Source organism: Panthera onca, chromosome B1 (genome assembly GCF_046562875.1).
Source record: "Panthera onca isolate mPanOnc1 chromosome B1, mPanOnc1 haplotype 2, whole genome shotgun sequence".
Lineage (NCBI taxonomy): Eukaryota > Metazoa > Chordata > Mammalia > Carnivora > Felidae > Panthera > Panthera onca.
In genome coordinates, this window is record NC_138342.1 from 32,975,233 (window position 1) to 33,100,312 (window position 125,080).

A 125,080-nucleotide genomic window follows, 5' to 3' on the forward strand; every position below is an offset into this window, starting at 1 on the left:
TAAAGAAATGTAATTGTAATCTAATTTCCTAAAGATTTCTCAGAATCCCTACTTCTGAATACTGGCCCTACTGCTATTATAGAAATGTTTTCCTTGAAAATTCCATTTCTCTATGGAATGTCTTTAGTTAGGAGTAAATAGTCTTACAAAGAAATTGTTTAATAAAGAATGTTAACATTTTACTAAGCAAAAGATGTTTGCTTCAATTCCCACAAAAGCCAAACAGAAAACAATGCGTTACTAACGTTTTCTATTTATTCATTAATAAAAAGTGCATAGTACAAGCCCTTTATCCCAGTCCAAGTACTCAGTAAAAGATTACAATAAACCCTGGATGGCACAGACATGATTTGTTTGGCATGATTTAAACATTTAAAAACAGCAATTAATATTTAGTACATCACATGACCACTTTTGCTTTTAACAAAGCAATCATCAGACATGGTAACAAATACATATGATTTTTCATTTAGAAATATTATGTTAAGACTAAACCTACTATTGCAACAACAAAAATTTAATCCATTATGTGTAAACGCTTCATTTCTCCTTCAAGTTGCTATTTTGTGTCGTAAGCTGATGCGCTGGTCCAATTTTAGCACATGTTTATTTAGAGTGACAGACTTTAATTCAGAGTGATAAATTTCCAAGGTTTCTTTGAAAATATAAAAATTCAGTAATTCTATAAATACTACCACATCACATACCACACAATGACACTAAAAGTAACCATGGAATAGCTGAACCTAACAGTTACTTTGGAAAATCTCTGCAAGTTTAAAATATGACTTGCTGGCTATGGGATAGTGCTTGGATAGATACATGATAAAATCTTTTACTATACACAGTTCCAATGTTAACTTTTTCCATATGGAAAGAAAACATTACTTTGCATAAGGTACATCAAATCACTCTTAAATAAAATTAACTTAATGTTAGTTGTGGAATATTTAAGAGCCAAAAATTAAAATGTGAAGCTTTAGCTTTCTTTTTTCCAGATTATTTAAAAATGATTGTAGCCACAGTTCAGGTGAATGTTTACAAGCCAAGTAATGACTAAGAGTGTGCTCAATAAGAAGGCCACATGTAGAAGTTTAAGAATTAAATAGAATAATATAAATTACTAGTTAGGTTAACAGGAATACTTTATATGCAGTAGTACATGGTCTTTCTCAGGAATATGGAGAAATTTTATAAGCAAAAAAACCAAAACTACTTCTCTAGGAGCTTTGTTGCTAATTAAATAGATGGTCCATATAGAAAAGGTTAATATTCTAGATGTACTATCAATTAAGTGTACATAACAGAAATGAAGAACCAGGAATAAGAATCTAGATTTGCAGGTCTCTAGCTAACACTAGACATTCTGTTCCCAGGTCTAGGCCAGTTGGCTTCAACCAAAGCCAATTCTCAATTATTTGTGAGCCACAGATTCAGTAAATACATCAGTATCTCTGCCAAAGATTGGCTTTCTAGCAGCTTAGAGAAAAGACTGTTAGGATATATGTGTAAGCCTTCAAAGTCTAGGGGGCAAGGGCAGAAAAAGGAATGCTTACAGAGATTTAGCTCCATCCTATGCCATTCCTGCCCTTTCTGCATTAAATACTCTAACAGCTATAAAGCTGGGAACCAGGTTTCCAGGCCCAGCAAGAGGAAGAACTTTAAACCTCTGGTGCTCAATTATCCAAGATTTGACTTACCTGTGTTATGATACCCTTCAATTAGCATAAAGTAATTGAGTAGGTTATATTATGTCAAGAAATTAAGCACAAAGCCAAGATGCACAAAAGGAATGCAAGCAGTCAACATTGGATTATATAATGAATGAAGCCCTTAAAATGTTTATGGCCTAAAATGTAATCATAATAAAGGGGGGAAAATACCCTATGAGCATCACACAATTGTATCAGAGACCCTATTAAACAGTACAATGATATAGAGAAGTTTATTAATTCATACAAGTAATTTCTCAGATCAATACAGTGAAAAGCTAGACTCATCTGGGGGAAAAATCCTTACATTGATAGCAAAATATCTTCTAGCCCCCATAAACCATCTGTAATCACTTGCTAAGAAAAAATTCCATAACCACACAGGTCATGCAGACTTCGTTTTTATGCCATTTGTATTTTCTTTCAAACTGAGCAAAACAATGCAACCTTTTACTTTTCATACATTTCAAAATTTTACTTATATTAATGCTCCTCCTCACCCAATCCATCTTATTACTAAACAAGAATGAGATAAGGGGTGAGAAAAAGATCCTTGATTGCTTTTTCATTTTCCTCCTTCTCCCTTGGAGTAAACTAAGAATTCATCAAATATATTTTAAAGTAAGAAGGATAATAAAAGATTCAATTTTTTCCTCACAGAAAAAATAGACTAAATAAGTAAAGAGCATTCAAATATCAGTAACCAAATAGGTCCCCAATACAGCTTTAAGATAGTTCCATTTAACAGGGAAGTGTTAGAACAGAAAACAAGGTTCCTGAGAGGCACCCATTTAACAAATAAATTATAGCTTAAATTATTACTGTATAGAATATACTTGGCAAAGGCAGAAAGAATTAACTTTTTTCCTCCTTTCACAAACCTTGTAAGGCTATAATGGACTGTAAATCATCCACCATATTTAAATCATGTTTAAAGTTCTCCTAATATTAGACATTTTTACGGGAATAAAAAACTTAGTAAACAACTATTTCATTTCTTCTCCCTACCTTTTCTAGCCATATAAGCCAGTTGTAGTGGATGACACAGAATTGTAAAATATTCCAAAGGCTGCTACAGTCCCAAGAACTAGAGATAACTGCCACCCGCAAATCAAGGTAAATGTAAATACAGTGTGGTTCTAATTTTTTTTCATACAATCTCAGACAACCCCAAGTAACTTTATAAATACCTAATGAAAAAAAAAAAGCAATTTTAAAACCTATCAAAACTGTTTAAAATATTTAAATGCAGAGATCTCAAATTTCCTTCAATCAGGCCAGAAATCATCACAAAAATTATGATCACAGTTACAAACAGAATGAGTGGAATGTTTAAGTGTAGGATAACCAAAAAAGCCCATGTAACTTTTTTTAATATAATCATTTACTCAAATATGCTGTAAAAAGGAATGGTGATAACACAGGAAGCAAAAATAAGCTTGCAAGTGAAATTTCTAGAGGCTCATGAAAACAATACCATCCCATATTGCAGATGCAAAAGGAAAAACAGTTCTAACGGGGTTAAGAGTACTCTGGTCATCTTCGTTCATTTGGTCGTGCAAGGTGTTAACTATTTTCACTTCCCATATCACAAAGTTAGTCCACAGGAGGGGCTGGTGGATCTTGTCCCTGGCATTAGAAAGACAGAAATTATGGAACTTACTTCTTAAATCCTGGTGCAACTAATCTAACACATATAGTAAGTGTTGAGCAGCATGCCCACCACCCTCCAATCCCTAATCATATACTTATTTAACTTTTTATATGTTTCTGCACAAGGGAACACTAGATTAACACTGTAATTCACCAATGTTTGTTTCATTCCTCTCTGTAGCACAGAAGAAAGGAAAATTGTGTAACAGTAGTATGATATGGAGGAAACTGCTCTCCCTGACAGCTCCAGAAGTGATATTTAAACCAATAAAGGTAGCATCATCCCTCTTGCTAAGATGACTGAGCTCAGTACAACCAAAGAGAAGCTAGAGATTTTTCTCACTACAGAATGTCAGTGAGGAAGCATGTGACTCCAGATGCTGTTGGCAGGCATCCTATGACCACAAAGGGAGCTCACTTCGGAATGAAGCTGATGGTCTGAGGAAAGAAAGTAGGGCTTCAATGATACTGTTAAACAATCTAAAACACTGATCCTACAACCTTTCTGGATTTTCTAATGTGTAAACCAATAAAGCCACTTGTTTAAACCAGGCCAAGCTGATTTTTGTTACTTGCAGGAGAAAGTATTTGAACTGTAAAGGAAAGATCAAAGCTTTAGAAACCTTCAAGAAGATTCCATTTATTTACTGTGACCTGCTATAGGAGGCTCCAGTTGAGGGTGGTCAATTTTTCAAATAGGTCAAAACATGAACTATAGCCTAAAATTAGTCAATATGTTTTCTTGCTTATTCTTAGGGCAGTGGGCCTACTCTTCTAGAACTGCTGGCCTACAATGAAATAAGATTTAGGGACTATTATCTTAAATTTCTGTCAGTTTTGATGGCTTCTAAACCAGCTTATTAAGTTGAACTTCTTTAGCTCCAAAAGTTGAGGAAGTTGGTCTTTGCTATGAAAGTAGTAAAACTATGCATAGAAAGTAAGAAAAAAGGCTGAAGAGAAAGCACCTTATCAAGACAACATACAAGCTGTTTTATGGATATCTTCCTCTCCATGAAAAACAAAAAATAAATTTAAGGCCCTTTATATCGTGCTAATGATGCTTTCTTTCTTAAAATCAGCATGGCTACATAACTAAATGTTCTATTAAAAAAAAAAAAAAAGCACTGATCAATTATCATTTGCTTTCTCCTATGTAAGAAATTAGTTTAACTAAACTTCTAATAATAACAACACAGATTGTGGAAAAGAAGAAATAATTTTAGCAATTCCATATGGTGAAGGTTGGAGAAGGGAATTAGTGGGATAATTTGGTGTTCAACAATGAATTCATCATGGAAATATTTTTCAAGAGATAACATACAAGTCAAATAGAAAAGAAAAAATATAAATGCTGGTTCTCAAAACAATTAAAAGGAATCCTTCAATGGAGTTTCTTATATTCAAGATAGCACAAAACACTCCCTGTTGGGTCACTTTATTTATCCTATTTTTTACCTAGGTTCTATAAATGGTAGTAATCATGACTATCAAGATTTATCAACATGAATGATCCTATCTCTCCTTTGCCAGCGTTTGATCTATTATGATGCAGAACTGGATGAGTTTTTAAGAGAAACTGGATGGGAAAACAGGATTTAGCCAGATAGGCTCAGGGTCTCTACTAAATTTAATAGCTAGGACAGAAGGGGAAAAAGTGAAGTAGAGGGAAAAATATGAACTATAGCTAGTAAGAGAATTTAAAGAGCGGGAACCATGAGAAGCAAGGGATCAACTGTGAGGAACTGGGGAGTGAAAGATTTGAGAAGTACTGCTGTGGATTATTATGAACTGGATCATTTTCTATGTTGAGAAAGACTGGGATGTGAGTAAAGATTGGAATTCATTCTACAATTCTTTTTGGGCTACTGGTCTGTGTTTCTCTCTATATGTAACTCCATGAAGATTAAGCCTTTTGGGGTTGCAAGATTTACAAGAACTACATAGGAAGAACTTATTCCATGAGTTAAATCTTCCTTTTGCTAATTCAGATATTTCAGTCAAAACTCCTCCCATTCCCAGGCCACACCCACCCCTACCCAAATGAATTTTTAATCCACAACACTTACATTATGAGGACTGGTTGGCTTTCCAGTAAGATTGGATCCTCTTAGATTAGGAGGTCTCAGTAGAAACAAAATCACTGCAATAACCATCCAGGCCATCAAGATCATGGTAATACTGATGCCATTATCACCAGAAGGTCCTGGCACTAAAGACAAACAAAAAATATATTTGCAACAAAAAATGTAGCATGGTTATAATATTGTTAGATAATTTAAGAATAAATTCTAATGTTCAAGTGGCATTTTCAAAAATTGTATTACACATTTGAAAATATACAATGAAAAATTGTATACACATTTTAAGAAATACAATTATGAAATATTACATCTTGAATTTTCCTTTCTTCTTGTGAGAAAATCTAAATGGTAAATGGTACAAAATAGTCATAAGACGAAACCTATTAAATGAGGATTTTAATATATAGTGGTTCTTAATATTTTGGTGTGACAGAATCCTTTGAGAATTTTAGAAAAATTAAGGACTCTTTCCACTGTAAGAATCCATGTATACACACTCAATTTTGCATATCATTTGGGAAGGTTCATGAACCCACAAAGCCACCCATCCCCAGATATACTGAGATCTACAAAACCCAGGTTAAAACCACCTGATGTACAGTAAAGACACTCTACCTCAGGACAGGAAAATTCTGAATTTTAATTACAAAAGCAGCATGAAAAAATAACAGAGCTTAAGGAAAAGGAACCATGTGAATTGTATAATATATAAATTAAAGATCCCTTGAATGATATTCGCAAAGAGACAGTAATTTGGCCTTCTTTTTTAACAAAAAGAAGTTGGATTCAGATACAGATATTCTAAAATCTATCCATTTATCAGGAAAAAGAAGTCAGGGCTGTGTGTGTCAGTAATAGTTTCTCCCAGCTCCTCAGGCAGCCATATCTTATTTAATTCATTATTACAAGTACCTAACACAGTGCTGGCCCATGGTATGAGCCTAACAAATTTCTGCTAAATAAAACAGACTTATAATTGGCGTATATTAGAGAACTCAGTTGTCATAAATGAAAATTACAGAAGATAGATTTCTTTTTTTTAAGTTATTTATTTATTTATTTATTTGAGAGAGAGAGAGAAAGAGAGAGAGAGAGAGAGCGAAGAAGGGGCAGAGAGAGGGGGAGAGGATCCACACTGTCAGCACAGAGCCTGATGTAGGGCTTGAATTCACGAACCATGAGATCATGGCCTGACCTGAAATTGAATTAGACACTTAATCAACTGAGCCACCCAGGAGCCCCTATTTTAAGAGATAGAGAATGAGAGTGTAAGCAAGGAAAGGACAGAGAGAGAGGGAGAAAGAATACCAAGCAGGCTCCGCACTGTCAGCACAGAGCCCTACATGGGGCTCTATCTCATGAACCATGATATCATAACAAGCCGAAATCAAAACTCAGAGTGTGTTAAGGGACTGAAGCCACCCAGGCACCACATGAGAGGGTTTTGTTGTTGTTGTTGTTGTTGTTGTTGTTGTTTTTAAAGCAAATACTATTGGGACGCTTGGGTACTCAGTCAGTTAAGTGTCTGATTCTTGGTTTCAGTTCAGGTCATGATCTCACAGTTCATGAGTTCAAGCCCTGCATCAGGATCTGTGCTGACAGTATGGAGTCTGCTTGGGATTCTCCCTTTCTCTCTGCCTCTCTCTCTTAAAATAAACGTTAAAAAAAAGCAAACACTATTATTTTTATTGCTAAATAATAGCTAAAATTTGAATCGTTACTTTGAACCAGGCATCTCTGTTAATCCTTTTAACAATCTTATTTTATGGTAAGTACTACCATATTTTCATTTTATTGATGAAGAAACTGGGGAAAAGGGGGGTTAAATCCTAATGTCATACAGTTCGTATGTGGCAAAGCTGGGATTTTAATACAGCTGGTGTCATTCCAGAGGCTGTACTCTTAACCAACCTCTTTGCCATGTCAGAATCTCTGACAATACCACAGAGTGAGACAGAACCTGAAAATTATTAGTCCTGTGAGTAGTAAAATTAGAAAACAGATTTAAAAAGGATTTTTGATGAATAAGCTTGTAAGTAGAGGTTAGGTAAAATTGGGTTATTTAAAGTTAAAGAAAGGTACTGTGACTTCTACACATTATCACTTCTTATGGTGCCCCTGTCTCAGAAATAAAATGCCAGATTAATGGTATAGACCAGGAGTGAAACCCCAATGTCAATTCTTATGTATTACTCAATTTGAAAGTGGGTCTCTCCCTTTCATTTTATTTTATTTAAAAAAAATTTTTTTAACGTTTATTTTTGAGACAGAGAGAGACAGAGCATAAACAGGGGAGGGTCAGAGAGAGGGAGACATAGAGTCTGAAACAGGCTCCAGGCTCTGAGCTGTCAGCACAGAGCCCGACGCGGGGCTCGAACTCACGGACCGTGAGATCATGACCCTAGCCGAAGTCGGCCGCTAAACCAACTGAGCCACCCAGGCGCCCCTCTTCCTTTCATTTTATAAGTAATCTCTACATCCAGCGTGAGGCTCGAACTCACAACCCTGAGATCAAGAATTGAATGCTCCAACAACTAAGCCAGCCAGGCACCCCAGGTCTCTTATTTTTTGATACTCTTTGCACATAAAATATTCTTCACGGGGTTGAACCTTGGATCACTAATTTACTAATTCATGTCTTTGTAGACATGAAAATGCCTACTCTCACAGTCATGTTATGGTTCTCAGTTTCCTGTAACTGTCTCCTAGCTTGGTTCTTATTCCTGTCTTTCTTTTCTGCATATTGCTGCCAGAAAAGTCTGCTTAGAACACTGCTCGTAACAGATCTGCTGACCAACCCAGTGACTTACTGACTACTGCTTCAACTCTGAACTCTTCAGCCTGGCCTTTCCTCATAGGATTTGGCCCTACTCATCATATTAACTCTAAATATTTCTCACATAAAGCATCCTCTTGCTCTAGTCAACCATAGTATCTTCTTCCTTCTTTAGCCAGTGGTAGTCTGGTCTGTCTATGCTTAAGAATAGCCTGTGATGACAGCAATACCACAGATTCTACGGCTCTACCTCACACCATCTAATTCAGGAGCAGCTCAGGGATGGGGTCAGGAACCAACAATATTTTAAAAACTTCCCAAATGAATATGATGCAACAGTTCAATGCTAGTTTGGCTGAAAGAATTTGCCAATTTTACAAACTCAGTCCTGGGGTACTCATGATTTTTTCCCTGTCTAGTATGTGCTTACAAATAACCACCATTGGGGCGCCTGGGTGGCTCAGTCGGTTGGACGGCCGACTTCGGCTCAGGTCATGATCTCGCTGTCCGTGAGTTCGAGCCCCGCGTCGGGCTCTGTGCTGACCCGCTCGGAGCCTGGAGCCTGTTTCGGATTCTGTGTCTCCCTCTCTCTCTGACCCCCCCCCCCCATTCATGCTCTATCTCTCTCTGTCTCAAAAATACATAAACGTTAAAAAAACAAAACAAAAAAAACCCCAAATAACCACCATTTATTCACCTACATCACTCTCTTCTATAAAAATCTCCATTTTTGGGGCACCTGGGTGGCTCACTCAGCTGAGCGTCCAACTTCAGCTCAGGTCATGATCTCACGGTTTATGGGTTCAAGACCCACATCTGGCTCGCTACTGTCAGTGCAAAGCCTGCTTTGGATCCTCTGTCCCCCTCTCTCTTTGCCCCACCTCTGCTTGCACTCTCTCAAAAGTGAATAAACATTTTGTTCTCACTTTTGAGAGAGAGAGAGCACGAGCAGGGGAGCGGTAGAGAGAGAGGGAGACACAGAATCCAAGCAGGCTCCAAGCTCTGAGCTGTCAGCACAGAGCCTGATGTGGTGCTTGACCCCATGAACTGTGAGATCATGACCTGAGCCGAAGTCGAACATTTAACCAACTAAGCCACCAAGGCGTCCCAAAAATGAATAAACATTTTTTTAAAAATCTCCATTTTCTCAGTCCTCTCCTTCCTTTCTTCTCTGGACTAGTGTAGCATTCCTAGTTTGAAGGAATGGCTTCCTATTTGTTCTAATTAGGACATTAACTTTTCAAGAACTGAGACCATTTTATAGCTGTTTGACTCCATTACTTCTTAGCTATATAATCTCTGTGCCTCAATTTCTTCACCTGTGAAATGGAAATATTACTATCATCCCAGAGAGTAGTTGTGAGGATTGAAATGATCAGTACATAAGGAGCAGTTAGTACAGTGACTGGTACACAGAAGGTATTTAATACCAGTATTGAATATCCCAGGAGGTATTCATAACCAGTATTATGCACACAGAAAAGTCTGAGTGCAGATATATCCTGGTGTGAATAACTAGGCTGGATAAGATGCTGAAGTGGGAATGGAAAAGGGTCAAATACAAATAGTAGTAGGATGGGAGAAGCAAAACACGTGGTGACTGACTGGACTGACAGTAGAAGGGGGAAGAAAAGAAGTTAAAGATGCCTCTAAAGTCTCTGAAGGGTAGTAATGTGCAGTAAAATTTCTCTACTTAAAAGGCTAAAAAAAAAAAAAAAAAAAGGTTAAACGGATATCATTTTCCTAACCTTCAAAGTTTGATAAGTTCATTTCTCTTATTCTCCAATAACTCAAGGCCCCTCTCAGAATAAAGAATAATAGCTAAATCAATTAAAGTTGAACCTCTTGGGGTGCCTGGGTAGCTCAGTTGGTTAAGCATCCAACTCCTGATTTCGGCTCATGTTATGATTTCATGGTTCTTGAGATTGAGCCAGAGCCTGCTTGGGATTCATTCCCTCTCTCTCTCTCTCTCTCTCTCTCTCTCTCTCTCTCTGCCTCTCTCTCTCAAAATAAATAAATAGACTTAAAAAAAAAAAGTTGAACCTCTTGACCATAGTCAGTGTTTTTCTATTTATATTAGCCCCATAAAATTAAGATGGTTCTAGAATGTATTTTCACATAGGTATACTGTGCAAGATTATTTTTTTTAAAAAACGTAGAAAAAAATAGAAACAAACCTAAATGCCTGCCAAGAGTGTCTGATTAGTAAATTAGGGGAACATCTGCACAATGTAATACCATGAAGCTGTAAAAAAATGTTTAGGGAAGTTTCCATGAGATATGCTATTTTTTTTTTTGACTGAAAAAAAAAGGTGAAAAACTGTGTACCAAGAAAGGAAGTAAATAATATACAGTTTGCTTGTACATGAATAAATTCTGGAAAGGTACATAAAAAGCTAATAATACCTGAGACAGCACCTGAGTAGATGAGAAAATGTAAGGAGGAAGATAACTTTTCAGTGTTCATTAATTAAGTCCTTGATTTGTGAACTATATATAAAAAAATACATTGAATTAAACAAAAAAAGTTCAGGATTGGAGAGCCTGGGTAGTATCTGAACTGAGTTGGACTTCTTGAAATATTCAGAAACAGACATGAATAGAATCACCGATGGCATTCTGTGATTATTTGTAGTCCCTTATGACAAGATTCGCTTTTTCATAAAGTCTCCAAACAGGTATGCTACTCAAACTCCCTCATACTACATGTATCTGATACAAACAAATATAACGGGCAGCTATTTTTTTAAATTTATTTTTATTTTATTTTTTTAAGTTCGCTCCATGCCCAATGTGAGGCTTGAACTCACAGCCTTGAGATTAACAGTTGCAAGCTCTACTGACTGAGCCAGCCAGGTGCGCCTAATTTTAAGTTTTATTTTTATTTAAGTAACCTCTATACCCAACATGGGGCTTGAACTCACTACCTCAGGATCAAGAGTTGTATGCTCTTCCAACTGAGCCAGCCAGGCACCCCAAGGAACAGAGATTTTAAAGTCAGTATAGAGAGGTGAACAGGCACTGGTCCCCGGGGTTTTTACTGTGATAACTTTTTGACACATACACATATTAAGGGGTACAATCACATGGGAGATATAAAATCTGTTCCCTCACTGCCTGGAAATGATTTGCCTTAAGAGAGTAAATACTTTTTGCTGTATCGTCTGGCAAGATGTCAAATCAAAAAATGTAAAAGGACTCTGTGCATCAAAATACAGCATTCTGCTTTGCTTAACGTTTAAGTCTTTAGTTATAAGCAAATGTATTACAAATAGCTTGTCAAATGGAATATTCACAGTGAAGCTATTAACTTACCTGGACACCAGGAAGATGAAGGAGTAGAGAGGGATGCTCTAAGAGCTGGTAGATCCCAAGGGATTATTTCTACAAACTTACATAGGCTTCCAGTGGAAAAGCAGAAATAGAACAGTGAAAGTGGTGCATTAGCACCAGGAGGCTTTAACTCTGCAATTTTGGGGCTGTATGGAGTAATTACATTATCCTCACAGTATAGCTACCTGTTTTCAAGTTGATTTACTCCAGAATTAAGTTAGTGATAGAGCTGGTTTCCACACAACATTTTATCTGAAAGGCAGTCTTTCAGAAGAGTGAGCAGACTTGCTCCCTACTGCTCTAGAGAGCAAAACTATGGGTGGACACCACAATGAAGTGGGAGTTTAGCTCAATATAAAGAATCATGCACTATTCGGTGATCCATACTTACTGTTGTAATTGTCCTCTTAATAAATTGATCCTTTTGTCATTTTGAAAAAAAAAAAAAAAGAATCATGTACCAACTGAATCTGCTAATACACTGCAGCTAAATTCTGCTCCCACACAAAGTAATGAGCTCAGATTCAATTAAATCACCTCAAATTCATGCAACAAACCATGGCAAGCACAATGAGTATTGTGATATAATAAGAAATATAGAGGCATCTGGGTGGCATCGTCGGCTAAGCGTCCTGACTCTTGATTTCTGCTCAGGCTGTGATCTAACGGTTGTGATACTGAGCCCTGCGTCGGGCTCCATGCTGGGTGTGGAGCCTGCTTAAATCCTCTCTCCCCCTCTCCCTCTGCCATTCCCCCTCACCTGCATGTGTGCACACATACATGTGTGCACGCTCTCTCTCTCTCTCAAAAAAGAAAAAAGCAAAACAAAACAAAAAAGGAAAAAAAAGGAAAAGAAAAAAAGAAATATATATTTGGTCTTCATTCCAGTTCCTAGCACAGAAATCCTAAAACTCTTGGATTTCCTGAGAGATAGGAAAGAAATGTCATTTTATAATTAATAATAAACGTTTCAACCAAACCTGAGTTTATGCTAATGAAGTGACTTTGGGGGCCTCTATAGGCTTCAGGATGGGGTCTGGTTGCCAGAGTTTGACCATATAATTAGAGAGCTGGAACTTTCAGCTCCACTACCTAACCTCCAGGCAGGAAAGTGGCTGGAGATCAACTTACTCACCAATGGCCAATGATTTAATCATTCCTGCCTACAGAATAGAATCTCCATAAAAACTCTAAACAATGGGGTTCAGAGAGCTTCCTGATTGGTGAATACATCGAGGTGCTGGGAAAGTGGCACACTCAGAGAAAACAGGGAAACTCTGCACCCTTCCACCACATATCTTGCCCTGTGCACCCTTTCTATTTGGCTGTTCTTGAGTTGTACCCTTTATAATACACTGGTAATGTAAATAAACTGTTTTCCTGAGTTCTGTGAGCCATTCTAGCAAATTACTGAACCTGAGTAGGGGACAGTAGGAACTCTAGATTAAAATATATTTTATGAAAACAGCATTAATTCACTGCAGAAAATTTAGAATACAAAGAAAAGTAATTCTAACACCTACAGGAAACAACTGCACAAACCATTTAAAAACATGACTTTCAGAAAGGATTTCCACCAAACACTAAAAGAACCAGGGAAGAAAAACTGGCCAATATAACTAAATTAATATTTAAGCTCTAGAGTTTTGTCTTTATGTTTAGATTAAAGAAATGAAATTTCATTCAAAGAAGTAAGAGTATATTTGGTTTACAGGTGGGGTTGGGCTCTAGGATCACAGATACCACAAATGTAATAAATATTTGTTTTTCCATAAGAAGTTCAATAAGATTATTTTCAACTAGAAGAACAGGTTTTAGCTTTACCTGCTGGAGGAAAATTTTGAGCTGCTTATCAGAAAGCACACTGCAGATTAATGAATGCACTGAAAAAGCAACATAAAGAAATCTGGAGTGGGGGAAACACCACACATCACCCCAACAACCTAACACAACGTCTACACATTACCGTTACCTTCTTGTCCAGAAGCATATAATTACTACCCTGATGCACCAATGGAAAATGTTCTGACAAAATTTCTACTTTGGGCTAAGCACTGTAATAGCTCCTATTTCTCTAAGCTGTTATATTTACAGAATTTAATGGGACACCCAGTTCACATAATAGTAACAATAATTAATAATGTAATAACAAGTGCCTTTAAAATAGTACCTTACTATATTTTAGCTTCATTACAAAATAAAGTGGAGCTCAGCTTTGGGATGGTATGTATAAGCACAGAGCCTATTAATAAATGCAATTTGGTAACATGTCAAAAATCTTAAAATGCACATAAAATGTAGCAAGGGAAGTTAGAATGTTGAGATTTAGAATGGGATCAAACTTGGGGCACCTGGGTGGCTCAGTTAAGTATCCGACTCTTGATTTTGGCTCAGGACATGATCTCACAGTTTGTGGGATTGAGTCCGGCTCCTTGCAGACTTGGGATTCTCTCTCCCTCTCTCTCTGCCCTTCTTCTGCTTGCACACTCCCTCTCTCTCCCAAAATAACTAAATAAACTTAAAAAAAAGAAGTTAAAAAAAAGAGAATGGAATCAAACTTAAGTTATTGACTTAAAACAGATGGCTATTAGTTGTTATATGTAAACCCCCAAACAAAAACTTACAGTAAACACACAAAAGATAAAGAAATATAAGCATAACACTAAAGAAAGTCATGAAACCAGAAAGGAAGATAGCAAGAAAAGAACAGAAAGGAACTACAAAAACAACCAGAAAACAATGAACGCTATGGCAACAAGTATATGCCTATCATTAATTACTTAAACTGTATTTTTTTTTTCTTTTTTAAGAGGGAGGGCACACGTGAGAGGGCAGAGAGAGATGGAGAGAGAGAAGAGGGGCGTACCGAAAGCGGGGCTTGAGCTCACCCGAAGAGGCACTCAAACTCACGAACTGTGAGATCATGACCTGAGCTAAAGTCAGATGATTAATGACTGAACCAGCCAGGAGTCCAGTACTTTAACTGTAAATGAACTAAATTCTAATCAAAAGACAGAGTGGTGGGGCACCTGGCTGGCTCAGTCGGTAGAGCATATGACTCTTGATCTCAGGGTTGTGAGTTCAAACACCACGTTGGGCATAGAGCTTATATATAAAAAAAAAAAAGACATAGAGTGGCTGAATGGATTAAAAAAACAAGACCCAGGGTGCCTGGATGGCTCAGTTAAGTGTCCTACTTTGGCTCAGGTCATGATCCCGTGGCTGGTGAGTCTGAGCCCTGTGTCTGGCTCTGTGCTGACAGCTCAGAGCTGGAGACTGCTTCAGATTCTGTCTCCCTCTGTCTCTACCCCTCTCCCCGCCCCCTCTCAAAATAAAAATAAAACACCAAGAACAAAACAAAACCAAAAAACAAACCCATGTATATGCTGCCTATAAGAGACTCACTTTAGATGTAATGACATACAGAGACCGAAAGTAAAGGCATGGCAAAAGATATTCCATGCAATAGAAACCAAAAGAGGTTGCCTAGGTGGTTCAGTCAGTTAAGTGTCTGACTTAGGCTCAGGTCATGATCTTGTGGTGCATGGGTTCAAGCCCCGCATTAGAGGGGTCTGGAGCCTGCTTCAGGTTCTGTGTCCCCCTGCCACCCTGCCCCCGCTCTCTCTGCCCCTCCCCTACTTGTGCTCACTCTCTCTCTCAAAAATAAAGAAATAAATGTTAAAAAAAAAAAAAAAAAAAAAAGAGGGGTGCCTGGCTGGCTCAGTCAGTTAAGCATCCAACTTTGGCTCAGGTCATGATCTCACGGTTCGTGGGTTTAAGCCCCATGTCAGGCTCTGTGCTGACACCTCACAGCCTGGAGCCTGCTTCAAGTTCTGTGTCTCCCTCTCTCTCTCTCTCTCTCTCTCTCTGCCCCTTACCTGCTCATGCTCTCTGTCTCTCTCTGAAAAATGAATAAACATTAAAAAAAAAAAAAGAAACCAAAAGAAAGCTGGGGTAGCTAATACATATATCCAACAAAATAAATTTTATTTATTTATTTTTGAATGTTTTTTATTTATCTTGAGAGAGAGAGAGAGTGAGTGAGCAGGGAAGGGACAGAGAGATAGATGAGAGAGAGAATCCCAAGCAGGTTCCACACTGTCAGCACAGAGACTGATGAGGGGCTTGATCCCATGAACTATGAGATCATGACCTGAGCCGAAATCAAGAGTTGGACACTGAACTGACTGAGCCACCCAGGTGCCCCAGACAAAATCAATTTTAAAACAAAGACTACATAATAAGAGACAAATAAGGGCATTACATAATGATGAAGGGGTCAATCCAGTAAAAGGATACAATAGTTGTAAATATTTATAGGAGCACCAAAATATATAAGGCAAATATTAACAGACCTCAATGGAGAAATAGACAGCAATACAATAATAGCAGGGAACTTTAATACCTCACTTACGCCAATGGATAGATCATCCAGACAGAAAATCAATAGGGAAACATCAGCCTTAAATGACATGTCAGATCAGATGGACTTAACTGTATATATAGAACATTCCCTCCAAAAGCAACAGAATATACATTCTTCTCAAGTGCACAGAAAACATTTTCTCTAGAATAGATCATATGTTGACTGAAATCATATCAAACATCTTTTCCAACCACAGCAATATAAAACTAGGCTCCACACTGAGCATGGGGCTTGAACTCAGAACCCTGTGATTAAGAGTTGCATGCTCTACCAACTGAACCAGCCAGGCACCCCAGAAAAATTTTATAAAGTCAAAAATATCCTGAAACAAACAAAAATGCAATTATAACACTAAAATTTGGGGGATGCAGCAAAAGCAGTTCTTTTTATTTATTATTATTATTTTTATGTTTTATTTATTTTTTAGAGTGAGACAGTGTGAGTGGGGGAGGGGCAGAGAAAGAGAGGGACATAGAATCCAAAACAGGCTCCAGACTCTGAGCTGTTAGTACAGAGCCTAACATGGGGCTCAAACTCACAGACCATGAGATCATGACCTGAGCCAAAGTTGGATGCTTAACTGACTGAGCAACCCAGGCACGCCACGAGCAAAAGCAGTTCTAAGAGAGAAGTTCACAGTGATAAATGCCTACTTCAAGCAATAAGAAAAGTCTCAAACGATCTAACTTTATACCTCAAAAAGTAGAAAAAAAACAGAATAGAGCCCAGAGTTAGTAGATGTAAGGGAATAACAAAGATTAGAGTAGAAATCAATGATAAAGAAATTAAAAAGATACTAGAAAAGACTGATAAAACTAAGAGCTAATTCTCTGAAAAGATAAACAAAATTGATAAACCTTTAGTCAGACTAACCAAAAAAAGAGAGAAAGGACTCAACTAAAATCAGATATGAAAGAGATGTTACAACTGATACTATAAAAATATAAAGGGTCATAACATTAGTATGAATAATCATACAGAAAAAAACTGGACAACCTAGAAGAAATGAATAACCTCCTAGAAACATACAGCCTACCAAGACTGCATCATGATAAAACAGAAAATCTGAGCAGACTGATTACTAGTAAGGAGACTGAATCAGTAATCAAAACCCTCCCAACAAACAAAAGTCCAGGACCAAACAGCTTCACTGGTGAATTCTACCAAACATTTAAAAAAGAATTAACACTAATCCTTTTCAAACTCATCCAAAAACAGAAGAGGAGGTAATTCTACTAAACTCATTTTATGAAGCCAACATTACCCTAGTACCAAAACCAACAAGGATACCACAAGAAAAAAAGGTAGAGGCTAATGTCCCTTATTCACACAGATGTAAAAATCCTCAAAACATTAGCAAATAGAATTCAACAATACTTTAAAAAGATAATACATCATGATCAAGTGGGATTTACTCTAAGGATCACAAATCAGTCAATGTGATATATATTACATTAACAAAATTAAGGATAAAAGTCATATGATCATCTCAGTAGATGCAGGAAATGCATTAGACAAAATTAAACATCCATTTATTACAAAAACTCTCAACAAGGTGAAAATGTACCTCAACATAATAAAGCCCAAAGCTAACACCATATTTAACTGTGAAACCTAAAAACTTTTCCTCTAAAACCAGGAACACAACAAGGATGTTCACTCTGGCCACTTTTATCCAACACAGTATTAGAAATCCTAGCCAGAGCAATTAGGCAAGAAAAAGAAATAAAAGGCAACCAAATTTAAAATGAAGTAAAAGTGTCACTATTAGCTGATGGCATTATGTATAGAAAACCCTAAAGACTCCATCAAAAAGATGTTAGAATAAACAAATTCACTAATATTGCAACATATAAAATCAACACAAAAACCTGTTGTGTTTCTATACACTAATAACAAGCTAGCAAAAAGAAATTAAGAACACAGTCCCATTTATAATTGCATCAAAAAACACCTAGGAATAAATTTAACCAAGGAGGTGAAAGAGCTGTGTGTTGAAATGAAAGAAATTGAAGACACAAATAAAAAGATACTCCATGCCCACACACTGGAATAATTAATATTGTTAAAATGTCCATACTACTCAAAGCAATTACAGATTCAATTCAATTCCTATCAAAATTCCAAAGGCATATTTCACAGAAATATAACAAACAATCCTAAACTTTGTATAGAACCACAAAAGACCCTAAAGCAATCTTGAGAAAAGAAAAAAGTTGAAGGCATCACAATCCCTGATTTCAAATTCTATTACAAAGCTAAAGTATTTGGGGTGACTTCAGCTCAGGTCATAATCTCATGGTTTGTGATTTGAGCCCCACGTCGGGGCTCTGACAGCTCAGAGCCTGGAGCCTGCTTCAGATTCTGTGTCTCCCTCCCTCTCTCTGCTTGCACTCTGTTTCCCTCTCTCTCAAAAATAAACATTAAAAAAATTTTTTTTTAAGTTATCAGAAGATCTGAATAGACATTTTCCCAAAGAAGACACAGATGGCAAACAGGTTAAAGTCACCTAACATCAGGACACTGCAAACAAAACCACAATGAGATATCATCTCATACCTGTTAGAAAGCCTATTACCAAAAAGGTAAGAAATAACTAGTGTTGGTGAGGATGTAGAGAAAAAAGAACCCTGTGTACTGTTGATCGGAATGCAAACTGGTATAGCCACTATGGAAGACAGTATGTAGGTTCTTCAAAAAATTTAAACAAGAACTACCATTATATGACCCAGCAACTCCCCCTCTGGGTTTTCTCCAAAGAAAACAAAAACATTAATTCAAAAAGATATATGCACTCCCATGTTCAATGCAGCACTATTTACAATAGCCAAGGTATGGAAACAATCTAATTGTCCATCCACAATGAATGGATAAAGAATGGAGATAGATATATATATATATATATATATATATATATATATATATATATATATATATACATACACACAATAGGATATTATTTAGCCATAAGAAACAATGAAATCTTGCCATTTGTGACAACATGGATGGAAGTGAAATAAGGGAAATAGAGAAAGATGAATACTGTATTATCTCATATGTAAAATCTAACAAAACAAAATAAGCTCATAGACACAAAGATCCAATTGGTGGTTGTCAGAGGTGGGGGCTGAGGAGTGGGAGAAATGGGTGAAGTAGAAGGAAAAGGTAAAAAACAGAGGCACATGGGTGACTGATCCAGTCGAGGGTCTGACTCTTGATTTCAGCTCAGGTCAGGATCCCAGGGTCATGGGATCAAGCCTCTGTTGGGCTCTGTGCTGACAGTGTGGAGCCTGCTTGAGATTCATTCTCTCCCTCCCTCCCTCCCTCCCTCCGTGTCTCTCTGTCTCTGTCTCTGTCTCTCTCTCTCCCCCCTTCAACCCCCTCCCAAACTTGCAAGCTCTCTCTGTAAAATGAAAAATAAAATTTTAAGGTAAAAAATAATTTAATTAAAAATATGCATATAAAGGATATCTGTTCAACTATTATTTATAATAGCAAAAAATACATCAGCAGGCTAAGATTCCAATAAAAGGAAATCACTTAAACACTGATGTATTCCCAAAATGTATTATTATTTAGTCAGTAACTATTTTTAAGATAAATATACACTAATATGTTTATAATACAGTGGTGAAAAACAATACACACAAAGTGATCCCATTTTCACAAATGTATCTGAAATTAATTGTGTCAGGCTTCACCTTCCTATTAATGTCATACTTCCATTCTTACAGTCAAATCATTATGGCTAAGACAGAATTGGCTTGAATGTTAGGTATTAGAACCCCTCAAGTTATTTGTGTCTTGTAAAAATGGTGCTTCACCTAATAGCCACCAAGTCTATCAGCTATATTCACAATGCAGGATCCATCTTTCTCTTCTGATTCTCACTTTACCATCACCACTGCCCATAAAGCCATATGGAGAAACTTCCCAACTGCCTTTGCTCCCTAGAGAATGCTAATGTCAGAGCCAAAGCCCCAAAGCCTCCACACCCTGGGAAAGAATGGGCTCCTCTCCCCATTCAAAAGTTCCCAAAGCTGCCAATGGATGCAAAAAAGACATGGTAGAGAAAGGGTGAGGGGTTTGCACTAGCAGCCTTGCTGTTCCAGTGTGACCAGCCAGAAGTGCACGTTACACATATATTTGCCAAGAAAAAGCTCTGAAAGGTTTTACAGCAAGTTGTCAATAATGGTTATCTTTTAGTATTCTGCAAGTTTTTCCTTATCTATGATTTTAAAATTTTCTTCAATGAAAATTTGTTTTTGAGGAAGAAAAAAATATTTAAGTTAAAAAATGAAATATTTAAGTAGGAAATACATTACTGAGAACCATTTCCTTGAACAAACCATAAATAAAATTTCCAACATTCACAGTCATCTGTCCTCTAATTCTGCCCCAATGCAAGGCTCCTCCTGTGCCATCATTACTTACATTCTTGAAGACATTCTGTGTCTGTGCAGTAGGACTGGGACTGCCTCAACTACAATGAATAAGAAGAAAGGAAAGTTAGCCATTGGATTTAACCAAAAGTGGATAATCTTTATTAGAAAGATTTTTTTTTTTTTTTTTTTTTTAAACAAATGCTACCGCAGTAGATATATTGTACCTTCAGAATCAGATACAAACACAGACTACACTGAGGAGCAGTCCAGCTTTGGGGGATTTTTTCTAGTCAAAATCATTTTCTTTTTTTTTAATTTTTTTTTTTCAACGTTTTTTTTTTTTTTTATTTTTGGGACAGAGAGAGACAGAGCATGAACGGGGGAGGGGCAGAGAGAGAGGGAGACACAGAATCGGAAACAGGCTCCAGGCTCCGAGCCATCAGCCCAGAGCCTGACGCGGGGCTCGAACTCACGGACCGCGAGATCGTGACCTGGCTGAAGTCGGACGCTTAACCGACTGCGCCACCCAGGCGCCCCAGTCAAAATCATTTTCAAATACACTGTGATCTAGCACAATTCACCCATTTATATTAAGGAGTTTTAAAAAAATCACCTGTGACCTACCTAAACTGCTTCACATTATTAAATTTCCCAAAGAAGAACGCTAAACTGTAGAGGAAGACTACTAGAAAGAGAGTAAACTTTGTTAATGAGATTTTTTTCTCATGGAAAATTCGAAGCAGAGAAAAAAAAAAGATTCTATTTGTAGAAAATGCATCTTTGAAAGGGAAGAACAAATACTTTCCCTTTTTTGCTTAGATCTGCATAAACCATGGCTATAAGGAACTAATAAAAATGGATACCACAGGGGTTGGGGGTGGAATGGAGGAGTAGACTCTGACAGAGATGAAAACTAAAGTTTTCAATATTTATCTTTTTACACAATTTTGGAACCATGTGATTATTATTTTTAAAAAGAAAATTTAAAAGAAAAAAACTATCAATAAATATACATCATCCTTTTATGAATGTCCACCCTATGCTGAGAAATTTTATGATGTTTAGAAATGACATGATAAATCTTAAAATAGAGATGGCCATATAGTAAAAGAGAATGAGGAGCATGCAACTTTTTAATTCAGCCTTGTTACTTTATAATGACACCCTCTCTCCATTAAAGCAGTAACTCATGACTTGCAATTGCTTGGGAAAACAACAGAGCAGGTGTGCTTAGCTGGTTAAGTATGAGAGCTCTGCAGAAAAGACCTGGATTTAAAGTCTGGATCTGCAGGGCAACTGGGTGGCTCAGTCGGTTAAGCGGCCGACTTCGGCTCAGGTCATGATCTCGCGGTCTGTGAGTTCGAGCCCCGCGTCGGGCTCTGTGCTAACAGCTCAGAGCCTGGAGCCTGTTTCAATTCTGTGTCTCCCTCTCTCTGACCCTCCCCGGTTCATGCTCTGTCTCTCTCTGTGTCAAAAATAAATAAACGTTAAAAAAAAAAAAAAAAGTCTGGATCTGCAAACTTCTAAGAGTTTCAAAGACCTTGGTCAAGGTCTTTAACACTTCTAAACTTTAGTTTCCTCACCTGGTAAAATGGGGATAATATTACCTATATTTGAGTACTAGTGAGGATTAAAATAGATAATGCAAGTGAAATGTAGTAAGAAACCAAGGAACGTTAGCTATTATTACTACTGTGCCATACCAATTAGGACCTCATCTAAACAATTATTGGAATTAACAACTAAACAAATCGTTTTATAAACTGTTCTCTAAGACGATCAGGCGTGCTTTGGTATATACCTCTAAAAGTAGTCCTACTTGAATTAAAATGGGAAGACAGATCTTTACCCTAAATAAGAAAGGAATCTATCAAAAACCTCTTTAAAAATTATACATTCTATAGCTATTATCAAAAAGACAAAAACAACAAGTGTTGGTGAGGATGTTGAGAAAAGGGAACTCTTGGGCATTACTGGAAGGAATGTAAATTGGTGCAGCCACTATGGAAAACAGTATGAAAGTTCCTCAAAAAATTAAAAATAGAATCACCATATGATTCAGCAATTACACTTCTGGGTATTTATCCATAGAAAATGAAAACACTTATTTGAAAATATATGCACCGCCCCCCATTTCACTGCAGCCTTATTTACAATAGCCAAGACATGGAAGCAATCTAGATGCCCAGGAATGGGTGAATGGATAAGGACAATGTTGCAAATATATATACAATGAAATATTATTCAGCCACTAAAAAAATGAAATCTTGCCATTTGCAACAACAGGGATGGACCCAGAGGGAATTATGCTAAGTGAAAGAAGTCACAAAGAAAAAGATAAAGGGGCACCTGGGTGGCTCAGTTAAACAGTTAAGTGTCTGACTCTTGATTTCGGCTCAGATAGTGATCTTATGGTTCACGAGATCGAGCCCTGGCTGACAGGGCTCTGTGCTGACAGTGTGGAGCCTGCTTGGGATTCTCTCTCTCCCTCTTTCTCTCTGCCCTCCTCACCCCCCACCACCTGCATGCATGCATGCACGCTCTCTCTCTCTCTCTCAAAATAAATAAACTTAAAAAAAAAAAAAAGAAAAAGAAAAATAGCGTATGATCTCACTTATATGTGGAATCTAAAAACAAAAAACAAGCAGAGCCCATAGATATAGAGAACACATTCAATTCACTTTGCCCAGATCCACCAGAAGAATCACTACCTGAGGCAGCTCTAGCCTGATGGAATGTATTTTTTAAGTAATAAGACTAGAACGTTAAAATGATTCCTTGATCCATGGGGCTGCAGAATAGATGTTGTAGCAGGCATGAAAACAACATTCATCACCATCACAGCTCTTGAGTGACCAGGCGCACCGTCAATGAGCAGTAATATTTTGAAAGGAATCTTCTTTCCTGAGCAATAGGTCTTAGTGGTGGGTTTAAAATATTCAGTAAACCATGTTGCAAACAGACGTGATGTCACGGAAGCTTTGCTGTTCCAACAGAGCACCAGCAGAATAGATTTAGCATAATTCTTAAGAGTCCTAGGATTTGGGGAACAGTAAATGAGCATGAGCACTGGCTGCAACTTAAAGTCAGTCCCTGCATTGGCCTCGAATAAGACAGTCAATGTGTCCCTTGAAGCCAGGCATTGACTTCTCTGGCTAAGAAAGTCCTAAATGGTATCTTCTTCCAATAGAAGGCTGTTTCATCTACACTGAAAATCTACTGTTCAGTGTAGTTACCTTAATGAACTATCTCAGCTAGATCTTCTGGGTAACTTGCTGCAGCATCCAAATCAGCACTTGCCACTTCACCTTGCACTTTGTTATAGAAATAACCTCTTTCCTTAAAACTCATGAATCAACCTCTTGTTAGCTTCAAACCTTTCTTCTGTAGCTTCCTCACCTCTCTCAGCATTCATGGAATTGAAGAGACTTAGGATCTTCTTGCTCTGGATTAGGCTTTTGCTTAAAGGAAGGTGGTAGCTGGTTTGGTCTTCTATCCAGACCACTCAGACTTTTTCCATTATCAGCAGTAAGGCTGTTTTGCTTTCTTATCATTCATGTGTTCACTGGAGTAGAACTTTTAATTTTCTTTCAAGAATTTTTCCTTTGCATTCACAGCTTGCCTAACTGGCCCAAGAGACCTAGCTTTCAGTCTATCTTGGTTTCTGACATGCCTTTCTCACTGAGCTTAATCATTAATAGTTTTTGATTTAAAGTAAGAGATGTGGGACTCTTCCTTTCACTTGAACACTTAAGAGACCATCACAGGGCTATTAACTGACCCAATTTTAATGCTTTTATGTCTCAGGGAATAAGGAGTACTGAGGACAGGGAGAGAGATGGGGGCGGGGCGGGATAGATAGCCAGTTAGTGGAACAGTCAGAACACATACAACATTTATGGATTAAGTTTGCCATACTATATGGATGAAGTTCATGGTACCTCCAAACCAATTACAACAGTAATATCAAAGACCATTCATCACAGATCACCATAATAAATAATAATGATAAAGCTTGAAATATTGCAAGAATTACCAAAATGTGACACAGAGACATGAAGCAAGCAAATGCTGATAGAAAAATGGTACTGGTAAGACTTTGATCAATGCAGGGTTGCTACAAACCCTCAATTTGTAGAAAATGCAGTATGTATGAAGTGCAAGAAAGTGCAATAAAATGAGGTATGCTTGCAGTTTAACTGAAACACAGCCACACGCATTCATTTATATATTGTCTACGGCTGCTTTCACTACAACAGCTGAGGTTATAATTATAGAGTCATCGAGCCTAAAATATTTACTATTGTGCTCTTAAATCATTGAACTTACTAGGAAACACACATGGAATAAGAGAAAAAACAAATATTTCTCTGTAGCCATATAAGAATGTTCATTTAGGGGCGCCTGGGTGGCTCAGTCGGTTAAGCGGCTGACTTTGGCTCAGGTCATGATCTTGCGGTCCGTGAGTTCGAGCCCCGCGTCGGGCTCTGTGCTGACTGCTCAGAGCCTGGAGCCTGTTTCAGATTCTGTGTCTCCCTCTCTCTCTGACCCTCCCCCATTCATGCTCTGTCTCTCTCTGTCTCAAAAATAAATAAAAATAAATGTTAAAAAAAGGTTTTTAACAAAAAAAAAAAAAAAAAAAAAAAAAAAGAATGTTCATTTAGAGGGCACCTGGGTGGCTCAGTAGGTTAAGCATCCAACTTTTGATTTCAGTTCAGGTCAAGATCTCATGGTTTGTGAGACTGAGTCCCATGTCAGGCTGTGTGCTGACAGGACAGAGCCTGCTTAGGATTCTCTCTCTTCCTCTCCCCCACACTCTTCCTCAAAAATAAACAAACATGTTTTTAAAATGTTCATGTAGAAATGTGAGATGCTCATGAATTACATCTATATAATAATAATAATGCAACAATCATTTGTTCACTTATTCATTCAATATACTTATTAAATGCCTACTATGTGCCAAGTACAGATCTAGGTACTGAGGGTATAGTATGAAAAAGACAAAGTTTCTACTTTTATGGATCATACAGTCTTGTGGGGGGGAAATCAGACCATTAACAAATATATTATGGGGCGCCTGGGTGGCTCAGTCGGTTAAGCATCCGACTTCATCTCAGGTCATGATCTCACAGTTGGTGGCTTTGAGCCCCCTGTCAGGCTCTGCACTGACAGCTCAGAGCCTGGAGCCTGCTTCAAATTCTGTGTCTCCCTCTCTCTCTGCCCCTCCCCCACTTGCACTCTGTCTCTCTCTCAAAAATAAATAAACGTTAAAAAAATTAAAAATATATTTATTATAAAAAATTTCAGAGAGCCATGCAGAGAACAAAAACAGGATGGCATTACATCTAAATCAGGCAGAGAGAGGCAATAACACTTAAGGGGCTATCTACGGGACAGTAAAGATCAAGGGATTGAGCATACCAGGCATTCCAGGCAGAATAAACAACTAGGAAAGGGCCTTAGGTGAACAGGCTCCTGTGAGATAGTGATGAAGAACCACAAAGTCACTTGTGGCTGGGGCATAAGAGCCATGTTACTTAGCTGTTGTATTTAACCCCAGAACCAAATGCTCTCTCTGTATGCTCAAATCATCACAGTATGCTACTGATGTCATTTGTCTGACTGCCTCCAATTCTGAGACATAGCAATATATAACAGATACCCATATGGTTTATCATTGTGGAATTGGGAGTACTTTCTCATTTTATAATATTTGGGACATAAATAAAAATTATATTACTTTTAAAATTGTATTATTTTAAAAAGTGACTTATTATAATTTAAATAATTTATTATAATCACAAACACTGGAAACTTGTATGTGGTAGGTACTGTAGTAAGAACTTTAACTTGTTATTTAATTCTCAACCAAGAGCTGGAGACAGGTTCTATTATTGCTACTTTTTATTTATTTATTTTTTAAATATATATTGCTTATATTTATTTTATTTCAACGTTTTTTATTTATTTTTGGGACAGAGAGAGACAGAGCATGAACGGGGGAGGGGCAGAGAGAGAGGGAGACACAGAATCAGAAACAGGCTCCAGGCTCCGAGGAGTCAGCCCAGAGCCTGACGCGGGGCTCGAACTCACGGACCACGAGATCGTGACCTGGCTGAAGTCGGACGCTTAACCGACTGCGCCACCCAGGCGCCCCCTATTATTGCTACTTTACTGATGGATGAAACTTGAGTTTGGGGGAGGTTAGCTAACTTGATTATCCAGTACTAACTCCAAAATCTAAATCCTTAACACAATTCCATTCTACTTTACAAGGTACAAAATTTTGTATCATAATTTTATAGTTAACAACATATCATTACATTCTCTCAAGCACAATTCTGAATTGTTACAAAATACTCCCATGAGTTGATGTACTGTATAACTGAACTGAAGCAAAATCTGACTGAAGTGAAAATAACCATATTTGTAGTTATTAAGTAGCTCTAAGACCAACATAGCCAATGTTTTCCTTCTACACTGAAAGAGATCTCTCTTGGGATACCTGGCTGGCTTAATTGATGAGCATGTGTCTCTTGATCCTGAGTTAGAACCCCACCTTGGGCACAGAGATCACTTTAAAGAGCGAGAGAGAGAGAGAGAGAGAGAGAGAGAGAGAGAGAGGGGCAGGCACCAGGGTGGGTCAGTCAGTTAAGCATCCGACTTCAGCTCAGGTCATGATCTTATGGTTCATGGGTTCGAGCCCCACGTAGGGCTTTGTGCTGACATCTGGAGCCTGCTTCAGATTCTGTGCCTCCCTCTCTTCCTGCTCCTTTCCCACTCATGCTCTCTTTCTCTTTCTCTCTCTCAAAAGTAAATAAACATAGAGAGAGAGAGCTCTTCCTTTAAGTGCCAGGGGAAGAAAGAGTAGGCTTCCCTTTGGGACTATGATAAAAAATGGTAATGTACAATTTGTCCTGCTAGATAAGTTTCTAGAAAATTAACTAATTCACATATAATTGGTAAAAAGAGAAATTACATCAGTTTAATGTGGAAGCTGTGTTGGTTCATAATAAGTGGTTTTTTCTAGGTAAGGGCAGCCAGAAGAGTGGGAGTCAAATGATTTTCAAAAGGAAACGATAAATCCTTTGGCTCATGCTAAGCAGACAGGAGCTCTTTCAGCTTTAAGAAAATTAAAACTGAGTGCCTACGGGCATGTGCATGCACTGCCCCCCGCCCCTCCCCTCCCCCCAACCAAGAATGAGAAGAATTTATTCATTGGAAGCCTGGCTGAGTGCAGCACTTCAACTCTAGTCCAAGCTGCAGTGAATATTTGGGACATTCCACCCAAGAGCTGTGGCTGGACTCTGCTCTTCTGGCAGGTCTTCTTTGAGTTCCTGGCTACATTCTTCACGTTCACAAACAGGCAATGCTGCAGGCTCTGAATAATGAGGTGCCAAAGTATCATGATCAGGACTACGTGTTTTTTCCAAACCAGTGTTTTGGAATATATTTTCAGTATTCAGATTCAAACACCTATGATGAGTAAATTACAGTCTTTAAAGAATTAAAAAACCACTATTTAAGGGCACCTGGGTGGCCCCAGTTGGTTAAGCATCTGGCTCTTGGTTTCGGATCAAGTCATGATCTCACAGTGGTGAGATCAAGACCCAAGTCTGGCTCCATGCTGACAGCATGCAGCCTATTTGGGATTCTCTCTCTCCTCTCTTCTCTGCGCCTTCCGTGCTCATGTACAGGCACACACTTTCTTTCTCTTTCTTCCTCAGAATAAGTAAATACACACTTTAAAAAAGCCATGCATTTAAATACAAGAGAATCTCACTGTTTTGATGGAATTGTTTAAACAAAGGCCTAATTTACATCTTAGTTTTCTCTTGACTTATTTGGAGAATACAGTGGTACTATTGATGCTAATTTTGGCTACTCCGATAGGAAACTATTTGCGAAAACAAATATAATTAGAAGAAAACCAAGGATAATATGTGAAGGAAACAAATGACAGGATCTACAGGATGGAGTCATAAACTTCAAATATTTTCTGTATTACGGTGGAGGCAAGGGGAAGAACCACATGTGGACTATCTATAGCCAACAATTGTTGTCCAGGTAAATTTCATGTTAACACTGATCCTGGATACCAGAAAAGAACTAAAAGTAAATTTAAATCTCTCCATCTAACCAGGATGGTCATGGAAAGTTTATGAAGTTAGCCTGCTTCAAAATCACAGAGACAGCATAACATGAGTATAATAAATGTGTTTACTCACTAGGGAAAAAGGCAGAAAACACAGATTTAAAAAGACTGAAAGAGTAAAAGAGACCTGGCCAAGAGATTTCACATTAGGGAAATTGATGAATATAAAATAGTCTGTTATGATACCCAGGAAGCCTAACAGAAACCCTTGGCTGTCAGAGGCCTCTGGGAAAAATGTAGATCAAAGAGACAATTCTTTTTTTTTTTTTTTTAATACCCCTTTTTCAAAAATTTAAAAAAAATTTACATCCAAATTAGCAGACAGTGCAACAATGATTTCAGGAGTAGATTCCTTAGTGCCCCTTACCCATTTAGCCCGTCTGCCCTCCAGTAACCCTCAGTTTCTTCTCCATATTTATGAGTCTCTTCTGTTTTGTCCCCCTCCCTGTTTTTATATTATTTTTGTTTCCCTTCCCTTATGTTCATCTATTTTGTCTCTTAAAGTCCTCATATGAGTGAAGTCCTATGATTTTTGTCTTTCTGACTAATTTCGCTTAGCATAATACCCTCCAGTTCCATCCACATAGTTGCAAATGGCAAGAGTTCATTCTTTTTGATTGCCAAGTAATACTATACCACATCTTCTCAAAGAGACAATTCTAATGACAAAAGCAGATAAATGGATCTTTTTGAGAAACCTTACTTTGGAGAAATTCATTGAAAAGAATTACAAAGAAAAGAAAGTCTCTCTCTGGAGTTATCAAAATGTACCTACTATAGACTGAATGTGTCCCAACTTCATTTGTTGAAGCCCTAAATCCCCAATGTGATGGTTTTTGGAAGCGGGGCCTTTGGGAGGTAAATAGATTTTTTTTAAACATTTTTTTTAACGTTTATTTATTTTTGAGACAGACAGAGCATGAACGGGGGAGGGGCAGAGAGAGAGGGAGACAGAATCGGAAGCAGGCTCCAGGCTCTGAGCCATCAGCCCAGAGCCCGACACAGGGCTCGAACTCACGGACCGCGAGATCGTGACCTGAGCTGAAGTCGGACGCTTAACCGACTGAGCCACCCAGGTGCCCCGGGAGGTAAATAGATTTAAATGAGGTCATAAGGGGAAAGCCCCCACGATGGGATTAGTGCCTTTACATTAAGAAGAGACTAGAGTCCTTATTCCCTCTGTACCATGTTGAAGATACAGCAAGAAGGCAGCTGTCCACAAACCAAGTAGAAAACCATCACCAGACACCAAGTCTACCTGTACTTGATCTTGGACTTTCCAGACTCCAGAATTGGGAGAAATAAATGTTTGATGTTTAAGCCACCTATCTGTGGTATTTTGCTTTAGCCACCCGAGTTAAGACAATACCTGAACAAGAACTTATTGCTATTTTTTTTTATGTCTGCTCAAGAACCTCACATATATTGGAAGTCATGTTCTTTCCCACGGACAGTAGCTGCCTGTGTACTGGTAAACAGAACAGTGGTTAAAAAGAGAAGCTTTAAAATCAGAGGTATATGGGTTCAAATGCTTTATCTGTTACTTTCCATAAAGTTTCAAACTATAAAAGACATATATATGACCTATTAATGTTACTGGGTCACTCGGTTGACCAGATACCAAGGTGCATCTTGTCCCAGATGCACCCAGAGTTGGAGACCCAAGACCAGAATGGGGAGATAGAGTTTACTGAGTAGATAAGTATACTATATTTTCAAGAGAGAAAGTGGGCCACTGCCAGAGCAAGAGTGGCAATGGCCCCAAGAGTTTCTAACTGCATCCTTTTAAGTTTGCTTTTTATATATGTAATTTTGGCTTTGATTGGCAGCTGATGGTTACATAACATTTTGGCTTCTGTGCATGCACGCAGCCATGATGCATTCTGTTGTTTATTTATGTATTGTCTATTTATGAGTTTCTAACGAGTTTTTGCTGTGATCTTAAGGCAGCTTGCACCTTTTGTGTTCATCCTCAGCTCTTGGAAGTTCCCTTGTGGCTTTTGAGCCAGCTCTGTGGCTAGGCCTTTCTTGTTCTGTTAGCCCTAGAGTGGCTCTGAAGGTGTGGCTGTTAACCCTGGGTGGGGTGGCTCAGAGTGTATGGCCAGCATCTGCTTTATCCCACCTTGTTCATGCCTAACTAACTGCTTAACATTATGAACTTTAAGGCATTATGAGGATTAAATGATATAATTAAACATATAAAAAATTAAACATGTATATAAAAATCCCAGTTCATGGTCTACAGGATAACGTTTTTAGATCACAGCAATTTGCAGGAAAGTGGGAAAAAGTCATTTTAATATTAAACAGGGCTGACTGTGTAAATAAGCATGCTCAAATTTATCACTATTATTTTTTTTAAAATGAAATTCTAAAACCAATAACAAAAAGTACTTTCAAAGTAATGACTAAACGTTGGGTCAATGTCCTCTAACACAGCTCATGGTCGTAAGGTTCGCTTGAAAGTCTCTGAGCAGTGAGATTCCTGTGGCTTTCTTCAAAACAAAAATAGAGAAAAATATTCATTTCTTTGACAAATATTTAAGGAGTGATTTTTTTTTAAAGTTTATTTATTTTGAGAGAGATAGAGCATAAGGAAGGGGCAGAAAGAGAGGGAGAGAGAGAATCTCAAGCAGGCTCCCCACTGTCAGCAAAGAGCTGGATGTGGGGCTCGAACTCAAGAATCATGAGATCATGACCTGAGCCAAAACCAAGAGTCAGACACTTAACCGACTGAGCGACCAGGCATCCCAGGAGTAATTTTCATGTGCATTTTGTCAAACTAAGGTTTTCGGATTTTAAGAGACTATTTTTTTCCCTAAACTGCTCAGAGGAATTATATGTATATTTGCAACAACTAAACTCCTTGCCAGTTTGAGAGCAAGATATTGAAAAAAGATGATGAAAAAAAAACAGGTGTTCCCATTTTAAAGTATTCTCACAAATCATCAGTGTTAGGTCAGGTGTTCCAATATGCGGCTTGGGAAATAAAGTCATAAAACAGCAAGTATATATTATGGATCCAAAGATGTAGTAGGGAGCCTAACACATAAAATAACAATATAAGGGTGCCTGGGTGGCTCAGCTGGTTGAGCATCAACTTCAGCTAAGGCCAGGATCTCATGGTTGGTATGTTTGAGCCCTCTGCCTTGGGCTCACTGATGTCAACACAGAGCCTGCGTCAGATCCTCTGTCCCCCTCTCTCTGCCCCTCCCCTGCTCACATTCTCTCTCTCAAAAATGAATAAACATTTATTAAGAAAGAAAAGAGAGGCACCTAGGTGGCTCAGTCAGTTAAATGTCTGATTTCAGCTCAGGTCATGATCTCATGGGTTCGTGGGTTTGAGCCCTACATCTGACTTGGTGCTGACAGCTCAGAGCCTGGAGACTGCTTCTGATTCTAGGTCTCCCTTTCTCTAACCCTGTCCCACTTGTGCACTATCTCTCAAAAATAAATAAACATTAAAAAAAATTTTAATTAAAAAATAAAATAAGAAAGAAACATAAACATAAAGCCCCATTAAAAGAACAAACAAAAAACCCAAAACACAACATTTCCTACGTTCTAATGGAGCTCAGTAGCTCAGGAATGTTCTAGTAGTTCTTAGAGCAGTGACCAAAATCGACAACATCCCACCATATGATGATAACTATTTGTTAGCATTCTGGTTACTATATTCCAGACATTGATATTTGTAAAATAGTTGATCCCTGAACAACACAGTGGTAGGGACATTGACCCCCCTGCATAGTCAAAAATCCATATATAAGTTTTGACTACAGGAGACTACTGTAGACCGAAAGCCTTACTGATAACATAGAGTTGATTAACACACTTTGTATATCTTTTCATGTTAGCAAATGTCTCAGTTTACTTTTCTAAAACAATACTACAGACAGGGTGGCTTATAAACAGCAGCACAAGACAAGAAATAACAAGCATTAGTGAAGATGTGGAGAAAAGGAAACCCTTGTGCACTATTGGTGGGAATGTAAATTGGTGCAGCCACTATGGAAAAAAGTATAAGGTTTCTCAAAAAAAAAAAAAAAAAAATTAAGACCAGAATTACCAGTACATGATCCAGCAATTCCACTTTTGGGTATTTATCTGAAGAAAATGAAAACACTAATTTGAAAAGATATATGCACATCCATGTGCACTGCAGCATTATTTTCAGTAGCCAAGATATGAAAACAACCTAAGTGTCCACTGATGGATGAATGGATAAAGATGATGGTGTGTGTGTGTGTGTGTGTGTGTGTGTACACAGAGACATAAAAAGAATGAAATCTTGCCATTTGTGGCAATCCAGATGGACCTTGAGGACATAAGCTAAGTGAAATAAGTCACAGAAAGACAATAATCTACCTTATACGTTTAATTTAAAACAACAAACCAAGCTAATAAATACAGAGAATAGATAGGTGGTTACCAAAGATGGGTGGTAGAGGGTGGGCAAAATGGGTGAAGGAGGTCAAAAGGTACAAAATTCTAGTTATAAAATAAGCCATGGGGATGTAATGTAAAACATGGTGACTATAGTTAACAACACTATATTGCAGATTTGAAAGTTGCTAAGAGGGTAGATCCTAAAATTCCTCATCACAAGATGAAAAATTTCTTTGTAACTATGTATGATGTTGGATGTTAACTAGACTTACTGTGGTGATCATTTAGTAATATGTAAGTATCAAATCATTTTGTTGTATACCTGAAATTAATATAATGTCAAATATACCTCAATTGAAAAAAAAAAAAGGATGGAATATATTTCCTCTCCTCTTGAACCTAAGCAGGCTTGTGATTGCTATAATCAAAGGGCTGTATGCAATTTCTTAGGCCAGGTCACAAAAAGTATCCAGCTGCTGGGGTGCCTGGCTGGCTCAGGCAGTAGAGCATGTGCCTCTTGATCTTGGGGTTGTTGAGTTAGAGACCCATGTTGGGTGTAGAGATTACTTAAGGAAATTAAAAAAAAAAAAAAAGTATCCAGCTGCTGGCTGGTTCTCCCCCTTCCCTATCCTCCCTTGAGATGGATACTTAACCTTGGAAGCAAGCCACCACACTGTGAGGAAGCCAAGCATCCATATGAAAAGGTCGTATGTAGGCTGGGAGTACTAGGTAGGGTTTCAGTCTACCAGTATCAGCTGCCAGACAGTGAGTGAGTGAGCCTCCAGATGCTTCCTGCTCCCAGCCTCTGAGTCTTACAGCTAAGAACCCAGACATTGTGCAACACACATGTCATCTCCACTATGCTCTGTATGAACTCCAGACAGAGTTTGTCATCTTAATAAAAGGTTTTATACCACTAAATTTTTGAGTCATTTGTTATGCGGTCATACAACTGGAATAATATAAAACAAATGTTAACAGCTTATATTCAATAAAGAAGCAATGAAGCACTGGAAAATATAGGGAGATTTTTATTTTCTCTTTTGACAGTATACTGCTTGAATTGTGTGCCATAAGGACATGCAACCATTATTTTATCTTTTTTTTGTTATTATTTTCAACATTTATTCATTTTTGAGAGACAGAATGCAAGCAGGGGAGGGGGGCAGAGAGAAAGGGAGAGGCAGGATCCAAAGCAGGCTCCAGGCTCCAAGCTGTCAGCACAGAACCTGACGTGGGACTCGAACCCACAGACCATGAGATCATGACCTGAGCTGAAGTCGGATGCTTAGCCAACTGAGTCACCCAGGCACTCCCATATAACCTCATTTCCTAATTGGTAAACTGAATTATACCTCTAACCACAGAAGGACTAACTAGTCTTCCAGTGCCTGGATGATATTGATAAAAAATATTAAGATTTGAAAGTAAGAAATTGACTAAAATTTCCTTTATTAACTAAAATAAAACCGAGAAGTTAATCAGATGATTAAAAAAGGCTTTGTACCACATGGAAGATGCTAAATACTATTATTAAATTGGGGATATATACTTCCCTACTTTTACTTTTTTTTTAATGTCTGATTATTTTTTGAAAGAATATATTCATGTATTATTTCAGTAAGTGTTTTACAAAAATAAAAATTAAAATTAAAATAAATAGAGGTGCCTGGGTGGCTCAGTTGGTTAAGCGTCATACTCTTGATTTTGGCTTGGGTCATTATCTCATGACTCATGAGATCAAGTCCCATGTTGAGCTGACAGTGCGGAGCCTACTTGGATTCTCTCTCCCACTCTCTCTCTGCCCCTCTTTCACACTTATGCATGCTCTCTCAAAAATAAATAAATAAACATTAAAAATTTTAAATAAATAGAAAAAGATATTAGCAGTAGATATATTTCCTAGGTAGACAGGTTTCTCAAGAAATTTCTCAGGCACACACATTTTTCTTCCAGGAAAAAAGCCAATCAATCTTAATGTAACTTATTTAAGTACAGTGAACATTAGCCACAATTTACAGGGTCTTCAGGCCTATAATGAGGACTCTGACCAAAGATGTCCCAGATCACATGCTTACAATACTCTAATACAAATACAACTTTAAGTAAATTAAAATTTTAGAGGTTTCAGTTACACTGTTTAGATGTGAAATACAGAGCTCAACAAACCAAAAAAGGGATTATCTTATTTCAAATCTTAGGTTACAACAGAGAGCAGGAAAAACACAGAACATGATCCAAGTTCACATTACTAAATCTATCTGTTCTCTCTTTCTGGAACTCCTATCATTAATAGAAGAAATTTTACGCCAAGAGACAGCCAGTCAAGGAGAACAGAGAAAGAAGGAGGTATCAAGGGAGCAGAATAGGGTGAAACCAGAATAATTCTACAAATGGCTTCAATGGGAATGGAAAAAGCCCCCTGCAGGATGTTTTTATTGTTGTAAGGAAATATTAGTCATTTAAAAAAAAAAAAAAAAACAAAAACACAACTAAATACAGTTGTTGTAAGGAAGTGCCTTTTTTTTCTTTAAAGAATACTAACTCCACAAGGGCACACACAAAAAAATACCACACAACTTTAAAAAATGACTGATTTATAATGAGATTACAATTTTGTGCTGGCATCTTTCTACACAGGTAGTAGTATTCTACCATATCAAGAAAAATCCATACTTATCACTAAGCATGTTTCCATATTAAATCAAGTAATGCAGCATAGCATAACTTGATGAAAAGAACTGATTTTAAATGAAAGAAACTCACTGTATATATATTTTTATCCACTTAAAATAAGTCTTACCAACCAGTATTTAATGAGTAAAGCATTAATTATGAAAGAAATAGATTGTAATGTCAGAAAATGCCTCCTTTTATTAATGTTTCTGAACAATGTGGAGACAAATAGAGACATAAACACACTTAGCAAAGTACAACTGTGCTATGAACCTGTGTGTAACTCAATGATGTAATTAAGTCACCAGAAGGACACCTGCCAAGTGAATAAGCAAAGCTTTGTCATGAGCACCCCAAAACGGGCACTCTTTGTACTGCAGTCTTATCAACCTTAAATGTAAATGCAGCTTATAATGTATTATTTAAAACACTCCTATAATACAACCGGAGATATAATCATTTGCTTTTAAAGTCCACACTATAGATAAACAATAAAATGAATGAAAATCAGATTTATATTCTTTATACTGGTACAGCCTAAGAGTTAAACAATCAAAATTTACATAAGCACTGATGAGGTAATAGTAAAAAAAGCACTGAATTGTTGTTGTAGCCATTTTGCCTTAGGAGACATACAAGTTTTTTCTATTTTTATATATTTTTTATATGCTGATGAGAAAAAAAATCTACCAATTTAGAAATCAAAGAATTAAGAACAAAAGAAAGTCTTATTAGGATTACTGAAGCTAGGGGCACCTGGGTGGCTCATTTGGTTCAGCGTCCCACTCTTGATTTTGGCTCAGGTCATGATCTCACAATTCATGAGATCAAGCCCCATGTGGGGCTCTGTGCTGACAGTATGAGCCTGCTTGGGATTCTCTCCCTCTCCGCCCCTTCCCCACATGCTCGCGCGTGCTCTCTCTCTCTCTCATTTTTTAAAAAGAATTATGGGAAAGCTAAACATAATATCTTTTCTTTTCAAATCATATAATAGTATACTCAAAAATTTTATTCAGTGAAAAAAGTCTGTACTACATATTGTGTATAATTTTACTGCTTCTAACGCCTTTGAAGTAGCTTACAAAGTTTTATCTTTTTAAAGTTTTACTTAAGTAATCTCTGTACCCAAAGAGGGGCTTGAACTCACAACCCCAAGATCAAGAGTTGTATGCAGAGGTTTTTTTCTTTAAATTTTTTTTAATGTTTATTTAATTTTGAGACAGAGAGAGGCAGAGCATGAACGGGGGAGGGGCAGAGAGAGAGGGAGACACAGAATCCAAAGCAGGCTTCAGGCTCTGAGCTGTCAGCACAAAGCCCAATGAGGGGCTCGAACTCATGAACTGCAATATCATGAACTGAGCCGAAGTCAGATGCTTAACTAACTGAGCCAGCCAGGTGCCTTCCGAGTTTTATTTTTAAGGTTATTTGATTAGGTAGTACATTCACAGTTTTAAACTGTACAAATATAGTGAAGAGTCTCTCCTTCATTGCTTTCTTCTATCCTCCTAATGTTCCCTTGATCACAAATATAGTGTTTTTAAAGGTGCTTGAAGGAGACCAACTGGCAGCAGCAGAACAGAACAGGGCACTAAAGAAATAGTACAAGGCAAGGGCACCTGGGTGGCTCAGTTGGTCAAGTGACTGACTCTTGGTTTCCGCTCAGGTCATAATCTCACAGTTAGTGGGTTCAAGCCCCACATTGGGCTCCGCACTGGCAGTGCAAGACCTGCTTGGGAGTCAGTCTCTCTCTCTCTCTCCCTCTCTGCTCCTCCCCTGCTTGCGCCCTCTCTTTCTCAAAATAAATAAACTTAAAAATTTTATTAAAAAAAGAAAACAAAAGAAACAGCACAGGGCCTAGAGCTAAACTGCCAGAGTTGAATGTGCCTCTGCCACTCTCTGTTCAGCTCTGACACCTGGAAAGAGTGACTTAACTTCTCTGTACCTCAGTTTCCTCATTTGTAAAAGGAAAACTTACATCATGGGCTTAAACTAGTACCTAGACTAACTTGAAACTCCTCAATATAACCATTATTATGAGCTCCAGTATACCCCTTGGAAACCATTCCTATGTATTTACAAACATATACTGACCTACACACACACACATCCCCCACATGTTCTCACACTCCAACCCCACAAAGGCATCTCTATGGCTTTCACTATCTTTTCTCAGATACTTCTAAAGAATGTTTCTTCTTGTATTTATAATAGTTTTTGTGTTCTCCATTGTTCAAGACATAAAGGTCCATATTTTTTTGATGAATTCTATCTTTTGTCAATATTATTTCCATGTCCCACTTAATTGTTTTGGCTTTGAATTATATTGTGTCTAAGATTAAGAGTACTGCATTCTTTTGAGATAGCTTTTTCCTCACTCCTTTATCACATACCTACTATATATATATATTTTTTTTTTTTTTTTTTTTTTTTTTGAGAGAGAGAGACAGGGTGGGGGGAGAGAGGGGCAAATGGAGGGAGGGAGGGAGGGAAAGAGAGAGAGCGAGAAAGAATCTCAAGGAGCCTCCATGCTGAGTGTGGAGCCCAACTTGGGGCTCAATCCAATGATCCTAGGATCATGACCTGAGCCAAAATCAAGAGTCAGACACTCAACTGACTGAGTCACACAGACACCCTAGTAACTGTCTTCCTTGTAAATAGCATTTCAAGACTCCAATCTATCTCTTTTAACAGGGGATGAGAACCCACTCACACATAACATTTTACTTGTGCTTTCTATGAACTACGCTTCTCTTTCTTCTTGCCTACCTTCATAAGCTTATTTGGGTTTCCTCTTTTTTTTAATGTTTATTTATTTTGAGAGAGTGCATGCACACGAGTGGGGGAAGGGCAGAGAGACAGGGAATGAGAAGGAATATCAAGGAGGCTCCACGCTGTCAGCGTAGAGCCCGACACAGAACTCGAACCCACGAACCTGTGAGATCATGACCTGAGCTGAAGTCCAGAGTAGGCCTCTTAACCATCTGAGCCACCCAGGCTCCCCTCCTTTTTTTTTTTTTTTAAACTCTACTTGTCCCCCCATCATATGTTCTCCAATGTGTCAGTACCAGGGCATCGTGGATATCTGAGAGGCAGATCTTCGATTGTTGTGACTGGCTTACATCCCACATGACTTTCAAATGTCCTGCCACCTATTCACATAAGTGAAAAATCTGAGCCTTTAATCTAAGTCCATTAAAAAAATAACAGCAAGATATTTTTTGGTTAGCTGACACTAAATTACCAAGGAATTTAACTGGAATTGAGCATTTAAATCAAAGGAATATTATACTTAGTTTTGTTTACAACTTTACAAAGAATTGTTCACCATTTCAGAAAATCATGTTGCTGGTGATATTTAAGACCAGGACAACATACTTATATGAAGCTGCACTTATAGCCATAACTTGCACAATGATTTTTCATATTAGACACATCTAATTATTTCATCTTGTCTTTGAATGTAGCTAGCTATGCCCAACCACACTGTGGTCCTCTTATTTTCTTCAACTGCTTTCTTGTTTTCCTCTTTATAGTTATTAAAGGATCAGGATGGTGACAGCGTATACAAACAGCTTTCCTTATCAAGGAAGCATGCAGGCAGGCTAGAGAACCTCTTAATGCTCAAAGAGGGAAAGCTTCATTCTAAGGCTTTATATATAGCACATTTCATTTCTGAACCAGGTATTCTTTCTTTTCCTTCCTCTTTTATATCCACTAAAGGTCTGGGGTTACTCTGGCTTCTCTCTTGATCCTTAACATCCAACTAGAAGCCCTCCCCATGAATATTTTCTACTTTTCTTAGAAAGCAGTAACCTGGTTTTAGCCGGTAGCAAAGGCCTCAACCAGTCACCTTACATTCCATGGAGGAAAAAGATACACAACATATCCAGCTACCCAATAGACTCACACCTTGTCTTTTTACTCCTAACTGGAAAGTTTTTGCTTTTTGTTGTTTTAATTTTTATTAGTTATTCATGTATACAATTCAGAGTTAAATAAACACTTTTTCAAGTCTGTTCCAAAAAAAAGCAGTTCCTCATTTCTGCATACCTATTTCTCCTCCCATAGAGGAATGACTTTCACCTTTTAGCTGATTATTTTAGTATTTACCTCCATGTCTTTATAAATATGCATTATTGCTACTTCTTGATTTTTCAGTTTTAAGCAATACCCATTGATTCACCAGTATAGAATAAGAAGACCTAGTTCTCTCTTTTCTGAACCCAACACACATGTACACTCTTTCCATCTGCTAGTAATTAAATCATAAATTGGTTTAGCTCAATAGTTTTAACATTATGACTATGTAAATGCTCTTCACATTTGAACCATGTAGTAAATTATACTTACTTTTTCTTTTCTGTACTATTTTCTGTATTTCCTTAAAGTTAAATGTTCTTTTTTCCCCCCATTTACTTGGTTTTCGAGGACTTTTGACAACTTGTTTTCAGCTTTTTAGATCACAAAATGTCTCGACTCACTAGGTGTTCTATCAATTCATCCTCCTGAAAAAGTCTCTGCTAGAGCTGTGTGACACCCTCTCAATGAAACCAGCTGTCTTGTATCCACAAACCTGACGCACAGCTATCACCTTGGGATTTCCATTCACCATTATCCTGGAAGTTACTTTTGCTTCTTGCATGTGCTAGACCTCTCACTTTCTACACTCAAATCTTAGTCTCCCTCCTTGGTTTATGTCTTCATTTTGGTGAAAAATAGTTCATCCTTTAGCACCTAAGTAATGGTACATGAGAGGATTTTTGAAGATTCTCTCCTATTTGATTGACACTTTGGTTGAATACAGAATGCTGGATTTGTAATAATTTCCTTTCAGAACTTAAAGTCTTTGTGCCAATGCCTTCCAGTTTCGCTATTGAAAAGTCTAAAGTCTTTACAGTATTGATCATTTGTGTGTGACCTGTAAGAGGCCAGAACTGTTAGACAAAATGAGCAAAAGGGAAGAGTGGGGTGGAGAAGGGACAGATCATGTAGGGCTATGTAAATTTTTTTTCACTTTAAGTGTCATGCAGGAGTTTGAGGGAAGGAGAACATTATCTGTTTTATCGAAAATAGATCACTTCAGCTGCTGTAGTGAAACTAAACTTGCAGAAAGTGGGGCATGGCAAGGGGGTGGAAGCAAGGAGACTCATAAAGAGGCTAATTTAATAATCCAGGCAAAAGCTGATGTAGACTAGAACAGGATGCTGCACGGAAAGTGTGAGAAATGTCTGGATTCTAGATATATTTTTAAGGTTGAGTCAAAAGGATTTGTTTCTGCATTAGCTATGAGGCTGAAAGAGTAAAAATTGACACAAAAGGTATTGCCTGAGCAACCAGAATAATGGAGTGAATAGAAGAGACAAGGAAGTTGAAGCCTGGGGGCAAGAAAAGAAGTCTGGTAATGCACATATCACGTGTAAGATGTCTACTAGTTATCTAAATGGAGATGCTGCATCAACACTTGGACATACGAAAGTCTAGAATTCAGGAGCAAGCAGCTCCTTGGCTGCCCTAGCTCTGCAGCACGACTTTGGCTCCCTCTTGTTTTGGCACTTACCCTCCCTTTGATCGTATTCATTTTCCATGCTAGGTTCTCCAGTGTGAGCCACGTACTATCCTTTTAATAGGTCTTTTTCTGCTTAACTCAGTCAGAACTTCTATAACCTATAATAAAGAACCTTAACTGATATCATTACTAAATTAGGAAAAGAATTTAGTTTTAAATTGTGAATGAACAGCACTTTATTAAAATGGAAAGGAAACAATGGTAAATCTTAACTGCTCCTAAGCTGAAAATATCCCTTGGCAAAGCCCACCTATTTCCACAGAATAGGCAAAACTAAACTGCAGTCCAGTACACAATTAATAATCTAACCATAAATAATCATTAAAATCTCTAAGTGTTCCCAGGTTTTTACTTGCTATTAGCACCTTAAATTCTCAGAATTTGATAATACTCTAACCTACCAGAAAATCCAATTTGGTTATACGAAGTAAAAAGTAACAAAAATTCCAAATTAGAACCTAAAATTAATGAGATGCTACTCTATTGCAAAGATGAGTTCAATCTCTACTTTTAGAAAGATGAGGGTAACCTCTGCTCTGTCATCACCAATATATACCCATGAGTTTTCTGAACAGGCAGACATCTAAATTCTGGTAGTTACAACTAATACAGAAAAATTATACCATCAGATAAACTGCTTTTAAATATAGACTGGGGGGTTAGACTTCCACAGAGTAGTTAAGATAAAGGTACTAAAAACAGGTCCTCTGAAGTGTAAGAGTAGAAGATAACGAAAGCATGAGAGGTATAAAAGCCTAGTACAGTATGAAAGAGTGCTGACAATGTTTAAATGAAAAAAAAAAGATTCTTTTTGTTAAATAACCCTTTTCCTGAGTATATCATAGAAGATACAGAAAACTATAAAAAAAAAACCCTCTCACCTTATATTCTACAATCCAGAGATAAACACTGTTAACACTGACAAATTTTCTTCAAGGCTTTTTTTCCTATGCACATGTATATATACAGTGTGTGTGGGTACAGAAAAGCAAGATGATGCTAAATGCCATTTCTAGATGTTGCCTTTATTCATATCACATGTGAATTTCCCTTCTGTTATGATGTAATCTTCAAAGACATTCTTTTAAACCTCTGTATAAGATTCCAGCATATGATCAAACCATGATATAACCACTACTGGCAGACATTTAGGTGGTTTATAACTTTCACTACTAGAAATAATGCTATAGTAAACAGTATTACACATTTCTGAATTTAGAGAAGTTAGAGACTTCATTGCTGAACTTCTGAAGTTAGAGACATTATTTCTGAATTTCTGACGTTAGAGACGTTGTTTCAAAAGATACTCTTTCAGTTTAGAAAGTACTTAATATCGATAAGGTAGGTATGGCCCCAAAATGCTGCTTGGAGTTTAAATAAAAGAAGAAATAAAAACTATAAAGCACAATTCAAATTGAACAAATGTCTATCAAGCCTAATTAGCAAGTTTCCTCATTGAAATCAAGTGAGTTTCTCCTCCCTTCTGGAATCTTCAATACTGCTATCAGGAATTTATACACTAGCAGATCACCCATCCAGCATCACCCATCAGTAATTTACATCATGTGAAAATATCCAGCATAGACTAAAAAATGTACACTGTACACTTTTAAAGGTTTGTAAAATCTAAAACCTATTTTCACATGAAGTACTTCACACTAGGATTGCTATCAATAATGTCCCATCAGGTATGAATGTGCCCATTAAAAACAAAACAAAACAAAGCTAAACATGAGTTTTCCTGACAACCTACTGAAGAGAAAAAAAATGTACAGGGGATCATAAAGAGTAGGGCTTAGTTTTAGTCATCTCTAAAAAAAAAGCAGCAGACCTAAGAGAAAAAAGCATAATAGATACGATGTTAAAAATAAAAAGATGACACTAAGAAAAAAAAGAGGTAGTAACTCTTATTAAAAACTGATCTCCTGGGGCGCCTGGGTGGCTCAGTTGGTTAAGCGGCCGACTTCGGCTCAGGTCATGATCTCGCGGTCCGCGAGTTCGAGCCCTGCGACAGGCTCTGTGCTGACAGCTCAGAGCCTGGAGCCTGTTTCAGATTCTGTGTCTCCCTCTCTCTGACCCTCCCCTGTTCATGCTCTGTCTCTCTCCGTCTCAAAAATAAATGTTAAAAAAAAAAAAAAAAAGAAAAGAAAAACTGATCTCCTGGGAAAATTTACCAGTTAAATTACAAGTCTATTTTTTGTGCCTAGCATCACATTTGAAAAGAAAATTTTTGCCTTACCCTGAAATTTAGACATAAAAGCTATCAGCTATTTAACATCATAAATCAGAGAAAATATTTTAAATATTCTCTCCTTAGACTCATCTATTTTTACATCAAGTTGTCAGAGATATAACATTCTTATTTTATTTCTATAACCACAAGTCTTATTAATTTTATAAGTTCTTATTTTATTGATTTCCCTGTAAGAAATTTTTTAGGATCATAAGTCCTAGCATATGTTGACTCTAAAAGGAGTATCATTCACAAGAAACACACTTCTGATCACTACATACAGACACTGAGTCCGCGGAAAACCTGCTTATTAACCACCAACAACTCAAATATTTGAGCAAATGTTTGTTCCTGCCTTTATTACCTGGTCTATGATAATATACCTCTTTACAAGAGCTTTCTAGAACAACAAAATGTTATGTCTAACATAATAATAATACAATATACTTTATTGTTAATAGTCAAATTTCTTCTTTCGTACATAAAAAAAGTATAAAGTCCTGTATTTAATACATAAAGACTCCTGTATTTAAGATTATAGAGACTAGGAGAGTCTTAAAAACTTTACAAATTCAAATCTCACAACAATCAATTCAATGAGACTATCTAAAGCATGTTGTTCAGAAACCCGCCTCTGTCAAATAATTGATTTGGACTTGGAAATGCTTTACATAGAAATTTTTATTCTCATGCCATTTATTGGAGTAGGATTTGAACCATGTCACAATAGGAACTATGACTTCATAGCAGTTTATCAGGTAAACAAGCTCCATATAGCTGAAGACTATATATTTGTTAATATAGAACAGAAAAGGCTACACACAAATGTGTCACCTTCCCGTGATGGTGATTTCACCAAAAGAAATCTACCATAAATAAAAGGTAGCAATCTGTTTTTTGTTTTTTTGTTTTGTTTTGTTTTGATCTCTAATAGAAGAATTGCTGGCAAGCACTTTAACCACTATGACTTAAACCATTGTGGAATTTCAATTATGAAATAATTTTAGTGACCATCAGATGAAAATTCTCCAATAACCAACATTCCCCCCCGACCCTCCACCCCCCAAAAAACAGGACAGAAGGGATATAGTTCAATTCTGAATAGGACCATCCCATTCATCTCACCAGATTGATCAGCCTTCTCATCGCATGTTCATGAGAGCAAACACATTCACAGGGATCGAATCCACCTTCTGCCATGATTTCCCAGTTTAACTTGACTGTTTAAATCTAGGAGGAAGGAAAAAATGTTGTAAGACTACTGTTCAGTTATTCTTTCCCTTAAGCTATGAAAAATTCTTAATATAACAGGTCTCTTAACTAATAGTTCTCTTAAACTAAGGATAGTTCATATTTATTATAAACTATGTAATTTATGAATCCACACAAATGGTTGCCTACCTGTTCTGCCATCAGACTAATTTCCTACAAATGTGAATGTCTTCTGATGTTCTATACTGGGCCCTCCTGTGAAACAGATGATGCCAGAGTCCTACTCTGCTTAATAATTTAATTCTTTGTTAGCTATAGTACTGCTATAGAATAAATGTTTGTGCCCCTGCTAAAATTCATATTGTTAAAAAGGAGACAGCAGAAGTGAAATAAATCAGTCAGAGAAGATATCATATGTTTTCACTCATAATTGGGATTTGAGAAACTTAACAGAAGACCATGGCGGGGAAGGGAAGGAAAAAAAAGTTACAAACAGAGAGGAAGGCAAACCACAAGAGACTCTTAAATACAGAGAACAAACTGAGTGAGGGTTGATGGGGTAAATGAGCGATAGGCATTGAGGGCACTTGCTGGGATGAGCACTTGGTGTTGTATGTGAGTGATGAATCATAGGAATCTACTCCTGAAGCCAAGAGCACACTGGCTAACCTGACATTATATTATATTGTCATTGTCAGGCTAACCTGACATTATATTAGCTAACCTGACAATAAATTATATAAAAATAAATAAAAATTAAAAAAAATAAAAAGGAGATACCAGGCAACAAAATGGAGTCACTTGTGCTAAACTCCATGTCAGCAAGCCAAGTCCTAATAACCTATCTAATCACAGTTTCAACCTCCCCCTACCCCGTCAAGAATGGTAACCTTTAGCCAGTCAACATGGAATTATCTCACTAGTCAGCACTAGTGAGATAATCCATCCACAAACCCCTTCCATTCCCTGTAGGAAGGTGACCTTGCCTAAAACAATGCATTCTTTGCTAATAATTTCCCTTCTCCACCCCCTTTCTGCCTTTAAAAACCTTTCCTTTTATACAGCTTGGTGGAGCTCCTTGCTATTTGTTACATGGGACACTGCTCAACTCATGAATTGTTGAGTAAAGCCAAATCTTTACATTTACTCAGTTTAATTTTTGTTACTTAAAGAATTTGGTGAAGGCAGCAGGACTAAAGGAGACTTCTGACATCTTTGGGGACAACAAGAAACATAGGTGTGGTACCCCATGAAATATTCAAGTTTACTTTCTTTCTAGCCATTTCTGAGGGCCATCACGGAGTTCTTGTCAGTTCTGAGCTCCGTACTCTTTGCTGAGCTCTTAAGCTAACTGGCTTTCCAGTCCAGGGCTCAATGGGTCAGCTTGAGCTGGCACACAGTTCCATCTGAAACCTGAGTCCCTACCTCTTGGCTCAGTCCACAATGTTTGGAATACCCTTCCAGTTCTAGTCTATAGTCTCCACTTACTGCGATTTGGTGGTTTAGTCTTTTCCCCAGTTCCAATCCACAGTCCCCATTTTACTGGAGTCTGCTGGTTTAACCCATGCTAGGAATCAGTGATGGTAGGTAAAGCCTTCTCTTGGCCAGTCTATGGTAACATGTTATGGTTGCCGCTGCTATGTTAGGGTGCACATGTTTGTCTTATTTTGTATAGATAAGGGCTATAACTAACAGGAATCACATAAAAAAAAAAAAAAGCCACAAAAATTGGTGGTGGGCACTGGCACAATACTTCAGAGCTGTTAGTATATTCATTACCTAACTCAAAGACTCTGACATCAAGCTGGTCACAGAACAGGTTAGGCTGACTCTAGGTCACCTGCCAAACTCAAGAAAACTTCTGTGCAACGATGTATACCGTACAATTACCAACCCAGAGGCACATCCCTTTTAGGTATTAGCTCAGCTCTGAGAAACCTAAACTTGGCTTATGGGATCCTTAAACTCTAAACAGTCAAGCATATTTCCTTCCGGCACCTGTGCTTATTTTATGCCTAAGAACTATGGTCCAGAAGACACAAATATTAATAGAAGTGGCAAAATTTTGCGAAGATTTTTTGTGTCCTGAGAACTTGGCTTGGTAACCATCAGATTGGCAGCCCCAAAATATGGCCAGACATAAATGTGGGTTACACCCCATTTGTGACTAGATATGGCTGCACAGAAAAGGCGAGTTAAATTCTAATTGTGGCTAGGGTCCTACCAAACTGCTACCAGTCGTCAGAGGAATTACAACCTAGAATTACAATGGCCATTATGAGAAATGTTCCAATTAGATAAGAGCATTTAACAAGTGCCCTTAAAAGCAAGGGCTTCCAAATCAAACAGAATGGGATACTACTTTAATTGGTATGCAGGAGACTCCAAAAGGCTTCAAAATTCCAAAATAGCTTCATTAAAAGATTTGTTATAAAAGCCTAGTGAAAAATTAAAGATGTAAAAAGTACTTAAAAGCAAAAAAACTGATATAACTCTTACTGTTTTCCTCTATCCTCCTTTATTTGAATATTCATTCTAGTACTCCTCTGAGTTGCCTTTATGGACCATAAACAAAAGTCTGCCAAGTTAATGACCTTTCAGTCATTCCCATACCTGACCTCAAAGGAGGGCTCCTCTCAAATGGGACTCTAAGAGATTTTCTGGCAAAATGCTACATTATTCTCTTAAATAGCCAAAGAAAAACTAACATTAAAAATAAAAAATCTTGCCAAATTCTGGTAAAAAACGGAGCTACAGATGGGATCCTGGAAAAACTGGAAGAAGCTGGCTAAGGATGAACATTCTCATTAGAGTTAGCACTCTGAGATCTGTCTGTAGTACCCAGTAAAAAAAGGAAAATAAGTTACCTTTTGCACTTTCGTTGGGAATCCCTCCCATATATCCAAGGGGGAGTTACTCAATATGGCAAGAAATGTTTGCTGTTTGTCCCAGATGAAAACTGACAAGACACCTAAAAGAATTTTTAAGTAGCTCTGTGACTGGAAATAGGCTAGATTGAAAGCTGACATACAGAGCCTGTTAAGAATGTTTTTTTAGGCCTCCTCCCCTAAGCTAAAATGAAATTAGGTACCCAGAAGGAAAGGAAAAATCTTTTAAAGTCTTTGTAAAAGTCTTTACAAAAGTCTTTACTAAAAAAAAAAAAAAAAAAAAAAAAAAAAAAAAAAAAAAAAGTGTAATTAGATGGGTGGATCAACATATGATGTCACTCGAATTGCAACCTCATTCTTTGAGGAATTGAAAGCAATTGTCTACATCTTACAAATCTTAGCAAAATTAGAAATGCAGCTCTAGAGGCAATTCAATGTTCACCTATTCCTTTTACTAATTCTAAAACCTCCTTGTTTAGCTCCTATATATTTATTTATCTCTTATTTACCAAAGTCCTCAGGGGAACCTGAATTCTTCCCCCATGCCTTTAAGGTGTAAATATAGGGGCGCCTGGGTGGCTCAGTAGGTTAAGCATCCGACTTCCGGTCAGGTCATAATCTCAAGGTTTGTGGGTTCAAGTCCCGTGTCAGGCTCTGTGCTGATAGCTTGGAACCTGGAGCCTGTCTTGGATTTTATGTCTCCCTCTCTCTCTGCCCTTCCCCCACTCATGCTCTCTCTCAAAAACAAACATTAAAAATTCTTTTTCAAAGATGTAAATGTACATACATTTTTAAATAAGAACTGTCTGTTTAAAGACAGTTTTTATTTTTATTTTACTTTGAGAGAGAGACCATGTGGGCAAGTAGGGAAGGGGGAGAGGGAGAGGGAAAGAGAGACTCCCAAGCAGGTTCTGCACTGTTAGCACAAAGCCCCCAATGTAGAGCTTACTTTAAAAAACAAAAACAAAAACAAAACACAGGGGTGCCTGGGTGACTCAGTTGGTTAAGCGTTGGACTCAATTTCAGCTCAGGGCATGATCCCATGGTTGGTGGGTTTGAGCCCAGCATCAGGCTCTGTGCTGGCAATGCAGAACATGCTTGGGATTCTCTCCCTCTCTGCCCCTCGCCTGTTAGCGCTCTCTCTCTCAAAAATAAATAAAAACATTAAAAAATTAAAAAAAACAAAAACAAAAAACAGCTCTGTTTAACTGGCTTAAAAATAAGTGCTTATGGGGGCGCCTGGGTGGCTCAGTCAGTTAAGTGTCTGACTCGGTTTCAGCTCAGGTCACGATCTCACAGCTTTGTGGGTTCAAGCCCCACATTGGGCTCAGTGCTGGCAGTACAGAGCCTGCTTGGGATTCTCTCTCTCCCTCTCTAGCTGCCCTTCCCCCACTCGTGCTGTCTCTGTCTCTCTCAAAATAAATAAATAAAATAAACAAAAAAAATTTTAAAAAGTGCTTATGAAGTACTTGTAAATCTCAGAAATATAATAGAAGTGAACCCAAGTGTTTTTCAAGTTCACATGATCTAGTTCAATTTTCAGTATAAAAGCCAGTTAAAGTGTGTTGGTTTAATTTAAAGCAGGCATGTCCTTAGAGTTATCAGACTAAATACAAACTTTTACTCTGCCTGAGTTTACTAGTCAAATAAGTTCATTTTATCTCTCACAAAATTTGTCAGCTAAAAAAACATCTTGGGGAAATGGCTGGTCTTGTCTAAGGTCTAATGGCTTTTGTGGGTAATCTAAACATAATTGTTAAAAACAATCAAATAGATGTTAAATAGAATAAAAAGTTTTAGGTAAATTTTAGTTTCTCCCAAATCTTTTGGTAACCCGAAACCTTAAAGTTTTATTAAGTTAGATGATAATTTAAGTTAAATTCATTAAATATCCAGATCATTTCCAAATAAGATAAAATACTGAAACACTAATTACTGAACATAGGTTTATTGATTTTTTGGTTTCATTTTACAGAGGAACTAAAGATATTTGGGGAAAGCATGTTTCTAGAAATTATAAAAGTACTTATTTAAAAAAAATTTTTTTATAGAGAGGGAACGTGCACACACACACACGTGTGTGTGCCCAAGTGAGGGAAGGGCAAGGGGCGAAGGAGCAACAGAATTTCAAGCAGGCTCTGCACCCAGTGCAGAGCCCAGTGCTGGGTTTGATCTCACAACCATGAGATCATCACCTGAGCCAAAATGAACAGTCAGACACTTAACCGACTAAGCCACTCAGACACCCCTAAAAAGTATTTAAACTCTGCCAAGCCACAGGATGTTAATGCAAATGACAGTTCACAACTGTTTACTTTTTTATTTTCACTAGAAACTAAGATTTCTAAAGGTTAAAAACTTTAATATGTGTAATTAAGCTGTAAGAAATAATAAGGGAAACCTCTCCATATTCAAGGAAAGTCGGATGTGTGTTTTCGGATAAAAGTGGACTGGATCCTGAATTCCAGGTTCCCTCAAATATTTGGCTATGACACATCAAGCTAATGTTCCCAGTTTTCTCCCACTCTTCTGATTTGGAATCATTAAAGAATAAAGACTGTCCTTAAATCTCCTTGAAAGGTCCTCCTCACTACACAGATGATAGGGGCTTGAACCTTAGATACACATTTCAAAGCTGACAAACTGCACCTGACATCTGGTCCTGCACAAACACTGGGGACCTCTACATCAAATTGACTAGGAAGATTAGCTAACAGCAAGATGCTTCCTCCCAAGACACTGGATCAAGACTAAATGAATGAATGATGAATACTAAATACTTTAAACATGAAACCCTTTCTTCTTCACTTTCTTTTCTTTACTCTGGCACTGGCCTGGAAAGATAATACTACCACCTCCCAGGCCACTGCTAAGGCCAGTGGAATTTAGAACTTTTTATTTCAGGCTAGGAGAAAACCTAACTGACCCCTGACTAGGACGAGCAAACACAATTCTTGTGAATGAATCTATTAATAATACTGCCTGAACAGGAATGGTTTGTGCCCTCACAGGGTTTGTCTTTGTCTGCAGTGGTTATCATTCTCCTTGGGCCTATAAATGCTTAGACAGTTGGTGCAGATTCAGGCAAGGCCTCTTTGGTTACCAAAGTGTGCTCCTTTTGGTCAACTCTTCTGAGCTTACATTGTCAAGTTAGAAAAGACCTACCAGGAGGCTTTCAGGATTCAAGATTCACTATCTTTGGCAGGGCCCTACTTCCATGGTTAGGAGTAAATGTAAATGAGGCTATGATTAGAAACTTTTCCTTAACTCTTGAAAGTATTGTAAAATCTACAATAGCTATCCAACAAAAACCCTTAGACTGCCTGGCCACAGTTGTTTTTGATAACAGAATAGCCCTTGTTCATCTTTTAGCTGAGCAAGGAGGTATCCGTGCTATGGCCACTACTACCTGCTATACCTGGATTAACATTTCTGAGAAAGTGGAAACTCAGTTACATAAGATCACTGAGCAAACCACTTGGCTTAAAAAGATAAGCTCCTTGGAGTGCCTGGGTAGCTCAATTGGTTGAGTGTCCAACTCTTGATTTCAGCTCAGGTCATAGTGAGTTCGAGCCCCACATTGGCTCTCTGCTGTCAGTGCAGAGCCTGCTTCAGATCCTCTGTCCCCCGCTCTCTGCCCCTCCCCTGCTTGTTCTCTCTCTCTCTCTCTCTCAAAAATAAATAAAACATTTAAAAAATTATTTTAAAAAAATTTTAAAAAGGTAACCAGGGTCTTTCTTTGACTTGACTTACTTGATTTTCATTGGTTTTGGTCTTGGGGATCATAGCTCTGAAGTGCACTCCAAACTTTGGGAAATTATCTTCTAATAATCATAATAATCTCCTGCCACATTGTATTCTCTCAAAATACATGCATGTTCCTAGCTACTAGCTACCATGCAAATAATCTCACTAAGATGAGAATATCAGAAAAGGAACAAAGAGAATGACTGACTTAAAAACTGTTAACCTGGGGGGTGCCTATCTGGCTCAGTTGATAGGATGACTCTTGCTCTCGAGATTATGAGTTCAAGTGTCACATTGGGTGTAGAGATTAAAAATAACTGTGAACCTGAAGTTGCGGCCTATTACGGAGACTAAGCAGAAAAGAAAAAAGGTAACAACCTATGAATACCCCAAATAAAAAACGTACAAAATCGGTGAGAACTTCAGAGCTGAGAGTGGAACTAATGTCTTAAATTGTGATCACATCTCTCAGTTAAGCTGAGAGTCTCATCAAAAGGGGTGAATTGTTAAAAAGGAGACAGCAAGTCAAAATGGAGTCCCTTGTGCTAAATTCCGTATCAGGAAACCAAGACTTAATATACAACCTGACTGAAGTTTTGACCCCCCCAGGAATGCAACTTTTAACCAGTCAACAAGGAATTTCCTAGTCAGCACTAGTAAGATAATCTTCCTGATAGACCCTTCCATTCCCCTTAGGAGGTTGACCTTGCCTAAAACAATGCATTCTTTGCTAATAATTTCCTTTTCTACCCCCTTTCTATCTTTAAGAACCTTTCTTTTTCTAAAGCTCAGCAGAGCTCCTTTCTATTTGCTAAACAGGATGCTGCCCAATTCATGAATTGTTGGATAAAGCTAATTTTATCTTTAAATTTACTCAATTGAGTTTTTTGTTATTTAACAATATGTTGAGGCCTTAATAGCCAATTTGATGGTATTTGGAGACAGGACCTTTGGGAGTAATTAGGTCATGAGAGTGGATCTTTATCAATGGATTTGGTGTCTCTAAAGAAGAGACATGAGAATGATCTCTCTCCGTATATCATGTGAAGAACACATAAACCAGGAAGAGGGGGTGCCTGGGTGGTTAAGCAGGTTGAGCATCAGACTCTTGATTTTGGCTCAGGTCATGATCCCAGGGTCATGGAATCAAGCCCCACATCAGGCTCCTCGCTGAGTATGGAGCCTGCTTGGGACTCTCTCTCTCTCCCCCCCTCTACCCATCTCCCCCTGCTCACTCTCTAGCTCTCTCTCTCTCACAAATAAAAAAAAATAAAGTAAAAAAAATAAAATAAAAATAAATTTTTTAAGATGAGTCCAAAAAAAAAAAAAAAAAAGGAAGAGGGCCCTCACCAAACTCTGAATCTGCCTGCACCTTAATCATGCACCTACCAGACTCCAGAACTATGACAAATAAATGTTTGTTGTCTAAGACACTCATTCTCTGGTATTTTGCTGTAACAGCCCAAACTAACAAAGAGAATTTTGCAGCCTCTATCCTACCAAGAAAGCTTTCTGAAGGAAAAAAAAATGTTATCTAAAATGATACCAATGTGGCGGGGGGGGGGGGGGGCGGGGGGGAGAAGGGTGCATGAAGTAACTGGACAAAAGCAAGGAAATAACTAGGAAGATTTGAAAAATAACAGTAACAAGTGAGAGGCCAAGATGGCTAACTAATATTTAAAAGAATTTTTTTTAATGTATATTTTTGAGAGAGAGAGAGGGAGGGAGAGAGAGAGAGGGAGACAGAGGATCTGAAGCAGGCTCCAGGCTCTGAGCTGTCAACATAGAGCCTGACATGGGGCTCAAACTCACGAACCATGAGATCATGACCTGAGCCGAAGTCAGACACTTAACTGAATGAGCCACCCAGGTGCTCCATGGCCAACTAATATTTAAGATTTAAGATCAATGGAACAATTCATAAATTAACTAAAGGGAACTTCATTCAATCAAAAAACATTTAGTACCTGTATTAGGCATTAGAAATATAAAAATGAGGGGGGTGGCTGGGTGGTTCACTTGGTTGAGCATCAGACTCTTGATTTTGGCTCAGGTCATAATTTCATGGTTCATGAGTTCAAGCCCCGTGTCAAGCTCTGTGCGTTGACAGTGTGGAGCCTGCTTGGGATTCTCACTCTGCCACTCCCCCTCTCTCTCAAAATAAATAAACTTAAAAAAAAAAAAAAAAAAGAAATATAAAAATGAGCAAAATCTGATACAGTTCTTCCCTAACAGTGTTCACATTCTAATATCAAGACAGATAATTACCTAAATATTTTTAAAATTATAAATACAAACTTGTAAATGCTATAAAAGATAAATGGACCAAGGGGTACTGAGATGGCTCAATTGGTTAAGTGTCTAACTCTTGATTTCAGTTCAGGTCATGATCTCATGGTTTCATGAGTTCAAGCCCCACGTTGGACTCTGTACTGATGGTGCAGAGCCTGCTTGGGATCTTCCCTCTCTCTCTGCCCCTCTCCCACTCGCACTCATGCTCTGTCTCTCTCAAAATAAATAAACTTTAAAAAAAAAAAAGATAAATGGACCAAAAGACTGAAAACACAAACCACAAAATGAGAGAAACTATTTGCCTATCACATATCTGATAAGAGTTTAATATCCAGAATATACAAAGAATCCCTCTAACACAAGAAAAAAACCCACAATTTTTACATGGGCAAAAGACTTGAATAGACATTTCTCTAAAGATATATAAATGACCCATAAGCATATGAAAAAATGTTCAATGCCATTAATCATTAGGGAAATATAAATCAAAATCATGAGATACCGCTTTACACCTATTAGGATGACTATCTTAAAAAAAAAAAAAAAAAGATAAGGGGCGCCTCAGTGGCTCAGTCAGTTGTGTCAGACTCTTGATTTTGGCTCACAGTTCCTGAGTTTGAGCCCCACGTGGGGCCCCGGGCTCACAACACGGAGCCTGCTTGAAATCCTCTCTTTCCCTCTATCTCTGCCCCTCCCCTACTAATGCCCACGTGCTCTTTCTCAAAAAATAATAAACAAAAAAAAAAGTCATGTGAAGAAATTAGAAAGAACCCTTTTGTATTGCCCATGGGAACATAAAATGGTATAGCCTCTCTAGAAAACAGTTTGGTGGTTCCTCAAAAAGTTAAACATAGAATTATCAATGGCCCACCAATTCCACTTCTAGGTATATACCCTAAAGATTTGAAAATGGACTCAAACAGATAGTTGTATGCTAAGTATGCATCACAGCATTATTTATGATAGCCAAAAAGTGGAAACAACCCACAAGTCCATCAACTGATAAATGGACAAAATGTGGTATATGCACACAATGAAATAATATTCAGCCATAAAAAAGAATGGAGTTCTGATATACCATGAAACATTATGCTAAGTGAAATAAGTCAGACACAAAAGGACAAATATTGTAGGATTCTACTTACATGAAATATCTAGAATAAGAAAATTCATACAGAAAGTAAAATGGTAATTTCAAAGGGCTGGGGAAGAAGGGATTGGAGAGTCATTGCTTAACAAGTACAGAGTTTCTGTTTGGGATGATAGAAAAGTTTTGGAAATACATAGTGGTGATAACTGTACAACACTGTGAGGGTAATTAATGCAACTGAACTATAAACTTGAAAGAATGGTTAAAATGGCAAAAGTTGTTATATTTGTTTTACTAAAATTTAAAAAAGAAAAAAACATTCTAGTTGTCCAGGACTAGAGTGAGGGCTTGAGGAGAAATGAGGACTGACTGCTAAATGGTACTGGCCTTCTTCCGGGGTAAAGATAATGTTCTAAAATTGATTATGGTGATGGTCACACAACTTCATGAATATACTAAAAGCCACTGCATTTTACTTACACTTTAACTGTTGCATTGTATGGTGTGTGAATTACGTCTCAATAAAGTTGTTATTCAAAAAAAAAAAAAAAAAAAAAGGCACCTAAATGGTGCCTAGACAGCACATACAGGTTCTAAACTTATCTAATCAGGGAAGAATTTATCAAGAAGTTAACTTTAGGGGGCGCTTGGGTGGCTCAGTTGGTTAAGCGTCCGACCCCTGGTTTAGGCTCAGATCATGATCTCAGGGTTTATGAGTTCAAGCCCCACATACAGAGCCTGTTTGGGATTCTCCCTCCCTCGCTCCTCTCTCTGCCCCTCCTGTGCACGCTCTCTCTCTCAAAATAAATTTTAAAAAAAAAGTTAACTTTGAGTTTAAAACGGAAGGATGCACTGGAATACGATAGGGCAAGAAAGAAGGTGTGAGGACAGAGGTCCAGACACAAAGGGAAAAGCTGGGTAAAGACCCTGGAGTAAGAGTATGACATAGTGGAAGAACTCAAAGAAAGCCACAATGTGCTGGCATCCAGAGAGCAAGAGTAGCCTGAAATGAGACCAGAGAGGTCAAGAGATGGGCCACACACAGTGCTTTAGGCCATGGTCAAGATTAAGTCTTCATCCAAATAGCAATGTGAAGCCCATAAAAGGTTTTATGCTGGTATGTTTCGAAAAGATCATCTCAGCTGCATTACGGAAAACAGGAGGGAAGCTAATCAATATAGGAAGCCTAGTCAAAATGCTCTTTGAATAGGTCAGAGATAATGGTGTCCTTTCTAGAATTATCTAGGTTTGATGACAGCATATTAAGTTACTGGAGGGAAGACAAATTATTCCGTAAGTGATGTAAGGCACAGCTGGCTCCCTACCCTCATTCCTTAGACTAAAACAAATTCTAGACGCGTTAGTGATTTGACTTTTTAAAATAAGGCCACACATAGAAACAATCAACTAGAGCAATGGATTAGAATAGAATGCCCACATTGGGGCACCTGGGTGGCTCAGTTGGTTAAGCATCCAACTTCGGCTCAGGTCATGATCTCACGGTTCTTGGGTTCAAGCCCTGCATCAGGCTCTGTGCTGCCGGCTCAGAGCCTAGAGCTTGCTTCGAATTCTGTCTCCCTCTCTCTTTGCCCCTCTCCTGCTTGCACGCACGTGCACACTCTCTCTCAAAAATAAACAAACATTAAAAAAAAAAAAAAGAATGCCCACAAACTGACACATGATTTTTGAGGGGGAATTTATAAAGGTACCACTTTCAACAATCAACTATTAATAAGTGCTAAGATAACTTTTTTTTTAATTTTAGTATGATGCATACATAAAAGAGTGGAAAAATATACATCCAACTGAAAAAGTGATTAGCTGTAGGGAAAAGAATGTAATTTTAAGGACAGACTTTCATTTTGTCAATTTTTAAACATTTCTTACAATGAATGTGTACCCATATATTAAGACTTTAAAAATATAGAAAAAGTTTAACTTTTAAAAGTCACAAATTTTTAACTACAAGAAGACAAGTGGGATATATGCAGAACATAAATCCGAGAAACTATAAAGGAATAATACTTTTGTGACAGCCAAAAATTACAAAAATTTCTATCAACCAAAAATATACTGTAAAATAAAAAGACAAAGAACTTGGAGAAACACTTGCAACACATATTAGGTTAATTTCCTTAATTTACAGGAAACTCTGAAAAGTCAATGCAGAAATGGCAACCTAACAAAAAAATGAGCAAAGGTCACATTCACAGGAAAATACAGAGGCAATGAACAAAAAACAAAAGAGGTGCAAATCAAAGTATCACTTTCATCTATCAGAAGATTGGTAAAAATTAATTTATCTAGTTAACTTGGATATCCATATCCAAATAAACACACAATGTTGTTGTATAAGGATGTTCATTGTTTATAAGAGCAAAAAATGATAAAGCAAAGTGTATATCCTTTATCCCTGTGGTTCTGATTAAATAAATGATAGTATGAGTACAAAAAACCCTACACAGCTGTTGAAAAGAATGAGGCGGATTTCTTTGTAATGATTTGGGGAAATATCCAAGATAGACTGAGGTGAAATCAAGTTGCACAACAGTCAGGGCAAACCTACTTCCCATCTAGTATCTTCTTAGATCTGTTTGCCTGGGCTAAGCAGGAGTTGAGGGTTGGAAGGGGAAGAAGAGTTGCCAACCACCTAAGCTGGAGAGCCTAACTCTCCAGAAAGTAGGAAATGCCAAATACAAACTCTGACTACCTCACAGGTTTGTCTGACCCCAACTTTAAAAAAAAGGGGGCACCTGGGTGGCTCAGCTGGTTAAGTGGCCAACTTTGGCTCAGGTCATGATCTCACGGTTCGTGGATTCAAGCCCCGAGTTGGGCTCTGGGCTGACAGCTCAGAACCTGGAGCCTGCTTTGGATTCTGTGTCTCCCTCTCTCTCTCTGCCCCTCCCCTACTCATACTGTCTCTCAAAAATAAATAAACATTAAAAAATATTAAAAAAAAAAAAAAAAGATTAGCCTTCATGTCAGAGAACGGACTATACATATCTAACACAGAAAACCTGAAAGTAAATATATCCTACGCTTACAGATAAAATTCACCCTTGAAAGCCTGTTTCTCACCTCTTTGCAAATTGTATAGGGATAAAAGAGCTCAGACTGTACTGGTGTAGACATAAGCAAATACTGGTCCACTTATAATACTGGTCCTTCCTTCCTATCTGTGCCTCCCCAGGCCAATAAAATGCCATTTGAAATTAAAAGATACTATAAGTTTTTAAATATGAAATTCAAATACTAAAATGCCTAATACCTACCGAGTTCTGCAGCCTCTGAACACCAAAATGCTAACAAATTGTCTTTTATAAAGGGAGACCTGTACCTATCATCATCCATAAAAATTGTAAAACACAGCTAGTTTCAAGTCTCCTTTTAATTCATTTGATTGGCAAAATTAGATTCCACCAATATCACCATCACCTCCACCTGCAAAAAGTCCACAGCTTCTTGAGGGCAGGAACCTATTTTAGTCATCACTCTGTCTCCAAACAACTCCTTTGCTGCTTAAGCCACAGCCATTAATAAATATTTGTTGAATTTCTGAAGTTTCTTTTCTCTGTATCTATATGCCAGGAGCATGTAAATCACCTAGAATTTTAAAGTATATGTCAGTATTAACTAGTTCCAGTAAAATGAGAAAACGCACTTATAAACAGGACATTCTTCAACAGCGCTATGCTTCTGTGGAACTTTCCTCACATAAACTTGAGCTGTTTTAAGTACTATTCAGTTTTCAGTTAGTAGTTTCCACTTAAAATTATTTGTTTTTTGAAAACAGAATGGAAACAGTTCTCTTTTGGCTAGGACCTCAGAACAAGCATCAGTGCACACAAGCAGCTAAGCACTAGAGCAAAAAAACTTAACCAATCCTACCTCACATTTAAATCTCGTGTGTCCAGGGACCCTGGGTGGCTCAGTCAGTCAAGCATCTGACCTCAACTCAGGTCCGTGGGTTTAAGCCCTGCATTAGGCTCTGTGCTAACAGCTCGGAGCCTGGAGCCGGCTTCAGGTTCTGTGTCTCCCTCTCTCTCTGCCCCTCCTCCACTCACACTCTCTTTCTCTCTCTCTCTCTCAGAAAAATAAACATTAAAATATAATAGTAATAAAATAAATCTCATGTGTCCAGAGACATTAAGAAGTCGCTCTATCAGAGGCACCTGCGTGGCCCAGTCGGTTAAGCGGCTCTCAAAATAAACATACATTAAAAAAAAAAAAAAAAAAAGCAACCTATAAACTGTTGGTTAATTTATGCCCACAGTCAGATTGCTATCGCAAGTATTAACTGTAAAAGGAAGATTCTAATGTATAAATTAATTATTAAAAATTTCAAAATATGAAAAAGTAGAATTGTGTAGGAACTCTCCAGAAGCTGTCACCCAACTTCAGTAGTTATCAACCAATGGCCTGTTTCATTTCATCTATTTTATCTATGCCCATGTGTAATTCCTCCCCTCCTCCCCTGGATTATTTTGATTTTTTTCAGTGTATTGTTCATATTTTCACGACTTTGACATTTTATGACCAATTGCAATAAAGCTGGTTGTTTGTAAGAGTCAAGCTCATGATTTTGGTATTCTTTAGCACTGTTCTCACATTAGGATATATATTGAGGAGGTGAACAACTCTGAAACAAGGACATCAAAAGAATTGTTTTAATACCCTTAGGTATTTGTAAAATACCTTTCTGTACCTTGACATAAATTCTAGGTATTTGTAAAACACCCTGAAATAAATTCTATCATACCAAGATTCTGATTCAGTAACTCAGTTCTGTCTTGCCCACAATAGAGCAACTTTTTTAAAGTTTATTTTTATTTATTTTGAGAGTGAGACAGAGAGCAAGTAGGGGAGGAGCAGAGAGATAGGGAGAGAGAATCCCAAGCAGGCTCTGCAATGTCAGTGCAGGGCCCACACGAGGCTTAATACTACAAACCGTGAGTTCATAACCTGAGCTGTAATCAAGAGTCAGATGCCTAACCGACTGAGTCACCAGGAGCCCCTAAAGGTTGCTTTTTAGGCCTTAAAAGGGCAAAACAAATGCACACATCTAAAGCTCTCAAACTATCCTCTCTTAAACAACTCCTACCATAGAAAAGAAGTGAAATAATACACTCTGAATGTTGGGAGGGCAAATGCTCTGATCCGGGTCATTTCCTCCTTCCACTGCAAATAACAAACCTTTCCCAGTAGAGTTCAGCTGCAATATGTCAGTTGAGTCATCCTGTTTCTATATGCTGAGGGAATTTTCCAGTGCTGTTAACCGGTTTATAATCTGCTATTAGAACCTTAAACACTCCAGCTCATCCTGGGTGGGTTTAATTTACCTTATTTCACCTCTGGGGAGTCAAATTTAATTGATAATTTTATTTAAATTACTTAAATTTTCTTTTATTTTGGAGCTATTTTTTGTTGCCATAGAGGTCAAGGATTCACGTGAAAAAAAAATTGTCTTCCAAGCCATTAAAGATTTAGGGAAGAAAGCATTTCTATGTTAGTATGCATATGTGAGTTTTCATTTTCTGTACGTGGTTCCTCTTACAGAAGAAAATATTTGGTTTGGTGAGATCCTTTTAAGACACTATTATATTCTAAATTATTTTTTTTTTTTTTCAACGTTTTTTATTTTTGGGACAGAGAGAGACAGAGCATGAACGGGGGAGGGGCAGAGAGAGAGGGAGACACAGAATCGGAAACAGGCTCCAGGCTCCGAGCCATCAGCCCAGAGCCTGACGCGGGGCTCGAACTCACGGACCGCGAGATCGTGACCTGGCTGAAGTCGGACGCTTAATCGACTGCGCCACCCAGGCGCCCCCTAAATTATTTTAAGAGAGAGTATTTTACAAATACCTGGGAGTAACAAAAATTCCCAAATGTAGCAAAATGTTAACATAGGTTTCAAGGTGATAAAAGTCGCTTTCAAATGGGTTAGCAATTTTTATAACACATTGCAAAATAGTAAATATTTTAAAAGTACTTTTAACACAAAATGCTTGGAAGATTCACTCATGAATTTTTAAAGGATATAATCCAATCATATCCTAGATTAACCTATAATAGTTCTCACATTAATTTGGAATGGAATTACCATTACATGAACTTTATAAATGGCCTTAAATTGTTTACTTCTTAACCAATGGATAGCAAATTTCCTACCAATAGGTAAAATGTAAGAGAAACAAGGAAAAAAATTTTTAAATACAACAAGACTAAGAAAGAGGATATGGTCATGAAAACTGAATAAAAGACAAAACCCTGAAGATAATTAAAATTAAGGGCTAGGGGCACCTGGGTGGCTCAGTGGATTAAGTGTCTGACTTCAGCTCAGGTCATGATCTCATGGCTCATGAGTTTGAGCCCCACATAGGGCTCTGAGCTCACAGCTCAGAGCCCGAAGCCTGCTTCAGATTCTGTCTCCCTCTCTGCCCCTCCTCTGCTCGCACTCTGTCTCTCTCTCTCTCTCTCTCTCTCTCTCAAAAATAAACATAAATATAAATATATAAATATTAACGGCTAGTAAGCAAAATGGTAAATAAATCTCTTACATCTCTAAAAGACAAAGAGTTAAAATAGCCAAGAGAGGCTCTAAAAAATTTTGAAATAGGTAAAGCCAAAGGGAAAAGATAATTCCCATAAGAGTCATAGTTAATTAACAAACATAAAAAAAAAAGTCACCCTGGGGCACCTGGCTGGCTCGGTGGTAGAGCCTGGGACTCTTGATCTTGAATTTGAACCCCAAATTGGGAGGTAGTTTACTTAAAAAAAAAAAACCTCGGGGCGCCTGGGTGGCTCAGTTAAGCGGCTGACTTCGGCTCAGGTCATGATCTCGCGGTCCATGAGTTCGAGCCCTGCGTCGGGCTCTGTGCTGACAGCTCAGAGCCTGGAGCCTGTTTCAGATTCTGTGTCTCCCTCTCTCTGACCCTCCCCCGTTCATGCTCTGTCTCTCTCTGTCTCAAAAATAAATAAACGTTAAAAAAAAAAAAAAATTTAAAAGAAAAAACCCTCACCTTAACTATGTCATCAAATACCTGCAAATCAATGTGAACTTTTACCTGAAAACAAAACACAAAGAACAATGAAAGTTTACTCATACACTGCTAAGTCCTACAGCTAATAGCTACAACACTTTGGAAAAGTAATTTGGCAATATGTATCAAAACTGCAGGGGTACCTGGCTGGCTCAGTCCATAGAGCATGCTTCTTGATCTTGGGGCCGTGAATTCAGGCCCCATGTTGGGTGTAGAGTTACTCAAAAAAAAAAAAAAAAAAAAAAGAAAGAAAGAAAAAAAAAAAAACTCTAAAAATGTTCTTGTCACTGACGTGTGTTTTATCTGTGATTTATTTTTAAATACTCCAACAGAGCGGGGAAAGCAGAACGATGGAAAGGAATAAATCTTCCGTACAGAATTCCAAATACTGTAAGTAGATTTAACCCCTCGAAGAGGTAAAGCTTAACTCTCCTCTGACCTTGAGTGTGGACTTGACTTAGTGACTTACTTATAAAGAGTAGAATATAGAAAGCAAAGGTGACTTTATAGTGGAGAAACCTAGCAAATACTACCTTAACCAAAAGATCAAGGTATATATCATGAGTGATAAATCATGCTGATATTATGTACTCTTTATCAATATGTGATGAGAAGGGCAGTTCATGTCTGTGGTATTCTTCCCCCCAAACACTAAGTCTAATCATGAGAAAAAATCATCAAACCCAAACTGAGAAATTCTACAAACACCTAATCAATACTCCTTCAAAACTGTCAAGGACATCAAAAACAAAGAAAGAACACAAAACTTATCACGGATCAGAGAAGACAAAGCAGACTAATACTACTTCCAGGTGATCCTAGGTAAGTCCTTACAAATGATAAAAAGAAATAGATTACTGACATTTTACTTATCTTAAATTAGTAATATTGGGTAATATACTATTAATTCCACAATTATCCATTGCTCTCCAGAAACTTTTTGGGATCACCCTCCCTATAATTCTATCAAGAGGCTAATAAATTAATTTTTACTTGAAGTAGAGTACTGTATACTAGGCCTTTCGATGTGTCAATCCCTTTACATTTTATGACTTAGAGTCTCTGGCCTCTGCTGTACCTGCTTCACTGAGGTCTCAACATAAACTTAGCATGACTTAGCATACCACAAACTTTCCTTTTAAAATAAATTCCCTCTGGTATCCACATAAAAACATAACAAAATGTCAGCTTATCCTTTATACATCTTGGATCCATTCCTTAAAATAGGGCTCCAGGCTGGCTCAGTCAGTGGAGCATGTAACCCTTAATCTTAGGGTCATGAGTTCAAGCCCCACATTGGGTTTATCACTTAACTTACAAAAAAGGCGGAATAGGAGGAAGAGTAGGAGGAGGAGGGGAAAACAATCAGTTCTAACAATCCAGAATTACTACAACTTGATTTTTACTTTATTTTTCTCAAGGCTGAATTATAAAAATATGTACCCTTATTTAAACTCCCTACTTTTTTGCCAATCTCTAGTTGTTTCTCTTCTTCAATAAAGGTTAGTTCCCTACCCTGCTTCCAAGAGCAATATTACTAAAAATTCATTTCCTTCATAAGAAATGAGTCAGAAATTCAGTATGCGCAATGTGAAATTCTTGTGGTTAAAGAAAAAAAAAAAAAGTATGTAGAATTACTATATGTCCAGAATTTAAACCCAGGGAAGAATTATGCTACGTTAAAATGACTGTACTGGTTCTGTTAAGGAGATCAGATGATGTTTTCTTCTTCTTCTTTTCCTAAGTTTCCATACTACATTTTACTGCTTGAATCAAATTATATATTTACGTAAGGGTATGTCAATTTGTATATACATATAAACATTCATGTACACATTAAACAAATGATTCTACCCGAAATACTAAAGGTTGTTGCCAAAACTCCCACACATTAATAACTTAAACATGAATTTTTATCTATAGAGAGAGGTTTGCAAATGGTCTAAAACCTTAAGAATTTAGTATTTAAAAGTAATTATATAATTGGTTGCCTCTGGAAAGGGTGGCTAGGGGACAGAAGTAGTAACAACACTTCTGAACTATTCAAAAAAATATTAACTTTTTAAAAGAATAACCTTACTGGAAGTTTCTTGTTCTTCCCACTGCCAGAACCATTAGCTCTAGGAACAAATAAATGCATCTCAATTTTCTCTTGTAACCCTCTGACCCTCTGTCATCGCTGAATTTGTTGGCTAGACTTAATATATAATAAAAGGGCTTCTAAACTTTATAAGTAAATGTATTACAAAATGAAACAAATCATATCAACAAGAAATTACTAAGTATATACATGGATACTTCTAAAATCAGTCTTTGCCCTAAATCTGAGATAATCATTCTTTGCAAACTCAGTTTTCCAAAGTTTATCTTTCCCTAAAGAATATGTACACTTATCATGATGAGTGAGCACTGAGTAATGTACACAATTACTGAATCACTGTATTGTACACCTGCAACTAATATAACACCGTATGTTTACTATACTGGAATTAAAATTAAAAACTTAATAAAAAAAAGTTGACCTTTCCCTGCTCCTACTCACTCTCTGGTAGAAACTTTAAAAAGAGAAATCAAAATGCTGAAATAACAGTATAAATACCACAAACTATCAATGTTTATATAATGCTTTGTCAAACTGAGTTTAAAATGAAGGCAGGGGCACCTGGGTGGCTCAGTCAGTTAAGCATCCAACTCTTGATTTCAGCTCAGGTCATGATGTCACAGTTCCTGAGTTTGAGCCCCAACTCGGGTTCTGCACTGACAGTATGGAGCCTGCTTGGGATTCTCTCTCTCCCTCCCTCTCTGCCCCTACCCTGCTCGTGTTCTCTCCCTCTCTCAAAATAAATAAACTTTAACAAAAAATGTTTTAAAAAAATACACAGGGGCACCTGGATGGCTCAGTAGGTTGAGCATCCAACTTCAGCTCAGATCATGATCTCACCGTTCCTGAGTTCGAGCCCTGCATTGGGCTCTGTGCTGACAGCTCATGACTCAAGGTCATGATCTCACAGCTCTGTGAGTTCGAGCCCTGCATCGGGCTCTGTGCTGACAGCTCAGAGCCTGGAGTCTGTTTCAGATTCTGTGTCTCCCTCTCTCTCTGCCCCTAACCCACTCACATTCTGTCTCTGTCTCTCTCAAAAATAAATAAACACTCAAAAAAAATTTTTTTTATATACAGACAAAAAAGAAAAAGACAAGGACTGGACTAGTTTTGTTTTCCCAGGGCAAATCCAGAATCAAAGACATCTTGGATGCACATCATAGGTGGGATGACAAGCAGAAAAACAAAGGTGGAGGAAGGAGAGGGATAAAGATAATACAACAACCTAGTAAATAAGTAAACCTAGGAAATAAGAAATAAATTCTTTTTATAGAATTTTCTGAACATACCAACCACAAAATGTATTTATCTATACATCAAAGCTTAAATCACAAATGAATGAAGGAATCAGTATTTTAATAAATGGTCTTAGGAAAACCTACTAACAGTTAAGAAGGAAAAAACCCATCAGTAATTCTAGAAGGCAATTTAGGTGAATATTTATTTGACCATTGTGGAAGAACTACCCACACACAACGGAAAATACCAACAAATTTACAACATAATACCGTGTAAGTTAAAAAAAAAAACCCAAATAAAATAAAAAGAGCAAAAGAATTGGGGAAAAACCACATTCAACTAATATGGCTCACAAAGGCATCTTAATAACAGAGCATATGCAAACAGATTCTTAAATAAATTGTAGAATGCATTTGAGATTACAAATTATAATAATTTTTATGGCAATATGAATCCAGAAGTTAAAAAAGGTTCGTGGCCTCTGAATAACTCAGTTTCTATTTTTAAAAATCTGAAACACAAAGAATTATGTACAAAGATGGTTCTCATAACAGTGAAAAACTAGAACAATCTAAATGGGTAAAAGGGAATGGTTAAATTATGATACATTCTATGAAGTTTTAGGCAGCCAAATGTTTCATTTTCTTTCATAATGACATGGGGAAATGATCACAACACAATATTAAAGTATATCAAATAGTATATAAAAATAAGCATAGCACATGCACATGGTTAAAAAAGCACAAGAAAACACAAACTCAAAAAAGTTGAAAGCATGCATACCAAAAACTTCAACCTTGGGTATCTCTAGGTGACAGGATTTTACCTTTCCCTTTATACATTTTATTTTTTTTAACTTTTTAAAAAAGTTTATTCACTTATTTTTGAGAGAGAGAACGAGTGAGCACAAGTGGGGGAGGGGCATAAAGAGAGGGAGACACAGAATCCAAAGCAGGCTCCAGGCTCTGAGCTGTCTGAGCCACCCAGGTATCCCTACACATTTTATTTTTGAAGTATCATATAATGATCACACATGAACTCTTATAATAAGGAAAAAATTTCTGGATACTGCAGCTAAACCCAGGAAAACTAACTCAGATTTACCAGTAAATAAATGGCAAAAAGTAAATAAATAAAACATTAAGATATGGCAGGGATATGGTTAAGAGATTTAGGAGGCATCAATTAAATGCAATGTACAGACCTTGTTTGAATCCTGATTCAAACATTATAAAAGGACATTTATGCAAGAACAAGGAACTTTGAATACTGACTGGGTCAAATAACATTTAGGAATTACTAATTTTTTTTTTTTTTTTAACATAACTACAATGTCAATTACACATCTAAAAAGAGTCCTTATCTCTGAGAGATCCTACTAGGTATTTTCAGTTACCGAGATATAATGCCTGGAAACTAGTTGAAAATAATCCTGCAAGGGAGAAGAATACACAAAATAAAACAGCCATGAGTTAAATAATTGTTGAAGCCAGTTGATGGGTACACAGGAACTCATTATACTATTTTACCTTTTAGTACCAAAAATTTCAAACATACTTAAGGTTTTGTTTTTTTTTTACTACAGTTTTAAAGAAAAACAAAACACACTTCAGTTTCCCTCCATGCAAACATAGGGCTCTTCTTGAGAAAGCAGGGATAACCAAGGCTGTTTCAAGAAGGATGAAAATAATCTTTCTACTGTGATTTTAAGAAAGTGATTTATGATGAAATCAACTTTTCAAACAGCCAATCGAATCTTTACAGTGATCAAGAACGGTATCAAAATTCTTTCCCTTCAAAAAAATAAAAATAAACACCCACAGCAAGAGCACAATGCAAAGTAACAATTTAGAATGCATGCAGTTTGTTTAAGACAGAAAATAGAAATGATGGTCAATGAAATGGGGAACTCAGAATAAGTATTCTATGCATTTTTTTCTAAAAAGCATCAATTCTACTGATGAAAACTTGAAAGTTATAAAACCAAGAAAGTGAACCAAATGCCAGAAACTGCTAGAACTGCTTCCAGGACATTCAGGGAGACTACACTTGAGTTTGCTTTCCACTCTTATTCTTAACCTTGTTCCCAATTATATCATATAGGGAATTACTCATCTCTAAAAATAATTTCCTTCTAGAAACAGCTTTCTGACCCCAAGTTTTTATGCAGAGGTTTTTATTCCATAGTAAATTAGACAACTGACCAAACAAAAGAGAAGAGATATCCCAAAACTTTGGCCATCTTTCATATTAAACATGGAGAACAAAATATTTGTCTATCAATTCGAGTAAAATATCATTATCATGCTATATACTAATATACTACAATTAAACGGTTGGGATTAATTTTATCAGATGATCCAACATCTCAATGTAATAAGGTGTTCAAATTCACTCATACACAACACATATTCACTTGCTCTATTCTTTTATCAGAAATGGATCTCAAGCAAACATAGCCATACCTGTAGTTTATAGTTGCCTGTAGCTTAACTACTTTCACATGCTATCAACACCCCTTCTGACAAAGTCAAAGCAGGAAAATTATCCCTGTTTTTAAATGAGGAAAATAGGGGGCACCCAGGTGGCTTAATTGGTTAAGCATCTGACTCTTGATTCGGCTCAGGTCGTGATCTCACAGTTGTCAGATCAAGCCCCACATTCAGCTCTGTGCTGAGCATGGAGCCTGCTTAAGATTCTCTCCCCCTCTGCCTCTGTCCCTTTCCCACTCGTGCATGCACGCACTCACTCTCTCTAAAACATAACATAACAAACATAACATAAGACATAAATGAGAAAAATAGGTTCAGGGAAGCTAGCAATTTGACCATGATCACACATCTAGTATGAGATGAACTCTGGACAGGAAGAGACAATGTAAATTCCTGACCAGGGCTCATTCCACATCTTTCTGATATGACCAATCATGCTAGTGACATTTCTTTCAATCTTACAAAGACAACTTCAGAGCAGTACAGAAATTAGATGACTATCAACTGACTTCCTATTACTTCTTATCAATGACTTACTTTTCACTTAAACTACATTTGCATCTCTGATGGGAAGTAGACAAGAAAAGGATGCAGACACAAGTTCAAATTAGTTAATCATTTGCTAAAAACTGTGCTAAAGCTATGTCTGGGAGAAGTTAAAGACATTTTATGTTTTTAATTTAAATGTTGAGGAGCACCTGGGTGGCTCAGCTGATTAAGCGTCTGACTCTTGATTTTGGCTCAGGTCATGATCTCACAGTTCCTGAGATCAAGCCCCACATCAGGCTTTGTGCTGGCAGTGCAGAGCCTACTTAGAATTCTCTCTCTGCCCCTCCCCTGGTCATGTGAGCTCTCTCTAAAGAAACTTCAAAAAAATAAAATAAAATAAAATAATTTAAATGTTGAAATTAAATTCCATTATATACCCTAAATATTACAATCTCTGTGCTTTGGAGTTGAGACTCCCTGAATTCTATCACAACAAATTTTAAAACTCAAATTACTAACCAAGCAATTATAATTACAAATTCCCTATAATATTCCCTATACTGATCCAATAGGATGACCCTATATTGTTCCACCTAGAATGAGCTATTTATAAGAGAAAGTACAATAAGAACCATCTCTGAAATTCTTACAAAATATTTTTACAGGATTACAAAAAGCTTCAAGGCACTCTTTCAGAAAGAGCATACTATTCAAAAGGAAGAGACCAAAGCAGGCTAGAAAGAATAACAACAAAATACTTATTTTCCACAGAGTGTAATGGGAATGTATACAAGAAACAAGATGAGTGTTACCAATAGGTCTGTGCAAGATATCACTGTATAGGTAGGGTATACATTACCTACATGTATGAGGATGACAAGCCTTCATTTACTCATAATTCAACAAATCACAACTTCACAAGTGTTACTATTAAAACTTTGGGGATGCAGCAGTTCTCACCTATTCATTTAAACAGAGAAGAACTGAGGTCCGGAGAGCCTCAGTGACTTACCCAGTGTCACAAAGCAGAGGTGTGATTCAAACCCATGTCTTCTCTCACTTCTCCTTTCCTCTGAAGTATATATCTAACAAGGCTTCGGGGGACTAAGTAACTGGCAGAAGAGTTCAGAGGAGGATATAAAAGAAATAAAAGGCATCCCTTACCTCTAAGAGCTGCAATCAATTATTAATTATAATTAACTCATATAATAATAATTACATACCAGTGTATAATTAACAGCCAAAATAAATGTCACAGACAAGTGACCTCTCAGGAGAAAGCTCAAAATCAAAGAATTATTTCTCTCCTCAACTAACCTTCCACCCATCGCTTCTAAAAGCTTAACTCTTCAAGGACATCAAGAATTTCTTCAGCTCCTTAATTCCTCCAATATCTCTGCAGGATTCTATAAAAGGTCCACCCCAGGGCTGCCACCACTATTCTAGAAACTCGCAGTTAATGTACTCGATTTCCCTATGTCTTAGACACTACCTTCTCTTTCCTCAGTGACCTTTTTCTTCCTTTACCTATATTTGATTGTATTCTAGGAATCACCTTAGGCTAAAACATCATGGGATAGCAGAATACATCTTAGATAAACAATTCAAGTTACAGCAGTGCTGAGAAAAGGATAAATTAGCTTCTCTTTGACTTCACTTTCCCTATCTATAAAACAAGAGCAATAACTGAAACTATTCTTTTTAAAGGGTTGTTTCGAAGACCAAGCAAGAATGTGTAAGAGTGCTTTATAAGCTGTAAAATGCTCTGGGCCAATTCAAGTCTTAAGCCCTTATGTTTTAAATTTATCTTGAACTCTCAGCCTGAGATCTCTGTATACTGCTTTGGCAGGTTTGTATTCCCCTGGGGCTCAGCTATCGCTCTTCTGCATAAAAGATACAAAGCAGAAAGAAGTCTTCTGTTCTGAATCTTGGTCCCTCACCTAGGAATTTCCTGACCTTCCCTGGATGTTCCTTACTTTTGTACAGTCCCAAAGATTCTCTCTCAGTCTTTTATTTATTTATTTATTGTGAATGGTCTGTAAAATTTATTGTGAATGGTCAAATAAAGGAAAACTTTTCAAATGAACCATCTTTGTATCCAACATCATAACCAAATTTTTCATATTCTAAAATGTTTTCTAAAATTTACACAAGAATACTTATTAGACATGTTCTGAATTTAAAAAATGTTTTAAGTTTTTCATTTACTTTTTAAAGTAATCTCTATACCCAACATGAGGCTTGAAATCAAGACCCCAAGATCTAGAGTCGCATGCTCTTCCAACTGAGCCAGCCAGGCGTCCCCTGAATAAAAAACTTTTAAACTAAGGAAAAAAGTCTGTTTTTCCTAAGTTACAAACAGAAAAATTCAACAGAAGATGATATAAAAACTCCATACTATGTAATACCAAATTATAGTGGATACAGGTTACTTATGTTAAGAAAGCAATTTTCAACAGCTCTTATTACAAAATACAGTACTAGTGTGTTCTGAAATTGTGAAGTACATCACAAGTAATATTACAAGTTTGTGAATAATTTACATCATTCAAAGAGTGGAATCAAGACTTTTTCTCTCATTCATTTGCTTGCTTATATAATTTCTTGAACAGAAAGAAATATGGTTACTGCTCTCCCAATTCATGTAATCCCTCTCATCCATGCTACAACCTAGATAACACATTTATAGACAGATGCACATAAATGCCACTCATGATGACAGGAAAAATGCTTAGACCCAATGTGATAAAGAAACCAATATTGTTAAAAAATGAAATTTGAATAAACACCACAGATTTTTTTGTCTTCAAAATTTTAAGCAAGTCGGTTTCTTTTATATTACCTTTGCTAAGAGTAACAAAGCAACAAAATACATACTATGTAAAAAAATTAACTTGTGTTTTAAAAAGTATATAGTAATATAAAACAAGCTAGCAGCCAGAACACCTCTAAGTCTGTTGCATATACCAGGAAGATGCTTACTGCTTTCCTATCTTGATTTGAAACATCTTTATTTTAAGCTGTTAAATTCTGAAAACACTGCACATGTAGTACTTATCAATGAGTGCAGTCAAGCAAAAACCAGCTTCATTTTGTATTTTTAAAAAGCTGAGACTCACATCTGTGCCACGACCTAAATTTAAAATAGGAAATGAAAATTCAGTAGGAAAATAAGCTATGAGAAGGGAACTTTCTCCAAAACAAGAGCACTGAGGTTTAAAATGTTATTAACACAATAGAAACCCTATTACACATCTAAAAATTAGGTTTTAGTTTAGAAGCAAGATTTTAATTTTTCAAAGGAGTTGATTTTTTTACATTTATTTTTTAATTTTTTAAAATGAGAGCGTGAGCAGGAGCGGGGAAAGAGACAGAAGAGAGGAGAACAGAATATCTGAAACAGGCTCTGTGCTAACAGCAGCAAGCCTGATGCAGGGCTCAAACTCACAAACTGTTGAGATCACGACCTGAGCGGATGTTGGATGCTCAACCAACTGAGCCAGCCAGGTGCCCCAGGACTTGATTTTTTTTTTAAACAATACACATTTATAGTTTCAAAATTCAAATACAAGAAGTTTTCTCTTTTTAAAAATAAAGTTAAAAGTACTTTTCTCCCCTCTGAGGTAATCTCTATTAAAAACTCTCATGTAAATTTTCTAGGCATCACAAATACATGTATACTGTATATACTTGTCAAATTACGATTAAAATCACTACATTTCAAATCATTAAAAAGTCTTAAACATAACTTAAAAAAAAGAATTAGACTGGTTGCTCTAATCATTCAGAGCTTAGGTTAACTTTTAAAGCCATGGTTCATCACAGTATCATTTATAATGGTGAAACTGGCAACTACACTCATGTCCAACATTAAATGAAAACTCCAAGTAATCAAGCTTATTCAAAATATCTTCTAAAATATAGCCAGTTAAGGGGTGCCTGGCTGGCTCAATCAGAAGAGTGAGCGGCTCTTGATCTTGGGATCTTGAGTTTGAGCCTCAGGTTGGGTGCAGAGATTACTAAAAAGAGAAAGAAAGATTTTAAAAAAATAAAAAAAAAAAAATGTAGCCAGTTAAAAATAAAAAAGTTTCTAGAAATCAAGAAAGTAGAAAGTTTCTAAGGCCATGGTAAAAAGCTCATTAAGTTAAAACAAAAACAAAAACAAAACCCCACAAAACTAAACTAAGATACAAGCTTATGTGGGTATTACATCTTATTTACACCAAAGATGAAGTTTATTTTTTATTTTAAAAATTTTTTTTAAGTTTATTTATTTATTTTGGGGGGAGGGTGGGGCAGAGAGAGAGTAGAGAGAGAATCCCAAGTAGGCTGTGTGCTGTCAGTACAGAGTGCAACACGGGGCTCGATCCTATGGATCTCAAGATCACGACCTGAGCTGAAATCAAGAGTCAGATGCTCAACCGACTGAGCCACCCAGACGTCCCCCAAAGATTCATTTTAAATAAATAAATAAAAGACTGGAAGAAAATGCCATGTACAGAGATAACTTCTGAATGAGAAGATTACAGATTTTGTGTTGGGCTTCATATACTACCGTCTTGCAGCTTTTCATAACAAGCATCTCTTATGTTAAAAAAAAAAAACAAAACACAGGGGCTATTAGAAACCCATCTTCAATTCATGAAAGGAGTTCTACTAGCATATTCTGACAGCTGTAAAAAGTAGGTTTACTTACTATAACTTCTATGATCATGGAAGATCAGTCGATACTGCTGCCATATAAAGTCCATGAGCTTTGGGTCAGGGGAAAATTGGGTTTGAATCCCAACAGTACCAGTGGCTTTACCCTGGGCAACTTACCTAACTGGTCAGAGCCTATTTCCTGCAGTGTAAATTAGGAATAACAGTATCTGACTTGGAGGACTGATGTGACAAGTACATGGGAAGTGTGTGAAGGAATTCAAGGGGCTGGCAAATATAGCCATAAAAGGTAAATGCCACTATTACTGATATTCAGGCAGGTAACCACAGTTTAATTTAAGACTCAACTAATTTTCAGCCCTTTTTCAAAATGGCTTTTAAAGTGCCCAAACTGCTCTTTATCCAAATGGAGGATCTGCTGATAGGTGCCCAACTACAGAAACAACCATTCATATGGTTAGTACTTATTATGTGGGCCAAAACACAAATATGCACATAAACACGTACCAAAAGAATACCTTTACTTATAAGCCTGTAGCATGTATCAGTTAATCATCTAAGAAGTTTTATGGTCATAAAAAGTCCTTATAGAAGCCAAAATATAACAAAGAACAGTTGGGAGTGCTTCACTTTCTGCAAAATCTTTATATTTCATATACCAATATATCACTATTTATTAATTTGGACAATTTAGGGTCTTGTATTGAGGTTTTGTTCTAAGTCCTATTAAATTATATGGGAAAAGATCACAAATAATTCCTTTTAGCGATGTACCATTTTTTACAAACACAGATTAAAGTTGTTATTTTTCTTCTTTTATTTATTACATCAACATGCCTACTGATTGTCTAACTGGTCCTCCCTGACCTCATGGGTCTTCCGATCAAATAGGCCAAATAGCCACAGACAATTAAATACAGAAAGTGAAGTGATGGGATCAGAAACATTGCTATTTACAGAAGCCTGAGGTGGGTGAGGACAGAGCTCTGGTAAAGGTCATGTGTGACCTGAGCCTCCAAAGATAAACACAGTTAGCTAAGCTTAAAGACTAGGAAGAAACTAAAGACAACCGGTATTTTTCTAGATTAAGTTCCCCCACCTCAAAAAAATCAACACACCAATCAAATTTAACACTTTTTTAGCTCATTTAGAAAGGGGTCTTGCAGTGAAAAATCTATTCAGTTTACAATGATCCAATGATAGTCCAAATAGTTAATCACTCACATCAATGGAGAAAATACAGAAAGAATTCAAATGACTACATAAGCAGACAGAAAGTGGTAGGTTTTTGGTGTGTGGAAGACAAGGTAATGCACAGGAAGGAGAAAACTTCAAATACTTAAAATTTACTTTAAGCCTGGTAGGCTCTCAATACAACAAAGCAAGAAGACCTAGGAGTCTTTACAGAGGTCCTCTCCCTCTGCAACTTTGCCTGTGCAACTTCAGCAAAAAGACCAACAAACCAATGGACTTCATTAAGGATTGGATTGGAAATGAGATAGAATACACTATCTTGCCCTTAACAAAAACATGGTCTATCAAAACCAAAGTACTGTGTACAATTCTAAACGCTAGTTCAGAGGCAGTAGGGTATAGTGATTAACAGATATGTTCAAGTCCAACTTTCTGCCACTTACCATGTCACAGTTCCTTCATGTGTAAAATGGAAGTAGGAATACCTACGTCAGAGTTGTTCTACATCTACAGTTAACTGAAAAACATGTAATTTTTTAGCATAGTACCTAACACGTAAGAGAGTTCCCCAAAATGGTAGCTATCATTATTACTACAAAGCAAGAAGTAATCTCCCAGAGAAAAGCCATTAAAATATTAAGAAACATTCTCAAACTTTGATATGCATTAAAATCACCTCAAGGGCTTGTTGAAAATGCAGATTCCTGGAACCCATTCCTCCCAGGGATTAATTCTACAGTTCTAAAGTAGAATGTAGCCATGCTCTGGCCCAAACATCAAGAATTACTGAAGTAAGAGAATCAAGGCACCGTCCTATTAAAAAAAAAAAAAAAAAAAAAAAGACTCAAAACTAGGATTCTTCTATATAAAGGGCTTATCTAAAACTGACAGTATGTTCTAGAGGAATACAGACATGTTCAGCAAGTTCATTCATTCAACTAACATTCATTAAGTACCTACTAGGCAGAGAATAGGAAAACATCCGCAGGATCCCAATTTTCAGTTTAACTTCTAGCATAGGAACCAGAATATTAAAAAAATAGGGAAATTCCAGATAGTGCAAAATGTTATGAATAAAATAAAAGAGAATGGAGAGATAACTGGGGAGAAATTTCCTCAAAGAAACATCTGAAACCTGAATGTCATGATGGAATCAGCCATAGCAAGATCTGGGAGAATACTGAAGCCACAGGGTACAGCAAGCTCAAATGCCCTAAGGCAGGAACAAGCCTAGCAAGTTCCCAGCTTGTCCTAGTGGGTCTAGAACACAGGAACAGACATGGCCAGGCCCTAGGGTACTAATCTAGGCAGAGTGATACAAGGTGAGTTAAGGGAAGGAGGCTGTTCCAGAACACGTCGTTTGTATTTTATTCTGAATGTGATGAAAGGCTCTCCAAAAACAAGGCAACATAATTTACACTTTAAAGGATCTCTGGGCTGTGGTAAGGGGAATTACCATAAAAAGCCAAAGTGGAGGCAGGGAGGTCAGGAGGTTACTACAGTAGGCCAGATATGGTGAAAGGTGACAAAGGTAGAGGCGGTAGCGATGGGTAGTAATGGCCAAATTTAGAATATAAACACTCCAATTAAGGTAAGTCAAAGAAAAAGAACTAAGTCACAAAATAAGTAGTAAGCATCTGGGACTAATTACCCAAGAGATACAGAATAAAAATAGACTTAAAGGTTCTAGGTAGTTCACAACTAACAGATGTAAATAGGTTATTAGTATACTTAGGATACTTCCTAGACAGTACTTATCTTTTGAAGCTGAGGTGAAGGGAACATTTCCTTCTCTTTTGGCACCACCAAAAAGGCACTGGGCTAAACGGGCATACATCCAAGACTCTTCAGTGTGATTCATAAAGTCAAATCTTTCAGGACCTCACTAACGGAGGCCTGGACAGCTGGTCAGCATTTGGAGCACAGTGTAGCTATGGAACAGAACTAAAGCTTTACCTGAATCAAATCACTAAATTAGCAAAACTCTTTTAAACTACCTGTTATCAACTTAGGCTATTTTGTGCCTGCTCTCCCAAGGGTTAAACAAGAAAACCACGGCTACACAATGCATATTAACTTCTTTGTACTATCATAAAAGTTTGGGAGGAAATGTTTGGCAAATATACAGTGAATATACCCTAAAAGATAGGTTCCAAAAGTCCGTATCTATTAAAATATAAATTTTGTTACTCCAAAGTACTACTATGCGAAAAAGCAAGGTTACAGAAAAGCATATGCAGTTATGATACCATTTTTGAATAAAATGTCTAACTGCAAAAAAGAAGTCTGGAAGGATATAAACCACTAACATTTTGGTCATCTCTGGATGGCAGGATTATCAATGACTTATTTTCTTGTTTATTAATTGTAATAATTCTCCAATTATTACAAATTATTGCATATAAGCAAAAATATTCAGTTACAGGTTACGTAAAAGGTAAAAAAAAAAAAAAAAAGAACTTCAAGAAAACAATTTCATTTTTCTAAATCAGCAGGATTCCAACTGTGGTATTAAGAAAAAAGATCTCAATTGCACATGTAAGAGAAAGAAATTCGTTAAGAAGTGATCCATGTTATACCACCCAAGGTTACACCCTTCAAGGGAGTAGCCTAAATTCCTAAGTACTCTTTCTGGATTTCATAAGGGGCAATCAATTAGCACATACGTGTTTTCTCCTTTCTTGCCATTTACCAAAGAAACACCTCAATTAATCAGTTTTCTGGGGACCAAACAACAACAACAAAATCTTCTTTTTTTAAACACCAACTTAGGGCAAAAAGGAGGTTTGGTCCTCTTGTCTCTGTGCTGTCGAGGGGCGCAGAGGGTGGCAGGGTTTGAAGCAGCCTACACTAGAAGAATCTGCGTGGCCGGCCACCTGAAGTCAAAGAGAACACAAGCTTTCTGCAACCGCCACTGAATAGGGTCTAAAGACTAAAACACCTGAAAGGTCTTCCACCGTCCTTACACCTCAAGTTATCGTGCATGTAGAGCTGGCAACGGTTTATAACAATAACACACAAAAACTGGAAGGTCTCTTCAACAAACGCAGATATTACGTGCGTGAGGCTCATCTGGCTCTTCATGCAAAACCAAGACATTCTAATAAGGCCGAATCTTCGATTCGGCAAACTAGGACAAGTGAAAACATCCTATCGACTTTCTACAGCTAACAAACATCATCTTGGCTAAAATCCTAACACACACAGAAACAGCCACTTTGGAAAACTTTGGCTTTAAACGTCAACACTGGACTTCAGGTACTCCGGTAACCAGTTTATCGCACATTATCTATCTTTATAAAGGGTACTACCTCTTTACTGTCAGCTCCGGTTCTACTAACTGAACAGAAAAAAGGAATACTTTAAACTCCCACCACAATAAGAGCTAAAAAAGCTCCCGCTTTCTGGATGGCAGCTTTCCTGGCTCATCAATCACAACAAAGGACGCATCCTAATGACTTCATCAAACCTAGAGAAATAGAGGTAAATGACAGAGTGTAGGTTTCAGGGTTTGTGGGTTTTTCCTTTCAGCTACGATTCTCTTCTTTTTACTCCATTATACGCCTCCACCCGAGCTGACGGTCTTGCCCTAAAAATAAAACCACCCGTGGCTACCGTCCACTTTCCTGCCAAGCCCCGACTCTGGTTTCCTGCAGAGAGAGCCAAATTGCAGGTTCTCTGCCTCGCTCTTCGCCGGGGGGCGCGGACTCGGCAGCAGCGGGCTTCTCCCGGTGCAGTCACCAGCCCGGCCGAAGAACCACCAAGCCTGAGAAGCCAGCCCCGCTCTGCCGCAGCCGCCGCAGTTCCCCAAAGCCTGAGGAACCCCCAAGAAAAACAGGGTGACGGGAGGGTGGGCCGGCAAACGGCGGTGGTAGAGGGGGAGACACTCACCCGCCCAGACAACAACCGACGGGGCGGGGAGGATGGGGGCCGGGACCCAGGCTCGGCAGAAAAACCGCCTGAAGCTTCCGGAACGCTGCGGCTGCTCGGGACGCCGCGGCCGCTGCTGCTCCTGGCCGCTGACTTCCTCCCCTCCTCTGTTTTGATTCGACTGACCACGTCACTCTAAGCCACGAGACCCGGATCTGCCGGCTCCCGCGGGCGGCGGCGCAACAGATTGCAGCGACTCGAGACCCCAGCAGCCCGCCTGCGGAGCATGCGCGCACCCCGCGCCTGCCCAGTGCGTTGGAGGAGGCGGGGCGGGCGCGAGCGACACGCTATTCGTGGGGGCGCACGGCGCGGGGGTTGCAGTTCCGGTTGGGAGGGGTGGGGCCGAGCGCTGTGAAGTGAGGAGGGCGAGGCCCCGGTTTGTTTGACCAGCGTAGCCTCTGTTTTGTCTTTGGTGGACAACGTCCTTTGCTGTGCGTTTCCCTTTGTCTGAGCTGGTGGCTTTCTCTGACCCGAGTCCTTAGAATTGCGAGGGTAGAAGTAGAGGTGGGCTCAAGTTCACGGGTGCTGAGAAAGGGTACCTCAGTAGAGATTTTTATTTTTTTTATCACTCAGGCCCGAGTGAAAATTAGGAGATGAGTATTTAGTCTGATGCACAAAAGTATGTCAGATGTAGCAGTTATTGATCTTCTTTACCCTCCCCTAATGTTTTTGCACCCGGAAAGCTGTCTAAAATTAAGCTGAGAAAAAGAGACTATGTCACCATCGATGACTTGCGGGTCGGGAGACAGTGAACAGGGAGGGGGTAAGCATTGTTGGGCGGCACCCCTAAGCTTTAATTGCAGGAATACTATTAGGGGAGTAAGAACCCTAGTTATTTTTGGACCAAGTTGGTGCTTCCTGCTCTCCCATTCTGGCCTTCTTAGTCTACCAGCTAAACCTTTGGGGCCCCGGAAATTTCCCAATTTGGCAAAACTTACAGCTACCCTATTGTTTCTTAGGCCCAGGAATTAACAAACTTTAATTAGAACAGGACCAGTGGCAAGTAAAAGTGTAAGTTGCAAACAAAGATTTCACAAAGGCAGATCCTCTCTGCCTATCCTCCAGAAGCGGTGAAAACTACTAAGAAACTGTTTTCCTTACCCTGATTTAGTGACCTTAACGAATTTCTACCCAGCTAGTTAGTAAATCATTTCAACTGATTGAGTCACCTTTAGCAAATTAGTAATATAATCTGAAAGATATTTTTCATGTGTAAATCTTTACACAGCTAAAGATTTCTAAATAATTTAAGGTTTCTGGTAAAAAAAAAAAAAAGTGTTTACTAGTTAATTAACAGATTACAAGTAAATAGAAGTCAAACTTCTTGGCCCTTAATCTGACATCTTGAACTCTACTCAAATTTAGAGAGCTTGAGGTGGAATCTAAGGCCCTAATGAAGTTCATGTTGCTATAGCAAAGGATCTTGAATTTGTGGAACTTTAATTTGTGGAACAAAGTCTTTGGGCGCCTGGGTGGCTCAGTTGGTTAAGGTTGAACATCCGATTTTGTCTCAGGTCATGATCTCACCGCTGATGGGTTGGAGCCCTGCATGGGGCTCTGTGCTGACAGCTCGGAGCCTGGAACCTGCTTCAGGTTCTGTGTCTCCCTCACTCTCTGCCCCTCCCCTGCTCTCTCTCTCTCTCTCAAATATAAACATTTTTTAAAAAAGTCTTATATGCTTGAGAGCACTCCTGTGCACAGATATGTTTGCAAACACAGCTGTGTTTAAAACAACAGTATGTCACAACTAGAATCATATGGGTTGTTGCAAAACTATCAATATTTGCTTTAATAAAGTAAACTACAGGAAAAATCAAGATGTTAGAATCCTTGGTAGGTAGCTTCCAAGGTAAACTCCAATGATTCTCACCTCTGTAAATGTAGTCCACCTCCAGCACTTTTGATTCAGGACTAAGCTGATCCATAGAATACAGCTGAAGGCATGTGACTTCTGAGGCTAGGTCATAAAGGCACTGATTGCAGCTTTCCACCTCATTCTTTTGGTTTGTGTGCCATAGGGGAAGCTAGTCTACACACCACTCCACTCAAGCACCTCTATGAAGGGAACATGTGGAGAGGAACAAAAGCCTCCATCGACAACCACACCAACTTACCAGCCATGTGATTGAGCTACTTTGGGCTGATCTTGTAACCCTAGTCAAGCATTGGATGACTGCATCCTTGCCCAGCATCTACTTGTAATCTCATGAGAGATAGAAAGGGCCAGCTTTACCCACAGACAGTGATTTGGGATCTTATATGGTTATTTGCCCAATCATAAAGTTCAACCTTTCTAAACTTTAAACAATAGGAAAAAAAAGTGTTATGTGTAATTCTATATGTAATTTGAAGAATAACATAGAATCCTAACACAGTACATGGAACATAGTAGATACTGAATAAATATTTGTTGAATGACCCATAAAAGACATACCCCTTGGAAAATACTGGAAATAAATATTGATAGGGGAGTAACACCATAATATATGAAGGACTCATACAAATTAATAAGGAAGATATTACTTGTCTCCAATACTTGTGTAGGTGTAGAGTATGAACTGATGGCTTACACACAAATGGAGATACAAACAACTAATATTTGAAAATCTTCAATCTCATCAAAAATGCAAATTAAAGTAAGCTTTCCTTTTTTAACTACTACCTTATGAGACTTTTTTTTTTAAGGTTTTTTATGTCTCAGTAATCTCTACACCCAACGTGGGACTTGAACTCACAACAACCCTAAGATCAAGAGTCACATGCTCCACCGACTAAGCCAGTTAGGCATCCCTGGAGATATTTTTAAATAGGAGTATCTAATATTTGTACTATTAATACTACTAGTAGAAACTTAAGTTGGCAGTTAGCTTTTTGGAAATCAATTTGGCGATATATATGAAGTTCTAAAAAAAAATTGGCTCAATTTCACTATTAGGAACTTAAATAATTTAAAAGTAAGATTATGAAGATATTAATTACATTTATATGATGGAAATAAAAATATGGAAATAACCTTTGTGAACAATGGTAATGGAAAGGATAACCTTGTTACATTGTGTGTTACGATCTAAGAAACTTGAGGATAGAAATAATTTAAAAAGAAAGATTTTAAGAAAGTTAATCACATTTTGTATGATGGAGAAAAAAAATCTAAAAATAATCTAAACATGGAATGGAATGGATGAATATGTTAAATTATATGTTCGGGATTGCCAAACGAAAATTTCTTCCCTTTCTGAACCAGACCCTAGGTTGATTCTTGATCTAGAAGAAGAAAGTGTTTGTAAATAATACGTGCTTTATATATTCATAAAAGCATTCTGGAAGATATTCCTAAAACTACTGACATTGATTACTGGGGACAGGGAAGGAGGGTGGAGAGGAGGAAGTGATGAGAGACTTCCTTATGACTTTTTACCCTTTTGTATGGTTTGAATTTTTACATAGCCATATATTATTTTTCAATGAAAAACATTACTAATTTTTTTCACTTTTTTTTGTGTGTGTGTGTGTGTGGTTGTATTAGTCTGCACAGGCTGCCATAGCAGAATACCACAAACTAAATGGCTCAAACGACAGAAATTTATTTTCTCAAAGTTCTGGTGGTAGGAAATCCAAGATCAAGGTGCCCACAGGTTTGGTTTTTGGCGAGACCTCTCTTCCTGACTTACAAACGGCCACCACCTGACTGTGTCCTCACATGGCCTTTCTTCTGTGCATAGGCTCTCCTGATATCTCTTCTTCTTATAAGGACGCTAATGCTATTGAATTAGGGCTCACCCTTATGACCTCATTTACCCTTAATTACTTCCTTATAGGCCCTATCTCCAAATATAGTCACACTGGGTGTTTGGGCTTCAACACATGAATCTGAGGAGACCTAATTTAATCCATAAAGAGTGGTTACACATATATAGCATGAAATTTACTATTTTAACCACTTTTGATTACACAGTTCTATGGCATTAAATACATTCATGTTGTGCAACAATCACCAACATCAATCTCCAGAACTTTTTCATCTTTCCCAATTAAAACTCTGCCTGTTAACACTAATTCCCCATTCCCCCTTCTCCCAGTCCCTGGCAACCACCATTCCACTTTCTATCTCTGTAAATTTGACTACTCTTGGCACTTCATATAAATGAATCATACAGGGTTGTTCCTGGCTGGCTCAGTCAGAAGAACATGTGACTCTTGATCTCAGGGTTGTGAGTTCAAGCCCCATGTAAGGTGTAGAAATTACTTAAATAAAACTTAAAATAAATGAATCATAAATGAATAAATGAATCATCACTTAAAATAAATGAAAATGTCCTTTTGTGACTGACTTCTTTCAGTTAGCATAATTAAGGTCATCCATGTTGTAGCATATAGCAGAATTTCCTCCCTTTTTAAGGCTGAATAATAATATTTCATCATATGTATATACCACATTTTGTTTGTTCATTCATCCATTGATAAAAACTTGGGTTGCTTCTGGGGCATCTGGGTGGCTCACTGAGTTGAGTGTCTGATTCTTAATTTTGGTCTCAATTTTGGTCTCAGGCTTATGGGATCAGGCCCCACGTCGGAGTCTGTGCTGAGTGTGGAACATGCTTGGGATTCTCTCTCTCTCTCTCTCTCTCTCTCTCTCTCTCTCTCTCCCCCCCCCCCCCCAAATGTCTCTCTCCCTTGCTTGTGCTTTCTCTCTCTCTCTCCCTAAAGAGACAAAGCAACAGCAACGACAACAACAAAACTTGGGTTGCTTCCACCTTTTGGCTTATTGTAAAACTGCTATGAACATAGAAGTACAAATATCTATTCAAGTCACTGCTTTCAATTCTTTTAGACATATACCCAGAAGCGAAATTGCTGGAGCATATGGTTATTCTATATTTAATATTTTGAGGAGCCATCATACTGTTTTCCACAGTAGCTACACACTTTTACATTCCTACCAGCAGTGTATAAGGGTTCCAGTTTCTCCACATCCTCACCAACACTTGTCAGTTTCTTTTTTTTTTTTTCAATATCAGCCATCCTAATGGGTGTGAGGTGGTATATCATTATGGTTTTGATTTGCATTATCCTGACAGTGATGTTGAAAATCTTTTCATGTGCTTATTGGCAATTTGTATATATCTTCTTTAGAGAAATGTCTATTCAAGTAGTGTGCCCAATTTTTAACCGGGTGGTTCTTTTTTTGTTGTTTTTGAGTTGTAGGAGTTGTTTATATATTCAGGATATTAATCCCTTATTAGATATATAATTTGCAAATATTTTCTTTCATACCATGGGTTGCCTTTTCACTCTATTGACAGTGTCCTTTACACAAAAGTTTTAAATTTTGATAAAGTCCAATTTATCTATTTTTTTTCTTTGAAATGCCTGTGTTTTTCGTGTCATATCCAAGAAATCGCTGCCAAATCCAATGTCATGAAGTTTTTCCCCAGTTTTCTTCTCTTTTTTAAAAATATTTGTTTTTGGGGCACCTGGGTGGCTCAGTTGGTTAAGTGGCCGACTTTGGCTCAGGTCATGGTCTTGCGGTCCATGAGTTCGAGCCCCATGTCGGGCTCTGTGCTGACAGCTCAGAGCCTGGAGCCTGTTTCAGATTCTGTGTGTCTCTCTCTCTGACCCTCCCCCATTCATGCTCTGTCTCTCTCTGTCTCAAAAATAAACGTTAAAAAAATTTTTTTAAAAATTAAAATATTTGTTTTTGAGAGAGAGCACACAAGCAAGGGAGGTGCAGAGAGAGAGGGAGACAGAGAATCAAAGCAGGCTCGAGGCTCTGAGCTGTCAGCACAGAGCCTGATGCAGAGCTTGAACTCCTAAACCATGAGATCATGACCTGAGCCAATATCAGATGCTTAACTAACCAAGCCACCCAGGTGCCCCTACCTGGTTTTCTTCTAAGAGTTATATAAATAGTTTTAGCTACTCAATTTAAATCTTTGATCAATTTTCAGCTGATGTTTCTATATAGTGTAAGGTAAGGTTCTACTTCATTCCTCTGTATTTGGATATCTATTTTTCTGAGTACCATTTGTTGATGAGATTGTTCTTTCCCCATTGAATGATCTGGATACTCTTGTCAAAAATCATCTGACCATATACATGAATGTTTATTTCTGGGATAGAATACTATCACGTGTGTGTGTGTGTGTGTGTGTATCTGTTTTTATGCCAGTACCACACTGTTTTGATTACAATTACTATGGCTCTAGAGTAGGTTTTGAAATCCAGAAATGTGAGACCTTCAACTTTTTTCTTATTTTTTTTAAAGTTTATTTATTTTTGACAGAGAGAGAGAGAGAGAGAGAGAGACAGAGCATGAATGGGGGAGGGGCAGACAGAGGGAGACACAGAATCTGAAACAGGCTCTGTCTCAAAAATAAACGTTAAAAAAAAATTAAAAAATAAATAAAATATTTGTTTTTGAGAGAGAGCACACAATCAAGGGAGGTGCAGAGAGAGAGGGAGACAGAGAATCAAAGCAGGCTCGAGGCTCTGAGCTGTCAGCACAGAGCCTGATGCGGGGCTCAAACTCACGGACCACGAGATCATGACCTGACCTAAAGTTGGACACTCAACCAACTGAGCCACCCAGGTGCCCCTTCTTCTTATTTTAAGATTGTTTTGACTATTCAGGGTCCCTTGAGATTCCATATGAATTTTAGGCATGATTTTTCTATTTCTGAAAAAAATGTCATTGAGATTTTGACATGGAGTGTGTTGATATGTAGATTAGTTTAGATAGTACTGACATCTTAATAATATAAAATCTTCCAATCCATGAACACGGGATAGATGTATTTTCATTTATTTTTTTCTTTAATTTCTTTCAGCAATGTTTTCTAGTTTTCAGTGTATTAGTTTTTCACTTCCTTAATTAAGTTTATTCCTAAACATTTTTGATGCTATTATAAATGGAATTGTTTTCTTAATTTTTCTTTCCAATTGTTCATTGTTAGTATGTAGGAATGCAACTGATTTTTGAGTGGTGATTTTGTATCCTGCAACTTTGCTGAATTTATTAGTTCTAACAGGTTTTTTGTGGAATCTTCAGGGTTTTCTACATATAAGATTATATCATCTACAAACAGAGATAATTTTACTTCCTTTCCAATTTGGATGCCTTTTATTTACTTTTCTAGCCTAACAGCTTTGGCTAGGACTTCCAGTACAGTGTTGAAGTCATTAATTAATTTTTTAAGTTTATTTATTTATTTTGAGAGAGAGAGAGAGAGAGAGAGAGCATGAGTGAGGTAGGGGTAGAGAGAGAGGGAGAGAGAGAATCTTAAGCAGGCTCCACACTGTCAGTGCAGAGCCTGACATAGGACTTGATGTCTTGAACTGTGAGATTGTGACCTGAGCCAAAATCAAGAGTCAGATGCTTAACCAACTGAGCCACCTGGGTGCCCCTCTTTAATGAATTTTTAATTATGACTGCCATACAGCATATGGGAAAATGCTTAGGAACCTATTTATTGTTAAAGCAGAAAATGACACAACATGCACATTATGATTACACCTGGGTAAAGAATATTAATACTAAAAAAGGGAATATTAAAAAGTAAAGATGGTTGTGTTAGGAAATGAGATCATTCCTGATCATATCACGTTTGAGATTTTAAAAATATATCAGCAGTTGAACTACAGTCTGAACTAAGCATATTAAGAATTATCGTGTTTTGGGGTGCCTGGGTGGCTAAGTCAGTTAAGCATCTGACCCTTGACTACGGCTCAGGTCATGATCTCATGATTTATGGATTTGAGCCCTGCATCTGCTTGGGATTCTCTCTCTCCCTCTCTCCCTGCCCCTCCCCTCCTTGTGCTCTCTCTCTCTCTCAAAATAAATAAACACTAAAAAAAGATTTACTATGTTTTTTAATATTAATATTCTGAGAGTATTGGGCTTTGTTCTTAAGATTAATCCATTCATTCCAAACAGTGTTTGAGACTGAGGTTTTATCTCAGATGTAAAGGTTTTGAATCTATTAAAACAGTTTACAAACTGTTAAAATGCCTGAGATAACTTGAAGTTCAGAGAGGTTTATATTTTTATGTTTTAGCAATTTGTATGAAATATTTAAGAAAGATCTCTACTCTTTACCATATTTGCTTCCAATGTTTTACAGTTGCTTTTTAGTAACTATAATTTTTAATGTGCTGAAATTAAATTTTAAAAATTTAGTAAAATATTTCCTAGTTTCCTTTAAGGTTTTTTTTCTTCTAAGCCTAGGTTATATTCAGTTCAGCAGATGTTTGTTGAATAAATACCTACTGTGTGTTGGTCACTAGGGGCACATTTATGAATATGAAAATCATGTGGCCTACAAAGAAAAATACAGATCCAGACATTTAATGTATTTATTTCTAATTTCTTCTAAATTCTCAATTATTTTTTATATGTAAACTCTTAATTTACTTGGGATTAATTTTGGTCAACAATGCTTCTACAGTTTTTTGAAAGTTAATGAGGCACTGCAAATTCACATTAGAGCTGTTTTATTACTCAAGTGTAAAACCTTAATGTTAGCCAGTTGAAGATAGTTTTATACAACTTAAATTCAAGAGAATTAGATCTTGAGAAAGTCTATTCACTTTTATAGTCATCAGAATAAATCAAATTACTCATATTTTGAAGAGTTTGCTGTTTCATTACTATCATGCTATTTCCTCAGATAGAGAACATGAGTTGTATCTTCGTAATTTAAAACTGCAAAGGGAGGAGTGCCTGGGTGGCTCAGTCAGTTAAGCGTCTGACTCTTGATTTCGGCTCAGATTGTGGGATCAAGCCCCCCGCCTTGGACCCTGTGTGGGGCATGGAGCCTGCTTAAGATTCTCTCTCTCCCTCTGCCCCTCCCCTGCTTGTGTGCACACATGCTCTCTTGCTCTCTCTCTCTCTCAAAAAAGAAAAAAACTGCAAAGAGAACCAAACAAGATTTTGTATGTTCATTTTTTTCTATGTAATAATTAATAGTAATCTATTTGCTAATTTTTTAGAAAGTAATAAAATTAACATAAAATTTCTAGAATGGTTTTTCAAATTTTTGTGTAATAGATATGGAAGAAGGGGATCTGATGAAGGAAAAGATCAAAGTTTCTTGAGTAGAAATTTGAAAAAGAAAGGCATTTAGGGTGAAGAAAATTAAAGGTAAACTATTTGTCCTCTAACCTTGCAGATAATGTTTAAGTAAGTGTGGATAATGTTTAATAAGTGTGGAGAAGCAGTGTGATAGCTTCAGTATGGTTGCCCTTTGCCCTTTTACATTTCTTCCTTTAAAAAAAAAATGGGTTTTTATTTTGAGAGACATACAGAGAGAGAGAGAGAGAGAGAGCAAGTGGGAGAGAGACAGAGAAGGGGTGGGGGATAGAATCCCCTCACATTTCTTCCTTTTAGAAGATATTACTTAGGGGCATCTGGCTGGCTCAGTTGGTAGAGCATGCAATTCTCAATCTTGGGGTTGCAGATTCAAGTCACACACTGGGTGTAGAGATTACTTAAAAATAAAATCTTAAAAAAATAAAAGATATTACTTATTTCATTCTCTGGAACACATTAAACATATACACATAAATAAAACTAGAGGAGCATCTGTGTGGTTCAGTCGGCTGGGCATCTGACTCCTGATTTCGGCTCAGGTCATGATCTCATGATTTGTGAGATCAAGCTTCATGTCAGGCTCCAAACTATCAGCCTGGAGCCTGCTTGGGATTTTTCTCTCTCCCTCTCCTCTCTCTCTCAAAATAAAAAATTTTAAAAAAGCAAACTAAAGATTATTGAGTTCTGACAGTTATTTAGCTATGTCTGTTTTTATTCCCCAATCTCTACCTAACTGGAGTTAAATATTTCAGTCACAAAAGTATTTCAGCCTCTTTAAATTGTAAAAGATAGCATCTTCTGCTAATGGGATATTCTTTCTCCTAATGTGTTATGTAGAATTATAAATCTTGAAGGGACCCCAAGCATTACAGGAGGATTGTAAGTGCCTCTTTCTATTCCTGGCTATTATCTCTTTGTCTAACTAAACCCACGGACTTTTAGCTTCAGCCATATTCCAAAATGCCACACTAGCATAGATTATAAAAATTATAAAGAGGAAGAAACAGAATCAGGGAAGGGTCAAGAAGTGCAGGAATTCCACTGGGCCCCTTCCATGGCCACTTATTTAACTTTCCCTTGCTAGTGAAAATCAACATTATACTATGCACTTTAAATTTTAAAATGCACTCTTCTTATATGTAACAAAGATAAATAAAGGTAGGCATGCAGATGGTACAAAAATCCTGAAGTGCATTCCAAATGAAATTATGCTTTTTAAGAACCTAAATGTCAAATTAATGGGAGATTAAAATAGGTGAAAAGATGTTCCTTTCCTGAACTAGGCTTTAGTCTAGGATCAGCTATGACTAGAAATCCTGTGGCTCTGGGAAGGAGGCTGTGTGCCTTGAGAAGGAAAGATCATAGGAAAGTAAACTGGGATATCAGGGATGGTCTGGAATGTTCATGGTCTCAATCCCATAGGATTATGGGTCAGCAACATCCTGGGCATTTAATTAAATGACATAATATCTATTAAAATGCCCTGTAAATAGTAATGAACCAGAGTATTAAAAAAAACAACCAATTCTGAATGATTTGTAATATTAGTCTTATACACGTATTTGCAAGTCTCTACCACAAATGTTGCACTTCTGCTTTAATTGTATGAAACAGAATTTAGAAGGAATCCAACTCAATTCATTGTCTGTGTCAGGGATTATTTCATTTTAGGTGAAATAGGGTCCTGTTTTTGAGCCCACAGCTAAGAATACATGGTACTAAAGACTACCCTCCCCTGGGACAACTGGCTGGTCAGTGGAGCATGGGACTCTTGATCATAAGGTCATGAATTCAAGCCCCACATTGGGTGTAGAGATCACTTAAAAAAAAAAAAAAAGATTACCCTCCCACATCCCATTCTGTGTTTGAGGAAGCATCAGCTTTTGGAGTCTATCCCTCCCCCATTGGGTCTAGTGAGAGGTACTAGTTGAGAAAATTCGCACTACCACCACCATTTCCCCCTCTCTCATATAAGAGAAGACAGAAACAATAAAAATTGTATTTTGGAGGGAATACAGTATTCTAAAGAGAGAGTATTATCTCTCCTTACATTGTGAGGGAGGGTAGAGAATTTCCTCCTTCCTCAAGACCAGGAAGGGAGTTACCAAAAGAATCATTCATAAAGTAAGGGTGTTTGAACCCTCTGAACCATTACATGCTTCAATAAGTTGAGAATCAGTGATTGCCTCTGGTCTAAAACTTGCTAAGCCAGTCACCTGATACTGCTAGGGAATAGAAGAAGAGACATGAAGGGCACCTGAATGGTTCAGTTGGTTGAGCATCTGACTCTTGGTATCGGCTCAGGTCGTGATCTCACGGTTGTGAGATGGGGCCCCACATCGGGATAGAGCCTGCTTGGGATTCTCTCACTCCCTCTCTCTCTGCCCTGCACCTACTTGCACTCTCTCTCAAAATAAATAAGCAAATAAACATTAAAAAAAAAAGAAAAAGATACATGAGAGGGGTGCCTGGCTGGCTCAGTCAGTAGAACATGCATGTCTTGATCTCAAGGTCATGAGTTCAAGTCCCACATAGGGCATAGAGTTTACTTAAAAATAAATACATAAATAAAATTTTTAAAATTTAAAAAAAGACATGAGAAAGTGGGTAAAGCTGAGAGAAGGGAGTGTCAGCTGAGTAATGGGGCAGTCTGTATTTCTACTGTTCAGAATGGCAAGTTTCTCAAGAGTCAAGTTTTACCACAGGGCCCTAGACAACTGCCCCATCACCACACCTGTACAAATGCACATGCAATACATACCCACACAGGCTATGTATTATCTCCAGCTCAAGCAATCTAAAGAAATTCAATTCCAAATTCTGAGGAGAGAAAAACCAATTAGCCTAGCATAATCTACTCCTGGTCCAGTTGGCTAGGGACTGAAGAGCAATATTATGTGTGAGCAAACTCTTGGAGCAGGAGGCATGGGCAAGCTCACTTAAAGAAAAGGAGGGGTGCCTGGGTGGCTCAGTTCATTAAGCGTCCAATTCTTGATTTTGACTCAGGTCATGATCTCACAGTTTGTGGGATTGAGCCTCAAGTTGGTCTCTGCACTGACAGTATGGAGGTTGCCTAGAATTCTCTCTCTCTCTCTCTCTCTCTGTCTCTTTCTGCCCCTCCCCCAGGCTCTCTTTCTCCCTCTCAAAAATAAATAAACTTAAAAACAAAAAAGGAGTGGATAGGTGGAAGTTAAGTGAGAGACATTACAGCATAGTTATCTGCAACCAATATTTTGATGATAACACCAAAGTAGGGAAACTGACCCATTGTAAGAGAAGATATGTTCCATTTCCTGACCAAATCTTCCATTTTGAGGTAAAAATCTCAGGAAAAATGTCATTGTCCTATGATATTGAATGATGTTTAATATAAAATTTAATTGCCATTATGACATGACTATAGTTGGCAAAAGTGGTTACATATTTTATCTCCCATTAAATTATTTATGGAATATCCTTAAAAACAAACAAACAAACAAAAAAACTCAAGAACAAAATGAGAAAGTACTCATTTGGAGTAACTGTAATTTTAGTTAAGCATTATGTACCTAACTTCTAGGCAAAATGTTTTTTTGGCCCAGAAGATGGTTCCGAATATACGAGTAGTCCTCACTATCAACAATAACAAATCCCTATCAAGCACTTACAGAAGGTCAAGTCCTTATGCTGAGACTTGAATTACATCATGGTTCAGTTCAAATAAACTGAGTGCCTCCTGAAAGCAAATCACTGTGTGGAGTGCTGGTGCTGGGATAACTGGGAATCCATATTAAAAACCTAGGTAGGGAGCGTGAAGGACTCCACGAATTCCGTTTAGAGGCATCTTTGAGCTCGCCGAGTAAGCATCATGAGCAAAGCTCACCCTCCCGAGTTGAAAAAATTTATGGACAAGAAATTATCATTGAAATTAAATGGTGGCAGACATGTCCAAGGAATATTGCGGGGGTTCGATCCCTTTATGAATTTTGTGATAGATGAATGTGTGGAGATGGCAACTAGTGGGCAACAGAACAATATTGGAATGGTGGTAATTCGAGGAAATAGTATCATCATATTAGAAGCCTTGGAACTAGTATAAACAATGGGTGTGTTCACCAGAAGAAACCAACTGCTTCCACGTGTCCCCTTCATAGCACCTGTTTTACTACAATATAAAAATCAGGTCACGCATTTTTATATTGAACTTTTTTGTTAAATAAACTTTTTTAATAGTCAAAAAATGCTTTCTCAGACATTCCAAACATGGAAAATTGAATACTCTAGTTTTTTCTAACACAAACTGTTCCTGGTTGAGACTGATTTATTCCAAAGCTTTTATGCATTAATATTGAAGAATCTGGGGCGCCTGGGTGGCTCAGTCGGTTAAGCGTCCGACTTCAGCTCAGGTCACGATCTCACAGCCCATGAGTTCGAGCCCCGCGTCGGGCTCTGGGCTGGTGGCTCAGAGCCTGGAGCCTGCTTCCGATTCTGTGTCTCCCTCTCTCTCTGTCCCTCCCCCATTCATGCTCTGTCTCTCTCTGTCTCAAAAATAAATAAACGTTAAAAAAATTTAAAAAAAAAAAAAAATATTGAAGAATCTGATTAAATGTGAAGCATGGCTAGGATGGCCTTTTCTCATCTTTTAATGGAAAGATAAAGAACCTGCAAACCTGAGCAGATTTCTTCTGAAACGTTAACTGTAATTTTCAAAACTCTTGTAGTAGTTTTGATGTACTCTTGACTTTTCCAAGTACATCTATATTCCAAGTATACTGCAATTGAAGTAAAACACAGGAAGTAACGATATAGGTGTTTATTTTGAACATAAACAGGGAAGATTTTTTGAATACAAGAATAGAAACAGAACTCTAGAGAAAAACAAAAAAATAAATAAATAAAAAATAAAAAAAATAAAAACCTAGGTAGGGGTGCTTGGGTGGCTCAGTCGGTTGAGCATCCGATTTTGGCTCTTGATCTCCCGGTTTGTGGATTTGAGCCTCACGTCGGGCTCTGTGCTGACAGCTCAGAGCTTGGAACCTGCTTCGGATTCTGTGTCTCTTTCTGCCCTTCCCCCACTTGCTTTCTATCTCTCTCTTTCAAAAATAAATAAATGTTAAAAAAAATCTAAGTATACAATTTGAATTTTTACATATGTGAACACTCACATAACTGCCACCCAGAGCAAGATATAAAATATTTCCAAAAGACTCTCTCATTCCTCTTTCCACTCAGTACTTGGAGGAAGGCCTTTAAAAAGAAAATTACAGCCAAATGAATCCCTGGGGAATGTAAAAAAAAAAAAAAAAAATAGGGAAAGGAGAGCACAGTTAGCTAGTCTGAGGCTAAGAAGTGGCCTGAGGCTTAACAGCAGAAGAGCTTGTTTCTATAATAACTTAAAAATGTTTTAATAGAAAAATTGCTATCCACGAAGTTTATTGTAAGTGGTTTAAAATGTTAAGGGTCAGGGTTGCCTGGGTGGCTCAGTCAGTTAAGTATCCAACTTCAGCTCAGGTCATGATCTCGATGCTTGTGAGTTCGAGCCCACACCAGGTTCCCTGCTGTTAGCACAGAGCCTGCTTCAGATCTTGTCTCCCTCTCTTTCTGCCCCTCCCCCACTTGCTTGCTCTCTCTCAAAAATAAATAAACATTGTATGGAAACCAATTTGACAATAAATTTCATATATTAAAAAAATAGATAGGGGCGCCTGGGTGGCTCAGTCAGTTGAGCAGCCAACTTCGGCTCAGGTCATGATCTCTCGGTCCGTGAGTTCGAGCCCCGCATCAGGCTCTGTGCTGACTGCTCAGAGCCTGGAGCCTGTTTCAGATTCTGTGTCTCCCTCTCTGACCCTCCCCTGTTCATGCTCTGTCTCTCACTGTCTCAAAACTAAATAAAACGTTAAAAAAATTAAAAAAATAAATAAATAAATAAATAAATAAACATTTTTTAAAAATATTAAGGTCGGCTAAGTAATTTCATAATTTCTAATTCATTTTTCAAGTCCAAATAAATCTGAAACATTGAAGCTAATTAAGATTTTTTTAAAGATTTCATGCATCTTGGGGTGCCTGGGTGGATCAGTCGGTTGGGCGACCAACTTCGGCTCAGGTCACGATCTCACCGCTCGTGAGTTCGAGCCCCACGTCGGGCTCTGTGCTGACAGCTCAGAGCCTGGAACCTGCGTCGGATTCTGTGTCTCCTCCTCTCTCTGCCCCTCCCATGCTCATGTTCTGTCTCACTCTGTCTCTCAATAATAAATAAACATTAAAAAATGTTTTAATAAAAAAATAGATTTCATGCATCTTTAAAAAGACAAAATGATGGTACATGGTAGAAAGATGACATATCTCTAATTTCCACCTATTCTATTCAGACTAAATCTTATTGCTCAGATTTCCCCCTCCCACCCATTGCACATTTAAAAAATCTGTAGACCACTGAAAAGGCTTAGAAGCAATAACCAACTCAGTGGCAATGAGCACCCCAAACACCTAGATTATGGTCTCTGAAAATCATTTCCCACTAACAGGAACCAGGGTTCCTTGCAAGTTTGGAACAGGAAAAGTGCAAGATGAGCATGAACATCTTATTACACCAAAGTTATCAAAAATCATACTAAAAGAACTTAGGAGTGGGGCACCAAGGTGGCTCAATCAGTTGAGGGTCAAACACTTGACTTTGGCTCAAGTCATGATCCTAGTAGTGTAGGATTGGTCCCACAGTCAAGCTCTGTGCTGAGCGTGGAGCCTGCCTAAGATTCTCTCTATCTCTCCCTCTGCTCCTCTCCCTGGCTCACTTGCTCTCAAAAGAAAGAAAGAAAGAAAGAAAGAAAGAAAGAAAGAAAGAAAGAAGAAAGAAAGAAAATGTAGGAAGGAAGAAAAAGGTAGGAAGGAAGGAAGGGAAGGAAGAAAGAAAGAAAGGAAGGAAGGAAGGAAGGAAGGAAGAAAAACTTAGGATCCAACTTGACCACTGACCCACAGATTTGTCATTTTTTGATCAATTTGAGATCAAAAAGCTAAATAATTTGGATTACAACATATCAAATGTATTAAAGTTCATATGCTCCTAATAATAATAATAATAATAATAATAATAATAATAATAAAAAGTTTTTAACTTCTTTGATTGCCTTTGAAAAATGCCAGGGAACTAGCCCATCATGAAAATATTAAATAATTAGAAAGAATCAAGCATTTATCCTATCTTTACCAAATTAACTATACCTTGGAATAAATCATTGGTAAAAGAAAGATTTTCTCTATAGAGAAAATTTCAGCTAAAAAAATAAAAAAGAAATGATAGTGTTAGAATATTACCCTTTTGCAACCTCCAGTGAAATAATGGATATAGGCAGTGATTATCAATGGTTGTTAACACCCTTACATAAAAAGCTGATAGAATGCTTAAGCTGACCAGAGCACCTGGGTGGCTCAGTCAGTTAATTTTCTGACCCTTGATTTCGGCTCAGATCATGATCTCACAGGTCGTGAGTTCGAGCCCTGCATCAGGCTCTGTGCTGACAGTGCAGAGCCTGCTTGGGTTTCTCCGTGTTCCTCCCTCTGCCCTTCCCCTGTTCATGCACATGCTCTTTCTCTCTCTGAAAAATAAATAAATAAACATTAAAAAAAAAAAAAAGAATACTTAAGCTGACCATCTAATTAATTAACCTGAACCACTGATTAATCTTAATATCACAAAAAGAGAAATAGCCAGACATTTGTGCCTCTTGTTGAGATGTAATAGGAACACACATCACTACCTCAGGTATTTTTGGGGGAAAAAAAAACCTAACCTGAATCAGATCAAATATAATAATACCACAAGGATATAAACAGCAAAATCTAAAATATACAAAACTCTATAGGACAAACTATCATGTTTCTTAAAAAAAAGATGAAAAAGACCTATAGATAAAAAGAGACTTAAGAGACAACAAGCTAATTTAATATGTAAACCTTATTTGGATGTTGACTTGAATAAACCAACTGCTAAAAAATTTGGGGAAAGTTGGAAAAATATGAACACTAACTGGGTATTTAATAATATCAAAGAAATATTGATATTTTTTAAGACATGACAATAGTTTTGTGGTTTTTGTTAAACTTTAAGATATTATTATATTTTAAAGATACACAATGATGATTTATAGATGAAATGATAAGAGGTTTAGGATTTGACTGAAAAACTTCTGGTAGTAGAGGTAGTGAATGTGGCCATGTGCTATATTGTTGAAGCCAATATACTCTTGTATATTAATTTGAAATTTTTAGTGCAAAAAAAAGTTTTTCAAAATTCTTTGAGCACAAAAAGCCTTTGTAAAAAAATTCCATGGAACCAATCACAGTTTATACACTTTATTTGAATCCTTATTTGAAAAAACTGTCAAAAATTATAAGACAATGGGAAAATCTGAACACTAACTGGATTTCTTATGATATTAAGAAATTTATATTAATATTTTCTGTATGGTAAGGCTACTGTGACTATGTTAAAAATAGAGTTCTTTGAGGTGCCTGGCTGGCTCAGTCAGTGGAGCATGTGACTCTTGATCTCGGGGTTGTAAGTTTGAGGCCCATGTTGGGTGTAGAGATCACTTAAAAATAAAATCTTAAAAAAATAGAGCTCTTTTAGAGACACATAATAAAATATTATAGATGAAGTATGATGTCTGGAATTTGCAAAATAATCAGGAGGAGGAAAATGGATGGTAGTATAGGTGAGAAAAAGAGCATTATCAGTACAGATTAACCATGTATTGATAGATTTTGAAACTAAGTCATTGTTATTGTTTATTACATTTTCCCCTTTACTTTTGTAAAAATTGATCCGTAACTTGTATTTCCTCAAAAATGTATTTATTTTTGGGTGTTTTTCATAGCAATGCGTGATATTTTTAAATTTATTTAACTTTGCTTTTCGCTCTTCTGTGAAGAGTTCATTACTGATCACCCTAACAAGCAAGAGTTCAATATACTGCATTACGTCTAAAGATCAGTGTCTAAATCAGAAGTTTGAGAAGTTCCCAACAGTCTTTCAGGAGGTACATGTTGCGACAGTGCATTTCTGATTCTTTTTTTATATAAAGTTTATTTATTTTGAGAGAGAGAGAGAAAATATGCAAGTGGGGGAGGGGCAGAGAGATAGAGGGAGAGAGAGAGAATCCCAAGCAGGTTCTGCACTGTCAACACAGAGACCATGAACCGTGAGATCGTGACCTGAGCCAAAGTCGGACACTTAACTGACTGAGCCACCTAGGCGCCCTGTATTTCTGATTCTCTATCTATTATTCTTTCCATGTACCTATTAAACTTACATTATCAATAGCTAGTGGTTGCCAGAGCCACTTCACACTTTCTCCTTCCCAATGAGAATCAATTGTGCCTATCTCTTCTCAGCTTCAAGTTCAGTGATGTCACACTAGTAGCTTGAAGTTGGCATAGTAGGAATATTTACACCATGGACATTGGCGAATGCTACAAATCAAGGGCTACTCCCACCCCCTCCAGCCAGTTGTTTACCACCACAACACTGCCCAAATGCCTTTTTTGCCGTATGAAATACATGTTTATTAGGCATTCATGGTGCTAGTCACACAAAGGTGCCCACCTGAAGGAGGTTTGATATACTAACCAAATTTTACGAAAGTATACAATACATTAATGTATAAAGTGCACAATTTATACTTTTTAGTATATTCATAGATTTGTGCAATCAGTACTACTATCTACTTTCAGAACATTTTAATCACTCCAACAAGAAACCACATAAGCATTAAGAATCACTTTCCATGCACCTCCTTCTTCCTGCCCCAGGAAACCACTACTATACTTTCTGTTTCTGTGGATTTGCCTATTCTGGCCTAGCAGTGGAATTGCTGGGGCAATTTTAGGCTAACCTTAGGCTCAGCATTTTGAGTAACTATCAAACTGTCTTCCAACATGACTATACCATTTTACAATCCTACCAGCAATGTATGAGAGTTCCATGCATTCCACATACATTCTACATTCCTGTACCATAATTCTACCAACTTGTTATTGTCTTTTGTTTTTTAGCCACCTGTTGGATATGAAGCCTTATCTCAATGTGATTTAAAAAAAATTTTTTTTTTAACGTTTATTTATTTTTGAGACAGGGAGAGACAGAGCATGAACAGGGGAGGGTCAGAGAGAGGGAGACACAGAATCTGAAACAGGCTCCAGGCTCTGAGCTGTCAGCACAGAGCCCGACGCGGGGCTTGAACTCACAGACCATGAGATCATGACCTGAGCCGAAGTCGGCCGCTTAACCGACTGAGCCACCCAGGCGCCCCTATTTTTTTTTTTATTAAAAAAAATTCTTAATGTTTATTTGCTATTGAGAGACAGAGAGAGAGGCAGAGCATGAACATGGGAGGGGCAGAGAGACAGGAGAAGACACAGAATCTGAAGCAGGCTCCAGGCTCTGAGCTGTCAGCACAGGGCCCGACGCGGGGCTTAAACTCACAAACTGTGAGATCATGACCTGAGCTGAAGTCAGACGCTTAACTGACTGAGCCACCTGGGTGCCCCAAATATCTCTTCCTTTAGCTTCTCTAACTCTGACTCCTGGGTCAGCTGCGCATTTAGCTTCCTAACTTACTAGCTTCTGTTGCTAGTTAATGCATCACTGAAGTTAAGGCTTAGAGGTGGTAAGGGACCTAAGCAGATTCCATCTTGTCCTCAGGGGTTCCAGTTTATCTTTGCCCCTCCCCACTTCATTTTTTCCATCTGGATTTCCTGCCATGCTGGCTTCAGGCCCAGCACCAGACACAGAAGTAAAAGCCATATAGAAACTACTTAACCAGTTTTCACAGTTGTGTAAAGTCAAATTCTATAACAAATCCTGTATCATTTCCAGTAGTACTGTTTCTCTGGTCAAATCTTGTTACACCATTACACACTGACAATCTTTGAGAATCCTTCCTGTCAGTAAGACATCTAAGTGTATAATAAATGAAGAGTCAATTAGCCTATGCAACCTTCACCGCTAATTAAAAAATGTTAGTCTGGAGGGTATTTTATCCAATCATTTTTTTGTATGAGCTCATGTTTCTTATAATACTCAGCTCAAGATAATCACTTGGATCTTCCCTCATGTTCTGTTTTAGTATATCAGATGAACACCAAGACTGGATAAAATGGCCTGGAGGTAAAAAATAAACTTTTAGGTCTACTGAATACGGGAGTACAATGTACAATACTAGTTAGGCTTGCTAATCAGCCTCTGAGAGTGATAGAATTAATTTAAGGGATATGGAATGCTACTATAAAAGGTATAAAAATTAAAATACGGTTAAAATTTAGAATGTGTGATTTTTAAAATGTATGTTGTAGAACTATTTTTTTACATTAATGTATAATTGGCATAGATAAAAATTTTAATAGAAATTTCTATCCCTACCAGGTAAAATTTACGAAGGAATATGAGTAAACATTAAAAAAATATTTTTTTAAAAAAAGTGGGGGGCTCAATCAATTAAATGCCTGACTTCGGCTCAGGTCACGATCTTGCGGTTCATGAGTCCAAGCCCCGCATCAGGCTCTCTACTGACAGCTCAGAGCCTGGAGCCTGCCTCAGATTCTGTGTCTCCCTCTCTCTCTGCCTCTCCCCAACTCATGCTCTGTCTCTGTCTCTCTCAAAAATGAATAAACATTAAAAAATATTTTAAAAACTAAATTTAAAAAAAGGAATAATATATTAATTGTCTCTTTGACCAGCACTAATTGGAGATGGAAAATGAGAATCTTTAGAGCTACTTAAGCCAGGCCTTGCCTACTGCTATTGCAGAATTGGGTCCCTCATTTCAACCGATTGATTATTCAAGGATATCAGGCAGTCAAGCTGGTTCACTGGTAGCAGTTCCAGAATAAAAGATCATGGAAAGCAGTGGCCCACCAGTGTCCAGTAAACGGCAAAATTCTTGTGAAAGAAGAGAAGAACAAGTGGGTCCAGGGGGCTAATTTATATGTGGTATTCCTGTCAGTGGTAGAATTGGATACAAAAAGAAGTCCTGCTCTTTGAGTGTATACTGACTCTTGGGCTATTACCAGCAGATTCACAATTTGGTCTAGTAAGTGGGACAGAATGGGTCTAGTAAGTGGGATGATAAAAGGAGTACCACTCTTTGAAAATCTTTATGTAAGTTCCAAAGACAAACAAAAGTGAAACATGTTGCTGCTCACCAAAGAAACTTTATGCAAATCAACGTGGGTCAATGAAATGAGTTGACATTAGGGAACTCAAGCCATGTAGCAATGGACCACATGATAAAATGGACCAGTGGCCTTCACTGAAACTCAGATTGTTAATAACAGTTCTGTTTACAATTAGCCTTTGGAAGTATTCCCAGGGGAGAAGGTCCAGTGCATAGCTGGCAAGTAAATAATATTGACCCTTTATCTATTGCTCCAGGAACTTAGATGGATATTGACAGAACTTGATACATATTCTGGATTTGGTTTTGCATGCTTAGTGACTGAGGCTGCTGTTTTTAAAACTACCAAAAAGTTGGGGTGCCTCGGTGGCTCAGTCGGTTAAATATCTGACTTTGGCTCAGGTCATGATCTCATGGTTCATGGGTTCCAGCGCATCTGTGCTGACAGCTCAGAGTCTGGAGCCTGCTTTGGATTCTATGTCTCCTTTTCTCTCTGCCCCTCCCCTGCTCATTCTCTGTCACTCTCTCAGAAATAAATGAATGGGGTGGGAGGGAGAGGAGGGTGGGAGATGAACACTGAGGAGGGCACCTGTTGGGATGAGCACTGGGTGTTGTATGGAAACCAATTTGACAATAAATTTCATATTATAAATAAATAAATAAATAAATAAATAAATAAAATATTAAAAATAAAATAAAATAATGAATAAATAAATTGATTAATTAATTAAAATAAAATAAACATTAAAAAAAAAACTACCAAAAAGCTAGAACAAGAATATTGTATCAGTTTGGCCCTCTTAGTTACATTTCTTCAGATCAAAGTACTCACTTCTTTGCCCACATGGTACAACAATGGGCAAAGAAACATCACATTCAATGGACTGGGCTTATCATATTCTTTTTCCCCCTTAAGGAGTAGATTAATAGGCAATTATACTGGACTAAACACAACAACTACTTTAAAAGATGCAGGGAGGACAATGGATTGAAGGATTTGTTTACTAACTTGTGTTTTGCATCTTAACATGAGGGAGACTGAAGTTGGGTCTCTGTTAGACAAATTGTTATGCTTTTACAGTGGAAGTAGGGAAAAGAGAGTGGGGGGATAATAGAGAAACAAAGACAAACTTTCCATAGTTTATGACGATTTTCTTTTTTAATGCTGTCTTAGTCTGTTTGGGCTGTTATAACAAAATACATACACTGAGTGGCTTATGTACAACAGAAATTATTTCTCATAGTTCTAGAGGCTCGAAGTCAGAGATCACAGTGTCAGCATGCTTGAATTCTAATGAGGGCCCTCTTGCAGTTTGCAAACTACTGATTTCTCATTGTATCCTCACAAGGCACAGAGCAGATAGCAATAATCTCCCTCATGATTTTTATACAGGCACTAATCCCATTTATGAGGAAGGAGCCCTCATCTAATCCTAATCACTTCCCAAAGGCCCCACCTCCCAGTACCATCACATTGAAGGGAGGGCTTTTTGTTTTCATTTTCGTTTTTAAGTAGGTTCCATGCCCAGTGTGGAACCCAATGCGGGACTCAAACTCACAACTCTGATATCAAGACCTGACCTGAGATCAAGAGTCAGAGGCTTAACCGACTGAGCCACCCAGGTGCCCCAGGGGAGGGTTTTGAAATAAATTTGGCGGGTGGGGATGGACACAAACAATCAGTCCATAACAAACGAACTGGGCTGCTCATCCCTGGACTGGATATAAAATTAAGGGCTCCCAAGGCCGATGATCTAAAACAAGATAATGTCTACCAATTTAAACCTAATGCAAGAATTTCAATGAGATTGATGGGATAGACTATCCCTTCCCCCACTTTGGAAGATAAGACTAACTCTGCAAATGTTTTGTTGCCTAGGAGACAGGATAGCCCCATTTTCTCTACTTAGTCTGATCCCCTACACTTGGAACGGCCTGAAAGGCAAATCCAAACATGTCTCATCTTGTTATCAGATACATGGACTAACCTACTGGCTGGGACAGAGAGAATTTTAGGAAGAAAGGTTTGGATTAAAATTAATGATTAATGAAAGAAAAGTAAAATTATTGCTGAGGGGAAAGGAGCCAATAAATGCCTTTTACAAAACAGGGGGAAATCTAACAATTCTAGTGAGGCTTAGAGAGAATAATATTCTGTCTTAGCTGAAGGACCCTGCCAAAACCTTCTCTCTTTTGAAGAGCCAGGAAATGAGCTGAAGAGAAAAAAACAGACAACCTTCCGAGAGTGGTCTACTTTCTCAAAATGAATGAATAAAGTTGAGAGTTCTAACTATGACTATATTAAAAAATACTAATGTGGCTATATCTTTGGTTTTTGTTTCACAGGACATTATTCCTACAGAGGAAAATTGGACTAAGAAGAGGTAGACTTGATTAATGATAGATTGATCATGGTTATTAATGTTTCAGCAGATGTATACTTTAAAGTTCAGATAGTTCTTGGGAATGCAAGCTGGTGCAGCCACTCTGGAAAACATGAAGGTTCCTCAAAAAACTAAAAATAGAACTACCCTACAACCCAGCAATTGCACTACTAGGCATTTATCCACGGGATACAGGTGTGCTGTTTCAAAGGGACACATGCACCCCCATGTTTATAGCAGCACTATCGACAATAACCAAAGTATGGAAAGAGCCCAAATGTCCCTCGATGGATGAATGGGTAAAGAAGATGTGGTATATATATACAATGGAGTATTACTCGGCAATCAAAAAGAATGAAATCTTGCCATTTGCAACTACGTGGATGGAACTGGAGGGTATTAGGCTAAGTGAAATTAGTCAGAGAAAGACAAAAATCATATGACTTCACTCATATGAAGACTTTAAGAGACAAAACAGATGAACATAAGGGAAGGGAAACAAAAATAATATAAAAACAGGGAGGGGGACAAAACAGAAGAGACTCATAAATATGGAGAACAAACTGAGGGTTACTGGAGGGTTTGTGAGAGGGGGGATGGGCTAAATAGGTAAGGGGCAGTAAGGAATCTACTCCTGAAATCATTGTTGCACTATATGGTAACTAATTTGGATGTAAATTTTAAAAAATAAAATAAAAAAATAAAGTTCAGATAGTTCTAGATTAGGGAAGCAGAAGAATTATAAAGTCAGCATAAAAATTTATGCTGGTATTATTTAGTGGTTTAGTTTCTGCTTGAATTCCTATCACCTCCTTACTGATTATTGCAAATGTCTAGAATCTATGTATGACTTTCAATTCTAAGGCAAGTTAATTTCTATAAAAAGGATAATTGCTTTGTTGTAAAAAGGTCTTGACCACAGATTAGGGTGGTGGACTGTACTCCAACAGTTGATTCCAACAGGGCAGAAATGAGCCTGAACTGTTTTGCTAAAGTTCCTGCATCGCACTGACCCCCTGGTCAAGGCATGAAACACATTGATTAATAGTGTTGTTTTGTAACCATGGGTCTGAGGAGTTTTGGTATATTTGTGATTTGTACCACTTTGTCAACAAGGGATTACTAACATTAGTGAGACCAGTGCTTTATAGCTGGTCTCAGCTCTGCTATTGAGACTGGTTATTTAGCAGGAATACATCTACATGACCAGTAAAATGCAATAAACTCCACCTAAGATTCCATTTTGGACCTTTTGCTTCCGTGATATTCTGTGTACACATCTGTGTTTCCTGATCTGAGAGAGAAACCTCATCTGGTCTCAACCCTTATGGAGGGCAAACAAAGCAGCCTACCCTGGCCTCTCTGGACCCCTGACATTGAAGGAAACTTTGCTGTGATGCAATCCTTATTTTAATGCCATCGACACATTCTTTTTTTTAAAATAGGCTGTAAATTTGTAAGGATCATCATTTTGAAACTTGTGAGTCTTCTTAAGCAATAAAACACTGTTTAACTATTACTGTTAGTGCATGTATAGTGCATGTATAGATATTACACATTAACTAAAAGTATTCTTAAAAACTATACTTTTTTTTTTTTTTTAAGAGAGAGACAGTGAGAGAGAGTGCACAAGCAGGAGAAAGAGAGAATCTTATTTTTTTTTTAACATTTATTTACTTTTGAGACAGAAAGAGACAGAGCATGAATGGGGGAGGGTCAGAGAGAAGGAGACATAGAATCGGAAACAGGCTCCAGGCTCCGAGCTGTCAGCACAGAGCCCGATGCGGGGCTCGAACTCACAGACTGCGAGATCATGACCTGAGCCGAAGTTGGCCGCTTAACCAACTGAGCCACCCAGGTGCCCTGAAAGAGAGAATCTTAAACAGGCTTCATGCTTAGCCTACAGCCAACTCAGGGCTCAGCCTCACAATGGTGAGATCATGACCTGAGCAAAACCAAGAGTCAGCCACTCAACCGACTGAGCCTTCCAGGAGTTCCCCAAAAGATATTCTAAGAAAATCAGGGCATGCATTTAGGGTATCATCAGGGATAAGAAATGAGAGATGCCTAGCTGGCATTGGTTAAGTGTTTGATTCTTGATTTTGGCTCAGGTCATGGTCTCACCATTAGTAGAGTGGGTTCAAGCCCTGAAGCTAGTTCCGTGCTTCTGTACATGCTCTCTCTCTCCCTCCCTTTCTCTCTCTCTCAAAATAAATAGATGAACTTAAAAAATAAAACAAAATAAAAAATAAGAAAGGAAATAAAGGATGACAAAAAGATGTAATATTACCTAATTTAGGGGAAACATAATAAGCAGAATATTTTGACTGCAGAACCCTACTACTTAAGAGGGGGTCAAAACTGTACCAGTTCCAATTAGAACCATGCTCAAAACAGCTGTTTATTTGAAATTAAAATGCTTGACTAAACTTCCAACTACTATTATATCATACTGTGGTTGGCCAAGAGTATGATCAGAGTCCAGAAAATGATTTTATGGTATTTAAACATCTAATCCCGGAGTTTCCCCTAACTCCAAGCTAAAGGCACCATGGTTAATGTCTAAAATGAGACAATGGGGAAATTTAAGAGGTATTAATGAATAAATTGGTATGTTCAGTGAAATATTTTGTAGCATCCCACATGAATTGAAATGGGATGAATTTGGAAACCCTCCCATGAAAAATTTTCAGTTCTTAAATATAAGTTGTCTAGGATTAGGGCAAAAGTTTTGAGTGAACATAAGATCAGGTTAGTCCAGCAGATAAGAATGAAAAGGAGATAGCTTTTGACAATATTTTGAAAGCACAGTGAGAAAGCAAAGAACTCTTACCCTCAAATTATTGAAACCAATGTATTTGTATCTGAACCAGGGACAAAATCTAGGACACAGTTTTCCCAAACAGAATGATCTATATGGGTGGAGGCCTGCTTTTCCTACTGGAAGACTGACCCTACTCTCAAACATAATTTAGGACCTGATATCATTTTCAACAATTAAATCATAGGACTACTGAGTTAGTAAGACAGACACTGTGGTTGTTTAATGACTGAATAAACATGACACAGAAAAAGAACACACAGTCCTTGGCTTTGATAAATAGTTCTCCACCCAAATACTGGAAATCACATAAGTGGCAACTGCCATTAAATTATGAATGACTCTGTACACCAATTACTTATAAGCAGAGTAGATAGATCATCAGGGACAGTCTAAAATAAAACCTGATGGTCATTAGCCAGCAATAGTTGAGTATTTTTGATGTGCCAGCCCTTGTGCTGTGTGTTAGGTATAATATGTAATTCACAATAATGCAATAGGTAACATTATTATTATTACCTTTTCACAGATGAGGAAACTGAGAACCATAAAGTCACTCCAGCCTTCTGACTTCAGACCATAGTTTAATGAACTGTGCAGAGGGACTAGTAGCAGCAATGGAGGAAGATTATCTGAAAAGCAAAAAAGCAGCTCACTAGACTTTAATCACCAAAAATGATTACTTCAAATGAAGGATTCATACTATCCCTTCTTCTATACGTTATGCATAATGTCTATGAATCACAACATCAGTTAAATTTCCACTTTTATAAACTATTTTCTTTTATTCTTCACTCATTCATTCTTTTCTTTCTTTCTTTCTTTCTTTCTTCTTCTTCTTCTTCTTCTTCTTCTTCTTCTTCTTCTTCTTCTTCAACATCATCATCATCCAGTGTTAACTGTAAATTGTGCATTGCACTAATATACTAAATCTTAATAAAATAATCAACCAATCAAAAAGTCCTTACCTTCTATTTCCTAGTATGCTGAGGATTTTAACAAATGCCCACTTCCCTTCAGTAAAGCAAAACAATCCCTGCCTACACAAATTTTGACAAGATGCTGCACAATACAAAATAATGCAAAATAAAAATGTGTAAAACAGAGACTGAGAGCTAAGAAGGGATTCTTTGATTTTCTTTCTTGTATCCAAAAGGTACACATTTAAACTCATATTCTGAGAGGAAAAAAGTAACAAGAGAACCACTAAACTGACATCATGTAAGGCAGACTTTTTCAAATGCAACAGACAGGCATCTAATACTTTTAACTGAGATTTTACATTTTAACTGTTTTTGTTATATTAATAGTAAATATGCTTCAAGCAACATTTCTGAAGTCACCAGTGTACTCAGGAAATGCTTTTAGTGGTTTTCCTAGGAAAAAATAGTTTTTAGTTGTTTTTTTAAAAATGTCTTATTATTTATTTTTGAGAGAGAGAGAGAGAGAAACTGAACGTGAGTGGGGGAGGGACACAGAGAGGGAGACACAGAATCTGAAGCAGACTCCAGGCTCTATGCTGTCAGCACAGAGCCCGTCGCGGGGCTGGAACCCATGAACCGCGAGATCATGACCTGAGCCAAAGTCGGACGCTTAACCAACTGAGCCACCCAGGCACCCCCTAAGAATAGTTTTTAGTTTAAAAATATTTTTGTTGGGGTGCCTGGGTGGCTCAGTTGTTTAAGTATCTGACTCTTGATGTCAGTTCACATAGTGATCTCACAGGTTGTGAGATGGAGCCCTGCCTCGGGCTCTGTGCTGACAGCCTGGAGCCTCCTTGGGATTCTCTCTCTCCCTTTCTCTCTGCCCCTTCGTGCTCATACTTGCGCTCTCTCTCTCTCAAAAAAAAAAAAAAATTAAGTTTTTTTGTTAAATGTGACACCAACACTTGAATATAATTAAGATCCATAGTTCTTCAAGCGTTCTTGCTTTTGGTTACACTTTTCCATATACATTCATACAACGTGCTTTATTAGCCAAATATCCTACCATAATCAATCAGCAGGTAATTACTGAGCATTTGACATTTATAAGACTCTGATGGACACTGTGAAAGAGAAAGGGAATAGATGACAGGGCATTTGCCTATGAAGAACTACGCTGAGTGAGAGACATAAGAAAAACAAATGAAGAAGGAACTTTTAAAACATTCATCCCATGGCTATGGAGAAGCTGTTACTACCCTGGTTCCACAAATACCTGCCCCTCTGGCCACCCCTCACTTTCTTCTGCTGGTTCCCATCACTCAGCATTGATCTTTTAACATAACTCTTCCTCAATGTTCTCTTGTTCTTCTCACTATACACGGTCATCCTAAATGATCGCAATTCTTCCGTCTTCAAATTAACGTCAATGCAAATAACTCCCAAATCTGTATCTCTTTGTGCTGTGGAATCACATTTCCAAGTGCCTGTTGGATTCACTCCAATGGACTTTGTGGTTATCTCCTCTACATGCATCATACCCCAAGTCCAGAGGTAGGCTTCATTGGGCTAAGAATCCTATCCAACCCTTTGCTAGTTATTGATTTAAAAGAGCACAAAGCATTCTTTTTGGTCTCAGGGAATGATTTAGTGCTGGGCATGAAATTTAATCTAGGCATTGACAGGTGAAGAAACAGAGCCACATGTAGAGATGGACTCTTTTTTCCCCAAATAGTGTAAGGCAGGAAATGTTTTTTTCTCCTATATAGGTTCTTTGGCTAGTCTAATAATGAAATTGACATTAGACAGATGAGCAGGAGAAAAATTTAATTTCATACTTACAGGAGTTCACAAAAATATCAGACTCAAAGAAGTGACCAAAGCAGGCAGGTTTTATACCTTTTATTTTATTTTTATTTTTATTTTGTAATGTTATTTATTTTTGAGAGAGAGAGAGAGACAGAGTGTGAGTGGGCGAGGGGCAGAGAGAGAGGGAGACACACATCCCGAAGTAGGATCCAGGCTCCAAGCTGTCAGCACAGAGCCTGACTTGGGGCTAGAACTCACGAGCTGTGAGATCATGACCTGAGCCAAAGTCAGACTCTTAACTGAGCCACCCAGGAGCCCCTATCTTATATATTTTTTAATGTTTATTTTATTTTTGAGAGAGAGAGAGAGAGAGAGAGAGCATAAGCCAGGGAGGGGCAGACAGGGCAGGGGACAGTGGATCCAAAGCAAGCTCCACGCTGACAGCAGCAAGCCTGATGTGGGGCTCAAACCCACGAGCTGCAAGATCATGACCGGGGCCAAAATCAGATGCTCAACTGATGGAACCACCCAAGCACCCCAGTTTTTATACCTTTTAGACAGAGACAATAAATTTGTGAAGAATTGAAAAGACAAAGAAGTGTGGTCTCAGAGTAGCAAATTCATGAAGAAATAACTAGGTTTGTTTCTATAAATTTCTTGGCCCAGAATGTCTTATCTCTGGCAATAAGAATCGCTTTCTACCCTCCAAATGCAAGGAGAGTACGCTTCACATGGGGAATTGTTTTCCGTCTTTAGAGGGACAGAGGATCAGAGTCTCTTTCTTACACTGGTTGTTTCTTAAGTAACTTTAATTCAAAATAATCAAGATGCCAAAGTGGTTTATTTGGGGGCAGCGTGCCCCAAACCCTATCAAGTCTTGTGCAAGTATGAGGCCAGAAAATTTGCGGCAATCTTAAAAACCAGCCTAAGTAAGGGACTGATACAAGGAAGAGAACAGAGGCGAGAGAAGGGAAATGGAACTGGAGATACTTTAGGTCAACCCTGAAGCCCATCCCACCTCTGGATTTCTGATTTGGGAACCAAATGTTGTCCTTATTATTCCAGCCTATTTGAGTAAAGTTTTATGCTGCTTGCAACCAAAATAATTCTAATTGACATATTAATCTAAATAGGTCCCTTACTGGCACCACATTCCAAGATATCTAGAACTGAATTCATCAAATTTTCTCCCAAACCTACTCCTCATTTTGTATTTCCACTGTTGCTTAATGGACTCATCATGGACATGATCACTTAAGCTAGAAATCAGTTATTTGGGATTTCTCTCTCTTTCACAACCATATTGTTCTGTAGTTTCTGCCTCCACAGTCTATCTCACCTCAGCTCCTTCTTTTCATCCCTTATTGTCATCTCCCATGGCCATTACCTGTGACCTACAATATTGTAATACTTCCTAACTGGAGTTTCCCAAGTTTTATCTTTCCTCTTCTTTCAATTCATTCAACACGTTTCTTTCTGCCGGTAACTTTTAAAGTAGAGATAGAGTGGGGAAAACATTTTTAAAAATAAAAAAAAAAAATTGATGCCATAACTTTGCAGAAATTCTAATGAATTTCTATTACCTATAACAGCATTTTCTAAAATGTGTTCCACAGAACAATAGTCCTGGGGAAATATCAAAGAAAGGGTTTTGTGATCAAATACATTTAGGAATTTCATCTATGGGAGCCAAATTCTGAGATAGCTCTCAGTGATCCTTCCTGTCTCTGGGTACTTATTTCCTTCTGTGGTGCCCTCCCACACTGTATCAGGGTTGGTTTATATGAACACTAGAATATGGTAGAAGTGATGGTATGTCACTCCAAGGTTAGGTCATAAAGTCTAATCTCTCTGTTGGTCTTTCTTGGATCATTCATCATGGGGAAGCTAGTTGCCATTTCATGCAAAGAGGTCCATGTGGCAAAAAACCAAGGCCTTAAACTAACAGCTAGAGTCTACTTGATGGGATTATACTCTTTTTCTACTGGAGTGTTTAAAAGAACAATGGTGGAAGAGCCCTTTCCTCCTTACCAATGCAGATTAAGACAACAGACTCTGGTGAAATAGAGAAATAATTACTTACAAAGGAAACTATAATATACAAGAAGCAAGAGTTAACATATCATCTAACTTGAGCTTTCCTTTGCATTCCAGAAGAGAAAGCACCCAAAGACTTCATTTGGATAGAGACTTCATGGGGCCCTTCCCTTCATTCCTAAAAGAACAGTCCAGCCTCTTACCCCTGCCTCTTCAAGATAGTCCTACAACCCCATACTATCCTTGGGAGAAAACCTGTTCCTGCTCCTTCCATAGGAAAAGATTTCTTCCCCTGGAACTTTCTCCCTCCATCTGCCTCAGTCTGCCTATTATTTCAAAAAGGGACTGTAAGAGTAGAAAGAAGTCAGCACAAGTCACTATAAAAAGGCTGATAATATTGCATATCACTACTTACCTGCTTCTGTTAGGCAAGAATTTTTCACCAATGGGGTACCCAGTCTTATTGACTCTGGTCTCAAGTAATTTTCTGAACTTCAACTAGGTGAGCAGCAACACTGCCAGTCCCTTATTTATAAGGGTCATTTATAAGGTAAGTATGTCTCCGAAGGACTTGCATTAATGGTTTTTCCTGAAGATATCAAAGTCTAAATTCATACCGAAGAAAGAATGTGTCCTCTATTATCAAGACTCCCCATTGTGTTGGTTGCCTGGGTGGCTCAGTGGTTAAGCATATGACTTTGGCTCAGGTCATGATCTCCCAGTTCTTGAGTTCGAGTCCCATGTCAGGTGAGTTTGAGGCCTGAATTGGGTGAGCACAAGCCCTGCTTTGGATGAGCCCCACTTCCCTCTCTCTCTCTCTCTCTCTCTCACTCCCCCTTCTGGGATTCTCTTTCTCTCTTCCCTCGCTCAGTTGAGCCCTCTCTCTCTCAAAAATTAAGATATAAAACATGATTCTCTGAGAGTTCATAGTTTGATATAAGATTTATTATTGAGAAATTGTTTGGCCAGGTGTTCTAACCCTGCAGGCTAAACCTCAATTTGCTAAATGAGCCTCTTTGATTTCCTAGTCCTCAAAGCACAATTAATAAAATTTCCTCAGAGTCTTGAGCCATGATTTCCTGGGCTCTTAAGCATACAATATCTGATTTGGAAAAATATGTGATCTTTAATTCCTGTTTCCCTCCCTAAATCAATTTCAAAGATAGACTAAGAGAAGTCAACCTCAAGATCCTCTTTAAAACTAGTTCAAATCCTAAGCAGCCAGCTCTATGCCATCTCCTCCTGGTTTTCCTTTAATTGCCAAGAATTAAAAGGTTCACAAGGCTTTTTTTTTTTTTTTCCAGAGAAAGAGAGAGAAAAAGAAAACAAAATTAACAACAACAATTGAATCTCAGCTATTGTGGAACCTAAAGTCCCAAGATTTTAAGAAAAAGAAAGCTCTAGGGGCACCTGGCTGGCTCAGGAGAGCTCGGTAGAGCATGTGATTCAGGTTGTGAGTTTGAGCCCCATGTTGGATGCAGAGCTTACTTTAAAAAAAAACAAAAACAAAAAAAAAAAAACTAGCATCTAACCAAATAGTCCAGGCCAGTCTAGTTCTCCATCATTCAGATTCCCTTCAATTACTTAGTAAGTCTCAACCAAGTGTTCAGACATAATCATCTAGTGAGGCATAAGCAGGACATTTGTCTACCCCCCTTCCTACCAACCAGTACTGTCGAATAGTATTTGCGCTTCCATGGTAACTCCAGCCCCGCCCCCCTTGTCCTCCCTCATTATGGATTTGATGCATTTCCAGTTTCTTTCTTGTAAGGTACAGTTGAGAGAAATAGGATGGCTGAGATTGGAAAGAAGAGCCAATGCAGACCTACAGAGCCACTGATTAATTATAATTAGACTTTTTCAAAGTAACATGATGGAGAGCCATGACATGGAAAATAGTTCCCATATATTATGTTGTACAAAAGAAACTTGCTTTGACCTCATTTTCTTCTCATTATCCCCTTTTTTCCTTTATCGCTTTTTGCAGGTTTTTGTTTCTGTCTTCTTTTTATTGGATTTACATTTTTCATTGTGTCCTTTATCTTGGCAGTTCTCCTTCCCACCACCACCCTTTTTTTTACACTGCTTAGTACACTGTAGAAATGTATATTTCTAAATTTGTTATACTGCACTTTTTGTTCTTGAATAGATACTGGGGAAGAGGAGTTCAGGATATGAGAAATTTGTGTTATGTTCATTTTCTGCCTCAGTAGAGAAATAGTGCCTTCTAGTGTTTGCAGTAACGTTTTGTATTTGCACCATTTCCATTCTGAAAAGTAAACCAATGCTTTTACTTTTTGTATTTCTCCTATTTATTAAATATATTGATAATATTATCATTTTTATTTTAGGGACTTAAAATTCAGTATCATAAAACATTTATTTAATGAGATGATGATATCCAACTAAGTAAAAGGATTAGAAAAAATGTATTTTACATAGTGCATTCCCCATTTAGCCGCCAGCAGTCACCAACGGGTGAAGAAACAAGTCACAAAATATGATTCATGATACTGCCAAGCCACAAATAAAGAACTGCAAAAATTCGATGCTTGAGGGCCCCGTGAACAGGAAATGTTACAGAGAGGTTATTCAAACTTTCTATTGCTCAAGGCAACCCTTTCAGGAGTGATTTGATTGACATGTCTTCCTTGGTTCTGCTGCTCCTAAGTCACCTCTATTTCTCCTAGAACTGGCCATATTCTTTGGGAGAAGAGCTGTGCTCTCAGAGAAACAGATATATACCTTAAGAGATTTATCAGCTGTGAGAAGTTACCCATTGTCCAGTATTTCCCAACTTCCTATGGTTGGATAAGCATTCCCTGAAATGGATTCTCACTTGTTAACCTTTACGAAAATGTGAGGATAAGTGTGTGCATGTGTATATCCATGGTATTTTTTTTTTTTTTTTACTGTTTTATTTATTTTTGAGACAGAGAGAGACAGAGCATGAGCAGGGGAGGGGCAAAGAGAGAGGGAGACACAGAATCCGAAGCAGGCTCCAGGCTCTGAGCTGTCAGCACAGAGCCCGACGCGGGGCTCCAGCTCACAAACTGCGAGATCATGACCTGAGCAGAAGTTGGACGCTTAACCGACTGAGCCACCCAGGCGCCCCATCAATGGTATTTTATTGGGGTTCTCTAGATACACAGATACAGATATAGATATACAGATATCTATACATATATAGTTACATGTGTCTATATATGTATCTATATAAATACATATCCTAAGAGTTGTTTCTATATATTTATATATATATATTTTTTAACTTTTTAATGTTTATTTATTTTTGGGAGACAGAGACAGAATACCAGCAGAGGAAGGTCAGAAAGAGAGACACAGAGTCTGAAGCAGGCTCGAGGCTCTGAGCTGTCAGCACAGAGTCTGACGCGCGACTTGAACCCACGAACTGGGAGATCATGACCTGAGCCGAAGTCAGACGCTAACCAAATGAGCCACTCAGGCGTCCCTACATATTTCTATTTATAAAGAGATTTATTATAAGCAATTTGCTCATGCAATTAAGGGGGCTGACAAGACCCAACATCTGCAGGGTGAGTTAGCAATCCGGAGACTGGGGAGAGCCAATGGTAGGGTTCCAGTCCAAGTTCAAAGGCCTGAGAACCAGGAGAGCCAATTTTCATTTCCAATTCAAAGGCTGGCTGGCTTGAGACCTAGGAAGAGTTGATGTTTCAGTTTGAGTCTGCAGGCATAAAAAATTCTTCTTCACTTGAGAGAAAGTTAACCTTTTTGTTTTAGTCAAGTCCTTCAACTGATTGGATGAGAACCACCCACATTTGTGTGGGAATGTGCTTTACTTAGTCTATTGATTCAAATGCTAATCTCATAAGAAACACCTTCACAGATACACCCAAAATAATATTTTACCAAATATCTGAGCACCCCAAAACTCAATCAAGTAGATACATAAAATCACAGGTATTATCAACATATATAAATTAAAATATGTTTATTTCTTTGTCCTCCCTACTCTTTAAAATGTTTATAGTATCATTGTTCTAGAACAAATATATCGTTTCAGTATTTGTTATTTGAATCTTATGAATTTCTTTTTCCAGTCTCTAAATGAGTTATTGTAGACAGTGTCTTTATTTCACAAATAACTGGAAAGAATAGGGTGATAATATTTATTGAGTACCAACCATTTATTTAGAATTAGCTATATACTTATACATTTAATTTTCACAGCAATCGACTGAAGTACGTAAGATTACTATCATTTTAGAGATGAAGAAGCTGAGACTCAGAGAGGTTAAGTAACTTGCCCCAAAGTGGTAGAATATGCATCTAGAAGTAGAAACAAATCTTAAAATGTCATATTCTTTTGGGTCATGTGGGTAGCTCAGTCACTTAAGGGTCAGGACTCTTGATTTTGGCTCAGGTCATGATCTCACGGTTTGTGAGTTAGAGCCTTACTTGGGGCTCCATGCTGTCAGTGTGGAGCCTGCTTGGGATTCTCTCTCTGCCCTTTCCCTACATGTGTGCTCTCTCTCTCAAAATCAATAAAATAAACTTCAAAAAATGTCATATTCTTTCTACTCCAACTTATTATCATTAAAAAGCTATATGACTGAGGCAAACTAATTAATTTTGTCAGGCCTCAGTTTTATTTGCAAAATGAGTACAAACTAGATGATTTCCTTTTCCTTTAAGATTTTATTCTTTAAGTAATTTCTGCACTCAATGTAGGGCTCAAACTCACAACATCAAGATTAAGAGTCATCTCTACCAACTGAGCCAGCCAGGCATCCCTGAACTAGAGGATTTCTTGGGTCTCAATTGTTAGAGTTCATGGCAGACATTTAAAATTATCTACCCAATATCCATTAGCCTATTCTTCCTTGCCAAAAGAATAGGGACAAATTCATTTAGCATACTTCTTTTGGCCTTTCACGTTTACCCTTATTCTTACCTGAATGCAGACATGATACTAAAAGAGAAACATCATGTCCCAATTCCTTGGTGTAATGTTTGTTTTCTACTGTTCTTCTAGATAATGATCTTTTCAACTTCATCCCAGGATCCAGTGTTGACCTTCAAAGTACAATGTGTCTACTCAAGGATAGAAGCAAAATGATTATAGTTGTGCAAAATAAATATACATATATTTTAAAACCATAAGTTTTTCCTTAGTACAGGGAAAACTGTACTGATGTAATTTGGAAAATATAGAGAAATTGGAAATAAGAAAAAAATAGGAAGCCTATTATTCCTTAATCAAGAGAAAGAAGGGGTGCCTGGGTGTCTCAGTTGTTTAGGTGTCTGACTTGATTTTGGCTCAGGTCGTGATCTCATGGTTCGCAAGATCGAGCCCCACGCCAAGCTGTGCGCTGACAGCATGGAGCCTGCTTGGGATTCTCTCTCTCTCCCTTTCTCTCTCTGCCTCTCTCTTTCTCTCTTTCTCAAAAATAAACTTTAGAAAGAAGAAACCAGAAATTTTGCTGGTCATCGTGGAATAATCAAGTGTAAAACTGCAATAAACATATTCAGCAACTGGGGCGCCTGGGTGGCGCAGTCGGTTAAGCCTCCGACTTCAGCCAGGTCGCGATCTCGCAGTCCGTGAGTCCGAGCCCTGCGTCAGGCTCTGGGCTGATGGCTCGGAGCCTGGAGCCTGTTTCCGATTCTGCGTCTCCCTCTCTCTCTGCCCCTCCCCCGTTCATGCTCTGTCTCTCTCTGTCCCAAAAAAAAAAAAGTTGAAAAAAAAAAATAAGAAAAAAAAAAAAAACATATTCAGCAACTACTTTCAGACAGTGTACAATTAATTGCATAGACTGCAGTTTCTCAGAGAAAGAAAATTCATGAGGTGAATCTCATGATTGACCAGCTCTCTGCCTAGGGAAAACTTCCTAACTATAGTGCAGATAGCTTGAGTCTGAGCAGAGCATAGGAATCCTACTGAACTGAGGAGGCAGGCATGAGAGTGTGTGGCCTCTGAGTTGGCTAAAATCTCTGAGTTAGGGTGAAGCATTGGAAAGGAACAAGCTGTACAGAAAGGGAGGTTCCAGATACATCTGTATCTATATCTAGCTATACCTATCTCTATCTATATCATTATATATATTTTGTTCCATTGATCTATACAGTGCTACATGCATATACATGCATATTTATACATATATATATAGAGAGAAAGATCTAGATCTAGGTATATAAATGTATATAGCTATATGTCTCCTGTCTATCAACACAGAAAAAGCATTTGGTAAAATAAAACAACCATTCATGACATAAATTTTCATCAAATTAAGAATAGAAATGTTCATAGTCTAAGTATAAATGTACAAAAACTACAGCTAGTAGCACACTTGTTGATGGACAAAGGACTGCTTTCCCTCTAAGACTAGGCATAAAGATAAGATATCCACATGCAACACATCTAGTATTATTGTATTAGAGGTCTTAGCTAATGTAACAAGGCAAGAAAAAAAGATACAGAGATTCAAAAGGAAAAAGTAAAACGGTTTCTATTCACAGATCACATGATTGCTTACTTGCATAGAGAATCTTAGGGAATATACCAAAAAAGTGCTATAATTAATAAACAAATTTAGTAGGGAAGCACGGTTAAAGAATCACTTGTATGTCAAAATACTAGCAACAAACCACTGGGAAAAAAATGTAATGCTATTTATAATAGCATTTTAAAATAGCATAATTATTAAACTAAAAAAAAAAATAGCATAATTAGGAACAAATTTAACAAAAGGTATCCAAGGCTTCTTCACTGAAAAAAGGTAAAGCCTGACTAAGAGAAATTAAGGATGTAAATAATAGAAAAATGCATTCAGGGACTGAAAGATCCAAAATTGTTAAGATGTTAGTTGTGCCCAAATTGATCTATAAAATCAATGCAATCTTTTTAAAAAATGTTTATTTATTTGTTTTTGAGAGAGAGAGAGAGAGAAGGCACAACTTGGGGAGGGGCAGAGAGAGAGAGAGAGGGAGACACAGAATCAAAAGCAGGCTTCAGGCTCTGATCTGTCAGGACAGAGCCTAAAGTGAGGCTTGAACCCACAAACTGTGAGATCATGACCTGGGTCAAAGTCAGACGCTCAACCGACAGAGCCACCCAGGCGCCTCTAAAATCAATGCAATCTTAATCAAAGTCTCTGAAGGCTCTTGGGAGAAATAGACAAGCTGATTTTTAAATTTGTATGGAAATGCAAGAAACTAAGATAACCAAAACAATTCTGGCGAACTTGTTATTTCAGCGCTATTTGTTGAAAGACTTTCCTTCCCCCCATTGAATTGCTTTGATGTCTTTGTCAAAAATAATCTTGTAACTGTGGATCTATTTGGGGGCTATTTTGTTCCATTGATCTATTTATTGATTTTATGCCAGTACAACACTATCTTGATTGGTCTATATTAAGATGGTTGTTTCTATGACTGGTTCTAGAGGCTGTAGCCCACAGGACAAGTACTCAGGAAAGGAAGATGGGTGTGATGTGAGAGAGGCAAGAACAAACTTAAATTTGTGAGGTTGAGCTGGATATCGATAGGATGGATTGGAACTCAGGTAGGCCTTTCATCACCTCAAAGCTTGTACCTTTAATGATGGGGGTGTAATGCAAGGAATCCATCTGGTGCCTTTTATCTAAGAGCTATTTGCCCAGGAGGTGATGAAGCTGAAGGAGATCTGGCAGGAGCTAGAGTTGCTTACACCAGCAGGTGAGCCAACAGAGATACCTGTAACACTTGCTGGTGCTCTGCACCGACATTACGAGTATGTGAAGAAGATGACTGCTACTTCATTTCTCATGCAAAAAAATAATCCCTTATGGCCCTGGAACTACGTGTTGGGCCACCATTCTCCATAGTTCCCTCACTTTTCTGTACCTTTTCAGAGCAAGAGCAGTGTCAGACCTTATCTTGGAATATCTTTTAAAAGATATTTGTATAGTGAACAGTCCCAAAAGAAAGATAAAGGGGCACCTGGGTGGCTGAGTCATTTAAGTGTCTGACTCTTGATTTCAGCTCAGGTCATAATCACAGTTCATGGGATGGAGCCCCTTGTCAGGCTTAGCACTGACATCTAGAAGCCTGCTTGGGATTCTCTCTCTCCCTCTCTCTCTGCCCCTCCCAACCCCTGCCAGCCTCTCTCTTTCTTTCAAAATAAATAAATAAACTTAAAAAAAAGAAAGAAAGAAGGAAAGAGATAGCGTTTTCCTCTGGGACAGAGGGCAGATTTATTTGCTCTGCAATATAGTAAGAAAATAATGTAGTAATGACACCTTCCAAGGCAAAAGTAGGGTGGTTTGCTTGCAGTCCATTATAAAAGATTGGGAGTTTTCCTAAGCTCAAAGTCCCTCAGCTGTGACACAAACCCATTACATGTGTAGCACCCATCCACCTGAGTCTACCTCCATGCCACCCCTGTGGGATTTGGTGGGGGTGGGCATGAGAGCAAAGGAAATGTATGAACGTGAAGCTCATGCTGCCTGCTTACGCTGTGAGAAATAAAGTTCTTTATCTCTAACCTGGGTATCTTATGTCTTCTGCCGGATGCATGAACTGTGGCAGATTTTTAAGAGGGCAAAATCTGGAAAATGTAGTCCCAGCTTAGCTGAATTGACACAACACAAATCCACTGCAGAGAGACGAAGGGAGAGAGCAATGAGGGGGGTGGGGAGGAAGGAGTATGTGGTAAAATGTTAACAATTGGTAAATCCAGATGAAGGCTATGTGGGTATTCACAACACTATCTTTCTTTCTTTCTTTCTTTCTTTCTTTCTTTCTTTCTTTTAAATATGTAGTGATTTCTTTTTTTTTTTTAATTTATTTATTTAGAGAGAGAGAGGGAGAAAGCAAGTGAGCACAAATGGGAGAGGGGCAAAGAGAGAGGGAGAGAGAGAGAGAATCCCAAGCAGGCTCTGTGCTGTCAGTGCAGAGTCCAAAGCGGGGCTCGAACCCACAAACCATAAGATCATGACCTGAGCTGAAACCAAAAGTCAGATGCTTAACCAACTTAGCTTTCCAGGTGTCCCTACACTATTCTTTCAATTGAAATTTTACAAAGTAGAAAGTCAAAAGGGGAAAATCACCCAGACCGCTATACGAGACAGAAGAGTGGGAAGAGTTGAAGCAGGGATATTAGTTAGAAAATCTTAAACACAAACCACAAACCAGAAATCTAGGAGCCATTTGACCAACTTCCTTTCCCACATCTAAACTATTACCAGGTCACAGAGGCAATGTAATCTCCTCATCAGCTTAAATTTTGACATAGTCTCTTTTTCACTACCAATACTTAGATTAGGGCAAGACTAATAAAACAGCCTCCTAATTGGGGGTCCTGCCTCCAGTCTAGCCCTCTACAAGCAATCCTCCATATTGCTGTCAGGATAATCTTCAAAGATCTTTTCTGACCATGTCATTTCCCCACTCAAAACCCTCTGCAGCCGGGACAAAATTCAATCTCCTTTACACAGCCTACATGAGATCATGATCTGCACCCCACACTTAACTTACACATGCATCAGAACAATGGTCACATCTTTGTTTCCCACGCACATCATCCTCTTGTACATGATATATCTGCTGCCTGGAATGTCCTTTCCACCTTGGCTTCTTGCTGCGTACCTAATCATCCTTTCATATTTGGTGACTGCGACATTCACTGGTGCTCTGAGACACTTTCCTAAACCTCACAGTGAGAATTTCCTCCTCTGAACTATTTCACAGCCTTGCACATGCTTCAGTTGTTTCACACAGCACACACTGTTATATTATTTATTGGCATGACTGTCTTCCCAACGAGGCCATGAGTGCCTTACAGGCAGAGACTGACTCATAGTTGTAATCCAATGCAAAAGACAGAGACGACATGTGGCAGGTGTTCTAGAACAGCTCATTGAAGCAAAGTGAAAATCCTGCCGCTATAAGAGAATTTAGGAAAGGCAGAGAAAATATGAAATACTGAAAATGCCAAGCATAAACTTTGTGTGGCTGAATTCTAAGATGCCCACCCAAAGAGTCAGCTCTGAGTCACTTCTTTTGAAGTTTGAAAACACAGAAATGAAGCAACTGAATGTAGAATTTTAACCACTTACTTTGAAAGAAAAGGTTTCTTGCTAGCTATTTGAAGAAATACAAAATGATGGCAAATATCTTTTTAATAAAATATCTATGGAAATTCAAGTCAAGTATTAAAACATAAGGCTAGTTCACCTCCCCAGAGGGAATGAATAACTTGGAAGAGGGAAAATGGTATCAATAAAATTTCTATTGTTGTCTTTTTCCTGCATTATCATTTTGTACTTTCTGACTCAATTTCTATTTCTACCATTTAAAAGGTCCTCCATAGTAATCTAAAAAAGCTGAACTCAGAGAAACAGGGAATAAAGTGGTGGTTGCTAGGGGCTGGGGGTTGGGTGGAGGAGGAAGTGGGGAAATATTGGTCAAAGGTACAAACTTCCAGTTATAAGATTGTCCAGTTCTAGGGGCTGATGTACAGAATGGTGATTATAGTCAATAATACCATATTATATGCTTGAGAGTTAAGAGAGTAGATCTTAAATGTCCTCACCACAAAAAAGAAATGGTAATTAAATGACAGGATGGAGGTGTTAGCTAATTCTTCGGTGGCAATCCTTTGCAATATATAAGTGTTTGTACACCTTAAACTTATGCAATGTTATATGTCAGTTATATGCCAGTGAAGCTGGGGGGAAAAAAGGTCTTCATTTTAACAATAAAGCTGTTGAATTACTGCCTGAAACTCTACATTTTAGAAGAAACGTTGTAAATAGGATACTTTATAGTTATTATGTTTATGTAGCAGAACAGCTCTAAAATGCTTTGAAATAGGCAAAATAATTTTTAAAGCAAGGTTTTGTACTAAACTGTTTAATAAATTAATCTAAAAATACTACCTTGTAATAATAGTGTTCAACAGCACCAATACATAAAGGCAGTGTCAGGAAAATTGATGTCCTCAGCAAGAAGAACAAGGAACAGAAGGTGTAATGATAACAGATGACAGAGGACAAAGCAGAATTCATCAGCTCCTACTTGGCTTACATTTTCCATCACAAAGAATTATCCCCAAATTAAGAAAGGTAAGAGCTACATGTGAAAGACAGAATTTTATTCCAAGGCAGGTGAAGATGTAAGAAAGCATCCAGCCATTTACTGCAACTTCACCTCTCTGGTTTAGTGCCAGAATTTGAAATGTGGTGGTAACTTTGTTGGGAATCGGAGAGGTGCCAGAAGACTTGAGATGGACAAATGTCCTCATTTTCTAAAAGAAGAAACTATAAGCCTGTGAACACATTTTTTCCTTGGCGAAATTCTGGAATGGAAAATTAGACAAATGGTTTGTGAATCTCTAAAAAAGTGGTGAAAATAAGGCACAGCATGAATTCACTAAAAAATAAGTGGATCTAAATGAAGTGTTCTACCTTTCTAATAGGGTCCCTACTCTCCCCAGTCCGACCCCTACAGGGTGATACAAGGGAAGAAGGCAGAACTCCAAGTGGGATGAGACTGAATTCCATTCCCAGCTCCCCCACTTGCCAAAAGTGAGACTTGGACACTCAGACTCTTGGAGCCTGTCTTGTAACCCAAATGTGACCGAGCTTCTTCAGGCTAGCCATGCTCTTACCCAGGGACTTACTTGACATCAATCTCACACATGGGGTCTTATTACAAAACAACAATGATTCAAACTTTGAAAGTATTGATAAATAATGGGTATTATGTCATACATGACACAGCAAAACTTCTTAAAAATCCCCTTATCTAGGGGTGCCTGGTGGTTCAGTCGGTTAAGCGTCGAACTTCAGCTCAGGTCATGATCTCACCCTCTGTGAGTTCAAGCCCTACATCAGGCAGCTCAGAGCTGCAACAATGGCAGCTCAGAGCCTGGAGCCTACTTTGGATCCTGTGTCTCCTCCTCTCTCTGCCCCTCCCCTGCTTGCACTCTCTCTTTCTCTCAAAAATAAAATAAAAACATTAAAAAAAAAATCCCTTATCTAACCTCTTTCCCTAAAATTCTTCTTCTTGAGGGGTACCTGAGTGGCTCAGTCAATTATGCATCTGACTCTTTATATCCACTCAGGTCATGATTTCACAGTTCATGGGATCGAACCCCACATCAGGTTCTGTGCTGACAGCGTGGAGCCTGCTTTGGATTCTCCCTCCCTCTCTCTCTCTCTCAAAATAAATAAATAAGCATTTTAAAAAAGACAAATTATTAAAAAAAAATTCTTCCCCTTGAGAATCTACACTATCTCCTTCACTTCTAACTCTCTCAAAGCAAACAAACAAAAAACAAACAAAATTTAAAAAAACCCACTACTGTCTCCACAGCTTCTCCAGGTATGCTTCTGCTTTCCTACCAATCGGTAAAATACCAGTATTTAGAAAAATGAATATGTAGTTAGCCTAAACCAGACCACACTTACATGTACCCTAGGGAGCCTGAATTCTATCACATCAAAAATTAGAATAATAATATCTATATCAGAGACTTTTGAAAGGACTAAATTAAAAGTTATATATGAAAAAGATTTGGGGGACACCTGGGTGGCTCAGTCAGTTAAGCGTCCGACTTCAGCTCAGGTCATGATCTTGCAGTTTGTGAGTTTAAGCCCCACATCGGGCTCTATGCTGACAGCTCGAAGCCTGGAGACTGCTCTGGATTCTGTGTCTCCCTTTCTTTCTGTCCCTCCCCTGCTCACATTCTCTCTCTCTCTCTCTCTCTCTCTCTCTCTCTCTCTCTGTCTCTTTCTCTCTCTCTCAAAAATAAACATTAAAAATTTTTTAAAAAATTTTGCCTCATCACTCAATAATGAGTAGGCATTATTATTCATCACTACTCTCACTTCTGTAGAAAGCAGGAAAATGGTATGGACCTTATAGATCCTTATTTTGTCAAGGCATTTGACAAATCTTCATGGACAAGGAGGGCTGGATGATAGTACAGTTTATTAGAAGTTGGAACAATTTATACAAAGGTGAGATAGAAGTTTCTAGTCATTTGTTAAAGACCTCTATGGTTCTATCCTGTTAAATATTTTCATGAGCCATTTAACATAAAGGAGCATATTGGACACATGGTAATCAAATTTGTAGTTAATACAAAATGGGTGGTGATTCATAGATGACAAGTTTAATGACAAAATGAAGAATCCAGAAGATCTAAAAAGGCTGATACAAAAAGTAACTTAATATGTGTTAATGTAAAATTGAATTTCCCCCAATGGTTACCTCTCACATAATTATAGCACAATAACAAAACCAGGAATTTGACATCAGTACAAGGTGTGTGTATAATTCTATGTCACTTTCTTACATGGGTAGATTTGTGTAACCACTGCTACAATCAAATTCACTGGTGTTGACATTTTACCTTACTCCTTTTATGCCCCTTTATTCTCCTGAATTTGTAATATAATTGTTTTAAATATTTCTTCTACATACATTGAGAACCACATTAGACAGTGTTATAATTTTTGTTTCAATGGCCAAACATAGAAAACCCAAAAAAGTCTATTGTATTTACCTATATTTTTGCTCTGTGTTCTTTCTCCTTGCATGATGTTACAAGATTCTTTATCATTTCCTTTCTGTTTAGAAGAGAACTTACTTTAGCCACTCTTTTGATGTACGTCTAATTTGGTGAATCTGGTGTCATATTCTTTTAGTTTTCCTTCGCCTGTGAATGTTTTGATTGATTCTTCACTTCTGAAGGATATTGTCTCTGGATAGAGTTCTGGGTTGACAGTTCTCTTTCACAACTCCAAAAATGTTGTGCCATTTCCTTCTGGCCTCTGTGGTTTCTGATAAGAAGTCTGCTAATATTTCAATTGTTTTCTCCCTATAGGTAATGTTTAATTTCTCTGAGTGCTTTCAAAATTTTCCTGTGTCTTCAGTTATTAAAACTTTACTATGAAGTGCCTTGACATGAAATTCTTTAAGTTTATCCTGTTTGGAGTTCAGTCAGTTTCTTGCATTGTTTATGAGACTTTTGGTCTGTTTGCTTGTTTGTTTTGCCAAATTTGGGAACTTTACAGTTACTATTTCTTCAAATACTTTTTCAGCCCTGTTCTTCCTCTCTGTCCAGGACTCTGTAGATACGACTATTAGACTTTTTGTCGTAGCCCCACAGTCCTCAAGATTCTGTTCATTTTTCTAAAAATCAATTTTCTCTCATTGTTCAGAGTGGTAATTTCTGTTTTTCTATCTTTAGGTTCACTGATTCTTTCATCTGTCCTTTCCATTATTCTGTTGAGCCCATCCATTAATATTTTTATTTTGGTTATTGAATATTCTAACTCTAAATTTCCATTTCGTTCCTTATATATCTTATTTCTTTCCTAAGACTTTGTTTCTTTGCAAAACTGTCTATTTTTTTAAAGCATGCTCATAATTGCTTATTGGGAGATATTTATGATATCTACTTTGCAATCCTTACAAAATAATCCTAACATCTGTGTCATTTTGGTGTTGGCATCTGTTTTTTGTTTTGTTTTGTTTTGGTTTGGTTTTTTTTGCATCTGTTGTTTTTTTTTTTTTCATTCTTTTTGAGATCATCTTGGGTTTTGGTATGAATGATTTTTTATTGAAACCTGTATATTTTGGGTGGTATAAGACTCCAGATCTCATTTATTTTTTAAATTTTTTTTTTTCAACGTTTTTTATTGATTTTTGGGACAGAGAGAGACAGAGCATGAACGGGGGAGGGGCAGAGAGAGAGGGAGACACAGAATCGGAAACAGGCTCCAGGCTCCGAGCCATTAGCCCAGAGCCTGACGCAGGGCTCGAACTCACGGACCGCGAGATCGTGACCTGGCTGAAGTCGGACGCTTAACCGACTGCGCCACCCAGGCGCCCCTCATTTATTTTTTAAATGTTTGTTTATTGTTGAGAGAGAGTGTGCACATGTATGTACGTGAGTGGGGGAGGGGTAGAGAGAGAGGGAGACAGAGAATCCCAAGTAGGCTCCATGCTGTGACCGCAGACCCAGACATGAGGCTCAAACCCACTAATCAGGAGATTGTGACTTGAGCCAAAATCAAGAGTAGAACGCTTAACTGACTAAGCCACCCAGGCGCCCGGATTCCAGATCTTATTTAGATTTTGTGTTTTAGCAGGCCTCCTCCACTCTGATGGGTAAAGAGGTGTGCTACCTCATTATTGCCAGGTAAGAGTGAAAGTGTTAGTTCTCTTCTATGATACCATGGGTGTAGGAAGGAGCATTTGATTACTGTTGAGTAGGGGCAGGAGTTCTGGCTCCCTATGTGGCCTCCGCTGACACCATGGAGGTATTTATGGCATTGGTACCACTGACAGGTGGTGAAAGTCCTGACTCTATTAGGCCTATCCTGACACCAGTGACAAGGAGAAGGAGTGTTGTGGGTGAAGATGGAAGTCCAGGCTCCCCATATGGTCTCCACTGACATCACAGGGAATCCTATGCTCTTAACCACCAAGCAGAGATGAAAGTCATAGCTCTTCACTTGGCTTTCTCTGACACTTACCCAGGTAGGGGGATTGGGATGACTCATTGGGATGACTGGAAAAAGTGGAAAGGCTCCCCACGGGGCCTTTGCTGGTGATTGTGTGGGTGGAGCCACAGGTTGTTTTCTGTGATGTTTGCATAATGTAGAGCAGTTACTGTTTAAAGGTTTTTTTTGTCTAGCAAACTATTCCTTTCCTGGTCCTTTGGCTAGAGAGAACAGGCTTTTCTTGGGGACATTCTTTTTTAAATCAGTGTCCATTGGTAGTTCCAAGGTGCTGGTTTTTCTAATATCCAGTCTGGAATATATGCAGTGAAAAGAAAACCTGGGAACTCAGCACTATGTTATTCCTTTGTTCCTAACATCGTTAACTGGTCGACTTTCTCCTCTCCATGTATCCAGCAGTTTTAGTTGCACTCAGTGGAAGGAATAGGGAAAAGTACATCTATTCCATTTCTTCCTGGATGTAGAAGTCTATGCTAACTTTTAAAATCCTCTAACTTTTAAATACCTCCATCAATCTGAGGAGGTAACTACTATTATAGCCATTTCAGATGGGGAAAGTGAGTACAGAGAGGTTAAGTCATTTGCCCAAGATCACCCAACTAGTAAAT

The 125,080-nt window shown here is 37.9% G+C and overlaps 1 protein-coding gene, 1 long non-coding RNA gene and 1 pseudogene across 4 annotated transcripts; 2 read left to right on the forward strand and 1 right to left on the reverse strand.

Annotated features, from left to right (window-relative positions):
• Positions 1-237: 237 nt before the first annotated feature.
• On the reverse strand, positions 238-79,697 carry SMIM14 (small integral membrane protein 14). Of its 3 annotated transcripts, none has more exons than XM_078446194.2 (5): positions 79,635-79,697; positions 44,514-44,618; positions 20,416-20,464; positions 5,432-5,574; positions 238-3,341 (listed from the first exon to the last, which is right to left on the reverse strand). In XM_078446194.2, exons 2-5 carry the CDS (start codon positions 44,586-44,588, stop codon positions 3,309-3,311), a joined length of 300 nt encoding a protein of 99 aa, XP_078302320.1. In that variant the 5' UTR covers positions 44,589-44,618; positions 79,635-79,697; the 3' UTR covers positions 238-3,308. The 3 variants fall into 3 exon arrangements, with proteins under 3 accessions (XP_078302320.1, XP_060511201.1, XP_060511202.1); XM_060655218.3 differs by lacking the exon at positions 79,635-79,697 and adding an exon at positions 77,726-77,987; XM_060655219.3 differs by lacking the exon at positions 79,635-79,697 and adding an exon at positions 68,991-69,115.
• LOC132692604 (uncharacterized) lies at positions 2,729-3,917 on the forward strand. Its single transcript, XR_013555308.1, has 2 exons — positions 2,729-2,828; positions 3,547-3,917. It is a non-coding gene; the product is annotated as an uncharacterized LOC132692604 (long non-coding RNA).
• A 10,913-nt stretch (positions 79,698-90,610) lies between the features above and the next one.
• Positions 90,611-91,069, forward strand: LOC132692599 (small nuclear ribonucleoprotein G pseudogene; annotated as a pseudogene).
• The last annotated feature ends 34,011 nt before the right edge of the window (positions 91,070-125,080 follow it).

Coding starts and splice junctions, on each gene's coding strand:
- SMIM14 (XM_078446194.2), bottom strand. CDS start 44,588: ATGGCAGAAGGTGGATTCGATCCCTGTGAATGTGTTTGCTCTCATGAA. Junction 20,465..44,513: donor TGAGAAGGCTGATCAATCTG/GTGAGATGAATG, acceptor TATTCATTGTAG/TTGAGGCAGTCCCAGTCCTA. Junction 5,575..20,415: donor CACAGAATGTCTTCAAGAAT/GTAAGTAATGAT, acceptor GTTTGTCTTTAG/TGCCAGGACCTTCTGGTGAT.